Raw genomic sequence first — 138,528 nt, 5'->3', positions numbered from 1 at the left:
CCCACAGGCAAATAGACCCCTCCTTCATTCTAACCCCCTCCCACAGGCATATAGACCCCTCCTTCATTCTAACCCCCCCCCCCAGGCAAATAGACCCCTCCTTCATTCTACCCCCCCCCCCCCACACAGGCATATAGACCCCTCCTTCATTCTACCCCCCCCAGGCATATAGACCCCTCCTTCATTCTACCCCCCCCCCCCCCCACAGGCATATAGACCCCTCCTTCATTCTACCCCCCCCCCCCCCCCCACAGGCATATAGACCCCTCCTTCATTCTAACCCCCCCCCCCCCCCCCAAGGCATATAGACCCCTCCTTCATTCTAACCCCCCCCCCCCACAGGCATATAGACCCCTCCTTCATTCTAACCCCAACCCAAACACACACACAGAGGTATATACACCCCTCCTTCATTCTAACCCCAACCCAAACACACACACAGAGGTATATAGACCCCTCCTTCATTCTAACCCCAACCCAAACACACAGAGGTATATACACCCCTCCTTCGTTCTAACCCCAACCCAAACACACAGAGGTATATAGACCCCTCCTTCATTCTAACCCCAACCCAAACACACACACAGAGGTATATACACCCCTCCTTTGTTCTAACCCCAACCCAAACACACAGAGGTATATACACCCCTCCTTCGTTCTAACCCCAACCCAAACACACAGAGGTATATACAGATAAAGAGACAAGTAATGTATTAATATAGCGCTTAGTTGATTTTCAATGTCATCTGTGGAAACCCTCTGACAGGTCAAAACAACAGCAAGATGGCGCCGATAGAAATGGCAGCTTCGCTCCTAGTCCTTAGGAAACTGTGCAGTAATTTGTTTTTTTTATGTATTATTTCTCACATTGTTAGCCCTATTCTTATTACATACCGCCGGGAAGAACTATTGGATATCAGAGAGACGTCAACTTACCAGCAAAACCAGCACTACGACCAGGAATATGACTTTCCCAATGCAGATCCTTTGTCTGCACCTCCCAGGGCATTTGAACTGATTCCAGAGGCCGACCCAAAACAGCGCCGTCAGAGGAGAGGGTGCAGGAGCGGTCTTCTAGTGAGGCTTCAGATGTGCGCACACCACCCACCGCTTCCCAGTATATTACTCGCTAATGTCCAGTCCCTAGTTAATAAAGTCAATGAAATTAGGGCAAGAGTTGCTTTCCAAAGAGATATCCGGGATTGTAACATACTCTGTTTCACGGAAACAAGGCTAGCTGGGGACATGCTGTCAGAATCTGTACAGCCAATGGGATTCTCAGGGGACATGCTGTCAGAGTCTGTACAGCCAATGGGATTCTCAGTGCATCGCACCAACAGGAATAAACATCTCTCCGGTAAGAAGGGCTGGGGTGTATGTTTCATGATTAACAACTCATGGTGTAATTGTAATAACATACAATAACTCAAGTCCTTTTGTTCACCTGACCTAGATTTCTTCACAATCAAATGCAGACCGTATTATCTCCCAAGAGAACTCTCCTCGGTTATCGTCACATCTGTGTATATCCCCCAACAAGGGGTTAACAAGACGACCATCAAGGAACTTCTCTGGACTTCAGGCAAACTGGAAACCATATATCCTGAGGCTGAATTTATTGTAGCTGGGGGTTTTAACAAAGCTAATCTGAGAACAAGGCTACCTAAATTCTATCAGCATATTGAATGCAGTACATGAGCGAGTAACACGCTCGGCCATTGCTACTCTAACTTCTGCGATGCATACAAGGGCCTCACCCGCCCTCCTTTGGGCAAATCCAACCATGACTCCATCTTCTTGATCCCTTCCTATAGGCAGAACCTAAAACAGGAAGCGCCCGTGCTTAGGTCTATTCAACGCTGGTCTGACCAATCGGATTCCACGCTTCAAGATTGCTTCAATCACGAGGACTGGGAAGTGTTCCGGGTAGCCTCAGACAATAACATTGATGTAAACGCTGACTCGGTGAGCGAGTATTTAAAAAAAAATGTATTTCACCTTTATTTAACCAGGTAGGCTAGTTGAGAACAATTTACAACTGCGACCTGGCCAAGATAAAGCAAAGCAGTGCAACACAAACCACAACACAGAGTTACACATGGAATAAACAAACATACAGTCAATAATACAATAGAACAAGTCGATATACAGTGTATGCAAATGAGGTAGGATAACCTCTCTGGGCTAGGTGGCACCAAATCGTCCCACCTACGTAACAGCCAGTGTAATCCTCTGGCGCGTTATTCAAAAACCTCAAAAATGCAAAAACTTCAATTTTTCAAACATATGACTATTTTACACCATTTTAAAGACAAGACTCTCGTTAATCTAACCACACTGTCCGATTTCAAAAAGGCTTTACAACGAAAGCAAAACATTAGATTATGTCAGCAGAGTACCAAGCCAGAAATAATCAGACACCCATTTTTCAAGCCAGCATATAATGTCACCAAAACCCAGAAGCACAGCTAAATGCAGCACTCACCTTTGATGATCTTCATCAGATGACAACCCTAGGACATTATGTTATACAATACATGCATGTTTTGTTCAATCAAGTTCATATTTATATCAAAAACCAGCTTTTTACATTAGCATGTGACGTTCAGAACTAGCATACCCCCCGCAAACTTCCGGGAATTCGCTAACATTTTACTAAATTACTCACGATAAACGTTCACAAAAAGCATAACAATTATTTTAAGAATTATAGATACAGACCTCCTCTATGCACTCGATATGTCCGATTTTAAAATAGCTTTTTGGTGAAAGCACATTTTGCAATATTCTAAGTACATAGCCCAGGCTTCACGGGCTCGCTATTTAGACACCCGGCAAGTTTAGCACTCACCATAATCATATTTACTATTATAAAAGTTTGATTACCTTTTGTTGTCTTCATCAGAATACACACCCAGGACTGCTACTTCAATAACAAATGTTGGTTTGGTCCAAAATAATCCATCGTTATATCCAAATAGCGGCGTTTTGTTCGTGCGTTCCAGACACTATCCGAAATAGTAAAGAAGTGTCACGCGCATGGCGCAATTCGTGACAATAAAATTCTAAATATTCCATTACCGTACTTCGAAGCATGTCAACCGCTGTTTAAAATCAATTTTTACGACACTTTTCTCGTAGAAAAGCGATAATATTCCAACAGGGAATCTCCTTTTCGGCAAACAGAGGAAAAAATCCCAAAGGCGGGGGCGGTCGAAAAAATCCCAAAGGCGGGGGCGGTCGGGGTCACGCGCATAAGCCCGTGTCCCTTGATCGGCCACTTGAGAAAGGCGATAATGTGTTTCAGCCTGGGGCTGGAATGACGACATTCTGTTTTTTCCCGGGCTCTGAGCGCCTATGGACGACGTGGGAAGTGTCACGTTAGAGCAGAGATCCTTAGTAAATGATAGAGATGGAAAAGAAGTTCAAGAGATGGTCAGACAGGCCACTTCCTGTAAAGGAATCTCTCAGGTTTTGACCTGCCATTTGAGTTCTGTTATACTCACAGACACCATTCAAACAGTTTTAGAAAATTTAGGGTGTTTTCTATCCATATGTAATAAGTATATGCATATTCTAGTTACTGGGTAGGAGTGGTAACCAGATTAAATCGGTTATGTTTTTATCCAGCCGTGTCAATACTGCCCCCTAGCCCTAACAGGTTAACACATTGTCCAAAGAAGGGCCAGAAGTATACAGAATGGTGTCGTCTGCGTAGAGGTGGATCAGAGAATCACCAGCAGCAAGAACGACATCATTGATATATACAGAGAAAAGAGTCGGCCTGAGGGTTGTACCCTGTGGCACCCCCATAGAGACTGCCAGAGGTCCAGACATCAGGCCCTCTGATTTGACACACTGAACTCTGTCTGAGAAGTAGTTGGTGAACCAGGCGAGGCAGTCATTTGAGAAACCAAGGCTGTTGAGCCTGCCAATAAGAATGTGGTGATTGACAGAGTCGACAGTCTTGGCCAGGTCGATGAATATAGCGGCACAGTAATGTCTCTTATCGATGGTGGTTATGATATTGTTTAGGACCTTGAGCGTGACTGAGGTGCACCCATGACCAGCTCGAAAACCAGATTGCACAGCGGAGAAGGTATGGTGGGATTTCAACTGGTTTGTGATCTGTTTGCTAACTTGGCTTTCGAAGACCTTAGAAAGGCAGGGTAGGATAGATAAAGGTCTGTAGCAGTTTGGGTTTAGAGTGTCTCCCCCTTTGAAGAGGGGGATGACCGTGGCAGCTCTACAATCTTTGGGGATCTCAGACGATACGAAAGAGAGGTTGAATAGGCCAGTAATAGGGGTTGCAACAATTTCAGCAGATACTTTTAGAAAGAGATGGTCCTGATTGTCTAGCCCGGCTGATTTGTGGTTGTCCAGATTTTGCAGCTCTTTCAGAACATCAGCTATCTGGATTTGGGTGAAGGAGAAATGGGGGAGGCTTGGGCAAGTTGCTGTGGGGGGTGCAGGGCTGTTGACCGGAGTAGGGGTAGCCAGGTGGAAAGCATGGCCAGCCGTAGAAAAATGCATATTGAAATTCTCAATTATAGTGGATTTATCGGTGGTGACAGTGTTTCCTAGCCTCAGTGCAGTGGGCAGCTTGGAGGAGTGCTCTTATTCTTCATGGACTTTACAGTGTCCCAGAACTTTTTGGAGTTTGTGCTACAGGATGAAAATTTCTGTTTGAAAAAGCTAGACTTAGCTTTCCTAACTGCCTGTGTATATTGGTTCCTGACTTCCCTGAAAAGTTCCATATCACGGGGGCTGTTTGATGCTAATGCAGAACGCCACAGGATATTTTGTGCTGGTCAAGAGCAGTCAGGTCTGGAGTGAACCACAGGCTATATCTGTTCATGGTTCAATTTTTTTTGAATAGGGCATTCTTATTTAAGATGGTGAGGAAGGCACTTTTAAAGAATAACCAGGCATCCTCTACTGACGGAATGAGGTCAAAATCATTCCAGGATACACGGGCCAGGTCGATTAGAAAGGCCTGCTCGCTGAAGTGTTTTAGGGAGCGTTTGACAGTGATGAGGGGTGGTCGTTTGACCGCAGACCCATTATGGACGCAGGCAATAAGGCAGTGATTGCTGAGATCCTGGTTGAAGACAGCAGAGGTGTATTTGGAGTGCAGGTTGGTTAGGATGATATCTATGAGGGTGCCCGTGTTTACTGATTTGGGGTTGTACCTTTTAGGTTCATTAATAATTTGTGTGAGATTGACGGCATCAAGCATAGATTGTAGGATGGCCAGGGTGTTAAGCAGGTCTCAGTTTAGGTCACCTAACAGCAAGAGCTCTGAAGAAAGATGGGGGGGGGCAATCAATTCACATATGGTGTCCAGTGCACAGCTGGGGGCAGAGGGTGATCTATAGCAAGCGGCAACGGTAAGAGACTTGTTTCTGGAAAGGTGGATTTTTAAAAGTAAAAGCTCAAATTGTTTGGTTACAGACCTGGATAGTAAGACAGAACTCTGCAGGCAATCTCTGCAGTAGATTGCAACTCCGCCCCCTTTGGCAGTTCTATCTTGTCGGAAAATGTTATAGTTAGGGATGGAAATTTCAGGGTTTTTGGTGGTCTTCCTAAGCCAGGATTCAGACACGGCTAGGACATCCGGGTTGGCAGAGTGTGCTAAAGAAGTGCATAAAACAAACTAAGGGAGGAGGCTTCTAATGTTAACATGCATGAAACCAAGGCTTTTACGGTTACAGAAGTCAACAAATGAGAGCACCTGGGGAATAGGAGTGGAGCTAGGCACTGCAGGGCCTGGATTAACCTCTACATCACCAGAGGAACAGAGAAGGAGTAGGATAAGGGTACAGCTAAAGGCTAAAATAACTGGTCGTCTAGTGTGTTCGGAACAGAGAGTAAAAGGAGCAGATTTCTGGGCGCAGTAGAATAGATTCAAGGCATAATGTACAGACAAAGGAATGGTAGGATGTGAATACAGTGGAGGTAAACCTAGGCATTGAGTGACGATGAGAGAGATATTGTCTCTAGAAACATCATTTAAACCAGGTGAGGTCACTGCATGTGTGGGAGGTGGAACTAAAGGGTTAGCTAAGGCATATTGAGCAGGGCTAGAGGCTCTACAGTGAAATAAGGCAATAATCACTAACCAAAACAGCAATGGACAAGGCATATTGACATTAGGGAGATGCATGCGTAGCCGAGTGATCATAGGGGTCCAGTGAGTAGCTCAGCGGGCCGGAGACACAGCGATTCAGACAGCTAGCGGGCCGGGGTTAGGATGTAAGGATGTGTATAGGAGATGTTGTACCCACTGTGACTATTAAAACCTTCCCTAACCAGAAACCATAGAGTCTGCTGTCCCCAAATGCTTCAAGAACACCACCATTGTTCCTGTTCCCAAGAAAGCAATGGTAACTGAACTAAATGACTATCGCCCCATTGCACTCACTTCTGTCATCATGAAGTGCTTTGAGAGACTAGTCAAGGACCATATCACCTCCACCCTACCTGTCACACAAGACCGACTCCAATTTTCTTACCGCACCAATAGGTCCACAGACGACGCAATCGCCATCACACTGCACACTGCTCTATCCCATCTAGACAAGAGGAATACCTGTGTAAAAATGCTGTTCATTGACTACAGCTCAGCATTCAACCCCATATGGAATCCTGAAAGACCGCCCCCAGGTGGTGATGGTAGGTAACAACATCTCCACCCCGCTGATCCTCACCACTGGGACCCCAAGGGTGCGTTCTCAGCCCCCTCCTGTACTCCCTGTTCACCCATGACTGCATGGCCATGCACGCCTCCAACTCAGTCATCAAGTTTGCAGACGACACTACAGTGGTAGGCTTGATTACCAACAACGACGAGACAGCCTACAGGGAGGAGGTGAGGGCCCTGGGAGTGTGGTGTCAGGAAAACAAAAGATGATGGTGGACTTCAGGAAACAGCAGAGGGAGCAGCCCCCCTATCCACAATGACGGGACAGCTATGGAGAAGATGGAAAGTTTTAAGTTCCTCGGTGTACATATCACCGACAAACTGAAATGGTAAACACACACAGACAGTGTGGTGAAGAAGGTGCAACAGCGCCTCTTCAACCTCAGGAGGCTGAAAAAATGTGGCTTGTCACCGAAAACAGTAATCTGTATTCCGGTGGCTAGCTAGGAGATAGGCATTTGGTCTAATAGTTTTACATAATTCTCCGTACTGGCCAATGATTATAACAGCGACTCTGATCAAACCATTAATTCTTACATTGTTGTGCCCCTGGCCTAAAAGGATGGAAGATCAATATGTAGCTAGATGTAGAAGGCTAATGTTAACTAGCTAACGTTGGCAATGAAAGGAAGTTAGGCTAGCGAGCAAGCATTTTAGCCAGGTAGACTAGCACAAAAATATATTATAAGTGTGAACTGTTGACTCACCAGTAGGGTGAGTCAACATGAGAGGAGGATGGTGTTTCTCTACCAGCAGGGTGAGTCAACATGAGAGAGAGGAGGATGGTGTTTCTCTACCAGCAGGGTGAGTCAACATGAGAGAGAGGAGGATGGTGTTTCTCTACCAGTAGGGTGAGTCAACATGAGAGGAGGATGGTGTTTCTCTACCAGCAGGGTGAGTCAACATGAGAGAGAGGAGGATGGTGTTTCTCTACCAGCAGGGTGAGTCAACATGAGAGAGAGGAGGATGGTGTTTCTCTACCAGCAGGGTGAGTCAACATGAGAGGAGGATGGTGTTTCTCTACCAGCAGGGTGAGTCAACATGAGAGAGAGGAGGATGGTGTTTCTCTACCAGCAGGGTGAGTCAACATGAGAGGAGGATGGTGTTTCTCTACCAGCAGGGTGAGTCAACATGAGAGAGAGGAGGATGGTGTTTCTCTACCAGCAGGGTGAGTCAACATGAGAGGAGGATGGTGTTTCTCTACCAGCAGGGTGAGTCAACATGAGAGAGAGGAGGATGGTGTTTCTCTACCAGCAGGGTGAGTCAACATGAGAGAGAGGAGGATGGTGTTTCTCTACCAGCAGGGTGAGTCAACATGAGAGAGAGGAGGATGGTGTTTCTCTACCAGCAGGGTGAGTCAACATGAGAGAGAGGAGGATGGTGTTTCTCTACCAGCAGGGTGAGTCAACATGAGAGAGAGGAGGATGGTGTTTCTCTACCAGCAGGGTGAGTCAACATGAGAGAGAGGAGGATGGTGTTTCTCTACCAGCAGGGTGAGTCAACATGAGAGGAGGATGGTGTTTCTCTACCAGCAGGGTGAGTCAACATGAGAGGAGGATGGTGTTTCACTACCAGCAGGGTGAGTCAACATGAGAGGAGGATGGTGTTTCTCTACCAGCAGGGTGAGTCAACATGAGAGAGAGGAGGATGGTGTTTCTCTACCAGCAGGGTGAGTCAACATGAGAGAGAGGAGGATGGTGTTTCTCTACCAGTAGGGTGAGTCAACATGAGAGAGAGGAGGATGGTGTTTCTCTACCAGCAGGGTGAGTCAACATGAGAGGAGGATGGTGTTTCTCTACCAGCAGGGTGAGTCAACATGAGAGGAGGATGGTGTTTCTCTACCAGCAGGGTGAGTCAACATGAGAGGAGGATGGTGTTTCTCTACCAGCAGGGTGAGTCAACATGAGAGGAGGATGGTGTTTCTCTACCAGCAGGGTGAGTCAACATGAGAGGAGGATGGTGTTTCTCTACCAGCAGGGTGAGTCAACATGAGAGGAGGATGGTGTTTCTCTACCAGCAGGGTGAGTCAACATGAGAGGAGGATGGTGTTTCTCTACCAGTAGGGTGAGTCAACATGAGAGGAGGATGGTGTTTCTCTACCAGCAGGGTGAGTCAACATGAGAGGAGGATAGTGTTTCTCTACCAGCAGGGTGAGTCAACATGAGAGGAGGATAGTGTTTCTCTACCAGCAGGGTGAGTCGACATGAGAGAGAGGAGGATGGTGTTTCTCTACCAGTAGGGTGAGTCAACATGAGAGAGAGGAGGATGGTGTTTCTCTACCAGCAGGGTGAGTCAACATGAGAGGAGGATGGTGTTTCTCTACCAGCAGGGTGAGTCAACATGAGAGGAGGATGGTGTTTCTCTACCAGCAGGGTGAGTCAACATGAGAGGAGGATGGTGTTTCTCTACCAGCAGGGTGAGTCAACATGAGAGAGAGGAGGATGGTGTTTCTCTACCAGCAGGGTGAGTCAACATGAGAGGAGGATGGTGTTTCTCTACCAGGAGGGTGAGTCAACATGAGAGAGAGGAGGATGGTGTTTCTCTACCAGCAGGGTGAGTCAACATGAGAGAGAGGAGTATGGTGTTTCTCTACCAGCAGGGTGAGTCAACATGAGAGAGAGGAGGATGGTGTTTCACTACCAGCAGGGTGAGTCAACATGAGAGGAGGATGGTGTTTCTCTACCAGCAGGGTGAGTCAACATGAGAGAGAGGAGGATGGTGTTTCTCTACCAGCAGGGTGAGTCAACATGAGAGAGAGGAGGATGGTGTTTCTCTACCAGCAGGGTGAGTCAACATGAGAGGAGGATGGTGTTTCTCTACCAGCAGGGTGAGTCAACATGAGAGGAGGATGGTGTTTCTCTACCAGCAGGGTGAGTCAACATGAGAGGAGGATGGTGTTTCTCTACCAGCAGGGTGAGTCAACATGAGAGGAGGATGGTGTTTCTCTACCAGCAGGGTGAGTCAACATGAGAGGAGGATGGTGTTTCTCTACCAGCAGGGTGAGTCAACATGAGAGGAGGATGGTGTTTCTCTACCAGCAGGGTGAGTCAACATGAGAGGAGGATGGTGTTTCTCTACCAGCAGGGTGAGTCAACATGAGAGGAGGATGGTGTTTCTCTACCAGCAGGGTGAGTCAACATGAGAGGAGGATGGTGTTTCTCTACCAGCAGGGTGAGTCAACATGAGAGGAGGATGGTGTTTCTCTACCAGCAGGGTGAGTCAACATGAGAGAGAGGAGGATGGTGTTTCTCTACCAGCAGGGTGAGTCAACATGAGAGGAGGATGGTGTTTCTCTACCAGCAGGGTGAGTCAACATGAGAGGAGGATGGTGTTTCTCTTCCAGCAGGGTGAGTCAACATGAGAGAGAGGAGGATGGTGTTTCTCTACCAGCAGGGTGAGTCAACATGAGAGGAGGATGGTGTTTCTCTACCAGCAGGGTGAGTCAACATGAGAGGAGGATGGTGTTTCTCTACCAGCATGGTGAGTCAACATGAGAGAGAGGAGGATGGTGTTTCTCTACCAGTAGGGTGAGTCAACATGAGAGAGAGGAGGATGGTGTTTCACTACCAGCAGGGTGAGTCAACATGAGAGAGAGGAGGATGGTGTTTCTCTACCAGCAGGGTGAGTCAACATGAGAGAGAGGAGGATGGTGTTTCTCTACCAGCAGGGTGAGTCAACATGAGAGAGAGGAGGATGGTGTTTCTCTACCAGTAGGGTGAGTCAACATGAGAGGAGGATGGTGTTTCTCTACCAGCAGGGTGAGTCAACATGAGAGGAGGATGGTGTTTCTCTACCAGCAGGGTGAGTCAACATGAGAGGAGGATGGTGTTTCTCTACCAGCAGGGTGAGTCAACATGAGAGGAGGATGGTGTTTCTCTACCAGCAGGGTGAGTCAACATGAGAGAGAGGAGGATGGTGTTTCTCTACCAGCAGGGTGAGTCAACATGAGAGGAGGATGGTGTTTCTCTACCAGCAGGGTGAGTCAACATGAGAGAGAGGAGGATGGTGTTTCTCTACCAGCAGGGTGAGTCAACATGAGAGGAGGATGGTGTTTCTCTACCAGCAGGGTGAGTCAACATGAGAGGAGGGTGGTGTTTCTCTACCAGCAGGGTGAGTCAACATGAGAGAGAGGAGGATGGTGTTTCTCTACCAGTAGGGTGAGTCAACATGAGAGGAGGATGGTGTTTCTCTACCAGCAGGGTGAGTCAACATGAGAGGAGGATGGTGTTTCTCTACCAGCAGGGTGAGTCAACATGAGAGGAGGATGGTGTTTCTCTACCAGCAGGGTGAGTCAACATGAGAGAGAGGAGGATGGTGTTTCTCTACCAGCAGGGTGAGTCAACATGAGAGAGAGGAGGATGGTGTTTCTCTACCAGCAGGGTGAGTCAACATGAGAGGAGGATGGTGTTTCTCTACCAGCAGGGTGAGTCAACATGAGAGAGAGGAGGATGGTGTTTCTCTACCAGCAGGGTGAGTCAACATGAGAGAGAGGAGGATGGTGTTTCTCTACCAGCAGGGTGAGTCAACATGAGAGGAGGATGGTGTTTCTCTACCAGCAGGGTGAGTCAACATGAGAGGAGGATGGTGTTTCTCTACCAGCAGGGTGAGTCAACATGAGAGAGAGGAGGATGGTGTTTCTCTACCAGCAGGGTGAGTCAACATGAGAGGAGGATGGTGTTTCTCTACCAGCAGGGTGAGTCAACATGAGAGGAGGATGGTGTTTCTCTACCAGCAGGGTGAGTCAACATGAGAGGAGGATGGTGTTTCTCTACCAGCAGGGTGAGTCAACATGAGAGGAGGATGGTGTTTCTCTACCAGCAGGGTGAGTCAACATGAGAGAGAGGAGGATGGTGTTTCTCTACCAGCAGGGTGAGTCAACATGAGAGAGAGGAGGATGGTGTTTCTCTACCAGCAGGGTGAGTCAACATGAGAGGAGGATGGTGTTTCTCTACCAGCAGGGTGAGTCAACATGAGAGAGAGGAGGATGGTGTTTCTCTACCAGCAGGGTGAGTCAACATGAGAGGAGGATGGTGTTTCTCTACCAGCAGGGTGAGTCAACATGAGAGGAGGATGGTGTTTCTCTACCAGCAGGGTGAGTCAACATGAGAGAGAGGAGGATGGTGTTTCTCTACCAGCAGGGTGAGTCAACATGAGAGAGAGGAGGATGGTGTTTCTCTACCAGCAGGGTGAGTCAACATGAGAGAGAGGAGGATGGTGTTTCTCTACCAGCAGGGTGAGTCGACATGAGAGAGAGGAGGATGGTGTTTCTCTACCAGTAGGGTGAGTCAACATGAGAGAGAGGAGGATGGTGTTTCTCTACCAGCAGGGTGAGTCAACATGAGAGGAGGATGGTGTTTCTCTACCAGCAGGGTGAGTCAACATGAGAGGAGGATGGTGTTTCTCTACCAGCAGGGTGAGTCAACATGAGAGGAGGATGGTGTTTCTCTACCAGCAGGGTGAGTCAACATGAGAGAGAGGAGGATGGTGTTTCTCTACCAGCAGGGTGAGTCAACATGAGAGGAGGATGGTGTTTCTCTACCAGGAGGGTGAGTCAACATGAGAGAGAGGAGGATGGTGTTTCTCTACCAGTAGGGTGAGTCAACATGAGAGGAGGATGGTGTTTCTATACCAGCAGGGTGAGTCAACATGAGAGGAGGATGGTGTTTCTCTACCAGCAGGGTGAGTCAACATGAGAGGAGGATGGTGTTTCTCTACCAGCAGGGTGAGTCAACATGAGAGGAGGATGGTGTTTCTCTACCAGCAGGGTGAGTCAACATGAGAGGAGGATGGTGTTTCTCTACCAGCAGGGTGAGTCAACATGAGAGGAGGATGGTGTTTCTCTACCAGCAGGGTGAGTCAACATGAGAGGAGGATGGTGTTTCTCTACCAGCAGGGTGAGTCAACATGAGAGAGAGGAGGATGGTGTTTCTCTACCAGCAGGGTGAGTCAACATGAGAGAGAGGAGGATGGTGTTTCTCTACCAGCAGGGTGAGTCAACATGAGAGAGAGGAGGATGGTGTTTCTCTACCAGCAGGGTGAGTCAACATGAGAGAGAGGAGGATGGTGTTTCTCTACCAGCAGGGTGAGTCAACATGAGAGGAGGATGGTGTTTCTCTACCAGCAGGGTGAGTCAACATGAGAGGAGGATGGTGTTTCTCTACCAGCAGGGTGAGTCAACATGAGAGGAGGATGGTGTTTCTCTACCAGCAGGGTGAGTCAACATGAGAGGAGGATGGTGTTTCTCTACCAGCAGGGTGAGTCAACATGAGAGAGAGGAGGATGGTGTTTCTCTACCAGCAGGGTGAGTCAACATGAGAGAGAGGAGGATGGTGTTTCTCTACCAGCAGGGTGAGTCAACATGAGAGGAGGATGGTGTTTCTCTACCAGCAGGGTGAGTCAACATGAGAGAGAGGAGGATGGTGTTTCTCTACCAGCAGGGTGAGTCAACATGAGAGGAGGATGGTGTTTCTCTACCAGCAGGGTGAGTCAACATGAGAGGAGGATGGTGTTTCTCTACCAGCAGGGTGAGTCAACATGAGAGAGAGGAGGATGGTGTTTCTCTACCAGCAGGGTGAGTCAACATGAGAGGAGGATGGTGTTTCTCTACCAGCAGGGTGAGTCAACATGAGAGGAGGATGGTGTTTCTCTACCAGCAGGGTGAGTCAACATGAGAGAGAGGAGGATGGTGTTTCTCTACCAGCAGGGTGAGTCAACATGAGAGGAGGATGGTGTTTCTCTACCAGCAGGGTGAGTCAACATGAGAGAGAGGAGGATGGTGTTTCTCTACCAGCAGGGTGAGTCAACATGAGAGGAGGATGGTGTTTCTCTACCAGCAGGGTGAGTCAACATGAGAGGAGGATGGTGTTTCTCTACCAGCAGGGTGAGTCAACATGAGAGAGAGGAGGATGGTGTTTCTCTACCAGCAGGGTGAGTCAACATGAGAGAGAGGAGGATGGTGTTTCTCTACCAGCAGGGTGAGTCAACATGAGAGGAGGATGGTGTTTCTCTACCAGCAGGGTGAGTCAACATGAGAGGAGGATGGTGTTTCTCTACCAGCAGGGTGAGTCAACATGAGAGAGAGGAGGATGGTGTTTCTCTACCAGCAGGGTGAGTCAACATGAGAGAGAGGAGGATGGTGTTTCTCTACCAGCAGGGTGAGTCAACATGAGAGGAGGATGGTGTTTCTCTACCAGCAGGGTGAGTCAACATGAGAGAGAGGAGGATGGTGTTTCTCTACCAGCAGGGTGAGTCAACATGAGAGAGAGGAGGATGGTGTTTCTCTACCAGCAGGGTGAGTCAACATGAGAGGAGGATGGTGTTTCTCTACCAGCAGGGTGAGTCAACATGAGAGAGAGGAGGATGGTGTTTCTCTACCAGCAGGGTGAGTCAACATGAGAGGAGGATGGTGTTTCTCTACCAGCAGGGTGAGTCAACATGAGAGGAGGATGGTGTTTCTCTACCAGCAGGGTGAGTCAACATGAGAGAGAGGAGGATGGTGTTTCTCTACCAGCAGGGTGAGTCAACATGAGAGGAGGATGGTGTTTCTCTACCAGCAGGGTGAGTCAACATGAGAGGAGGATGGTGTTTCTCTACCAGCAGGGTGAGTCAACATGAGAGGAGGATGGTGTTTCTCTACCAGCAGGGTGAGTCAACATGAGAGGAGGATGGTGTTTCTCTACCAGCAGGGTGAGTCAACATGAGAGGAGGATGGTGTTTCTCTACCAGCAGGGTGAGTCAACATGAGAGAGAGGAGGATGGTGTTTCTCTACCAGCAGGGTGAGTCAACATGAGAGGAGGATGGTGTTTCTCTACCAGCAGGGTGAGTCAACATGAGAGAGAGGAGGATGGTGTTTCTCTACCAGCAGGGTGAGTCAACATGAGAGAGAGGAGGATGGTGTTTCTCTACCAGCAGGGTGAGTCAACATGAGAGGAGGAGGATGGTGTTTCTCTACCAGCAGGGTGAGTCAACATGAGAGGAGGATGGTGTTTCTCTACCAGCAGGGTGAGTCAACATGAGAGAGAGGAGGATGGTGTTTCTCTACCAGCAGGGTGAGTCAACATGAGAGGAGGATGGTGTTTCTCTACCAGCAGGGTGAGTCAACATGAGAGAGAGGAGGATGGTGTTTCTCTACCAGCAGGGTGAGTCAACATGAGAGGAGGATGGTGTTTCTCTACCAGCAGGGTGAGTCAACATGAGAGAGAGGAGGATGGTGTTTCTCTACCAGCAGGGTGAGTCAACATGAGAGGAGGATGGTGTTTCTCTACCAGCAGGGTGAGTCAACATGAGAGGAGGATGGTGTTTCTCTACCAGCAGGGTGAGTCAACATGAGAGAGAGGAGGATGGTGTTTCTCTACCAGCAGGGTGAGTCAACATGAGAGGAGGATGGTGTTTCTCTACCAGCAGGGTGAGTCAACATGAGAGGAGGATGGTGTTTCTCTACCAGCAGGGTGAGTCAACATGAGAGGAGGATGGTGTTTCTCTACCAGCAGGGTGAGTCAACATGAGAGAGAGGAGGATGGTGTTTCTCTACCAGCAGGGTGAGTCAACATGAGAGAGAGGAGGATGGTGTTTCTCTACCAGCAGGGTGAGTCAACATGAGAGAGAGGAGGATGGTGTTTCTCTACCAGCAGGGTGAGTCAACATGAGAGAGAGGAGGATGGTGTTTCTCTACCAGCAGGGTGAGTCAACATGAGAGAGAGGAGGATGGTGTTTCTCTACCAGCAGGGTGAGTCAACATGAGAGAGAGGAGGATGGTGTTTCTCTACCAGCAGGGTGAGTCAACATGAGAGGAGGATGGTGTTTCTCTACCAGCAGGGTGAGTCAACATGAGAGGAGGATGGTGTTTCTCTACCAGCAGGGTGAGTCAACATGAGAGAGAGGAGGATGGTGTTTCTCTACCAGCAGGGTGAGTCAACATGAGAGGAGGATGGTGTTTCTCTACCAGCAGGGTGAGTCAACATGAGAGGAGGATGGTGTTTCTCTACCAGCAGGGTGAGTCAACATGAGAGAGAGGAGGATGGTGTTTCTCTACCAGCAGGGTGAGTCAACATGAGAGGAGGATGGTGTTTCTCTACCAGCAGGGTGAGTCAACATGAGAGAGAGGAGGATGGTGTTTCTCTACCAGCAGGGTGAGTCAACATGAGAGAGAGGAGGATGGTGTTTCTCTACCAGCAGGGTGAGTCAACATGAGAGGAGGATGGTGTTTCTCTACCAGCAGGGTGAGTCAACATGAGAGAGAGGAGGATGGTGTTTCTCTACCAGCAGGGTGAGTCAACATGAGAGAGAGGAGGATGGTGTTTCTCTACCAGCAGGGTGAGTCAACATGAGAGGAGGATGGTGTTTCTCTACCAGCAGGGTGAGTCAACATGAGAGGAGGATGGTGTTTCTCTACCAGCAGGGTGAGTCAACATGAGAGAGGAGGATGGTGTTTCTCTACCAGCAGGGTGAGTCAACATGAGAGGAGGATGGTGTTTCTCTACCAGCAGGGTGAGTCAACATGAGAGAGAGGAGGATGGTGTTTCTCTACCAGCAGGGTGAGTCAACATGAGAGGAGGATGGTGTTTCTCTACCAGCAGGGTGAGTCAACATGAGAGGAGGATGGTGTTTCTCTACCAGCAGGGTGAGTCAACATGAGAGAGAGGAGGATGGTGTTTCTCTACCAGCAGGGTGAGTCAACATGAGAGGAGGATGGTGTTTCTCTACCAGCAGGGTGAGTCAACATGAGAGGAGGATGGTGTTTCTCTACCAGCAGGGTGAGTCAACATGAGAGAGAGGATGGTGTTTCTCTACCAGCAGGGTGAGTCAACATGAGAGGAGGATGGTGTTTCTCTACCAGCAGGGTGAGTCAACATGAGAGGAGGATGGTGTTTCTCTACCAGCAGGGTGAGTCAACATGAGAGAGAGGAGGATGGTGTTTCTCTACCAGCAGGGTGAGTCAACATGAGAGAGAGGAGGATGGTGTTTCTCTACCAGCAGGGTGAGTCAACATGAGAGGAGGATGGTGTTTCTCTACCAGCAGGGTGAGTCAACATGAGAGGAGGATGGTGTTTCTCTACCAGCAGGGTGAGTCAACATGAGAGAGAGGAGGATGGTGTTTCTCTACCAGCAGGGTGAGTCAACATGAGAGGAGGATGGTGTTTCTCTACCAGCAGGGTGAGTCAACATGAGAGAGAGGAGGATGGTGTTTCTCTACCAGCAGGGTGAGTCAACATGAGAGGAGGATGGTGTTTCTCTACCAGCAGGGTGAGTCAACATGAGAGAGAGGAGGATGGTGTTTCTCTACCAGCAGGGTGAGTCAACATGAGAGAGAGGAGGATGGTGTTTCTCTACCAGCAGGGTGAGTCAACATGAGAGGAGGATGGTGTTTCTCTACCAGCAGGGTGAGTCAACATGAGAGGAGGATGGTGTTTCTCTACCAGCAGGGTGAGTCAACATGAGAGGGAGGATGGTGTTTCTCTACCAGCAGGGTGAGTCAACATGAGAGGAGGATGGTGTTTCTCTACCAGCAGGGTGAGTCAACATGAGAGGAGGATGGTGTTTCTCTACCAGCAGGGTGAGTCAACATGAGAGGAGGATGGTGTTTCTCTACCAGCAGGGTGAGTCAACATGAGAGGAGGATGGTGTTTCTCTACCAGCAGGGTGAGTCAACATGAGAGAGAGGAGGATGGTGTTTCTCTACCAGCAGGGTGAGTCAACATGAGAGGAGGATGGTGTTTCTCTACCAGCAGGGTGAGTCAACATGAGAGGAGGATGGTGTTTCTCTACCAGCAGGGTGAGTCAACATGAGAGGAGGATGGTGTTTCTCTACCAGCAGGGTGAGTCAACATGAGAGAGAGGAGGATGGTGTTTCTCTACCAGCAGGGTGAGTCAACATGAGAGAGAGGAGGATGGTGTTTCTCTACCAGCAGGGTGAGTCAACATGAGAGGAGGATGGTGTTTCTCTACCAGCAGGGTGAGTCAACATGAGAGGAGGATGGTGTTTCTCTACCAGCAGGGTGAGTCAACATGAGAGGAGGATGGTGTTTCTCTACCAGCAGGGTGAGTCAACATGAGAGGAGGATGGTGTTTCTCTACCAGCAGGGTGAGTCAACATGAGAGGAGGATGGTGTTTCTCTACCAGCAGGGTGAGTCAACATGAGAGGAGGATGGTGTTTCTCTACCAGCAGGGTGAGTCAACATGAGAGAGAGGAGGATGGTGTTTCTCTACCAGCAGGGTGAGTCAACATGAGAGGAGGATGGTGTTTCTCTACCAGCAGGGTGAGTCAACATGAGAGAGAGGAGGATGGTGTTTCTCTACCAGCAGGGTGAGTCAACATGAGAGGAGGATGGTGTTTCTCTACCAGCAGGGTGAGTCAACATGAGAGGAGGATGGTGTTTCTCTACCAGCAGGGTGAGTCAACATGAGAGAGAGGAGGATGGTGTTTCTCTACCAGCAGGGTGAGTCAACATGAGAGGAGGATGGTGTTTCTCTACCAGCAGGGTGAGTCAACATGAGAGGAGGATGGTGTTTCTCTACCAGCAGGGTGAGTCAACATGAGAGGAGGATGGTGTTTCTCTACCAGCAGGGTGAGTCAACATGAGAGGAGGATGGTGTTTCTCTACCAGCAGGGTGAGTCAACATGAGAGAGAGGAGGATGGTGTTTCTCTACCAGCAGGGTGAGTCAACATGAGAGGAGGATGGTGTTTCTCTACCAGCAGGGTGAGTCAACATGAGAGGAGGATGGTGTTTCTCTACCAGCAGGGTGAGTCAACATGAGAGGAGGATGGTGTTTCTCTACCAGCAGGGTGAGTCAACATGAGAGAGAGGAGGATGGTGTTTCTCTACCAGCAGGGTGAGTCAACATGAGAGGAGGATGGTGTTTCTCTACCAGCAGGGTGAGTCAACATGAGAGGAGGATGGTGTTTCTCTACCAGCAGGGTGAGTCAACATGAGAGGAGGATGGTGTTTCTCTACCAGCAGGGTGAGTCAACATGAGAGGAGGATGGTGTTTCTCTACCAGCAGGGTGAGTCAACATGAGAGGAGGATGGTGTTTCTCTACCAGCAGGGTGAGTCAACATGAGAGAGAGGAGGATGGTGTTTCTCTACCAGCAGGGTGAGTCAACATGAGAGAGAGGAGGATGGTGTTTCTCTACCAGCAGGGTGAGTCAACATGAGAGAGAGGAGGATGGTGTTTCTCTACCAGCAGGGTGAGTCAACATGAGAGGAGGATGGTGTTTCTCTACCAGCAGGGTGAGTCAACATGAGAGGAGGATGGTGTTTCTCTACCAGCAGGGTGAGTCAACATGAGAGGAGGATGGTGTTTCTCTACCAGCAGGGTGAGTCAACATGAGAGAGAGGAGGATGGTGTTTCTCTACCAGCAGGGTGAGTCAACATGAGAGAGAGGAGGATGGTGTTTCTCTACCAGCAGGGTGAGTCAACATGAGAGAGAGGAGGATGGTGTTTCTCTACCAGCAGGGTGAGTCAACATGAGAGAGAGGAGGATGGTGTTTCTCTACCAGCAGGGTGAGTCAACATGAGAGAGAGGAGGATGGTGTTTCTCTACCAGCAGGGTGAGTCAACATGAGAGGAGGATGGTGTTTCTCTACCAGCAGGGTGAGTCAACATGAGAGGAGGATGGTGTTTCTCTACCAGCAGGGTGAGTCAACATGAGAGGAGGATGGTGTTTCTCTACCAGCAGGGTGAGTCAACATGAGAGGAGGATGGTGTTTCTCTACCAGCAGGGTGAGTCAACATGAGAGGAGGATGGTGTTTCTCTACCAGCAGGGTGAGTCAACATGAGAGGAGGATGGTGTTTCTCTACCAGCAGGGTGAGTCAACATGAGAGGAGGATGGTGTTTCTCTACCAGCAGGGTGAGTCAACATGAGAGAGAGGAGGATGGTGTTTCTCTACCAGCAGGGTGAGTCAACATGAGAGAGAGGAGGATGGTGTTTCTCTACCAGCAGGGTGAGTCAACATGAGAGGAGGATGGTGTTTCTCTACCAGCAGGGTGAGTCAACATGAGAGAGAGGAGGATGGTGTTTCTCTACCAGCAGGGTGAGTCAACATGAGAGGAGGATGGTGTTTCTCTACCAGCAGGGTGAGTCAACATGAGAGGAGGATGGTGTTTCTCTACCAGCAGGGTGAGTCAACATGAGAGAGAGGAGGATGGTGTTTCTCTACCAGCAGGGTGAGTCAACATGAGAGGAGGATGGTGTTTCTCTACCAGCAGGGTGAGTCAACATGAGAGAGAGGAGGATGGTGTTTCTCTACCAGCAGGGTGAGTCAACATGAGAGAGAGGAGGATGGTGTTTCTCTACCAGCAGGGTGAGTCAACATGAGAGGAGGATGGTGTTTCTCTACCAGCAGGGTGAGTCAACATGAGAGAGAGGAGGATGGTGTTTCTCTACCAGCAGGGTGAGTCAACATGAGAGGAGGATGGTGTTTCTCTACCAGCAGGGTGAGTCAACATGAGAGGAGGATGGTGTTTCTCTACCAGCAGGGTGAGTCAACATGAGAGGAGGATGGTGTTTCTCTACCAGCAGGGTGAGTCAACATGAGAGGAGGATGGTGTTTCTCTACCAGCAGGGTGAGTCAACATGAGAGGAGGATGGTGTTTCTCTACCAGCAGGGTGAGTCAACATGAGAGAGAGGAGGATGGTGTTTCTCTACCAGCAGGGTGAGTCAACATGAGAGGAGGATGGTGTTTCTCTACCAGCAGGGTGAGTCAACATGAGAGGAGGATGGTGTTTCTCTACCAGCAGGGTGAGTCAACATGAGAGAGAGGAGGATGGTGTTTCTCTACCAGCAGGGTGAGTCAACATGAGAGAGAGGAGGATGGTGTTTCTCTACCAGCAGGGTGAGTCAACATGAGAGGAGGATGGTGTTTCTCTACCAGCAGGGTGAGTCAACATGAGAGGAGGATGGTGTTTCTCTACCAGCAGGGTGAGTCAACATGAGAGAGAGGAGGATGGTGTTTCTCTACCAGCAGGGTGAGTCAACATGAGAGGAGGATGGTGTTTCTCTACCAGCAGGGTGAGTCAACATGAGAGGAGGATGGTGTTTCTCTACCAGCAGGGTGAGTCAACATGAGAGAGAGGAGGATGGTGTTTCTCTACCAGCAGGGTGAGTCAACATGAGAGGAGGATGGTGTTTCTCTACCAGCAGGGTGAGTCAACATGAGAGGAGGATGGTGTTTCTCTACCAGCAGGGTGAGTCAACATGAGAGAGAGGAGGATGGTGTTTCTCTACCAGCAGGGTGAGTCAACATGAGAGGAGGATGGTGTTTCTCTACCAGCAGGGTGAGTCAACATGAGAGAGAGGAGGATGGTGTTTCTCTACCAGCAGGGTGAGTCAACATGAGAGGAGGATGGTGTTTCTCTACCAGCAGGGTGAGTCAACATGAGAGAGAGGAGGATGGTGTTTCTCTACCAGCAGGGTGAGTCAACATGAGAGAGAGGAGGATGGTGTTTCTCTACCAGCAGGGTGAGTCAACATGAGAGGAGGATGGTGTTTCTCTACCAGCAGGGTGAGTCAACATGAGAGAGAGGAGGATGGTGTTTCTCTACCAGCAGGGTGAGTCAACATGAGAGGAGGATGGTGTTTCTCTACCAGCAGGGTGAGTCAACATGAGAGGAGGATGGTGTTTCTCTACCAGCAGGGTGAGTCAACATGAGAGGAGGATGGTGTTTCTCTACCAGCAGGGTGAGTCAACATGAGAGGAGGATGGTGTTTCTCTACCAGCAGGGTGAGTCAACATGAGAGGAGGATGGTGTTTCTCTACCAGCAGGGTGAGTCAACATGAGAGGAGGATGGTGTTTCTCTACCAGCAGGGTGAGTCAACATGAGAGAGAGGAGGATGGTGTTTCTCTACCAGCAGGGTGAGTCAACATGAGAGGAGGATGGTGTTTCTCTACCAGCAGGGTGAGTCAACATGAGAGGAGGATGGTGTTTCTCTACCAGCAGGGTGAGTCAACATGAGAGAGAGGAGGATGGTGTTTCTCTACCAGCAGGGTGAGTCAACATGAGAGGAGGATGGTGTTTCTCTACCAGCAGGGTGAGTCAACATGAGAGGAGGATGGTGTTTCTCTACCAGCAGGGTGAGTCAACATGAGAGGAGGATGGTGTTTCTCTACCAGCAGGGTGAGTCAACATGAGAGAGAGGAGGATGGTGTTTCTCTACCAGCAGGGTGAGTCAACATGAGAGGAGGATGGTGTTTCTCTACCAGCAGGGTGAGTCAACATGAGAGGAGGATGGTGTTTCTCTACCAGCAGGGTGAGTCAACATGAGAGGAGGATGGTGTTTCTCTACCAGCAGGGTGAGTCAACATGAGAGAGAGGAGGATGGTGTTTCTCTACCAGCAGGGTGAGTCAACATGAGAGGAGGATGGTGTTTCTCTACCAGCAGGGTGAGTCAACATGAGAGAGAGGAGGATGGTGTTTCTCTACCAGCAGGGTGAGTCAACATGAGAGAGAGGAGGATGGTGTTTCTCTACCAGCAGGGTGAGTCAACATGAGAGGAGGATGGTGTTTCTCTACCAGCAGGGTGAGTCAACATGAGAGGAGGATGGTGTTTCTCTACCAGCAGGGTGAGTCAACATGAGAGAGAGGAGGATGGTGTTTCTCTACCAGCAGGGTGAGTCAACATGAGAGAGAGGAGGATGGTGTTTCTCTACCAGCAGGGTGAGTCAACATGAGAGGAGGATGGTGTTTCTCTACCAGCAGGGTGAGTCAACATGAGAGGAGGATGGTGTTTCTCTACCAGCAGGGTGAGTCAACATGAGAGGAGGATGGTGTTTCTCTACCAGCAGGGTGAGTCAACATGAGAGAGGAGGATGGTGTTTCTCTACCAGCAGGGTGAGTCAACATGAGAGGAGGATGGTGTTTCTCTACCAGCAGGGTGAGTCAACATGAGAGGAGGATGGTGTTTCTCTACCAGCAGGGTGAGTCAACATGAGAGGAGGATGGTGTTTCTCTACCAGCAGGGTGAGTCAACATGAGAGAGAGGAGGATGGTGTTTCTCTACCAGCAGGGTGAGTCAACATGAGAGGAGGATGGTGTTTCTCTACCAGCAGGGTGAGTCAACATGAGAGAGGAGGATGGTGTTTCTCTACCAGCAGGGTGAGTCAACATGAGAGGAGGATGGTGTTTCTCTACCAGCAGGGTGAGTCAACATGAGAGGAGGATGGTGTTTCTCTACCAGCAGGGTGAGTCAACATGAGAGAGAGGAGGATGGTGTTTCTCTACCAGCAGGGTGAGTCAACATGAGAGAGAGGAGGATGGTGTTTCTCTACCAGCAGGGTGAGTCAACATGAGAGGAGGATGGTGTTTCTCTACCAGCAGGGTGAGTCAACATGAGAGAGAGGAGGATGGTGTTTCTCTACCAGCAGGGTGAGTCAACATGAGAGGAGGATGGTGTTTCTCTACCAGCAGGGTGAGTCAACATGAGAGGAGGATGGTGTTTCTCTACCAGCAGGGTGAGTCAACATGAGAGAGAGGAGGATGGTGTTTCTCTACCAGCAGGGTGAGTCAACATGAGAGAGAGGGATGGTGTTTCTCTACCAGCAGGGTGAGTCAACATGAGAGGAGGATGGTGTTTCTCTACCAGCAGGGTGAGTCAACATGAGAGAGAGGAGGATGGTGTTTCTCTACCAGCAGGGTGAGTCAACATGAGAGGAGGATGGTGTTTCTCTACCAGCAGGGTGAGTCAACATGAGAGAGAGGAGGATGGTGTTTCTCTACCAGCAGGGTGAGTCAACATGAGAGGAGGATGGTGTTTCTCTACCAGCAGGGTGAGTCAACATGAGAGGAGGATGGTGTTTCTCTACCAGCAGGGTGAGTCAACATGAGAGGAGGATGGTGTTTCTCTACCAGCAGGGTGAGTCAACATGAGAGAGAGGAGGATGGTGTTTCTCTACCAGTAGGGTGAGTCAACATGAGAGAGAGGAGGATGGTGTTTCTCTACCAGCAGGGTGAGTCAACATGAGAGGAGGATGGTGTTTCTCTACCAGCAGGGTGAGTCAACATGAGAGGAGGATGGTGTTTCTCTACCAGCAGGGTGAGTCAACATGAGAGGAGGATGGTGTTTCTCTACCAGCAGGGTGAGTCAACATGAGAGGAGGATGGTGTTTCTCTACCAGCAGGGTGAGTCAACATGAGAGGAGGATGGTGTTTCTCTACCAGCAGGGTGAGTCAACATGAGAGGAGGATGGTGTTTCTCTACCAGCAGGGTGAGTCAACATGAGAGGAGGATGGTGTTTCTCTACCAGCAGGGTGAGTCAACATGAGAGGAGGATGGTGTTTCTCTACCAGCAGGGTGAGTCAACATGAGAGGAGGATGGTGTTTCTCTACCAGCAGGGTGAGTCAACATGAGAGAGAGGAGGATGGTGTTTCTCTACCAGCAGGGTGAGTCAACATGAGAGGAGGATGGTGTTTCTCTACCAGCAGGGTGAGTCAACATGAGAGGAGGATGGTGTTTCTCTACCAGCAGGGTGAGTCAACATGAGAGAGAGGAGGATGGTGTTTCTCTACCAGCAGGGTGAGTCAACATGAGAGGAGGATGGTGTTTCTCTACCAGCAGGGTGAGTCAACATGAGAGAGAGGAGGATGGTGTTTCTCTACCAGCAGGGTGAGTCAACATGAGAGAGAGGAGGATGGTGTTTCTCTACCAGCAGGGTGAGTCAACATGAGAGAGAGGAGGATGGTGTTTCTCTACCAGCAGGGTGAGTCAACATGAGAGAGAGGAGGATGGTGTTTCTCTACCAGCAGGGTGAGTCAACATGAGAGAGAGGAGGATGGTGTTTCTCTACCAGCAGGGTGAGTCAACATGAGAGAGAGGAGGATGGTGTTTCTCTACCAGTAGGGTGAGTCAACATGAGAGGAGGATGGTGTTTCTCTACCAGCAGGGTGAGTCAACATGAGAGGAGGATGGTGTTTCTCTACCAGCAGGGTGAGTCAACATGAGAGAGAGGAGGATGGTGTTTCTCTACCAGCAGGGTGAGTCAACATGAGAGGAGGATGGTGTTTCTCTACCAGCAGGGTGAGTCAACATGAGAGAGAGGAGGATGGTGTTTCTCTACCAGCAGGGTGAGTCAACATGAGAGAGAGGAGGATGGTGTTTCTCTACCAGCAGGGTGAGTCAACATGAGAGGAGGATGGTGTTTCTCTACCAGCAGGGTGAGTCAACATGAGAGGAGGATGGTGTTTCTCTACCAGCAGGGTGAGTCAACATGAGAGGAGGATGGTGTTTCTCTACCAGCAGGGTGAGTCAACATGAGAGAGAGGAGGATGGTGTTTCTCTACCAGCAGGGTGAGTCAACATGAGAGGAGGATGGTGTTTCTCTACCAGCAGGGTGAGTCAACATGAGAGGAGGATGGTGTTTCTCTACCAGCAGGGTGAGTCAACATGAGAGGAGGATGGTGTTTCTCTACCAGCAGGGTGAGTCAACATGAGAGGAGGATGGTGTTTCTCTACCAGCAGGGTGAGTCAACATGAGAGGAGGATGGTGTTTCTCTACCAGCAGGGTGAGTCAACATGAGAGAGGGAGGATGGTGTTTCTCTACCAGCAGGGTGAGTCAACATGAGAGGAGGATGGTGTTTCTCTACCAGCAGGGTGAGTCAACATGAGAGGAGGATGGTGTTTCTCTACCAGCAGGGTGAGTCAACATGAGAGAGAGGAGGATGGTGTTTCTCTACCAGCAGGGTGAGTCAACATGAGAGGAGGATGGTGTTTCTCTACCAGCAGGGTGAGTCAACATGAGAGGAGGATGGTGTTTCTCTACCAGCAGGGTGAGTCAACATGAGAGGAGGATGGTGTTTCTCTACCAGCAGGGTTAGTCAACATGAGAGGAGGATGGTGTTTCACTACCAGCAGGGTGAGTCAACATGAGAGGAGGATGGTGTTTCTCTACCAGCAGGGTGAGTCAACATGAGAGAGAGGAGGATGGTGTTCCTCTACCAGCAGGGTGAGTCAACATGAGAGGAGGATGGTGTTTCACTACCAGCAGGGTGAGTCAACATGAGAGAGAGGAGGATGGTGTTTCTCTACCAGCAGGGTGAGTCAACATGAGAGGAGGATGGTGTTTCTCTACCAGCAGGGTGAGTCAACATGAGAGAGAGGAGGATGGTGTTTCTCTACCAGCAGGGTGAGTCAACATGAGAGAGAGGAGGATGGTGTTTCTCTACCAGTAGGGTGAGTCAACATGAGAGAGAGGAGGATGGTGTTTCTCTACCAGCAGGGTGAGTCAACATGAGAGAGAGGAGGATGGTGTTTCTCTACCAGTAGGGTGAGTCAACATGAGAGAGAGGAGGATGGTGTTTCTCTACCAGCAGGGTGAGTCAACATGAGAGAGAGGAGGATGGTGTTTCTATACCAGCAGGGTGAGTCAACATGAGAGGAGGATGGTGTTTCTCTACCAGCAGGGTGAGTCAACATGAGAGGAGGATGGTGTTTCTCTACCAGCAGGGTGAGTCAACATGAGAGAGAGGAGGATGGTGTTTCTCTACCAGCAGGGTGAGTCAACATGAGAGGAGGATGGTGTTTCTCTACCAGTAGGGTGAGTCAACATGAGAGAGAGGAGGATGGTGTTTCTCTACCAGCAGGGTGAGTCAACATGAGAGGAGGATGGTGTTTCTCTACCAGCAGGGTGAGTCAACATGAGAGAGAGGAGGATGGTGTTTCTCTACCAGCAGGGTGAGTCAACATGAGAGGAGGATGGTGTTTCTCTACCAGCAGGGTGAGTCAACATGAGAGAGAGGAGGATGGTGTTTCTCTACCAGCAGGGTGAGTCAACATGAGAGAGAGGAGGATAGTGTTTCTCTACCAGCAGGGTGAGTCAACATGAGAGGAGGATGGTGTTTCTCTACCAGCAGGGTGAGTCAACATGAGAGGAGGATGGTGTTTCTCTACCAGCAGGGTGAGTCAACATGAGAGGAGGATGGTGTTTCTCTACCAGCAGGGTGAGTCAACATGAGAGGAGGATGGTGTTTCTCTACCAGCAGGGTGAGTCAACATGAGAGGAGGATGGTGTTTCTCTACCAGCAGGGTGAGTCAACATGAGAGGAGGATGGTGTTTCTCTACCAGCAGGGTGAGTCAACATGAGAGAGAGGAGGATGGTGTTTCTCTACCAGCAGGGTGAGTCAACATGAGAGAGAGGAGGATGGTGTTTCTCTACCAGCAGGGTGAGTCAACATGAGAGAGAGGAGGATGGTGTTTCTCTACCAGTAGGGTGAGTCAACATGAGAGAGAGGAGGATGGTGTTTCTCTACCAGCAGGGTGAGTCAACATGAGAGGAGGATGGTGTTTCTCTACCAGTAGGGTGAGTCAAAATGAGAGAGAGGAGGATGGTGTTTCTCTACCAGCAGGGTGAGTCAACATGAGAGGAGGATGGTGTTTCTCTACCAGCAGGGTGAGTCAACATGAGAGAGAGGAGGATGGTGTTTCTCTACCAGCAGGGTGAGTCAACATGAGAGGAGGATGGTGTTTCTCTACCAGCAGGGTGAGTCAACATGAGAGGAGGATGGTGTTTCTCTACCAGCAGGGTGAGTCAACATGAGAGGAGGATGGTGTTTCTCTACCAGCAGGGTTAGTCAACATGAGAGAGAGGAGGATGGTGTTTCTCTACCAGCAGGGTGAGTCAACATGAGAGGAGGATGGTGTTTCTCTACCAGCAGGGTGAGTCAACATGAGAGGAGGATGGTGTTTCTCTACCAGTAGGGTGAGTCAACATGAGAGAGAGGAGGATGGTGTTTCTCTACCAGCAGGGTGAGTCAACATGAGAGGAGGATGGTGTTTCTCTACCAGTAGGGTGAGTCAAAATGAGAGAGAGGAGGATGGTGTTTCTCTACCAGCAGGGTGAGTCAACATGAGAGGAGGATGGTGTTTCTCTACCAGCAGGGTGAGTCAACATGAGAGAGAGGAGGATGGTGTTTCTCTACCAGCAGGGTGAGTCAACATGAGAGGAGGATGGTGTTTCTCTACCAGCAGGGTGAGTCAACATGAGAGGAGGATGGTGTTTCTCTACCAGCAGGGTGAGTCAACATGAGAGGAGGATGGTGTTTCTCTACCAGCAGGGTTAGTCAACATGAGAGAGAGGAGGATGGTGTTTCTCTACCAGCAGGGTGAGTCAACATATTTTTCTACTTGCTGGAACACGCACACACACAGAAATCATGGATAGCCACATCATATTTAGCTTACGTTGATTATACCAAATAGTTATTGGTATCTTTTAGTGTATTCGACTAAGCAGAGGTGATTTGATGATGCAAGCTGTATCACATCTGATTGGGAGTCCCATCGGGCAGCTCATAATTGGCCCAGCGTCGTCCAGGTTTGGCCGGGGTGGGCCGTCGTTGTAAATACAAATTTGTTATTAACTGACTTGCCTATTTAATTAAATGTCGAAGTGAAATGGTGCTGGAATAGTGAAGGCAGCTCCTATTTTCTATGCGACTTGCGGCAACGTGGTTCTAAATCAATAGTTGTTTAGTGGGGTGAAAATGTGGGAACATTAACTTGCTTCACCATGCTGTTGGTCATGTAACTGTCTGTTACTGTTCATGCAATATGCTAAGTGGACTCCACTGGACAGATGTCGCTCTCCGGGTTTTGTGATACATTTTATTCTGCCACTGTGTATTCTAATTGTCTCGACCTTAGCCTTATATACCACGTTGTCAAGGCATATGAACTAACAGGTTATAGAGCAAACTAAACAGTTATCACAGCACATACTGTAGGTTGTAACATGGCTTTTTTACTGGCTTGGCTTCCCCAGTGATTTAACCCACACACCGCTACTGACTGCCAGACCACCAACACCCCTGACATCTGCACTGAGCTGAGGGAACTTAGAGACGTGGTGGTGGAGGAGACAGACAGGTGAGCTGGTGGAGGAGACAGACAGGTGAGCTGGTGGAGGAGACAGACAGGTGAGCTGAGGAACATGGTGGTGGAGCAGACAGACAGGTGAGCTGGTGGAGGAGACAGACAGGTGAGCTGGTGGAGGAGACAGACAGGTGAGCTGAGGGAACTTAGAGACGTGGTGGTGGAGCAGACAGATGGGGAAGCTGAGAAACATGGTGGTGGAGCAGACAGACAGGTGAGCTGAGGAACATGGTGGTGGAGCAGACAGACAGGTGAGCTGAGGAACATGGTGGTGGAGCAGACAGACAGGTGAGCTGAGGAACATGGTGGTGGAGCAGACAGACAGGTGAGCTGAGGAACATGGTGGTAGAGCAGACAGACAGGTGAGCTGAGGAACATGGTGGTGGAGCAGACAGACAGGTGAGCTGAGGAACATGAAGGTCAGACTGAAGGACAGTGAGGACAAGGCAGAGGAGCAACGATCTGAGTTTCGACTCACCAAGAAGGAGGAGGGGGGAGAGGAGGAAGAGAGGACAAGTGGAGGGAGACAGCAACATAATTCACATTTTAGTCATTTAGCAGACGCTCTTATCCAGAGCGACTTACAGTAGTGAAGGCATACATTTCATAATTTTTTTTCTCCGTACTGGTCCCCCGTGGGAATCGAACCCACAACCCTGGCGTTGCAAACACCATGCTCTACCAACTGAGCCACACAGGACAAACTCACTTCGATTGCGGTCAATCTGTGAATGATATCATAAAAATGGGATGCCAGGTTGCCAAAATGTGTCTGTGTGCGTGCATGATGATGATGATGATGGTGGTGGGATGGTATTCAGTGAGTGTGATATAGCAGGGTTGTATGTGGAGTGCTAGGGACAGCCAGGGAGAGTAGTGTCTAGGCCTCGGGGCTAAACGTGCTATGGGCAGAGGGATATGGAGGGGTTGATCTGAAACACAGAAAGTCTATTTTCCTCATGTTCAAATACAAAAATAAATGGTGTACCTGCTGTCCCAAATGCCTCCACAGGAGGGCGATATATATATATATATATACATACACTAAATGCACTGATCTTAGTTTGGTTACTTGTTACATTACACTGATTTTAGCTTGGTTACATTACATCATTGAACTGTCTCTCACCTAGTGTTACCATGCAATGCAATGTATACTTTACCTGATCTAATATAAATATTAAGCATTTGTCTGATTGATTAATCTATAGTCCATTCTAGCAGGGGGGCAAAGTCTGCAAGAAGAATGTGCATGACAATCATCGATTTAGTAGTTTAACTTGTGTTGCTGATCATAATTTAACATTCAGTCGAAAGCGCTCCTCTGGTTTTGCTTAGTGCAATCCGGAATCTTTGGGACGGGACGACCCTAAACGTAACCTTAAAACCCATACATTTAACCTAAACTTAACCATAAATTCCTTTCCTAACCATAACCGTTTTACATTTCAACTTCAATATGGTAGATATGATACGTTCCAAAGATCCCCAGTAGCAACGACCGTCCGACGTTTCATGCCAAGGCAGAGGGCGTCACATGTATTCTTGGTAGTTAGAGTCTTTTACCCTAACATTCCAGGCACCTTTAGAGAAAAATGTGAGCTTGTTTAACTACATTTCCCTATAGTTCCCTCGGCGTCATCACCGCTCTCCGCCTTCCCTCCCACTTTTGTTGGTCCGTGAGGAAGTCGCAAGATGGCTGACATCGCTTGAAAGTATGTCCCCTTCCTCAACATGAAGTCGTGAGTGTGGAAGAAAGCGAGGGAGGCACCATCGGCCGTTTGTTTTTATTAACTTTTTTTTTTTTTCCTGCAGTTAATTTCTCCAAACATCCATTTCATTTCGCGTCGTCTCTGTCCCAGAGTTGTCTTTGAGAGTTGACGCGTCAAGTCACGCCGGGGACCCAGCTAGCTAAATTAGCCAGCTAGCTACAGCGGTTAACGTTAGCCAGCGAGATAGCTGGTTAGCTAGCTAACTAAATTATATTTTGATATCTCATCGGCCAGCTAACTAGCACGTCTCATTAATTTGAAATTGTCTAACGGTTCTAATATCAATATACTGTCAGATTAAGAATTACTCGACCGTCATGTTCGCTAACTAATGCGCAACGTTTCTTCGTGTGAATCAGGATTATAATTTTTGAGTAAATCATACCATTACTATAGTTAGCCACTAGCCATCATCAGTTATCAACATTTCATGTGTTATTACCTAGCTGGCTAGCTAGTTAGAGGGGTAGTTAAACTTTAGCCGGAGAATTAGACTAGCTGGCTTTGCTGGCAGTTGACCAAAATACTGCTAGGGATGGACACACAATTGTACACACACGACCAAATATAGAAGATTGGCTTTGCACATTAACTAGTTAGCTAACAAAGTTAGCTAGCTTTCTTACTTGCTGTTAGGAAGTGCACCTCTCGGCCTGGCCAACTAGCGTACTAGGCTAGTTAGCCTTTGCAGGGTTGGTCACTCGTATCAGAGTTGAGGGTGGCAGTAGCAAGGTGCAGCAACAGTCGTTCAGTCACTCACACAGAGAGATACGTTAGCTAGCTGCCAGGTTCTAGCTAGCTACAGTCTCGACCCTCACATCAGCGATCACCACGGCGTTCCGAACGTACCCGGAGCCCCCCTCCCCTGGCCAGACCCACCGGCTCAACAACACCGGGATGGGTGTGCAGGGCTTCCAGGAGTATCTTGAGAAACGGTGTCCCGGGGCAGCTGTCCCCGTGGACCTCCTCAAACTAGCCCGTACACCGGGTCGCCAGCCCCCGCACCACCACCCCCATCACCCCGGCCCTCTGCCCCCTCCACCACCGGCCCGGATACTCATCGATGCTGACTCCGGCCTGCAGCGGCTGTACGGCGGCTACCAGACGGACTGGGTGTGCGGCGGGGAGTGGAACGCCATGCTGGGATACCTGTCCGCTCTGTCCCAGGCCTGTCTGTACCAGGGCGGGCTGGAGCTGGTCGTGGTTTTCAACGGGACCCTGGGGAAGGAACGGTGGCCGGAGTGGGCACGCCGGGCCCAGGGGCAACGCCAGACGGCCCAGCTCATCGTTAACCACGTCGGCAGTAAGGCTACCCCGCCTCCCCGCGCCTGGTTCCTGCCTCCAGCCTGCCTCAGCCACTGTGTCCGCCTCGCCATGTTCCGCTTCAGAGTGCGGGTGAGTAAAGAGCAGTAGCTGCTACCCCCATTCATAGAGGCTATCTACCTTTAGCACCTGTTGATGAAGCCTCTTCTTCCTGGGGGTCTTCTGTTAAAAGCCCAGATGCTTGCTCTCTAGACGTCAATACGCATCACTTACGATACAGTTTTGGAAACGTAAGGAAAGTAAGTCAAATCAAATTGTATCGGTCACATACATGTGTTTAGCAGATGTTATTGTGGGTGTAGCGAAATGCTTGTCTTTCTAGCTCCAACAGGGCAGTAATATCTAACAAGTAATATCTAACACTTCACAACAATACACCCAAACCTCAAAGTAAAATAATGGAATTAAGGAATATATAAATATTAGGATGAGCAATGTCGGAGTGGTATAGACTAAAATACAATAGAATACAGTATATACATATGAGATGAGTAAAGCAGTATGTAAACATTATTAAAGTGACCAGTGTTCCATTATTAAAGTGGCCAGTGATTTCAAGTCTGTATTTTGGGCAGCAGACTCTAATGCTTCAATCATACCGACAGCATCATGGCATTTTGGTACACCAGAATTACATCAGTTTCCAATGAAACGCTGCGTTTGCCTTGCAGCATTGTGTTGCAGAGGCAGTTGCAGTGCGTTCGGTGTGGTGCAGATGTTGGATTTTCGAATGTACGCGTCAAACTATGAGTAGACGGCTTGACAGAAATGGTTGCAGAAGGTGAATGTTGAACTTTTGTTGCAGACATATCCAGATGATGCTGTCAGTGTGTTCGAGGTATAAGGTGCAGGGTTACGTAACCGGGTGGAAGCTGCCTAGTGATGGTTGTTTAATGAGTCGATGATAAAACGTTGGAAACAGCAGTGTGAGACAACTAAAGCTTACTGCAAATGTTTTATTTTTTGTTACAAGCCGTGTTTCGTTAAAGCCTGTGTAAAGTTAATTTGTTTCAATGTACCGGTAGGCACCTGCGGCTTATAGAATTGTGCGGCTTATTTATGTTCAAAATATATTTATTTTTTTAATTCGGTGGGTGCGGCTTATATTCAGGTGCGCTTAATAGTCCGGAAATTACGGTATGTGAAAGAAATAGGTTTTGATTATGTTTTACTGGTAATGGGGACCTACGTAAATGCCAACAAAATAACTTTTTGGTCAGTGTGTGTGTAAAAACTATTTAACCTCTATGGGCTAGGCGGGACGTAATCGTCCCACCTACGTAACAGCCAGTGTAATCCAGTGGCGCGATTTTCAAATACCTTAAAAATCCTATTACTTCAATTTCTCAAACATATGACTATTTTACAGCTATTTAAAGACAAGACTCTCGTTAATCTAACCACACTGTCCGATTTCAAAAAGGCTTTACAACGAAAGCAAAACATTAGATTATGTCAGCAGAGTACCCAGCCAGAAATAATCAGACACCCATTTTTCAAGCTAGCATATAATGTCACCAAAACCCAGAAGACAGCTAAATGCAGCACTAACCTTTGATGATCTTCATCAGATGACAACCCTAGGACATTATGTTATACAATACATGCATGTTTTGTTCAATCAAGTTCATATTTATATCAAAAAACAGCTTTTTACATTAGCATGTGACGTTCAGAACTAGCATTCCCCCGCAAACTTGCGGGGAATTTACTAACAATTTACTAAATTACTCACGATAAACGTTCACAAAAAGCATAACAATTATTTTAAGAATTATAGATACAGAACTCGTCTATGCACTCGATATGTCCGATTTTAAAATAGCTTTTTGGTGAAAGCACATTTTGCAATATTCTAAGTACATAGCCCAGCCATCACGGGCTAGCTATTTAGACACCCGGCAAGTTTAGCCTTTACCAAAATCAGATTTACTATAACAAAAATGTTATTACCTTTGTTGTCTTCGTCAGAATGCACTCCCAGGACTTCTACTTCAATAACAAATGTTGGTTTGGTCCCAAATAATCCATCGTTATATCCGAATAGCGGCGTTTTGTTCGTGCGTTCCAGAAACTATCCGAAATGGTAAATCAGGGTCGTGCGCATGGCGCAATTCGTGGCAAAAAAATTCTAAATATTACATTACCGTACTTCCAAGCATGTCAACCGCTGTTTAAAATCAATTTTTATGCAATTTATCTCGTAAAAAGCGATAATATTCCGACCGGGAATCTCCTTTTCGGTAAACGGAGGAAAAATCACAAAGACGGGGGCGGCCAGTGCACGCGCCTAAGCCCACAGTCCCTTGATCGGCCACTTGAGAAAGGCGATAATGTGTTTCAGCCTGGGGCTGGAATGACGACATTCAGGTTTTTCCAGGGCTCTGAGAGCCTATTGGAGCCGTGGGAAGTGTCACGTTACCGCAGAGATCCTTTGTAATGGAATGAGATGTCAAAGAAAGACAATAAATGGTCAGACAGGCCACTTCCTGTAAAGGAATCTCTCAGGTTTTGACCTGCCATTTGAGTTCTGTTATACTCACAGACACCATTCAAACAGTTTTAGAAACTTTTGAGTGTTTTCTATCCAAAGCCAATAATTATATGCATATTCTAGTTACTGGGCAGGAGTAGTAACCAGATTAAATCGGGTACGTTTTTTTATCCAGCCGTGTCAATACTGCCCCCTAGCCCTAACAGGTTATCTGTACTAGAATGCTTAAAAAGCCGCAAAATATATAAATATCGGTATCAGGTTTTTTGGCTAGGAAAATATCATATCGGTATCGTGCAAAAGTTCCATATCGGTGCATCCCTAGTTTTAGGTGACAAGCCAAATTTCTTCAGCCTCCTGAGGTTGAAGAGGTGCTGTTGCGCCTTCTTCACCACACTGTCTGTGGGTGGACCATTTCAGATCGTCAGTGATGTGTACACCAAGGAACTTGAAGCTTTCCACCTTCTCCACTGCGGTCCCATTGATGTGGATTGGGGCGTGCTCTCTCTGCTGTTTCCTGAAGTCCACGATCATCTCCTTTGTTTTGTTGACATTGAGTGAGAGGTTATTTTCCTGGCACCACACTCCCAGAGCCCTCACCTCCTCCCTGTAGGCCGTCTCGTCATTGTTGGTAGTCAGGCCTACTACTGTTGTCATCTGCAAAGTTGATGATTGAGTTGGAGGTGTGCATGGCCACGCAGTCATGGGTGAACAGGGAGTACAGGAGGGGGCTGAGAACGCACCCTTGTGGGGCCCCAGTGTTGAGGATCAGCGAAGTGGTGTTTCCTACTTTCACCACCTGGGGGCGGCCCATCAGGAAGTCCAGGACCCAGTTGCACAGGGCGGGGTTCAGACCCAGGGCCCCGAGCTTAATGATGAGCTTGGAGGGTACTATGGTGATGAATGCTGAGCTATTGTCAATGAACAGCATTCTTACATAGGTATTCTTCTTGTCCAGATGGGATAGGGCAGTGTGCAGTGCAATTGCGTTGTCTGTGGATCTATTGGGGCGGTAAGCAAATTGGAGTGGGTCTAGGGTGTCAGGTAAGGTGGAGGTGATATGATCCTTGACTAGCCTCTCAAAGCACTTCATGATGACAGGAGTGAGTGCTACGGGTCGATAGTCATTTAGTTCAGTTACCTTCGCTTTCTTGGGAACAGGAACAATGGTGGACGTCTTGAAGCATGTGGAGACAGCAGACTGGGATAGGGAGAGAATGAGTATGTCCTTAAACACTCCAGCCAGCTGTTCCGCGCATGCTCTGACGACGCGGAAAGGGATGCCACCTGGGCCGGCAGCCTTGCGAGGGTTAACACGCTTAAATGTCTTACTCATGTCGGCCACGGAGAAGGAGCGGGTCGCTTCGGTGGCAGTGTGTTATCCTCAAAGCAGGCGAAGGTGTTTAAATTGTCCAGGTGTCCGCAATGTAGCTGGTTTTCCCTTTGTAATTCGTGATTGTCTGATGACCCTGCCACATAGGTTTCGTGTCTGAGCTGTTGAATTGCAACTCCACTTTCTCTCTACACTGATGTTTAGCTTGTTTGACTGCCTTACGGAGGGATTAACTACACTGTTTGTATTCGGCCATATTCCCAGTCACCTTGCTATGGTTAAATGTGGTGGTTCGTGCTTTCAGTTTTGTGTGAATGCTCCCATCTATCCACGGTTTCTGGTTAGGGTAGGTTTTAATAGTCACGGTGGGTACAACATCTCCTATACACTTCCTCATAAACTCAGTATGAACATGAAGGTTTCATTGTTTCCCGACTTCCATCAACACGTCTCCTTTGTCACTAGGGGCAATACAGTCCTAGACCACTGTTGCTCTACCCACAAGCAGACAGTGGCAAGAATAAGTATGTGAACCCTTTGGAAATACCTGGATTCCTGCATAAATTGGTCATACAATTTGATCTGATCTTCATCTAGGTCACAACAATAGACACAGTGTGCTTAAACTAATAAAACACAATTATTTAATTTTTCTTGTCTATATTGAGTACATAATTTAAACATTCACAGTGCAGGGTGGGAGAAGTATATGAACCCCTGTATTTAATAACTGATTGACCCTTTTTTGGCAGCAATAACCTCAACCAAACGTTTTCTGTAGTTGCGGATCAGACCTGCACAACGGTCAGGAGGAATTTTGGACCATTCCTCTTTACAAAACTGTTTCAGTTTAGCAATTTCTTGGGATGTCTGGTGTGAACTGCTCTCTTGAGGTCAGGCCACAGCATCTGAATCGGGTTGAGGTCAGGACTCTGACTGGGCCACTCCAGAAGGTGTATTTTCTTCTGTTGAAGCCATTCTGTTGTTGATTTACTTCTGTGTTTTGGGTCGTTGTCCTGTTGCATCACCCAACTTCTGTTGAGCTTTAATTGGAGGACAGAGAGCCTTACGTTCTCCTGCAAAATGTCTTGATAAACTTGGGAATTAATTTTTATGTCGGTGATAGCAAGTTGTCCAGGCCCTGAGGCAACAATACAGCCACATACCATGATGCTCCCTCCACCATACTTTACAGTTGGGATGAGGTTTTGATGTTGGTGTGCTGTGCCTTTTTCTCCACACATAGTGTTGTGTTTTCCTTCCAAACAACTCAACTGTAGTTTCATCTGTCCACATAATATTTTGCCAGTAGTGCTGTGGAACATCCAGGTGCTCTTTTGTAAACTTCAGACTTGCAGCAATGTTTTTTTTGGACAGCAGTGGCTTCTTCCGTGGTGTCCTCCCATGAACACCCTTCCTGTTTAGTGTTTTACGTATCGTAGACTCGCCAACAGAGATGTTAGCATGTTCTAGAGATTTCTGTAAGTCTTTAGCTGCCAGGATTCTTCTTAACCTCATTGAGCATTCTGCGCTGTGCTCTTGCAGTCATCTTTGCAGGATGGCCACTCCTAGGGAGAGGAGCAACAGTGTTGAACTTTCTCCGTTTATAGACAATGTGTCTTACCGTGGACTGATGAACATCAAGGCTTTTAGAGATACTTTTGTAACCCTTTCCAGCTTTATGCATGTCAACAATTGTTAATCTTAGGTCTTCTGTGATCTCTTTTGTTCGAGGCATGGTTCACATCAGGCAATGCTTCAGGTGAATAGCAAACTCAAATGTTGTGAGTGTTTTTTATAGGGCAGGGCAGCTCTAACCAATATCTCCAATCTCGTCTCATTGATTGGACTCCAGGTTAGCTGATTCCTGACTCCAATTAGCTTTTGGAGAAGTCATTAGCCTAGGGGTTCACATACCTTTTCCAAACTACACTGTGAATGTTTAAATGATGTATTCAATATAGACAAGAAAAATACAATTTCTGTTATTAGTTTAAGCACAATATATTTGTGTATTGTTGTGACTTAGATGAAGATCAGATCAAATTTTATGACCAATTTATGCAGATATCCAGGTAATTCCAAAGGGTTCACATACTTTATCTTGCCACTGTATAATGGCCTCCCTCTTCCCCCCCTCCGGCAAATCAGATCATGACTCTATACTCCTGTTTCCTGTCTACAAGCAGAAGCTCAAACAGGAAGTACCCGTGATGCACTCTGTTGAGAAATGGTCATCCGAATCGGAAGCTATGCTACAAGACTGCTTTGCTTGCGCTGACTGGAATATGTTCCCGGGACTCTGCCGATAGCATAGACGAGCAAACCACCTCGGTGACCAGTTTCATTAGGAAATGCATCGGCGAAGTTGTCCCCACAGTGTAGTTTCCCTGCTTCCTTAATCAAAAGCCCTGGATTAAACAGAGGCTGGTGCTAAACTAAAAGACAAAGCTATCGCAGACAACTGTGAGGCTACGACAAGGAGCCCCCGCTGACCCAAGGGACTGGGTGATCTCGCTCTGAGGCTGACGTGGGTAAGGTTTTTAATCAGGTCAACACTCGTAAGGCCGCGTGGCCGGATGTTATTCCAGGGCGCGTTCTCAGAGCATGCAAAAAACAGCTGCCAGGCATGTTCACTATCATTCCATCTGTAATTACCACACATCTCAAGCTAGTCATAATTTCTGTTCCCAGGAACTCTAAGGCTACCTGGCAGAATGACTACTGCCCTGTAGCACTCACATCTGTCGTCATGAAGTGCTTTGAAAGGCTGGTTATGGCGCACATACACTCAATCATCCCAAAATCGAAATCAAATTAAATGTTATTGGTCGCATGCACATATTTAGCAGATTTGTATTTATTATGGATCCCCATTACTTCCTGTCAAGGCAGCAGCTACTCTTCCTGGGGTTTATTATGGATCCCCATTAGTTCCTGTCAAGGCAGCAGCTACTCTTCCTGGGGTTTATTATGGATCCCCATTACTTCCTGCCAAGGCAGCAGCTACTCTTCCTGGGGTTTATTATGGATCCCCATTAGTTCCTGCCAAGGCAGCAGCTACTCTTCCTGGTGTTTATTATGGATCCCCATTAGATCCTGCCAAGGCAGCAGCTACTCTTCCTGGGGTTTATTATGGATCCCCATTAGTTCCTGTCAAGGCAGCAGCTACTCTTCCTGGGGTTTATTATGGATCCCCATTACTTCCTGCCAAGGCAGCAGCTACTCTTCCTGGGGTTTATTATGGATCCCCATTAGTTCCTGCCAAGGCAGCAGCTACTCTTCCTGGGGTTTATTATGGATCCCCATTAGTTCCTGCCAAGGCAGCAGCTACTCTTCCTGGGGTTTATTATGGATCCCCATTAGTTCCTGTCAAGGCAGCAGCTACTCTTCCTGGGGTTTATTATGGATCCCCATTAGTTCCTGCCAAGGCAGCAGCTACTCTTCCTGGGGTTTATTATGGATCCCCATTATTCCTGTCAAGGCAGCAGCTACTCTTCCTGGTGGTTATTATGGATCCCCATTAGTTCCTGCCAAGGCAGCAGCTACTCTTCCTGGGGTTTATTATGGATCCCCATTATTCCTGTCAAGGCAGCAGCTACTCTTCCTGGTGGTTATTATGGATCCCCATTAGTTCCTGCCAAGGCAGCAGCTACTCTTCCTGGGGTTTATTATGGATCCCCATTAGTTCCTGCAAGGCAGCAGCTACTCTTCCTGGGGTTTATTATGGATCCCCATTAGTTCCTGTCAAGGCAGCAGCTACTCTTCCTGGGGTTTATTATGGATCCCCATTAGTTCCTGCCAAGGCAGCAGCTACTCTTCCTGGTGTTTATTATGGATCCCCATTAGATCCTGCCACGGCAGCAGCTACTCTTCCTGGGGTTTATTATGGATCCCCATTAGTTCCTGTCAAGGCAGCAGCTACTCTTCCTGGGGTTTATTATGGATCCCCATTACTTCCTGCCAAGGCAGCAGCTACTCTTCCTGGGGTTTATTATGGATCCCCATTAGTTCCTGTCAAGGCAGCAGCTACTCTTCCTGGGGTTTATTATGGATCCCCATTAGTTCCTGCCAAGGCAGCAGCTACTCTTCCTGGGGTTTATTATGGATCCCCATTAGTTCCTGCCAAGGCAGCAGCTACTCTTCCTGGTGTTTATTATGGATCCCCATTAGTTCCTGCCAAGGCAGCAGCTACTCTTCCTGGGGTTTATTATGGATCCCCATTAGTTCCTGCCAAGGCAGCAGCTACTCTTCCTGGTGTTTATTATGGATCCCCATTAGTTCCTGCCAAGGCAGCAGCTACTCTTCCTGGGGTTTATTATGGATCCCCATTATTCCTGTCAAGGCAGCAGCTACTCTTCCTGGTGTTTATTATGGATCCCCATTAGTTCCTGTCAAGGCAGCAGCTACTCTTCCTGGGGTTTATTATGGATCCCCATTAGTTCCTGCCAAGGCAGCAGCTACTCTTCCTGGGGTTTATTATGGATCCCCATTAGTTCCTGCCAAGGCAGCAGCTACTCTTCCTGGGGTTTATTATGGATCCCCATTAGTTCCTGCCAAGGCAGCAGCTTCTCTTCCTGGGGTTTATTATGGATACCCATTAGTTCCTGCCAAGGCAGCAGCTTCTCTTCCTGGGGTTTATTATGGATCCCCATTAGTTCCTGTCAAGGCAGCAGCTACTCTTCCTGGGGTTTATTATGGATACCCATTAGTTCCTGTCAAGGCAGCAGCTACTCTTCCTGGGGTTTATTATGGATACCCATTAGTTCCTGCAAGGCAGCAGCTACTCTTCCTGGGGTTTATTATGGATCCCCATTAGTTCCTGTCAAGGCAGCAGCTACTCTTCCTGGGGTTTATTATGGATCCCCATTAGTTCCTGCCAAGGCAGCAGCTACTCTTCCTGGTGTTTATTATGGATCCCCATTAGATCCTGCCACGGCAGCAGCTACTCTTCCTGGGGTTTATTATGGATCCCCATTAGTTCCTGTCAAGGCAGCAGCTACTCTTCCTGGGGTTTATTATGGATCCCCATTACTTCCTGCCAAGGCAGCAGCTACTCTTCCTGTGGTTTATTATGGATCCCCATTAGTTCCTGTCAAGGCAGCAGCTACTCTTCCTGGGGTTTATTATGGATCCCCATTAGTTCCTGCCAAGGCAGCAGCTACTCTTCCTGGGGTTTATTATGGATCCCCATTAGTTCCTGCCAAGGCAGCAGCTACTCTTCCTGGTGTTTATTATGGATCCCCATTAGTTCCTGCCAAGGCAGCAGCTACTCTTCCTGGTGTTTATTATGGATCCCCATTAGTTCCTGCCAAGGCAGCAGCTACTCTTCCTGGGGTTTATTATGGATCCCCATTAGTTCCTGCCAAGGCAGCAGCTACTCTTCCTGGGGTTTATTATGGATCCCCATTAGTTCCTGTCAAGGCAGCAGCTACTCTTCCTGGTGTTTATTATGGATCCCCATTAGTTCCTGTCAAGGCAGCAGCTACTCTTCCTGGGGTTTATTATGGATCCCCATTAGTTCCTGCCAAGGCAGCAGCTACTCTTCCTGGGGTTTATTATGGATCCCCATTAGTTCCTGCCAAGGCAGCAGCTACTCTTCCTGGGGTTTATTATGGATCCCCATTAGTTCCTGCCAAGGCAGCAGCTTCTCTTCCTGGGGTTTATTATGGATCCCCATTAGTTCCTGCCAAGGCAGCAGCTTCTCTTCCTGGGGTTTATTATGGATCCCCATTAGTTCCTGTCAAGGCAGCAGCTACTCTTCCTGGGGTTTATTATGGATCCCCATTAGTTCCTGCCAAGGCAGCAGCTACTCTTCCTGGGGTTTATTATGGATCCCCATTAGTTCCTGCCAAGGCAGCAGCTACTCTTCCTGGGGTTTATTATGGATCCCCATTAGTTCCTGCCAAGGCAGCAGCTACTCTTCCTGGTGTTTATTATGGATCCCCATTAGATCCTGCCAAGGCAGCAGCTACTCTTCCTGGGGTTTATTATGGATCCCCATTAGTTCCTGCCAAGGCAGCAGCTACTCTTCCTGGGGTTTATTATGGATCCCCATTAGTTCCTGCCAAGGCGGCAGCTACTCTTCCTGGGGTTTATTATGGATCCCCATTAGTTCCTGCCAAGGCAGCAGCTACTCTTCCTGGGGTTTATTATGGATCCCCATTAGTTCCTGCCAAGTCAGCAGCTACTCTTCCTGGGGTTTATTATGGATCCCCATTAGTTCCTGCCAAGGCAGCAGCTACTCTTCCTGGGGTTTATTATGGATCCCCATTAGTTCCTGCCAAGGCAGCAGCTACTCTTCCTGGGGTTTATTATGGATCCCCATTAGTTCCTGCCAAGGCAGAAGCTATTCTTCCCGGAGTCCAGCAAAATTAAGCAAGTTTATACATGTTAAAAACATTACAATACATTAAGTGTGTGCCCTCAGGCCCCAACTCCACTACTACCACATACAGTACAAAATCCATGTGTGTATAGTGCGTATGTTATCATGTGTGTGTGTCTCTTCACAGTCAACGCTGTTCCATAAGGTGTATTTTTATCTGTTTTTTTTAATCTAATTTTACCTCTTGCATCAGTTACCTGATGTGGAATAGAGTTCCATGTAGTCATGGCTCTATGTAGTACTGTGCTCCTCCCATAGTCTGTTCTGGACTTGGGGACTGTTAAGAGACGTCTTGTGGGGTATGCATGGGGGCCCGAGCTGTGTGCCAGTAGTTTAAACAGACAGCTCGGTGCATTCAACATGTAAATACCTCTCATAAATACAAGTAGTAATGAAGTCAATCTCTCCTCCACTTTGAGCCATGAGAGATTGACATGTATATCATTAATGTTAGCTCTCCGTGTACTTTTAAAGGACCAGCCGTGCTGCCCTGTTCTGAGACCAATTGCAATATTCCTAAATCCCTCTTTGTGTCACCTGACCACACAACTGAACAGTAGTCCAGGTGAGACGAAACTAGGGCCTGTAGGTCCTGCCTTGTTGATAGTGTTGTTAAGAAGGTAGAAACTAGGGCCTGTAGGACCTGCCTTGTTGATAGTGCTGTTAAGAAGGTAGAAACTAGGGCCTGTAGGACCTGCCTTGTTGATAGTGTTGTTAAGGAGGTAGAAACTAGGGCCTGTAGGACCTGCCTTGTTGATAGTGGTGTTAAGGAGGTAGAGCAGCGCTTTATTATGGACAGACTTCTCCCCATCTTAGCTACTGTTGTATCAATATGTTTTGACCATGACTGTTTACAATCCAGGGTTACTCCAAGCAGTTTATTCACCTCAACTTGCTCAATTTCAACATTATTCATTACAATATTCAGTTGAGGTTTAGGGTTTAGTGAATGATTTGTCCCTTATACAATGCTTTTTGTCTTTGAAATATTTAAGACAAACTTATTCCTTGCCACCCATTCTGAAACTAACGGCAGCTCTTTGTTAAGTGTTGCAGTCATTTCAGTTCCTGTGGTAGCTGACATGTACAGTGTTGAGTCATCCGCATACATAGACACTCTGGCTTAACTCAAAGCCAGCGGCGTGTCGTTAGTAAAGATTGAAAAAAGTAAAGGGCCTAAACAGCTGCCCTGGGGAATTCCTGATTCTACATGGATTATGTTGGAGAGGCTTCCATTAAAGAACACCCTCTGTGTTCTGTTAGACAGGTAACTCTTTATCCACATCATTTGTGTAAGTGCTGTGCTTGTTGAAGCACCACTACTCCACTGGATAGGGCTGATGGAAAGACAGCAATCACACACATGAGGTTAAACTAAAGGATAAGCAGTCCATAAACCCACATAATAAGCCTGTAGGTCCCAATTATAAGAATCCAAAAACACAACCATTAAGCATTTCCCAATCTGAATGTACAACTATTACTTCCCATTGCAAAAAACACTTCACATTTAGCACACAAGGTAACTGTTGACCTGACAGTGTTTCAAAACAGTCATATCACTAAAAATATAAAATTCCCTGTTTATGCTACAAAACCAATTTTATAAAAGGTTTTAAAAATAGGTTATATTTGACTTAATGTTCCGTGACGTACACTAAAACATTGTTGGCAGAATAGGTGGATGTAGTTCAAAGCATGATTAATATAATTCACCAATACATTTCTTGGTAGTCCAGAACATATTGCTATCAGGTTATGAATCCCAGCTGGCCTGGTATACTGTTTCCTGTTGGTAGTCCAGAACATATTGTTATCAGGTTATGAATCCCAGCTGGCCTGGTATACTGTTTCCTGTTGGTAGTCCAGAACATATTGCTATCAGGTTATGAATCCCAGCTGGCCTGGTATACTGTTTCCTGTTGGTAGTCCAGAACATATTGTTATCAGGTTATGAATCCCAGCTGGCCTGGTATACTGTTTCCTGTTGGTAGTCCAGAACATATTGCTATCAGGTTATGAATCCCAGCTGGCCTGGTATACTGTTTCCTGTTGGTAGTCCAGAACATATTGCTATCAGGTTATGAATCCCAGCTGGCCTGGTATACTGTTTCCTGTTGGTAGTCCAGAACATATTGCTATCAGGTTATGAATCCCAGCTGGCCTGGTATACTGTTTCCTGTTGGTAGTCCAGAACATATTGTTATCAGGTTATGAATCCCAGCTGGCCTGGTATACTGTTTCCTGTTGGTAGTCCAGAACATATTGCTATCAGGTTATGAATCCCAGCTGGCCTGGTATACTGTTTCCTGTTGGTAGTCCAGAACATATTGCTATCAGGTTGTAAATAACAGCTGGCCTGGTATACTGTTTCCTGTTGGTAGTCCAGAACATATTGCTATCAGGTTATGAATCCCAGCTGGCCTGGTATACTGTTTCCTGTTGGTAGTCCAGAACATATTGCTATCAGGTTATGAATCCCAGCTGGCCTGGTATACTGTTTCCTGTTGGTAGTCCAGAACATATTGCTATCAGGTTATGAATCCCAGCTGGCCTGGTATACTGTTTCCTGTTGGTAGTCCAGAACATATTGCTATCAGGTTATGAATCCCAGCTGGCCTGGTATACTGTTTCCTGTTGGTAGTCCAGAACATATTGCTATCAGGTTATGAATCCCAGCTGGCCTGGTATACTGTTTCCTGTTGGTAGTCCAGAACATATTGCTATCAGGTTATGAATCCCAGCTGGCCTGGTATACTGTTTCCTGTTGGTAGTCCAGAACATATTGCTATCAGGTTATGAATCCCAGCTGGCCTGGTATACTGTTTCCTGTTGGTAGTCCAGAACATATTGCTATCAGGTTATGAATCCCAGCTGGCCTGGTATACTGTTTCCTGTTGGTAGTCCAGAACATATTGCTATCAGGTTATGAATCCCAGCTGGCCTGGTATACTGTTTCCTGTTGGTAGTCCAGAACATATTGCTATCAGGTTATGAATCCCAGCTGGCCTGGTATACTGTTTCCTGTTGGTAGTCCAGAACATATTGCTATCAGGTTATGAATCCCAGCTGGCCTGGTATACTGTTTCCTGTTGGTAGTCCAGAACATATTGCTATCAGGTTATGAATCCCAGCTGGCCTGGTATACTGTTTCCTGTTGGTAGTCCAGAACATATTGCTATCAGGTTATGAATCCCAGCTGGCCTGGTATACTGTTTCCTGTTGGTAGTCCAGAACATATTGTTATCAGGTTATGAATCCCAGCTGGCCTGGTATACTGTTTCCTGTTGGTAGTCCAGAACATATTGTTATCAGGTTGTGAATCCCAGCTGGCCTGGTATACTGTTTCCTGTTGGTAGTCCAGAACATATTGCTATCAGGTTGTAAATAACAGCTGGCCTGGTATACTGTTTCCTGTTGGTAGTCCAGAACATATTGCTATCAGGTTATGAATCCCAGCTGGCCTGGTATACTGTTTCCTGTTGGTAGTCCAGAACATATTGCTATCAGGTTATGAATCCCAGCTGGCCTGGTATACTGTTTCCTGTTGGTAGTCCAGAACATATTGCTATCAGGTTATGAATCCCAGCTGGCCTGGTATACTGTTTCCTGTTGGTAGTCCAGAACATATTGTTATCAGGTTATGAATCCCAGCTGGCCTGGTATACTGTTTCCTGTTGGTAGTCCAGAACATATTGCTATCAGGTTGTAAATAACAGCTGGCCTGGTATACTGTTTCCTGTTGGTAGTCCAGAACATATTGCTATCAGGTTATGAATCCCAGCTGGCCTGGTATACTGTTTCCTGTTGGTAGTCCAGAACATATTGCTATCAGGTTATGAATCCCAGCTGGCCTGGTATACTGTTTCCTGTTGGTAGTCCAGAACATATTGCTATCAGGTTATGAATCCCAGCTGGCCTGGTATACTGTTTCCTGTTGGTAGTCCAGAACATATTGCTATCAGGTTATGAATCCCAGCTGGCCTGGTATACTGTTTCCTGTTGGTAGTCCAGAACATATTGTTATCAGGTTGTGAATCCCAGCTGGCCTGGTATACTGTTTCCTGCCTCCATTCAGGATGAACTGTTTAAGTTTCAATGACTCAATATTCTGGACCAAAACTGACGATTGTAACTAAGCCTGGGATTGTCAATACAATCAAACTAGCAATGATCACAAGTCAGTCATAATGTGGCTAATAGGCTAGCGTATCTATGTACAGTGCATTCGGAAAGTATTCAGACCCCTTCCCTTTTTCCACATTTTGTTACGTTACAGCCTTATTCTAAAATTGATGAGGGGGGAAAAAATTAATTTAATCAATCTACACACAATACCCCTTAATGACATCACAATACCCCATAATGACATCACAATACCCCATAATGACATCACAATACCCCATAATGACATCACAATACCCCATAATGACATCACAATACCCCATAATGACAGAGCGAAAACAGGTTTTTAGGAATGTTTGCAAATGCATAAGTATAGAGACCCTTTACCTTGAGACTCCAAATTGAGCTCAGGTGCTTCCTGTTTCCATTGATCATCCTTGGTGTTTCTACAACTTGATTGGAGTCCACCTGTGGTAAATTATTTGGACATTATTTGGAACGGCCATGAGGTCGAAGGAATTGTCCATAGTGCTTCTTAAATGGAAGAAGTTTGGAACCACCAATACTCTTCCTAGAGCTGGCCGCCCGGCCAAACTGAGCAATTGGGGGAGAAGGGCCTTGGTCAGGGAGGTGACCATGAACCCGATGGTCATTCTGACAGAGCTCCAGAGTTCCTCTGTGGAGATGGGAGAACCTTCCAGATGTCAACCATCTCTGCAGCACTCCACCAATCAGGCCTTTTATTGAGGAGTGGCCAGACAGAAGCCACTCCTCAGTAAAAGGCACATGACAGCCGCTTGGAGTTTGCCAAAAGGCACCTAAAGGACTAAGTCCATGAGAAACAACATTCTCTGTGCTGAAGAAATACATTTTTAACTCTTTGGACTGAATGCCAAGCATCACGTCTGGAGGAAACCTGGCACCATCCCTTCAAGCAGGGAGTGGGAGACTAGTCAGGATCGAGGCAAAGATGAACGTACAGAGAGATCCTTGATGAAAACCGTCTCCAGAGCGCTCAGGACCTCAGACTGGGGCGAAGGTTCCCCTCCAACAGGACCGCGACCCACACAGCCAAGACAACGCAGGAGTGGCTTCGGGACAAGTCTCTGAATGTCCTTGAGTGGCCCAGCAAGAGACCGGACTTGAACCCGATCGAACATCTCTGGAGAGACCTGAAAATAGCTGTGCAGCTGACAGAGCTTGAGAGGATCTGCAGAGAAGAATGGGAGAAACTCCCCCAATGCAGGTGTGCCAAGCTTGTAGTGTCATACCCAAGAAGACTCGAGGCTGTAATCACTGCCGAAGGTGCTGAAGGGTCTGAATACTTATGTAAATGTGATATTTCATTTTTTGGATTTGTAATAAATTAGCAAAAAATTCTAAACCTCTTTTTCTTTGTCATTATGGGGTATTGTGTGTAGATTGATAAAAAAAAATGTAATCCATTATAGAATTAAGTCTAACGTAACAAAATGTAGAAAAAGTCAAGGGGACTGAACTTTCCTGTCCAGCAGTAGTTAAATAGGATTGTCCTTGACTATATACTGTATTTACATATGCAATTAAAGCATTCTGTAAACATTGAAGTCACCATCGTTCCATGTCTATGTACAGCAGCTCTAAGGTGCGTGGTAGAGTAATGGTATTTTCCCCAAAAAGTACCATCTTTGTCCCCATGTGCAGTTGCAAACCGTAGTCTGGCTTTTTTATGGCGGTTTTGGAGCAGTGGCTTCTTCCTTGCTGAGCGGCCTTTCAGGTTATGTCGATATAGGACTTTGTTTACTGTGGATATAGATAGTTTTGTACCTGTTTCCTCCAGCATCTTCACAAGGTCCTTTGCTGTTGTTCTGGGATTGATTTGCACTTTTCGCACCAAAGTATGTTCATCTCTAGGAGACAGAATGCGTCTCCTTCCTGAGCGGTATGACGGCTGCGTGGTCCTATGGTGTTTATACTTGCGTACTATTGTTTGTACAGATAAACGTGGTACCTTCAGGCGTTTGGAAATTGCTCCCAAGGATGAACCAGACTTGTGGAGGTCTACCATGTTTTTCTGAGGTCTTGGCTGATTTGTTTTGATTTTCCCGTGATGTCAAGCAAAGAGGCACTGAGTTTGAAGGTAGGCCTTGAAATACATCCACAGGTACACCTCCAATTGACAAGCATTTCGCTACACTCGCAATAACATCTGCTAACCATGTGTATGTGACAAATAACATTTGATTTGATTTGAAATGATGTTAATTAGCCTATCAGAAGCTTCTAAAGCCATGACATCATTTTCTGGAATTCTCCAAGCTGTTTAAAGGCCCAGTCAACTTAGTGTATGTAAACTTCTGACCCACTGAAATTGTGATACAGTGAATTATAATTGAAATAATCTGTCTGTAAACAATTGTTGGAAAAATGACTTGTCATGCACATAGTAGATGTCTTAACCGACTTGCCAAAACTATAGTTTGTTAACAAGGAATTTGTGGAGTGGTTGAAAAAAAAGTTTTAATGACTCCAACCTAAGTGTATGTAAACTTCCTACTTCAACTGTAGCTACTGACCCTGTATATAGCTACTGACCCTGTATATAGCTACTGACCCTGTATATAGCTACTGTCCCTGTATATAGCTACTGTCCCTGTATATAGCCACTGACCCTGTATATAGCTACTGACCCTGTATATAGCTACTGTCCCTGTATATAGCTACTGACCCTGTATATAGCTACTGACCCTGTATATAGCTACTGACCCTGTATATAGCTACTGACCCTGTATATAGCTACTGACCCTGTATATAGCTACTGTCCCTGTATATAGCTACTGACCCTGTATATAGCTACTGACCCTGTATATAGCTACTGACCCTGTATATAGCTACTGACCCTGTATATAGCCACTGACCCTGGAACTGACCCTGTATATAGCTACTGACCCTGTATATAGCTACTGACCCTGTATATAGCTACTGACCCTGTATATAGCTACTGACCCTGTATATAGCTACTGACCCTGTATATAGCTACTGACCCTGTATATAGCTACTGTCCCTGTATATAGCTACTGACCCTGTATATAGCTACTGACCCTGTATATAGCTACTGATCCTGTATATAGCTACTGACCCTGTATATAGCTACTGACCCTGGAACTGACCCTGTATATAGCTACTGACCCTGTATATAGCTACTGTCCCTGTATATAGCTACTGTCCCTGTAAATGGCTACTGACCCTGTATATAGCTACTGTCCCTGTATATAGCTACTGTCCCTGTATATAGCTACTGTCCCTGTATATAGCTACTGTCCCTGTATATAGCTACTGACCCTGTATATAGCTACTGACCCTGTATATAGCTACTGACCCTGTATATAGCTACTGACCCTGTATATAGCTACTGAGGCTGTAACTGACCCTGTATATAGCTACTGACCCTGTATATAGCTACTGTCCCTGTCTATAGCTACTGTCCCTGTCTATAGCTACTGTCCCTGTATATAGCTACTGTCCCTGTATATAGCTACTGTCCCTGTATATAGATACTGTCCCTGTATATAGCTACTGACCTTGTATATAGCTACTGACCCTGTATATAGCTACTGACCCTGTATATAGATACTGACCCTGTAACTGACCCTGTATATAGCTACTGACCCTGTATATAGCTACTGACCCTGTATATAGCTACTGACCCTGTCTATAGCTACTGTCCCTGTCTATAGCTACTGACCCTGTATATAGATACTGACCCTGTAACTGACCCTGTATATAGCTACTGACCCTGTATATAGCTACTGACCCTGTCTATAGCTACTGACCCTGTCTATAGCTACTGTCCCTGTCTATAGCTACTGTCCCTGTCTATAGCTACTGACCCTGTCTATAGCTACTGTCCCTGTCTATAGCTACTGTCCCTGTATATAGCTACTGTCCCTGTATATAGATACTGTCCCTGTATATAGATACTGTCCCTGTCTATAGCTACTGTCCCTGTATATAGCTACTGACCCTGTATATAGATACTGTCCCTGTATATAGCTACTGACCCTGTATATAGCTACTGACCCTGTAACTGACCCTGTATATAGCTACTGACCCTGTATATAGCTACTGACCCTGTATATAGCTACTGACCCTGTATATAGCTACTGACCCTGTATATAGCTACTGTCCCTGTATATAGCTACTGACCCTGTATATAGCTACTGTCCCTGTATATAGCTACTGTCCCTGTATATAGCTACTGTCCCTGTCTATAGCTACTGTCCCTGTATATAGCTACTGACCCTGTATATAGCTACTGACCCTGTATATAGCTACTGACCCTGTATATAGCTACTGTCCCTGTATATAGCTACTGACCCTGTATATAGCTACTGACCCTGTATATAGCTACTGTCCCTGTCTATAGCTACTGTCCCTGTCTATAGCTACTGACCCTGTATATAGATACTGACCCTGTAACTGACCCTGTATATAGCTACTGACCCTGTATATAGCTACTGACCCTGTATATAGCTACTGACCCTGTAACTGACCCTGTATATGTTCTATTTAATTTATTTTTATATTACTGCATTGTTGGGAAAGCGAAAGAAAGACCTTTCAGTGTTCAGTCGTGGCCAAACGTTTTGAGAATGACACAAATATTAATTTCCACAAAGTTTGCTGCTTCAGTGTCTTTAGATATTTTTGTCAGATGTCACTATGGAATACCGAAGTATAATTACAAGCATTTCATAAGTGTCAAAGGCTTTTATTGACAATTACATGAAGTTGATGCAAAGAGTCAATATTTGCAGTGTTGACCCTTCTTTTTCAAGACCTCTGCAATCCGCCCTGGCAGGCTGTCAATTAACTTCTGGGCCACATCCTGACTGATGGCAGCCCATTCTTGCATAATCAATGCTTGGAGTTTGTCAGAATTTGTGGGTTTTTGTTTGTCCACCCGCCTCTTGAGGATTGACCACAAGTTCTCAATGGGATTAAGGTCTGGGGAGTTTCTTGGCCATGGACCCAAAATATCAATGTTTTGTTCCCCGAGCCACTTAGTTATCACTTTTGCCTTATGGCAAGGTGCTCCATCATGCTGGAAAAGGCATTGTTCGTCACCAAACTGTTCCTGGATGGTTGGGCGAAGTTGCTCTCGGAGGATGTGTTGGTACCATTCTTTATTCAAGGCTGTGTTCTTAGGCAAAATTGTGAGTGAGCCCACTCCCTTGGCTGAGAAGCAACCCCACACATGAATGGTCTCAGGATGCTTTACTGTTGGCATGACACAGGACTGGTGGTAGCGCTCACCTTGTCTTCTCCGGACAAGCTTTTTTCCGGATGCCCCAAACAATCGGAAAGGGGATTCATCAGAGAAAATGACTTTACCCCAGTCCTCAGCAGTCCAATCCCTGTACCTTTTGCAGAATATCAGTCTGTCCCTGATGTTTTTCCTGGAGAGAAGTGGCTTCTTTGCTGCCCTTCTTGACACCAGGCCATCCTGCAAAAGTCTTCGCCTCACTGTGCGTGCAGATGCACTCACACCTGCCTGCTGCCATTCCTGTGCAAGCTCTGTACTGGTGGTGCCCCAATCCTGCAGCTGAATCAACTTTAGGAGACAGTCCTGGTGCTTGCTGGACTTTCTTGGGTGCCCTGAAGGCTTCTTCACAACAATTGAACCGCTCTCCTTGAAGTTCTTGATGATCCGATAAATGGTTGATTTTAGGTGCCAGCTTACTGGCAGCAATATCCTTGCCTGTTAAGCCCTTTTTGTGCAATGCAATGATGACGGCACGTGTTTCCTTGCAGGTAACCATGGTTGACAGAGGAAGAACAATGATTCCAAGCACCACCCTCCTTTTGAAGCTTCCAGTCTGTTATTCAAACTCAATCAGCATGACAGAGTGATCTCCAGCCTTGTCCCCGTCAACACTCACACCTGTGTTAACGAGAGAATCACTGACATGTCAGCTGGTCCTTTTGTGGCAGGGCTGAAATGCAGTGGAAATGTTTTTGGGGGATTCAGTTCATTTACATGGCAAAGAGGGACTTTGCAATTAATTGCAATTCATCTGATCACTCTTCATAACATTCTGGAGTATATGCAAATTGCCATCATACAAACTGAGGCAGCAGACTTTGTGAAAATTAATATTTGTCATTCTCAAAAGTTTTGTCCACAACTGTACTAGTGCATGTGACAATCTTAAAGCTTTAATGACTGATCTCTTGCATGTCATCACTCACAAAACGTGATGCTCTTAAAATGACCTTGTTGAATTTTCAATGTAATACATTTCAACAGTAGCGCTTTTACACAATGTTACAAACTTAATATTCCGTAAATGACTTTGTAATTTCAATGATAGGTTTTTCGTCTTTACAGGGTTAAATATTAGTTTTATAGAGCACAACGTGCTTCAAAAGCAGCTAGATTTCATCGTCCCAATATTCTATATCTCAATCAATTAAAACATACAGAATATTGGGCCTGAATGAATTCTGTGTTTTAATTGATTGAGATATAGAATTCATACAGGCCCAATATTCTGTATCTCAATCAATTAAAACGCATATACCAGTGCTACCTATGAAACATAATTTAGAGCCTCTGATACTGAGAGACTAAGCTAATGCTAAACTCGGCATGTGATATCTGTAGAATCTACTGGACTAAAGACTGACTGACCCCTAGATTCACTACTACTGTCAGGGTGAGGGGTCAAAGGGTGTGTAATGTTCTGTTGTATTATCCAGGTTGTCCAGACGTTGGAGGACCACCACCAGGAGGTGCTGTCCCTCTACAGGGACTTTGGTTTCTGCGGCCTGATCGCCCAGGACTCAGAGTTTGCCCTCTGCAACGTGCCCGCCTACTTCTCCTCACATGCCCTCAAACTGTCCTGGAACGGCAAGAACCTGACCACCCACCAGTACCTGCTCTCTGAAGCTGCCAGACAGCTGGGTCTGAAGACACAACACCTGCCCTGCTTCACTGCTCTGCTGGGTAGGTACCTACTTAACCAGAACTTGAAGCCTGGGGAAGTCCATGGTAGATAAATAGGTGTGGTAACCCGCTGTAAATCAGTAACGCCTCGCAACGCGTCAAACTAATGAAATGCCTTGCTTGGGCAGAACTCCAGAGGGGCTCATCAGATTATTATAGTTGATATTGCTGGAGGATAGCTAGGAAATTGTCGATTTTTAAAGTCCCATCAAAATATGCCGATCGATGTATGCTGATTGTGTATAGGACACACTGGTGGATAAACACAATGTGGTTTTTCCTTAAGGTATTTAAACATTTTCTGCAATGTTACAAATTAGCATACGGAATAACTCAATGCAAATTGTGTCCGGTCTAAAAACAGTGACGAACATAACACGCAGCACCAACGGGCATGTGGGGGGGGGAGAGTAGGGCTGCCACGGGGAGCATATTACCGCCACGGGGACCATATTACCGCCACGGGGACCATATTACCGCCACGGGGACCATATTACCGCCACACCAGTGGTCACGAGTCATGATGGCAGTCAAATCCCACGTGACCGTTTAGTCACTGTAGTTAGTCTTCTCCCAGCTCTGGTGCTGCTGATGGTCATTAGTAGCACACCAAACCTGCTAGCTACCTGGTACTCAGCACTCTGTTGTCTATTGCTAACCTCTCTGGGCTAGGTGGGACGTGACCGTCCCACATTATTCAACAGCCAGTGATATATAGCATGGCGCAAAATAAAAAACAGCAAAAATATCATAATTTCAATTTCTCAAACATACGACTATTTTACACCATTTTAAAGATAAACTTCTCGTTAATCCAACCACAGTGTCCGATTTCAAAAAGGCTTTACGGCGAAAGCAAAACATTTAGATTATGTTAGGAGAGTACATAGACAAAAATAACCACACAGCCATTTTCCATGCAAGGACATGTGTCACAAAAACCCAAAACACAGCTAAATGAAGCACTAACCTTTTGACGGTCTTCATCAGATGACACTCCTAGGACATCATGTTACACATACATGTATGTTTTGTTTGATAAAGTTCATATTTATATCCAAAAACAGCATTTTACATTGGCGCGTGATGTTCCCACCAAACCTCCCGGTGAATGTGCACACCAATTTACAAAAATACTCATCATAAACGTTGACAAAATACATGACAATTATTTAAAGAATTATAGATACAGAACTCCTTATGCAGCCGCTGTGTCAGATTTTAAAATAGCTTTACGGAGAAAGCACATTTTTCAATATTCTGAGTACATAGCTCAGCCATCAAAGCAAGCTATACAGACACCCGCCAAGTGGTCAACTAAACTCAGAATTAGTATTATAAATATTCTCTTACCTTTGCTGATCTTCGTCAGAATGCACTCCCAGGACTGCTACTTCCACAAGAAATGTTGTTTTTGTTCGAATAATCCATATTTATGTCCAAATACCGCCGTTTTGTTCGTGCGTTCAGAGCACTATCCAAAGGCATAACGCGCGAGCGTGGTACCAGAGACGGTCTAAATGTTCCATTACCGTTCTTAGAAGCATGTCAAACGCTGTTTACAATCAATCTTTATGGTATTTTTAACGTAAAATTGCGATAATATTCCAACCGGACAATAGCATATTCATTCAAGAAGAAAAACGAAGGAACGGCGTGCTCGCGGGATCGCGCATATCCAATCTCTTTGTCCCCAGGCAGTCCACTGATTGACTGAGCTACTATACTCTGCCCAGTGATAGAATGCTAAAAGAACTTTCTGAAGGCTGTTGACAGCCAATGGAAGCCTTAGGAAGTGCAACGTGACCCCACAGACACTAGTTTCGATAGAGAATCAAAAGAACTACAATTCTCAGACTTTCCACTTCCTGGTTGGATTTTTCTCAGGTTTTTGCCTGCCATATGAGTTCTGTTATACTCACAGACATCATTCAAACAGTTTTAGAAACGTCAGAGTATTCTAGTTTCTGGGCCAGAGTAGTAACCAGTTTAATTTGGGCACGCTTTTCATCCGAAATCGAAAATACTGCCCCCTATACCTTGACAGGTTAACTGCCTGGTACTCAGCACTCTGTTGTCCCTGTAATCATTCTGACATCAATACAAATGTAATTTAAAATCTAATCAAACACTTCATGAGAGCCCATGATCTCATGTTGGGCAATATTTCTATAGGCTATGCAATTGTGTGAGGAAAACGGAGTGATGGCCTCTATTAAAAAGCGGAGGATCCCATCAGCTTTCTATAGGCCAGACCTACTATTTATTTCTAAACGTTTCTAATATTAAGCACATTGCTTCTCTTTACAACAGGATGCCATGAAAACGAACCAAGGAAAAAGCGTCCTCCATTCGCTAGTTAAGTGCATAGATGACATGTGTTTCCGCTGCCCCTGTTTTGATACAGGTGAATGATAATGGTCCATTCTAAACCAAAACTAATGTCACAAATGTATTATTTAGTTCATGTAAAGACCAGATTAAATCAATAGTCTGATGGGTGACTATTATATATTATCACTTGTGAATGATGCCCAGTATAAGGGAAGAAATGCCTTTGATTTGTGACTTTTCAAATCATAGTCGTACACCTCATGTAGCCCAACCCATAGTCCTATATGTTTTAATAAGGTTAGTAGTCCATAGTCCTATATGTTTAATAAGGTTAGTAGCCCATAGTCCTATATGTTTAATAAGGTTAGTAGTCCATAGTCCTATATGTTTTAATAAGGTTAGTAGTCCATAGTCCTATATGTTTTAATAAGGTTAGTAGCCCATAGTCCTATATGTTTTAATAAGGTTAGTAGCCCATAGTCCTATATGTTTTAATAAGGTTAGTAGCCCATAGTCCTATATGTTTTAATAAGGTTAGTAGCCCATAGTCCTATATGTTTTAATAAGGTTAGTAGTCCATAGTCCTATATGTTTTAATAAGGTTAGTAGTCCATAGTCCTATATGTTTAATAAGGTTAGTAGCCCATAGTCCTATATGTTTAATAAGGTTAGTAGCCCATAGTCCTATATGTTTAATAAGGTTAGTAGCCCATAGTCCTATATGTTTAATAAGGTTAGTAGCCCATAGTCCTATATGTTTAATAAGGTTAGTAGCCCATAGTCCTATATGTTTTAATAAGGTTAGTAGCCCATAGTCCTATATGTTTAATAAGGTTAGTAGCCCATAGTCCTATATGTTTTAATAAGGTTAGTAGTCCATAGTCCTATATGTTTTAATAAGGTTAGTAGTCCATAGTCCTATATGTTTTAATAAGGTTAGTAGTCCATAGTCCTATATGTTTAATAAGGTTAGTAGCCCATAGTCCTATATGTTTAATAAGGTTAGTAGGCCATAGTCCTATATGTTTAATAAGGTTAGTAGCCCATAGTCCTATATGTTTAATAAGGTTAGTAGCCCATAGTCCTATATGTTTTAATAAGGTTAGTAGCCCATAGTCCTATATGTTTTAATAAGGTTAGTAGTCCATAGTCCTATATGTTTTAATAAGGTTAGTAGTCCATAGTCCTATATGTTTTAATAAGGTTAGTAGCCCATAGTCCTATATGTTTAATAAGGTTAGTAGCCCATAGTCCTATATGTTTTAATAAGGTTAGTAGCCCATAGTCCTATATGTTTAATAAGGTTTGTAGCACATTAATCTGCTTTACAAGGGGTGTAGAGCCTAACTGGCATATTTAAGCAGCGCGTGAGTTTCCAGTTTGGGGAAGATCATTTTCACCATAAAAATGCACCTTTTATAATAAAAGCATTATGTGCATAATCGCATTTGCGGTCACTTTTGATAATGGTGTTTTCCGCTAATGGAACATTCTCGCTTATAGCCTACTGCCATGTGCACATTGCTGCACTTATAATGTGAAGAAATAGCCAAATAATTTATCAACATTGTAAGCTAAACTTTCTGATCTGTTGTCAGGCTTATTGCTTAAAACAGGTTTTTTGATGCAAGTAGTTGGGATCTATCGCATCCCACAACTCTCCCAGACTAGGTTTGGAATAAATATTTCATGCACAGAATAGAATAGGTCAACTTTTGTGCTATGGGGGATAGTAGATTGACATAGGCAAGTGCTTTTGCTGTTCGTTAGGCCTACTCCCTGGATGGATTTTCCTCAGGTTTTTGCCTGCCATATCAGTTCTGTTATACTCACAGACATTATTTTAACAGTTTTGGAAACTTTAGAGTGTGTTCTATCCAAATCTTCTATCCAAATGATATGCATATCCTAGCTTCTGGGCCTGAGTAACAGGCAGTTTACTTTGGGCACGTCGTTCATCCGAATTTCCTATTACTGCCCCGTCACTAAAAAGCTAAATGTGATGCGCAACCCCAAATCTAAAAAAACGTTTTTATAGTTTACTCTGTTATCTACTTGAGTCATCTTTCTCCCTCTCCTCTGCTTCCCACACCAAGCCCTCCCCCCCAGTCACAAATAGAGAGTTGAAACCACTCGCCAGATAGGAAGAGGATCTCTCAACGGTTGGTGTGAGAGGCAGGGGGAGGGGCTTGGCGTGAGAGGCGGGGGGGAGGGGCTTGGCGTGAGAGGCGGGGGGAGGGGCTTGGCGTGAGAGGCGGGGGGAGGGGCTTGGTGTGTGTAAACCATAGAGGAAGAGGCAAAGATAAAATGTGTCCAAAATAAGGCCAATGCGTTTCTCTGGGTTTATTTAGGACCTCAGCTTGTCGTCTGCCTTCCTGCCTTTGGGACGACTCCTATTGTTATGGCGGAGTCGTGCATCTCTGGTGTAAATGGGAAAATGCACACAGCACGGAGGAGCGAAGGAGGCGAGACCAAAAATACAAACACGAGAACAAGCTGACAAACCTTCATTAAAACCTTGGTTCTTGCTGTAAGGCTGCACACACCGCTGGGCTTTCTCCATCCCTCTTTTTCTTTCCCCCCAACAGGCAACCATATTCTCCCTGATGAGGATCTGGCTGCCTTCCACTGGAGCCTTTTAGGACCAGAACACCCCCTGGCCTCACTCAAGGTATAACCTCTAACCTTTTAGGACCAGAACACCCCCTGGCCTCACTCAAGGTATAACCTCTGACCTTTAATCCTGACGATATCTTCTATTTACCTCTAAACCATAACATTAAGCTATAGCCCTGCGGTCTGGCCCATCATCTATAACCTCTGACCTTTAATCCTGACGATATCTTCTATTTACATCTAAACCATAACATTAAGCTATACTCCTGCTGTCATCTATAACCTCTGACCTTTAATCCTGACGATATCTTCTATTTACCTCTAAATCATAACATTAAGCTATACTCCTGCTGTCATCTATAACCTCTGACCTTTAATCCTGACGATATCTTCTATTTACATCTAAACCATAACATTAAGCTATACTCCTGCTGTCATCTATAACCTCTGACCTTTAATCCTGACGATATCTTCTATTTACCTCTAAATCATAACATTAAGCTATACTCCTGCTGTCATCTATAACCTCTGACCTTTAATCCTGACGATATCTTCTATTTACCTCTAAACCATAACATTAAGCTATACTCCTGCTGTCATCTATAACCTCTGACCTTTAATCCTGACGATATCTTCTATTTACCTCTAAACCATAACATTAAGCTATACCCCTGCTGTCTGGCCCATCATCTATAACCTCTGACCTCTAGGTGCGTGCCCACCAGTTGGTGCTGCCTCCCTGTGAGGTGGTTATCAAGGCGGTGTCTGACCCCTAACCTCTGACCTCTAGGTGCGTGCCCACCAGTTGGTGCTGCCTCCCTGTGAGGTGGTTATCAAGGCGGTGTCTGACCCCTAACCTCTGACCTCTAGGTGCGTGCCCACCAGTTGGTGCTGCCTCCCTGTGAGGTGGTTATCAAGGCGGTGTCTGAGTATGTCTCCTCCATTAAAGACCTGGGGAACCTCGACGTTATCGCCAGAGACGTCTTCAAACAGTCACAGGTACACACACACACACACACACACACACACACCACTAGTTCTCTCTGTTCTCTCTCTCTCTCTGTTCTCTCTCTCTGTTCTCTCTCTCTCTCGTTCTCTCTCTCTCTCTGTTCTCTCTCTCTCTCTGTTCTCTCTCTCTCTGTCTCTGTCTCTCTGCTCTCTCTGTCTCTCTCTCTCTGTTCTCTCTCTGTTCTCTCTGTCTCTCTGTTCTCTGTCTCTCTCTGTTCTCTCTCTGTTCTCTCTCTCTCTGTTCTCTCTCTCTCTGTTCTCTCTCTCTCTGTTCTCTCTCTCTCTGTTCTCTCTCTCTGTCTCTCTCTGTTCTCTCTCTCTTTCTGTTCTCTCTCTCTCTCTGTTCTCTCTCTCTCTCTGTTCTCTCTCTCTCTGTTCTCTCTCTCTCTGTTCTCTCTCTGTTCTCTCTCTCTCTGTTCTCTCTCTGTTCTCTCTCTCTCTGTTCTCTCTCTCTGTTCTCTCTCTCTTTCTGTTCTCTCTCTCTGTTCTCTCTCTCTCTCTGTTCTCTCTCTGTTCTCTCTCTGTTCTCTCTCTCTGTTCTCTCTCTCTCTCTGTTCTCTCTCTCTCTCTGTTCTCTCTCTCTCTCTGTTCTCTCTCTCTCTCTGTTCTCTCTCTCTCTGTTCTCTCTCTCTCTCTGTTCTCTCTCTCTCTCTGTTCTCTCTCTCTCTCTGTTCTCTCTCTCTCTCTGTTCTCTCTCTCTCTGTTCTCCCTCCTCTCTGTTCTCTCTCTGTTCTCTCTCTCTCTGTTCTCTCTCTCTCTCTGTTCTCTCTCTCTCTCTGTTCTCTCTCTCTCTCTGTTCTCTCTCTCTCTCTGTCCTCTCTCTCTCTGTTCTCTCTCTCTCTCTGTTCTCTCTCTGTTCTCTCTCTCTCTCTGTTCTCTCTCTCTCTCTGTTCTCTCTCTGTTCTCTCTCTGTTCTCTCTCTCTCTCTGTTCTCTCTCTGTTCTCTCTCTGTTCTCCTCCTCTCTGTTCTCTCTCTGTTCTCTCTCTCTCTGTTCTCTCTCTCCGCCCTCCTTCTCTCTTTCTGTTCTCTCTCTCTGTTCTCTCTCTCTCTGGACTTTAGTTTGGAGTGACAGTTGTCTTAACCCAATCAATGGTTTGATGTGTCACTGGCTCTGACCCTCCTAACTACGTAGGTAAATATGTGACTTGCCTGTTGCACAGCGTTTGGCGCAGGTGTTGGTAACTGCTTCTCCATGTTCAGAGCATGCGGGGCGGAAGACTTGGAGCGTAGTGGTGATGTCAGACCGTCTACTTAAGTAGCCAATAGAAAAAAAGCTTGTCTATCATGTTCATTGATTGGGTTAAGACGAACCGTCACTGCAAAACTAGCAGACCAAAGGAGACTCATTGTCTACGCCTCCCTCTAAACCCCGCCCTTCACGGAAAAATAATGGCATAACCCGTAAACGAAAAGACTCAGTGAAAGTAAAGAAACAGACGTCGAAAGCAAAGATACGAGTAGCGTAACCGAAAGGTTGTACATGAAGGCAAGAGCGTAGGCAAAAAGTATCCAATAGGATTGGTTGCTGGGAAAGTTGAACCGAAAACGATTTTTACATTCATTTTCAAATATTTTTTTTTAAATCATTTGTCATAGAGTTTTGCTCTCGCTTTAAAATGATTTGCTTACAAGTTTTGGGGTTTTGCTTATGTCTTATTTTTGTTTACAATTCTATACATTTTGCTTTCAATTGTTTGCTTTATGATTTCAACATCCAATATTTCATCCGTCCTCAAATATGTTTACCTTCTCAACTTTATTTTTCATGTTCACTATTTATTTTATTTTTAATTCAATACATATGGTGTGAAATTGACCCCATAGTGCTGCCTTGTTCATTGACCTGTCAAAGGCTTTCGACACTGTTGATGGGAGAAATGATCAACAGTGGGCCTGGGATTTACAGTGGCAAGAAACCCTCTAGGTCATAACAATAGACAAACAGTCTGTTTAAACTAATAACACACAAACTATTAGACGTTTTCATGTCTTTATTGAACACACCGTGTAAACATTGCAGGGTGGGAGAAGTATATGAACCCTTGGATTTAATAACTGGTTAACCCTCCTTTGGCAGCAATAACCTCAACCAAACGTTTTCTGTAGTTGCGGATCAGACCTGCACAACGGTCAGGAGGAATTTTGGACCATTCCTCTTTACAAAACTGTTTCAGTTTAGCAATTTCTTGGGAAGTCTGGTGTGAACTGCTCTCTTGAGGTCAGGCCACAGCATCTGAATCGGGTTGAGGTCAGGACTCTGACTGGGCCATTCCAGAAGGTGTATTTTCTTCTGTTGAAGCCATTCTGTTGTTGATTTACTTCTGTGTTTTGGGTCGTTGTCCTGTTGCATCACCCAACTTCTGTTGAGCTTTAATTGGAGGACAGAGAGCCTTACGTTCTCCTGCAAAATGTCTTGATAAACTTGGGAATTAATTTTTCTGTCGGTGATAGCAAGTTGTCCAGGCCCTGAGGCAACAATACAGCCACAAACCATGATGCTCCCTCCACCATACTTTACAGTTGGGATGAGGTTTTGATGTTGGTGTGCTGTGCCTTTTTCTCCACACATAGTGTTGTGTTTTCCTTCCAAACAACTCAACTGTAGTTTCATCTGTCCACAGAATATTTTGCCAGTAGCGCTGTGGAACATCCAGGTGCTCTTTTGTAAACTTCAGACTTGCAGCAATGTTTTTTTTGGACAGCAGTGGCTTCTTCCGTGGTGTCCTCCCATGAACACCCTTCCTGTTTAGTGTTTTACGTATCATAGACTCGCCAACAGAGATGTTAGCATGTTCCAGAGATTTCTGTACGTTTTTAGCTGACACTCTAGGATTCTTCTTAACCTCATTGAGCATTCTGCGCTGTGCTCTTGCAGTCATCTTTGCAGGATGGCCACTCCTAGGGAGAGGAGCAACAGTGTTGAACTTTCTCCGTTTATAGACAATGTGTCTTACTGATGAACATCAAGGCTTTTAGAGATACTTTTGTAACCCTTTCCAGCTTTATGCAAGTCAACAATTGTTAATCTTAGGTCTTCTGTGATCTCTTTTGTTCGAGGCATGGTTCACATCAGGCAATGCTTCAGGTGAATAGCAAACTCAAATGTTGTGAGTGTTTTTTATAGGGCAGGGCAGCTCTAACCAACATCTCCAATCTCGTCTCATTGGTTGGACTCCAGGTTAGCTGATTCCTGACTCCAATTAGCTTTTGGAGAAGTCATTAGCCTAGGGGTTCACATACTTTTTCCAACCTACACTGTGAATGTTTAAATAATGTATTCAATATAGACAAGAAAAATACAATAATTTGTGTTTTATTAGTTTAAGCAGACTGTGTTTGTCTATTGTTGTGATTTAGATGAAGATCAGATCAAATTTTATGACCAATTTATTCAGAAATCCAGGTAATTTCAAAGGGTTCACAGCGACAGAACTCAGGCCATCTGGACAGATGGGGTTAAATCAGAATTTCTTGAGATTCAAAAAGGTGTTCCTCAGGGTTCGATTTTGGGTCCATTATCGTTCACCTTGTATATTAATGACAGGAAACACTGTTAATACTTGTAACGTTCATCTCTATGCAGATGACACAGGTTTGTATTCCTGTGCCGCCTCAGTGCAGCAGGCCGTTCGTGAACTTCAGCACAACTTTGATTCAATTCAGAAATCACTGACAGATCTTAAGTGTTAAATATAAGTAAAACCAAGCTCATGCTGTTCTCTAGGTCATGAAATGTTGACCCTGAGGACCTGCATATCTGTGCTATACATGGAACCCAATGTGAACATGTTTCTCAGTATCAGAACCTGGGTGTCTGGACTGATGACAAGTTGTCCTTCGCAACGCAAATAAAACATCTGACTAAGAAGCTAACGTCCAAGATAGTGAACGGGTTATTTCGATATGAAAAAACAATCTGCAGAGGTCACTGCTGTTAGATCTCAGGCTGTTAGATGGGCCACTGGCCTCTCAGGCTGTTAGATGGACCGCTGGCCTCTCAGGCTGTTAGATGGACCGCTGGCCTCTCAGGCTGTTAGATGGACCGCTGGCCTCTCAGGCTGTTAGATGGACCGCTGGCCTCTCAGGCTGTTAGATGGACCGCTGGCCTCTCAGGCTGTTAGATGGACCGCTGGCCTCTCAGGCTGTTAGATGGGCCGCTGGCCTCTCAGGCAGTTAGATGGGTAGAATGGCCGCTGCCTCTCAGGCTGTTAGATGGGCCGCTGCCTCTCAGGCTGTTAGATGGGCCGCTGCCTCTCAGGCTGTTAGATGGGCCGCTGCCTCTCAGGCAGTTAGATGGGCCGCTGCCTCTCAGGCAGTTAGATGGGCCGCTGCCTCTCAGGCTGTTAGATGGGCCGCTGCCTCTCAGGCTGTTAGATGGACCGCTGGCCTCTCAGGCTGTTAGATGGACCGCTGGCCTCTCAGGCTGTTAGATGGACCGCTGGCCTCTCAGGCTGTTAGATGGGCCGCTCCCTCTCAGGCTGTTAGATGGGCCGCTGCCTCTCAGGCAGTTAGATGGGCCGCTGCCTCTCAGGCTGTTAGATGGACCGCTGGCCTCTCAGGCTGTTAGATGGACCGCTGGCCTCTCAGGCTGTTAGATGGGCCGCTGCCTCTCAGGCAGTTAGATGGGCCGCTGCCTCTCAGGCAGTTAGATGGGCCGCTGCCTCTCAGGCTGTTAGATGGGCCGCTGCCTCTCAGGCAGTTAGATGGGCCGCTGCCTCTCAGGCAGTTAGATGGGCCGCTGCCTCTCAGGCTGTTAGATGGACCGCTGGCCTCTCAGGCTGTTAGATGGGCCGCTGGCCTCTCAGGCTGTTAGATGGGCCGCTGCCTCTCAGGCAGTTAGATGGGCCGCTGCCTCTCAGGCAGTTAGATGGGCCGCTGCCTCTCAGGCTGTTAGATGGGCCGCTGCCTCTCAGGCAGTTAGATGGGCCGCTGCCTCTCAGGCAGTTAGATGGGCCGCTGCCTCTCAGGCTGTTAGATGGACCGCTGGCCTCTCAGGCTGTTAGATGGGCCGCTGCCTCTCAGGCAGTTAGATGGGCCGCTGCCTCTCAGGCAGTTAGATGGGCCGCTGCCTCTCAGGCTGTTAGATGGGCCGCTGCCTCTCAGGCAGTTAGATGGGCCGCTGCCTCTCAGGCAGTTAGATGGGCCGCTGCCTCTCAGGCAGTTAGATGGGCCGCTGCCTCTCAGGCTGTTAGATGGGCCGCTGCCTCTCAGGCTGTTAGATGGGCCGCTGCCTCTCAGGCAGTTAGATGGGCCGCTGCCTCTCAGGCTGTTAGATGGGCCGCTGCCTCTCAGGCTGTTAGATGGGCCGCTGCCTCTCAGGCTGTTAGATGGGCCGCTGCCTCTCAGGCTGTTAGATGGGCCGCTGCCTCTCAGGCTGTTAGATGGGCCGCTGCCTCTCAGGCTGTTAGATGGGCCGCTGCCTCTCAGGCTGTTAGATGGGCCGCTGCCTCTCAGGCTGTTAGATGGGCCGCTGCCTCTCAGGCTGTTAGATGGGCCGCTGCCTCTCAGGCTGTTAGATGGGCCGCTGCCTCTCATGCCTCTCAGGCAGTTAGATGGGCCGCTGCCTCTCAGGCAGTTAGATGGGCCGCTGCCTCTCAGGCAGTTAGATGGGCCGCTGCCTCTCAGGCAGTTAGATGGGCCGCTGCCTCTCAGGCAGTTAGATGGGCCGCTGCCTCTCAGGCAGTTAGATGGGCCGCTGCCTCTCAGGCAGTTAGATGGGCCGCTGCCTCTCAGGCAGTTAGATGGGCCGCTGCCTCTCAGGCTGTTAGATGGGCCGCTGCCTCTCAGGCAGTTAGATGGGCCGCTGCCTCTCAGGCAGTTAGATGGGCCGCTGCCTCTCAGGCTGTTAGATGGGCCGCTGCCTCTCAGGCAGTTAGATGGGCCGCTGCCTCTCAGGCTGTTAGATGGGCCGCTGCCTCTCAGGCTGTTAGATGGGCCGCTGCCTCTCAGGCAGTTAGATGGGCCGCTGCCTCTCAGGCTGTTAGATGGGCCGCTGCCTCTCAGGCTGTTAGATGGGCCGCTGCCTCTCAGGCAGTTAGATGGGCCGCTGCCTCTCAGGCAGTTAGATGGGCCGCTGCCTCTCAGGCTGTTAGATGGGCCGCTGCCTCTCAGGCTGTTAGATGGGCCGCTGCCTCTCAGGCTGTTAGATGGGCCGCTGCCTCTCAGGCTGTTAGATGGGCCGCTGCCTCTCAGGCAGTTAGATGGGCCGCTGCCTCTCATGCCTCTCAGGCAGTTAGATGGGCCGCTGCCTCTCAGGCAGTTAGATGGGCCGCTGCCTCTCAGGCAGTTAGATGGGCCGCTGCCTCTCAGGCAGTTAGATGGGCCGCTGCCTCTCAGGCAGTTAGATGGGCCGCTGCCTCTCAGGCAGTTAGATGGGCCGCTGCCTCTCAGGCAGTTAGATGGGCCGCTGCCTCTCAGGCTGTTAGATGGGCCGCTGGCCTCTCAGGCTGTTAGACGGGTAGAATGGCCGCTGCCTCTCAGGCAGTTAGATGGGCCGCTGGCCTCTCAGGCTGTTAGATGGGCCGCTGCCTCTCAGGCTGTTAGATGGGCCGCTGCCTCTCAGGCAGTTAGATGGGCCGCTGCCTCTCAGGCTGTTAGATGGGCCGCTGGCCTCTCAGGCTGTTAGATGGGCCGCTGGCCTCTCAGGCTGTTAGATGGGCCGCTGGCCTCTCAGGCTGTTAGATGGGCCGCTGCCTCTCAGGCAGTTAGATGGGCCGCTGCCTCTCAGGCAGTTAGATGGGCCGCTGCCTCTCAGGCAGTTAGATGGGCCGCTGCCTCTCAGGCAGTTAGATGGGCCGCTGCCTCTCAGGCAGTTAGATGGGCCGCTGCCTCTCAGGCTGTTAGATGGGCCGCTGGCCTCTCAGGCTGTTAGATGGGCCGCTGGCCTCTCAGGCTGTTAGATGGGCCGCTGCCTCTCAGGCAGTTAGATGGGCCGCTGCCTCTCAGGCAGTTAGATGGGCCGCTGCCTCTCAGGCAGTTAGATGGGTAGATGGGCCGCTGCCTCTCAGGCAGTTAGACGGGCCGCTGCCTCTCAGGCAGTTTCCATTATTGATTGAGGACCTCTATGTAGTTGAATGGGATTGCTTTTATTAAATGTTTATTTTTTTTATAGCGCTGAATTATATTGTTTTATTCACGTGTGTTTTAATATTCTGTTTTTATTGTAATGTGTACAGGGCTCTCTTGTAAAATAGATGTTTCATCTCAATGTGACTCCCTGTTTAAATAAAGGTTTAATAAATATATTTTTCTCCCTCTAGTCTCGTATGGAGGACAAGGTGCAGCGTTTTAAGAGAGCTGTGGAGTATTTCTCAGCTGCCTCTAAACCCCGCCCACTCTCCATGGGAACCTCCCCCTACCTCTGTGAGTAACCCCGTAATTGGCGAAGGCCGCTGTCCGTCATACAGTATCTCTTGTAGTCAGTGACACAAGCACGATTGGCTAAAGCTTTTTCTTCACCTAGTAAATTAATCAAGTAATTTATTTCTCTGTGTGTGTAGTGCCAGGGTTTGGGCCGGCTCCGTTTGGTGGACCTCCTGGCCACATGGGGGCGATGCAGACTGTAAAGACCCAGGTAGGAGTCACATGTCTCTGATGTAGCTAGTTATTACCTCCTAAGCTTACTGTGGAAGGGTGGGGTTCATGTTGGCCTCCACATTTCTGTGGTATAGACTCAGCAGTACAGAAGCTGGCTCTCCTCTTGTATTGACTCAGCAGTACAGTATCTTGCTCTCATCTTGTATTGACTCAGCAGTACAGTAGCTGGCTCTCCTCTTGAATTGACTCAGCAGTACAGAAGCTGGTTCTCCTCTTGACTCAGCAGTACAGTAGCTGACTCTCTTGTATTGACTCAGCAGTACAGTAGCTGTCTCTCCTCTTGTATTGACTCAGCAGTACAGTAGCTGGCTCTCCTCTTGTATTGACTCAGCAGTACAGTAGCTGGCTCTCCTCTTGTATTGACTCAGCAGTACAGTAGCTGGCTCTCCTCTTGTATTGACTCAGCAGTACAGTAGCTGTCTCTCCTCTTGACTCAGCAGTACAGTAGCTGTCTCTCCTCTTGTATTGACTCAGCAGTAAAGTAGCTGTCTCTCCTCTTGTATTGACTCAGCAGTACAGTAGCTGTCTCTCCTCTTGTATTGACTCAGCAGTACAGTAGCTGGCTCTCTTGTATTGACTCAGCAGTACAGTCGCTGTCTCTCCTCTTGTATTGACTCAGCAGTACAGTAGCTGTCTCTCCTCTTGTATTGACTCAGCAGTACAGTAGCTGTCTCTCCTCTTGTATTGACTCAGCAGTACAGTAGCTGTCTCTCCTCTTGTATTGACTCAGCAGTACAGTAGCTGTCTCTCCTCTTGTATTGACTCAGCAGTACAGTAGCTGTCTCTCCTCTTGTATTGACTCAGCAGTACAGTAGCTGTCTCTCCTCTTGTATTGACTCAGCAGTACAGTAGCTGTCTCTCCTCTTGTATTGACTCAGCAGTACAGTAGCTGTCTCTCCTCTTGTATTGACTCAGCAGTACAGTAGCTGTCTCTCCTCTTGTATTGACTCAGCAGTACAGTAGCTGTCTCTCCTATTGACTCAGCAGTACAGTAGCTGTCTCTCCTATTGACTCAGCAGTACAGTAGCTGGCTCTCCTCTTGACTCAGCAGTACAGTAGCTGGCTCTCCTCTTGACTCAGCAGTACAGTAGCTGGCTCTCCTCTTGACTCAGCAGTACAGTAGCTGGCTCTCCTCTTGACTCAGCAGTACAGTAGCTGGCTCTCCTCTTGACTCAGCAGTACAGTAGCTGGCTCTCCTCTTGACTCAGCAGTACAGTAGCTGGCTCTCCTCTTGACTCAGCAGTACAGTAGCTGGCTCTCCTCTTGACTCAGCAGTACAGTAGCTGGCTCTCCTCTTGACTCAGCAGTACAGAAGCTGGCTCTCCTCTTGTATTGACTCAGCAGTACAGAAGCTGTCTCTCATCTTGTATTGACTCAGCAGTACAGAAGCTGGCTCTCATCTTGTATTGACTCAGCAGTACAGAAGCTGGCTCTCATCTTGTATTGGCTCAGCAGTACAGAAGCTGGCTCTCATCTTGTATTGGCTCAGCAGTACAGAAGCTGGCTCTCATCTTGTATTGGCTCAGCAGTACAGAAGCTGGCTCATCTTGTATTGACTCAGCAGTACAGAAGCTGGCTCATCTTGTATTGACTCAGCAGTACAGAAGCTGGCTCTCCTCTTGTATTGACTCAGCAGTACAGAAGCTGTCTCATCTTGTATTGACTCAGCAGTACAGAAGCTGGCTCTCATCTTGTATTGACTCAGCAGTAGAGAAGCTGGCTCTCATCTTGTATTGACTCAGCAGTAGAGAAGCTGGCTCTCGTCTTGTATTGACTCAGCAGTACAGAAGCTGGCTCTCATCTTGTATTGACTCAGCAGTACAGTAGCTGTCTCTCATCTTGTATTGACTCAGCAGTACAGTAGCTGTCTCATCTTGTATTGACTCAGCAGTACAGAAGCTGGCTCTCATCTTGTATTGGCTCAGCAGTACAGAAGCTGTCTCTCCTCTTGTATTGACTCAGCAGTACAGTAGCTGGCTCTCCTCTTGTATTGACTCAGCAGTACAGAAGCTGGCTCTCGTCTTGTATTCAGTTGAGTCTTGCTACCACTCAACCAGCAACAGTGGCTGTATTCCAGCTCGTTGTAGTTGTAACATCTCTCTGCTCCCAGTTCCCCCTCCAGGGTGTAAAGTCCCCCTATCAGAATGCTCCGTACGGACCAGGAAACACCTCTCTGTTCCAGAACCCCCCACCTCACCTGCAGGACTGCAACGATTCGCTGGCAGGGAAAATGGCCTTCACCGATTGGTCAGCTCCATATGACCAGGCAGGAAGTAGATTACCGAATCACCATGCGGCCGCTCCCTCTGGGCCCTCCCCCTCTCCTTCATCATCTTCTGATGGAGAAGAACCAAACGACAGCAGCAAGTAAGATACACACACACACACACACACACACACACACACACACACACACACACACACACACACACACACGTGATACAAACACACACACACACGCACGGTGATACAAACACACACTGATACACACTGATATGCACACATTGCTACACACACACACACACACACACACACACACACACACACACACACACACACACACACACACACAGTGATACAAACACACACTGATACACACGCACGGTGATACAAACACACTGATACACACTGATATGCACACATTGCTACACACAAACACACTGATACGCACACGCACATAAAACTGTAATCTTCTGTTTCCACGAGTTGTGGCTGAACGACGACATGGATAACGTACATCTGTCTCTGGTAAGACGAGGGGTGGTGGTCTGTGTCTGTCAATTGCAGCTGGTGCATGAAATCAAATAGTAAGGAAGTCTCAAGGTTTTACTCACCTGAGGTAGAGTATCTCATGATAAGCCGTAGACCACACTATTTACCAAGAGAGTTTTCATCTATATTTTTCATAGCTGTCTTATTTCAAAATTCAAAAGGCACTCGCACATCCAAGCAATCCTTTTTTGCAGGTGCACGGTAACAGTTGAACAAGACGAATGGAAAAGGAAACCGCACACTGCTCTTGATAGTATCACTGATATTTAATAAACTTTACGTATCGGCCTCACGGCTTCGTCAAAAGCCTTCATCGCTGTCTTATTTACCACCACAGACCGATGCTGGCTCTAAGACCCCACTCAACCAGCTGTATACGGCCATAAGCAAACAGGAAAACGCTCATCCAGAGGCGGCGCTCCTAGTGGCCGGGGACTTTAATGCAGGGAAACTTAAAATCCGTTTTACCTCATTTCTACCAGCATGTTACATGTGCAACCAGAGAGAAAACAACTCTAGACATTTACTCCACAGACAGAGACGTGTACAAAGCTCTCCGCCGCCCTCCATTTGGAAAATCTGACCAAAATTCTATCCTCCTGATTCCTGCTAACAAGCAAAAACGAAAGCAGGAAGTACCAGTGACTCGCTCAGTACGGAAGTGGTCAGATGATGCAGATGCTAAGCTACAGGACTGATGGCATTGAGGAGTACACCACATCAGTCACTGGCTTCATCAATAAGTGCATTGAGGACGTCGTTCCCACAGTGACCGTACGTACATACCCCAACCAGAAGCCATGGACTACAGGCAACATCCGCACTGAGCTAAAGTTGCCGCTTTCAAGGGGCGGGACTCTAACCCGGACGCTTATAAGGAATCCCGCTATGCCCTCCGACAAACCACCAAACAGGCAAAGCCTCAATACAGGACTAAGATTGAATTCTACTGCACTGGCTCTGACGCTTGTCGGATGAGGCAGGGCTTGAAAACTATTACGGACTACAAAGCATAGCCGTGACCCTCACCCACTGATACACCCACTGATACACCCACTGATACACCCACTGATACACCCACTGATACACCCACTGATACACCCACTGATACACCCACTGGTACACCCACTGGTACACACACTGGTACACCCACTGATACGCCCACTGATACAACCACTGATACAACCACTCATACTCCCTCACCCACTGATACACCCACTGATACAACCACTGATACACCCACTGATACAACCACTGATACACCCACTGATACACCCACTGATACACCCACTGATACACCCACTGATACACCCTCACCCACTGATACACCCACTGATACACCCTCACCCACTGATACACCCTCACCCACTGATACACCCACTGATACACCCACTGATACAACCACTGATACAACCACTGATACTCCCTCACCCACTGATACACCCACTGATACACCCTCACCCACTGATACACCCTCACCCACTGATACACCCACTGATACTCCCTCACCCACTGATACACCCACTGATACACCCTCACCCACTGATACACCCACTGATACTCCCACACCCACTGATACTCCCTCACCCACTGATACACCCACTGATATGCCCACTGATACGCCCACTGATACACCCTCACACACTTATACGCCCACTGATACACCCACTGATACACCCACTGATACACCCTCACCCACTGATACACCCACTGATACACCCTCACCCACTGATACACCCACTGATACTCCCTCACCCACTGATACGCCCACTGATACGCCCTCACACACTGATACGCCCACTGATACACCCACTGATACACCCACTGATACACCCACTGATACACCCACTGATACAACTTCACCCACTGATACACCCACTGATACACCCTCACACTGATACACCCTCACCTACTGATACGCCCACTGATACACCCACTGATACACCCTCACCCACTGATACACCCACTGATACACCTTCACCCACTGACACACCCACTGACACACCCACTGATACACCCACTGATACGCCCTCACCCACTGACACACCCACTGACACACCCACTGATACACCCACTGATACACCCTCACCCACTGACACACCCACTGACACACCCACTGATACGCCCTCACCTACTTATACTCCCACTGATACTCCCACTGATACACCCTCACACACTGATACACCCTCACCCACTGATACTCCCACTGATACTCCCACTGATACTCCCACTGATACTCCCACTGCTACGCCCACTGACACGCCCACTGACACACCCACTGACACACCCACTGATACACCCACTGATACGCCCTCACCTACTGATACGCCCACTGATACGCCCACTGATACACCCTCACCCACTGATACTCCCACTGATACGCCCACTGATACGCCCACTGATACACCCACTGATACACCCACTGATACACCCACTGATACACCCTCACCCACTGATACGCCCACTGATACGCCCACTGATACGCCCACTGATACGCCCACTGATACACCCACTGATACGCCCACTGATGCACCCTCACCCACTGATACGCCCACTGATACGCCCACTGGTGCACCCTCACCCACTGATACGCCCACTGATACGCCCACTGATGCGCCCACTGATGCGCCCACTGATACTCCACTGATACACCCACTGATACACCCACTAATATACCCACTGAGACACCCTCCCCCACTGATACGCCCACTGATACGCCCACTGGTGCACCCACTGATACACCCACTGATACACCCTCACCCACTGATACGCCCACTGATACGCCCACTGATGCACCCTCGCCCACTGATACGCCCACTGGTGCACCCTCACCCACTGATACGCCCACTGATACGCCCACTGATGCGCCCACTGATGCGTCCACTGATACGCCCACTGATACGCCCACTGGTGCACCCTCACCCACTGATGCGCCCACTGATACGCCCACTCATACGCCCACTGGTGCACCCTCACCCACTGATACGCCCACTGATACACCCACTGATACGCCCACTGGTGCACCCTCGCCCACTGATGCGCCCACTGATGCGCCCACTGATGCGCCCACTGATGCGCCCACTGATACGCCCACTGATACGCCCACTGATACGCCCACTCATACGCCCACTGGTGCACCCTCACCCACTGATACGCCCACTGATACACCCACTGATACGCCCACTGGTGCACCCTCGCCCACTGATGCGCCCACTGATGCGCCCACTGATGCGCCCACTGATGCGCCCACTGATGCGCCCACTGATGCGCCCACTGATACGCCCATTGATACGCCCACTGATACACCCTCACCCACTGATACTCCCATTGATACGCCCACTGATACGCCCACTGATACACCCACTGATACACCCACTGATACACCCTCACCCACTGATACGCCCACTGATACGCCCACTGATACGCCCACTGATACGCCCACTGATACACCCACTGATACGCCCACTGATACGCCCACTGATGCACCCTCACCCACTGATACGCCCACTGATACGCCCACTGGTGCACCCTCACCCACTGATACGCCCACTGATACGCCCACTGATGCGCCCACTGATGCGCCCACTGATACTCCACTGATACGCCCACTGATACGCCCACTGATACACCCACTGATACACCCACTGATACACCCTCACCCACTGATACGCCCACTGATACGCCCACTGATACGCCCACTGATACGCCCACTGATACACCCACTGATACACCCACTAATATACCCACTGAGACACCCTCCCCCACTGATACGCCCACTGATACGCCCACTGATACGCCCACTGGTGCACCCACTGATACACCCACTGATACACCCTCACCCACTGATACGCCCACTGATACGCCCACTGATGCACCCTCACCCACTGATACGCCCACTGATACGCCCACTGGTGCACCCTCACCCACTGATACGCCCACTGATACGCCCACTGATGCGTCCACTGATGCGCCCACTGATACGCCCACTGATACGCCCACTGATACGCCCACTCATACGCCCACTGGTGCACCCTCACCCACTGATGCGCCCACTGATGCGCCCACTGATACGCCCACTCATACGCCCACTGGTGCACCCTCACCCACTGATACGCCCACTGATACACCCACTGATACGCCCACTGGTGCACCCTCGCCCACTGATGCGCCCACTGATGCGCCCACTGATACGCCCACTGATACGCCCACTGATACGCCCACTCATACGCCCACTGGTGCACCCTCACCCACTGATACGCCCACTGATACACCCACTGATACGCCCACTGGTGCACCCTCGCCCACTGATGCGCCCACTGATGCGCCCACTGATGCGCCCACTGATACGCCCATTGATACGCCCACTGGTGCACCCTCACCCACTGATACGCCCACTGATACGCCCACTGGTGCACCCTCACCCACTGATACACCCACTGATACGCCCACTGATACACCTTCACCCTCTGATACACCCACTGACACACCCACTGACACGCCCACTGATACGCCCACTGATACGCCCACTGGTGCACCCTCGCCCACTGATACGCCCACTGATACGCCCACTGGTGCACCCTCACCCACTGATACGCCCACTGGTGCACCCTCACCCACTGATACGCCCACTGATACGCCCACTGATACGCCCACTGGTGCACCCTCACCCACTGATACGCCCACTGATACGCCCACTGATACGCCCACTGATACACCCACTGATACACCCTCACCCACTGATACGCCCACTGATACGCCCACTGATACGCCCACTGATGCGCCCACTGATGCGCCCACTGATGCGCCCGCTGATATACCCACTGATACACCCTCACCCACTGATACACCCTCACCCACTGATACGCCCACTGATACACCCACTGGTGGACCCTCACCCACTGATACGCCCACTGATACACCCACTGTTACGCCCACTGATACGCCCATTGATACACCCACTGATACGCCCACTGGTGCACCCTCACCCACTGATACACCCACTGATACACCCACTGATACACCCACTGATACACCCACTGATACACCCACTGATACGCCCTCACCTACTGATACGCCCACTGATACGCCCACTGATACACCCTCACCCACTGATACTCCCACTGATACGCCCACTGATACGCCCACTGATACACCCACTGATACACCCACTGATACACCCACTGATACACCCTCACCCACTGATACGCCCACTGATACGCCCACTGATACGCCCACTGATACGCCCACTGATACACCCACTGATACGCCCACTGATGCACCCTCACCCACTGATACGCCCACTGATACGCCCACTGGTGCACCCTCACCCACTGATACGCCCACTGATACGCCCACTGATGCGCCCACTGATGCGCCCACTGATACTCCACTGATACACCCACTGATACACCCACTAATATACCCACTGAGACACCCTCCCCCACTGATACGCCCACTGATACGCCCACTGGTGCACCCACTGATACACCCACTGATACACCCTCACCCACTGATACGCCCACTGATACGCCCACTGATGCACCCTCGCCCACTGATACGCCCACTGGTGCACCCTCACCCACTGATACGCCCACTGATACGCCCACTGATGCGCCCACTGATGCGTCCACTGATACGCCCACTGATACGCCCACTGGTGCACCCTCACCCACTGATGCGCCCACTGATGCGCCCACTGATACGCCCACTCATACGCCCACTGGTGCACCCTCACCCACTGATACGCCCACTGATACACCCACTGATACGCCCACTGGTGCACCCTCGCCCACTGATGCGCCCACTGATGCGCCCACTGATGCGCCCACTGATGCGCCCACTGATACGCCCACTGATACGCCCACTGATACGCCCACTCATACGCCCACTGGTGCACCCTCACCCACTGATACGCCCACTGATACACCCACTGATACGCCCACTGGTGCACCCTCGCCCACTGATGCGCCCACTGATGCGCCCACTGATGCGCCCACTGATGCGCCCACTGATGCGCCCACTGATGCGCCCACTGATGCGCCCACTGATACGCCCATTGATACGCCCACTGATACACCCTCACCCACTGATACTCCCATTGATACGCCCACTGATACGCCCACTGATACACCCACTGATACACCCACTGATACACCCTCACCCACTGATACGCCCACTGATACGCCCACTGATACGCCCACTGATACGCCCACTGATACACCCACTGATACGCCCACTGATACGCCCACTGATGCACCCTCACCCACTGATACGCCCACTGATACGCCCACTGGTGCACCCTCACCCACTGATACGCCCACTGATACGCCCACTGATACGCCCACTGATGCGCCCACTGATGCGCCCACTGATACTCCACTGATACGCCCACTGATACGCCCACTGATACACCCACTGATACACCCACTGATACACCCTCACCCACTGATACGCCCACTGATACGCCCACTGATACGCCCACTGATACGCCCACTGATACACCCACTGATACACCCACTGATATACCCACTGAGACACCCTCCCCCACTGATACGCCCACTGATACGCCCACTGATACGCCCACTGGTGCACCCACTGATACACCCACTGATACACCCTCACCCACTGATACGCCCACTGATACGCCCACTGATGCACCCTCACCCACTGATACGCCCACTGATACGCCCACTGGTGCACCCTCACCCACTGATACGCCCACTGATACGCCCACTGATGCGTCCACTGATGCGCCCACTGATACGCCCACTGATACGCCCACTGATACGCCCACTCATACGCCCACTGGTGCACCCTCACCCACTGATGCGCCCACTGATGCGCCCACTGATACGCCCACTCATACGCCCACTGGTGCACCCTCACCCACTGATACGCCCACTGATACACCCACTGATACGCCCACTGGTGCACCCTCGCCCACTGATGCGCCCACTGATGCGCCCACTGATACGCCCACTGATACGCCCACTGATACGCCCACTCATACGCCCACTGGTGCACCCTCACCCACTGATACGCCCACTGATACACCCACTGATACGCCCACTGGTGCACCCTCGCCCACTGATGCGCCCACTGATGCGCCCACTGATGCGCCCACTGATACGCCCATTGATACGCCCACTGGTGCACCCTCACCCACTGATACGCCCACTGATACGCCCACTGGTGCACCCTCACCCACTGATACACCCACTGATACGCCCACTGATACACCTTCACCCTCTGATACACCCACTGACACACCCACTGACACGCCCACTGATACGCCCACTGATACGCCCACTGGTGCACCCTCGCCCACTGATACGCCCACTGATACGCCCACTGGTGCACCCTCACCCACTGATACGCCCACTGGTGCACCCTCACCCACTGATACGCCCACTGATACGCCCACTGATACGCCCACTGGTGCACCCTCACCCACTGATACGCCCACTGATACGCCCACTGATACGCCCACTGATACACCCACTGATACACCCTCACCCACTGATACACCCACTGATACACCCACTGATACACCCTCACCCACTGATACGCCCACTGATACGCCCACTGATACGCCCACTGATGCGCCCACTGATGCGCCCACTGATGCGCCCGCTGATATACCCACTGATACACCCTCACCCACTGATACACCCTCACCCACTGATACGCCCACTGATACACCCACTGGTGGACCCTCACCCACTGATACGCCCACTGATACACCCACTGTTACGCCCACTGATACGCCCATTGATACACCCACTGATACGCCCACTGGTGCACCCTCACCCACTGATACACCCACTGATACACCCACTGATACACCCACTGATACACCCACTGATACTCCCACTGATACACCCTCACCTACTGATACGCCCACTGATACACCCACTGACACACCCTCACCCACTGACACACCCACTGACACACCCACTGACACACCCACTGATACACCCACTGATACGCCCTCACCTACTGATACACCCACTGATACACCCTCACACACTGATACACCCTCACCCACTGATACACCCACTGATACTCCCACTGATACTCCCACTGATACACCCACTGATACTCCCACTGATTCTCCCACTGATACTCCCACTGATACACCCACTGATACGCCCACTGGTGCACCCTCACCCACTGACACACCCACTGACACACCCACTGATACACCCACTGACACGCCCTCACCTACTGATACGCCCACTGATACGCCCACTGATACGCCCACTGACACACCCACTGACACACCCACTGATACACCCACTGATACGCCCTCAGCTACTGATACGCCCACTGATACGCCCACTGATACACCCTCACCCACTGATACTCCCACTGATACTCCCACTGATACTCCCACTGATACGCCCACTGATACGCCCACTGATACGCCCACTGATACGCCCACTGGTGCGCCCACTGGTGCACCCACTGATACACCCACTGATACACCCTCACCCACTGATACGCCCACTGATACGCCCACTGGTGCACCCTCGCCCACTGATACGCCCACTGATACGCCCACTGGTGCACCCACTGATGCGCCCACTGATACTCCCACTGATACGCCCACTGATACGCCCACTGGTGCACCCTCACCCACTGATACGCCCACTGGTGCACCCACTGATACACCCACTGATACACCCTCACCCACTGATACGCCCACTGATACGCCCACTGGTGCACCCTCGCCCACTGATACGCCCACTGATACGCCCACTGGTGCACCCACTGATGCGCCCACTGATACGCCCACTGATACGCCCACTGATACGCCCACTGGTGCACCCTCACCCACTGATACGCCCACTGATGCGCCCACTGATACGCCCACTGATACGCCCACTGGTGCACCCTCACCCACTGATACGCCCACTGATACACCCACTGATACACCCTCGCCCACTGATGCGCCCACTGATACGCCCACTGATACGCCCATTGGTGCACCCTCACCCACTGATACACCCACTGATACACCCTCACCCTCTGATACACCCACTGACACGCCCACTGATACGCCCACTGATACACCCACTGATACGCCCACTGGTGCACCCTCACCCACTGATACGCCCACTGATACGCCCACTGATACGCCCACTGATACGCCCACTGGTGCACCCTCACCCACTGATACGCCCACTGGTGCACCCTCACCCACTGATACGCCCACTGATACGCCCACTGGTGCACCCTCACCCACTGATACGCCCACTGATACGCCCACCAATACGCCCACTGATACACCCACTGATACGCCCACTGGTGCACCCTCACCCACTGATACGCCCACTGATACGCCCACTGGTGCACCCTCACCCACTGATACGCCCACTGATACGCCCACTGATACGCCCTCTGATACGCCCTCTGATACGCCCACTGATACACCCACTGATACGCCCACTGGTGCACCCTCACCCACTGATACGCCCACTGATACGCCCACCAATACGCCCACTGATACACCCACTGATACGCCCACTGGTGCACCCTCACCCACTGATACGCCCACTGATACGCCCACTGATACGCCCACTGATACACCCACTGATACGCCCACTGATACGCCCACTGATACGCCCACTGGTACACCCACTGATACACCCACTGATACGCCCACTGGTGCACCCTCACCCACTGAAAGGCCCACTGAAAGGCCCACTGATACGCCCTCACCCTCTGATACACCCACTGACACACCCACTGACACGCCCACTGCTACGCCCACTGCTACGCCCACTGCTACGCCCACTGACACACCCACTGATACACCCACTGATACACCCACTGGTGCGTTGATATTTAGGCCTTTTTATAAAATGTATGTAGTTCTGTTGTCTATTAATGTCCTGTATTGTCATGTGTTGGTGTTCTGTGTGGACCCCAGGAAGTAATGAACTACCCTGCATAAAATACACACTCCTAGTTCATTCATAAAGGCTGTGTGGACCAGGAAGTAATGAACTACCCTGCATAAAATACACACTCCTAGTTCATTCATAAAGGCTGTGTGGACCAGGAAGTAATGAACTACCCTGCATAAAATACACACTCCTAGTTCATTCATAAAGGCTGTGTGGACCAGGAAGTAACTGAACTACCCTGCATAAAATACACACTCCTAGTTCATTCATAAAGGCTGTGTGGACCAGGAAGTAATGAACTACCCTGCATAAAATACACACTCCTAGTTCATTCATAAAGGCTGTGTGGACCAGGAAGTAATGAACTACCCTGCATAAAATACACACTCCTAGTTCATTCATAAAGGCTGTGTGGACCAGGAAGTAATGAATTACCCTGCATAAAATACACACTCCTAGTTCATTCATAAAGGCTGTGTGGACCAGGAAGTAATGAACTACCCTGCATAAAATACACACTCCTAGTTCATTCATAAAGGCTGTGTGGACCAGGAAGTAATGAACTACCCTGCATAAAATACACACTCCTAGTTCATTCATAAAGGCTGTGTGGACCAGGAAGTAATGAACTACCCTGCATAAAATACACACTCCTAGTTCATTCATAAAGGCTGTGTGGACCAGGAAGTAATGAACTACCCTGCATAAAATACACACTCCTAGTTCATTCATAAAGGCTGTGTGGACCAGGAAGTAATGAACTACCCTGCATAAAATACACACTCCTAGTTCATTCATAAAGGCTGTGTGGACCAGGAAGTAATGAACTACCCTGCATAAAATACACACTCCTAGTTCATTCATAAAGGCTGTGTGGACCAGGAAGTAATGAACTACCCTGCATAAAATACACACTCCTAGTTCATTCATAAAGGCTGTGTGGACCAGGAAGTAATGAACTACCCTGCATAAAATACACACTCCTAGTTCATTCATAAAGGCTGTGTGGACCAGGAAGTAAAGAACTACCCTGCAAAAAATACACACTCCTAGTTCATTCATAAAGGCTGTGTGGACCAGGAAGTAATGAACTACCCTGCATAAAATACACACTCCTAGTTCATTCATAAAGGCTGTGTGGACCAGGAAGTAATGAACTACCCTGCATAAAATACACACTCCTAGTTCATTCATAAAGGCTGTGTGGACCAGGAAGTAATGAACTACCCTGCATAAAATACACACTCCTAGTTCATTCATAAAGGCTGTGTGGACCAGGAAGTAATGAACTACCCTGCATAAAATACACACTCCTAGTTCATTCATAAAGGCTGTGTGGACCAGGAAGTAATGAACTACCCTGCATAAAATACACACTCCTAGTTCATTCATAAAGGCTGTGTGGACCAGGAAGTAATGAACTACCCTGCATAAAATACACACTCCTAGTTCATTCATAAAGGCTGTGTGGACCAGGAAGTAAAGAACTACCCTGCAAAAAATACACACTCCTAGTTCATTCATAAAGGCTGTGTGGACCAGGAAGTAATGAACTACCCTGCATAAAATACACACTCCTAGTTCATTCATAAAGGCTGTGTGGACCAGGAAGTAATGAACTACCCTGCATAAAATACACACTCCTAGTTCATTCATAAAGGCTGTGTGGACCAGGAAGTAATGAACTACCCTGCATAAAATACACACTCCTAGTTCATTCATAAAGGCTGTGTGGACCAGGAAGTAATGAACTACCCTGCATAAAATACACACTCCTAGTTCATTCATAAAGGCTGTGTGGACCAGGAAGTAATGAACTACCCTGCATAAAATACACACTCCTAGTTCATTCATAAAGGCTGTGTGGACCAGGAAGTAAAGAACTACCCTGCAAAAAATACACACTCCTAGTTCATTCATAAAGGCTGTGTGGACCAGGAAGTAATGAACTACCCTGCATAAAATACACACTCCTAGTTCATTCATAAAGGCTGTGTGGACCAGGAAGTAATGAACTACCCTGCATAAAATACACACTCCTAGTTCATTCATAAAGGCTGTGTGGACCAGGAAGTAATGAACTACCCTGCATAAAATACACACTCCTAGTTCATTCATAAAGGCTGTGTGGACCAGGAAGTAATGAACTACCCTGCATAAAATACACACTCCTAGTTCATTCATAAAGGCTGTGTGGACCCCAGGAAGTAATGAACTACCCTGCATAAAATACACACTCCTAGTTCATTCATAAAGGCTGTGTGGACCAGGAAGTAATGAACTACCCTGCATAAAATACACACTCCTAGTTCATTCATAAAGGCTGTGTGGACCAGGAAGTAATGAACTACCCTGCATAAAATACACACTCCTAGTTCATTCATAAAGGCTGTGTGGACCAGGAAGTAATGAACTACCCTGCATAAAATACACACTCCTAGTTCATTCATAAAGGCTGTGTGGACCAGGAAGTAATGAACTACCCTGCATAAAATACACACTCCAAGTTCATTCATAAAGGCTGTGTGGACCAGGAAGTAATGAACTACCCTGCATAAAATACACACTCCTAGTTCATTCATAAAGGCTGTGTGGACCAGGAAGTAATGAACTACCCTGCATGAAATACACACTCCTAGTTCATTCATAAAGGCTGTGTGGACCAGGAAGTAATGAACTACCCTGCATAAAATACACACTCCTAGTTCATTCATAAAGGCTGTGTGGACCAGGAAGTAATGAACTACCCTGCATAAAATACACACTCCTAGTTCATTCATAAAGGCTGTGTGGCTTGACGTCACCATTGGTATTGTGTTCACTGCAACCTGTTGCGACATTGTTTAGTCTGCAACACCCTCACTCTCTCCCCTCACTCTCTCCCCTCTCTCCTCCCCCTCTCCTCTCTCCCCTCTCTCCCCCTCTCCTCTCTCCCCTTTTCTCTCTCCTCTCTCCCCCCCTCTCCTCTCTCCCCCTCTCCTCTCTCCCCTTTTCTCTCTCCTCTCTCTCCCCCTCTCCTCTCTCTCCCCCTCTCCTCTCTCCCCTTTTCTCTCTCCTCTCTCCCCTTTTCTCTCTCCTCTCTCTCCCCCTCTCCTCTCTCTCCCCCTCTCCTCTCTCTCCCCCTCTCCTCTCTCTCCCCCTCTCCTCTCTCCCCTTTTCTCTCTCCTCTCCTCCCCCTCTCCTCTCTCTCTCCTCTCTCCTCCCCCCCTCTCCTCTCTCCCCCCCTCTCCTCTCTCCCCCCTCTCCTCTCTCTCCCCCTCTCCTCTCTCCCCCCCTCTCCTCTCTCCCCTTTTCCTCTCCTGTCTCCCTCTCCTCTCCCCTCTCTCTTTTTCAGCCATCTCCCAGACAAGTCCTCCAGGTGGGACGATCCGTCCTGTCGAGGGGGCGGAGGGGATGGTTCCCACGGTAACATTCCATCGCTGTTGTCAATGGCGACGCGGAGTCACATGGACATAACCACGCCCCCTCTGCCTCAAGTCAGCGCGGAGGTGTTGAGAGTAGCAGAACACAGACACCGCAGAGGACTGATGTATCCCGAGATATACCACATACTGACCAAGGTAACACAGAGGACTGATGTATCCACAGATATACCACATACTGACCAAGGTAACACAGAGGACTGATGTATCCACAGATATACCACATACTGACCAAGGTAACACAGAGGACTGATGTATCCACAGATATACCACATACTGACCAAGGTAACACAGAGGACTGATGTATCCACAGATATACCACATACTGACCAAGGTAACACAGAGGACTGATGTATCCACAGATATACCACATACTGACCAAGGTAACACAGAGGACTGATGTATCCACAGATATACCACATACTGACCAAGGTAACACAGAGGACTGATGTATCCACAGATATACCACATACTGACCAAGGTAACACAGAGGACTGATGTATCCACAGATATACCACATACTGACCAAGGTAACACAGAGGACTGATGTATCCACAGATATACCACATACTGACCAAGGTAACACAGAGGACTGATGTATCCACAGATATACCACATACTGACCAAGGTAACACAGAGGACTGATGTATCCACAGATATACCACATACTGACCAAGGTAACACAGAGGACTGATGTATCCACAGATATACCACATACTGACCAAGGTAACACAGAGGACTGATGTATCCACAGATATACCACATACTGACCAAGGCAACACAGAGGACTGATGTATCCACAGATATACCACATACTGACCAAGGTAACACAGAGGACTGATGTATCCACAGATATACCACATACTGACCAAGGTAACACAGAGGACTGATGTATCCACAGATATACCACATACTGACCAAGGTAACACAGAGGACTGATGTATCCACAGATATACCACATACTGACCAAGGTAACACAGAGGACTGATGTATCCACAGATATACCACATACTGACCAAGGTAACACAGAGGACTGATGTATCCACAGATATACCACATACTGACCAAGGCAACACAGAGGACTGATGTATCCACAGATATACCACATACTGACCAAGGCAACACAGAGGACTGATGTATCCACAGATATACCACATACTGACCAAGGTAATACAGAGGACTGATGTATCCACAGATATACCACATACTGACCAAGGCAACACAGAGGACTGATGTATCCACAGATATACCACATACTGACCAAGGTAACACAGAGGACTGATGTATCCACAGATATACCACATACTGACCAAGGCAACACAGAGGACTGATGTATCCACAGATATACCACATACTGACCAAGGCAACACAGAGGACTGATGTATCCACAGATATACCACATACTGACCAAGGTAACACAGAGGACTGATGTATCCACAGATATACCACATACTGACCAAGGTAACACAGAGGACTGATGTATCCACAGATATACCACATACTGACCAAGGTAACACAGAGGACTGATGTATCCACAGATATACCACATACTGACCAAGGTAACACAGAGGACTGATGTATCCACAGATATACCACATACTGACCAAGGTAACACAGAGGACTGATGTATCCACAGATATACCACATACTGACCAAGGTAACACAGAGGACTGATGTATCCACAGATATACCACATACTGACCAAGGTAACACAGAGGACTGATGTATCCACAGATATACCACATACTGACCAAGGTAACACAGAGGACTGATGTATCCACAGATATACCACATACTGACCAAGGCAACACAGAGGACTGATGTATCCACAGATACAACACATACTGACCAAGGCAACACAGAGGACTGATGTATCCACAGATACACCACATACTGACCAAGGTAACACAGAGGACTGATGTATCCACAGATATACCACATACTGACCAAGGTAACACAGAGGACTGATGTATCCACAGATATACCACATACTGACCAAGGTAACACAGAGGACTGATGTATCCACAGATATACCACATACTGACCAAGGCAACACAGAGGACTGATGTATCCACAGATATACCACATACTGACCAAGGTAACACAGAGGACTGATGTATCCACAGATATACCACATACTGACCAAGGTAACACAGAGGACTGATGTATCCACAGATATACCACATACTGACCAAGGCAACACAGAGGACTGATGTATCCACAGATATACCACATACTGACCAAGGCAACACAGAGGACTGATGTATCCACAGATATACCACATACTGACCAAGGTAACACAGAGGACTGATGTATCCACAGATATACCACATACTGACCAAGGTAACACAGAGGACTGATGTATCCACAGATATACCACATACTGACCAAGGTAACACAGAGGACTGATGTATCCACAGATATACCACATACTGACCAAGGTAACACAGAGGACTGATGTATCCACAGATATACCACATACTGACGAAGGTAACACAGAGGACTGATGTATCCACAGATATACCACATACTGACCAAGGCAACACAGAGGACTGATGTATCCACAGATATACCACATACTGACCAAGGTAACACAGAGGACTGATGTATCCCGAGATATACCACATACTGACCAAGGTAACACAGAGGACTGATGTATCCACAGATATACCACATACTGACCAAGGTAACACAGAGGACTGATGTATCCACAGATATACCACATACTGACCAAGGTAACACAGAGGACTGATGTATCCACAGATATACCACATACTGACCAAGGTAACACAGAGGACTGATGTATCCACAGATATACCACATACTGACCAAGGTAACACAGAGGACTGATGTATCCACAGATATACCACATACTGACCAAGGTAACACAGAGGACTGATGTATCCACAGATATACCACATACTGACCAAGGTAACACAGAGGACTGATGTATCCACAGATATACCACATACTGACCAAGGTAACACAGAGGACTGATGTATCCACAGATATACCACATACTGACCAAGGTAACACAGAGGACTGATGTATCCACAGATATACCACATACTGACCAAGGTAACACAGAGGACTGATGTATCCACAGATATACCACATACTGACCAAGGTAACACAGAGGACTGATGTATCCACAGATATACCACATACTGACCAAGGTAACACAGAGGACTGATGTATCCACAGATATACCACATACTGACCAAGGTAACACAGAGGACTGATGTATCCACAGATATACCACATACTGACCAAGGTAACACAGAGGACTGATGTATCCACAGATATACCACATACTGACCAAGGTAACACAGAGGACTGATGTATCCACAGATATACCACATACTGACCAAGGTAACACAGAGGACTGATGTATCCACAGATATACCACATACTGACCAAGGCAACACAGAGGACTGATGTATCCACAGATATACCACATACTGACCAAGGTAACACAGAGGACTGATGTATCCACAGATATACCACATACTGACCAAGGTAACACAGAGGACTGATGTATCCACAGATATACCACATACTGACCAAGGTAACACAGAGGACTGATGTATCCACAGATATACCACATACTGACCAAGGTAACACAGAGGACTGATGTATCCACAGATATACCACATACTGACCAAGGTAACACAGAGGACTGATGTATCCACAGATATACCACATACTGACCAAGGTAACACAGAGGACTGATGTATCCACAGATATACCACATACTGACCAAGGTAACACAGAGGACTGATGTATCCACAGATATACCACATACTGACCAAGGTAACACAGAGGACTGATGTATCCACAGATATACCACATACTGACCAAGGCAACACAGACACTCCCTTTGTTTATGGTCGTTCATAGTTAAGCAATGAGGCCTGAGGAGGTGTGGTATATGGCCATTATACCACAGCCTGGACTCAGCCCTTAGCAGTGTTATGTAACACAAACCCCAGAGGTGCCTTATTGCTATTATAACCTGTATAATAATACAGGTTTTATCATACCTGTGGTACACCATGGCTTTCAGCCAATCAGCATTCACGGTTCGACCTCCCCAGTTTCTAATGTCCGATAATGACTTCCTCTTCCGCCTCTATTTGTTGGTGTCTGTAGGGTTACAGAGTAACAGGCATGTGAAGGTGCATCTCTGGCCTCAAGCCTCTGGTGACACTTAAAGGGGCAATCAGCAGTTGCTCTCTCTCATCCCTCTCTCTCTCTCATCACCCCCTGCCTCTCTCTCTCCTCCCCCTCTCTATCCCCCCTCTCTCTATCCCCCCCTCTCTCTATCCCTCTCTCTTCCCCTCTCAGGGAGAGATTAAGATGGCGGTGTGTATAGAAGATGATTGTAACAGTGAACTGCCTCCAGCCTCTCTGCTGTTCAGAGCAGCCAGACAGTACAGCTATGGGGTCCTCTTCAGCCTAGCCGAAACACACCGACGCCTCGAGAGACTCGCCATGCGCAACAGGGGACCCCTCGAAGGTGAGGGAGGGGAGGGAGGGGAGGGGAGGGAAGGAAGGAAGGAAGGAGGGAAGGAAGGAAGGAGGGAGGGAAGGAAGGAGGGGAGGGAGGGAAGGAGGGAGGGAAGTGAACAATTTCGTTTTGCTTGTACAATTGTCTAACTTTTCCACTCTCTCTCTCTCTCTCCCTGGTTGTTTGTCTTGTCTCTCTCTCTCCCTGTTTGTCTTGTCTCTCTCTCCCTGTTTGTCTTGTGTCTCTCTCTCCCTGTCTGTCTCCTCCTGCAGTTCCTCCAGTGATAGTGAAGGAGTGGTCCAGTGGGAAGTCTAAGTCGGCCCTGACCCCGGAGCTGGTTCCAGCGCTGTGCTTCAGAGAGTGGACCTGTCCTAACCTGCGGAGGCTGTGGCTTGGTAGAGCCAGTGAAGATCGCTCCCGGAGGACCAGAGCTTTCCTAGCCTGTCTCCGCTCTGACTGTCCTGCCCTACTCAACCCTGCTCAGGTCCCACAACACCTTCTGCTCATGTGCTGCGTGCTCAGGTGAGACTGGAAGGGTGTGAGAGGTGTGTGTGCGTACCACGTGTGTGTGTGTGGTGTGTTAAGGTGTGTGTGTGTGTGTTAACAGGTATATGATGCAGTGGCCAGGTGGTCGTATTCTACAGAGACATGAGTTAGATGCCTTCCTGGCCCAGGCAGTCTCTAACCAGCTCTACGAACCAGACCAGCTACAGGAACTCAAGGTACAGCAGAGCACACACTAGACAGGGTTGGTTCTGCACACAGTCCAGTTCGAAGGTACAGCTGGTTCCTGAGCTGGGGCACTGTTGGGGAAAGCTCTGCCAGTACGCTACAGGTTAAGGACAGCCCATCAATTATCTTTCAGCGTCGACTGCGCCTCTGGACCCAATAGTTTGAGTCATGGAGTGAGGAGGAGAGGAACAGTTTCCTGTACATTCTAGAAGAGAGGGACCTGATCTTCTACAGAGGTGTAGCTGGGACAGCAGGCAGGGATTGAGGGATACGGGAGAAGAGATGGACAGTGAGTGTGGGTGGTAGACAGAAACAAGTCAAGTTGATGAAGTGGTACATAGGGAGCATATGTGTGGAGACAGTGAAGAGCTGTGCGGTAGGTAGACTAGCGGTTAAAAGCGTTGGGCCAGTAGCCAAAAGGTCACTGGTTCGAATCCCTGAGCCACCTAGGTGAAAAATCTGTCAACGTGCCCTTGAGCATAACATAACATAACATAACCCTACTTGCTCCTGTACGTCGCTTTGTATAACAGCATCTGCTAAATGACTAAAATGTGAAATGACACATTTTTATAATAACCAAAAAAGTGTTAAACAAATCAAAATATATTTTCTTCAAATAGCCACCCTTTGCCTTGATGACAGCTTTGCACAGTCTTGGCATTCTCTCAACCAGCTTCACCTGGAATGCTTTTCCAACAGTCTTGAAGGAGTTCCCACATATGCTGAGCACTTGTTGGCTGCTTTTCCTTCACTCTGCGGTCCAACTCAATCCCAAACCATCTCAATTTGTTTGGAGGCCAGGTCATCTGATGCAGCACTCCATCACTCTCCGTCTTGGTCAAATAGCCCTTACACAGCCTGGAGATGTGTTGGGTCATTGTCCTGCTGAAAAACAAATGATAGTCCCACTAAGCCCAAACCAGATGGGATGGCGTATTGCTGCAGAATGCTGTGGTAGCCATGCTGGTTAAGTGTGCCTTGAATTCTAAATAAATCACTGACTGTCACTAGCAAAGCACCATCACACCTCCTCCTCCATGCTTCACGGTGGGAACTACACATGCGTAGATCATCCGTTCACCCACACCGCGTCTCACAAAGACACGGCGGTGGGAACCATGAATCTCCAATTTGGACTCATCAGACCAAAGGACAGATTTCCACCGGTCTAATGTCCATTGCTCGTGTTTCTTGGCCCAAGCAAGTCTCTTCTTCTTATTGGTGTCCTTTAGTAGTGGTTTCTTTGCAGCAGTTCAACCATGAAGGCCTGATTCACACAGTCTCCTCTGAACAGTTGATGTTGAGATGTGTCTGTTACTTAAACTCTGTGAAGCATTTATTTGGGCTGCAATTTCTGAGGCTGGTAACTCTAATGAACTTATCCTCTGCAGCAGAGGAAACTCTGGGTCTTCCTTTCCTGTGGCGGTCCTCATGAGAGCCAGTTTCATCATAGCGCTTGATGGTTTTCTCGACTGCACTTGAAGAAACTTTCAAAGATTTTCCAGATTGACTGACCTTCATGTCTTAAAGTGATGATGGACTGTTGTTTCTCTTTGCTTATTTGAGCTGTTCTTGCTATAATATGGACTTGGTATTTTACCAAATAGGACTATCTTCTGTTGACCACCTACCTTGTCACAACACAACTGATGAGCTGAAACACTTTAAGAAATAATTAAATTCCACAAATGAACTTTTAAGAAGGCACACCAAAAATATTTCCAAAACTAAAAGCATTGTATTTGGGACAAATCATTTACTAAACCCTAAACCTCAACTAAACCGTGTAATGAATAATGTGTAAATTGAGCAAGTTGAGGAGACTAAACTGCTTGGAGTAACCCTGGATTGTAAACTGTCCTGGTCAAAACATATTGATACAACAGTAGCTAAGATGGGGAGAAGTCTGTCCATAATAAAGCGCTGCTCTTCCTCCTTAACAACACTATCAACAAGGCAGGTCCTGCAGGCCCTAGTTTCTACCTCCTTAACAACACTATCAACAAGGCAGGTCCTACAGGCCCTAGTTTCTACCTTCTTAACAACACTATCAACAAGGCAGGTCCTACAGGCTCTAGTTTCTACCTTCTTAACAACACTATCAACAAGGCAGGTCCTACAGGCCCTAGTTTCTACCTTCTTAACAACACTATCAACAAGGCAGGTCCTACAGGCCCTAGTTTCTACCTTCTTAACAACACTATCAACAAGGCAGGTCCTACAGACCCTAGTTTCTACCTTCTTAACAACACTATCAACAAGGCAGGTCCTACAGGCCCTAGTTTCTACCTTCTTAACAACACTATCAACAAGGCAGGTCCTACAGGCCCTAGTTTCTACCTTCTTAACAGCACTATCAACAAGGCAGGTCCTACAGGCCCTAGTTTCTACCTTCTTAACAACACTATCAACAAGGCAGGCCCTAGTTTCTACCTTCTTAACAACACTATCAACAAGGCAGGTCCTACAGGCCCTAGTTTCTACCTTCTTAACAACACTATCAACAAGGCAGGTCCTACAGGCTCTAGTTTTGTCTCACCTGGACTACTGTTTAGTCGTGTGGTCAGGTGCCACAAAGAGGGACTTAGGAAAATCACAATTGGTTCAGAACAGGGCAGCACGGCTGGTCCTTTAAAAGTACACAGAGAGCTAACGTTAATGATATACATGTCAATCTCTCATGGCTCAAAGTGGAGGAGAGATTGACTTCATTACTACTTGTTTTTGTAAGAAGTGTTGACATACCCCACAAGACATGCCACCAGAGGTCTGTTTAAATTACTGGCACACAGCTCAGACACCCATCCATACCCCACAAGACATGCCACCAGAGGTCTGTTTAAACTACTGGCACACAGCTCAGACACCCATACATACCCCATAAGACATGCCACCAGAGGTCTGTTTAAACTACTGGCACACAGCTCAGACACCCATCCATACCCCACAAGACATGCCACCAGAGGTCCTGGCTTGAGGGCACACAATGTGTTGTGAATTATGTAATGAATGTATTGTAATGTTTTTAAAATTGTATAACTGCCTTAATGTTGCTGGACCCCAGGAAGAGTAGCTGCTGCTTTGGCAGGAACTAATGGGGATCCATAATAAACCCCAGGAAGAGTAGCTGCTGCCTTGGCAGGAACTAATGGGGATCCATAATAAACCCCAGGAAGAGTAGCTGCTGCCTTGGCAGGAAGTAATGGGGATCCATAATAAACCCCAGGAAGAGTAGCTGCTGCCTTGGCAGAAACTAATGGGGATCCATAATAAACCCCAGGAAGAGTAGCTGCTGCCTTGGCAGGAACTAATGGGGATCCATAATAAACCCCAGGAAGAGTAGCTGCTGCCTTGGCAGGAAGTAATGGGGATCCATACTTAATACAAATACACCTGTTAATTGAAATGCATTCCAGGTGAGTACCTCGTGAAGCTGGTTGAGAGAATGCCCAGAGTGTGCAAAGCTGTCAAGGCAAAGGGTGGCTATTTGAAGAATCTCAAATCTCAAATATATTTTTATTTGTTTAACACTTCATTTGATTAGTACATGATTCCATATGTGTTATTTCTTAGTGTTGATGTCTTCACTATTATTCTACAATGTAGAAAATAGTAAAAATAAAGAAAAACCCTAGTTCTAAAACTTGTGTGAACAAAATAAAAATATCTTGTGTGTTCTCCTTTGTCCTGAGTTTGGGTGGTCCCTTTAGGGTGTCCCTGGTTACACTGATGGCTGATCCTTTAGGGTGTGTCCCTGGTTACACTGTCTGATGGCTGATCCTTTAGGGTGTGTCCCTGGTTATACTGATGGCTGATCCTTTAGGGTGTGTCCCTGGTTACACTGTCTGATGGCTGATCCTTTAGGGTGTGTCCCTGGTTATACTGATGGCTGATCCTTTAGGGTGTGTCCCTGGTTATACTGTCTGATGGCTGATCCTTTAGGGTGTGTCCCTGGTTACACTGATGGCTGATCCTTTAGGGTGTGTCCCTGGTTATACTGATGGCTGATCCTTTAGGGTGTGTCCCTGGTTACACTGATGGCTGATCCTTTAGGGTGTGTCCCTGGTTACACTGATGGCTGATCCTTTAGGGTGTGTCCCTGGTTATACTGATGGCTGATCCTTTAGGGTGTGTCCCTGGTTACACTGTCTGATGGCTGATCCTTTAGGGTGTGTCCCTGGTTACACTGATGGCTGATCCTTTAGGGTGTGTCCCTGGTTATACTGATGGCTGATCCTTTAGGGTGTCCCTGGTTACACTGTCTGATGGCTGATCCTTTAGGGTGTGTCCCTGGTTACACTGATGGCTGATCCTTTAGGGTGTGTCCCTGGTTACACTGTCTGATGGCTGATCCTTTAGGGTGTGTCCCTGGTTACACTGTCTGATGGCTGATCCTTTAGGGTGTGTCCCTGGTTACACTGATGGCTGATCCTTTAGGGTGTGTCCCTGGTTACACTGATGGCTGATCCTTTAGGGTGTTCCTGGTTACACTGATGGCTGATCCTTTAGGGTGTGTCCCTGGTTATACTGTCTGATGGCTGATCCTTTAGGGTGTGTCCCTGGTTACACTGTCTGATGGCTGATCCTTTAGGGTGTGTCCCTGGTTACACTGATGGCTGATCCTTTAGGCTGTGTCCCTGGTTACACTGTCTGATGGCTGATCCTTTAGGGTGTGTCCCTGGTTATACTGATGGCTGATCCTTTAGGGTGTGTCCCTGGTTATACTGTCTGATGGCTGATCCTTTAGGGTGTGTCCCTGGTTACACTGTCTGATGGCTGATCCTTTAGGGTGTGTCCCTGGTTACACTGATGGCTGATCCTTTAGGGTGTGTCCCTGGTTATACTGATGGCTGATCCTTTAGGGTGTGTCCCTGGTTACACTGTCTGATGGCTGATCCTTTAGGGTGTGTCCCTGGTTACACTGATGGCTGATCCTTTAGGGTGTGTCCCTGGTTACACTGTCTGATGGCTGATCCTTTAGGGTGTGTCCCTGGTTATACTGATGGCTGATCCTTTAGGGTGTGTCCCTGGTTGTACTGTCTGATGGCTGATCCTTTAGGGTGTGTCCCTGGTTACACTGATGGCTGATCCTTTAGGGTGTGTCCCTGGTTACACTGATGGCTGATCCTTTAGGGTGTGTCCCTGGTTATACTGATGGCTGATCCTTTAGGGTGTGTCCCTGGTTACACTGTCTGATGGCTGATCCTTTAGGGTGTGTCCCTGGTTATACTGATGGCTGATCCTTTAGGGTGTGTCCCTGGTTACACTGATGGCTGATCCTTTAGGGTGTTCCTGGTTACACTGATGGCTGATCCTTTAGGGTGTGTCCCTGGTTACACTGATGGCTGATCCTTTAGGGTGTGTCCCTGGTTACACTGATGGCTGATCCTTTAGGGTGTGTCCCTGGTTACACTGATGGCTGATCCTTTAGGGTATGTCCCTGGTTACACTGTCTGATGGCTGATCCTTTAGGGTGTGTCCCTGGTTACACTGATGGCTGATCCTTTAGGGTATGTCCCTGGTTATACTGTCTGATGGCTGATCCTTTAGGGTGTGTCCCTGGTTACACTGTCTGATGGCTGATCCTTTAGGGTGTGTCCCTGGTTACACTGATGGCTGATCATTTAGGGTGTGTCCCTGGTTACACTGTCTGATGGCTGATCCTTTAGGGTGTCCCTGGTTATACTGCCTGATGGCTGATCCTTTAGGGTGTGTCCCTGGTTATACTGTCTGATGGCTGATCCTTTAGGGTGTGTCCCTGGTTACACTGATGGCTGATCCTTTAGGGTGTGTCCCTGGTTACACTGATGGCTGATCCTTTAGGGTGTGTCCCTGGTTACACTGCCTGATGGCTGATCATTTAGGGTGTGTCCCTGGTTACACTGCCTGATGGCTGATCCTTTAGGGTGTGTCCCTGGTTACACTGTCTGATGGCTGATCCTTTAGGGTGTGTCCCTGGTTACACTGTCTGATGGCTGATCCTTTAGGGTGTGTCCCTGGTTATACTGTCTGATGGCTGATCCTTTAGGGTGTGTCCCTGGTTACACTGTCTGATGGCTGATCCTTTAGGGTGTGTCCCTGGTTACACTGTCTGATGGCTGATCCTTTAGGGTGTGTCCCTGGTTACACTGATGGCTGATCCTTTAGGGTGTGTCCCTGGTTACACTGTCTGATGGCTGATCCTTTAGGGTGTGTCCCTGGTTACACTGTCTGATTGGCTGCTCCTTTAGGTTGTGTCCCTGGTTACACTGTCTGATGGCTGATCCTTTAGGGTGTGTCCCTGGTTATACTGATGGCTGATCCTTTAGGGTGTGTCCCTGGTTACACTGATGGCTGATCCTTTAGGGTGTTCCTGGTTACACTGATGGCTGATCCTTTAGGGTGTGTCCCTGGTTACACTGATGGCTGATCCTTTAGGGTGTGTCCCTGGTTATACTGTCTGATGGCTGATCCTTTAGGGTGTGTCCCTGGTTATACTGATGGCTGATCCTTTAGGGTGTGTCCCTGGTTACACTGATGGCTGATCCTTTAGGGTGTTCCTGGTTACACTGATGGCTGATCCTTTAGGGTGTGTCCCTGGTTACACTGATGGCTGATCCTTTAGGGTGTGTCCCTGGTTACACTGATGGCTGATCCTTTAGGGTGTGTCCCTGGTTACACTGATGGCTGATCCTTTAGGGTGTGTCCCTGGTTACACTGTCTGATGGCTGATCCTTTAGGGTGTGTCCCTGGTTACACTGTCTGATGGCTGATCCTTTAGGGTGTGTCCCTGGTTACACTGTCTGATGGCTGATCCTTTAGGGTGTGTCCCTGGTTACACTGATGGCTGATCCTTTAGGGTGTGTCCCTGGTTACACTGATGGCTGATCCTTTAGGGTGTGTCCCTGGTTATACTCTCTGATGGCTGATCCTTTAGGGTGTGTCCCTGGTTATACTGATGGCTGATCCTTTAGGGTGTGTCCCTGGTTATACTGTCTGATGGCTGATCCTTTAGGGTGTGTCCCTGGTTATACTGATGGCTGATCCTTTAGGGTGTGTCCCTGGTTACACTGTCTGATGGCTGATCCTTTAGGGTGTGTCCCTGGTTACACTGATGGCTGATCCTTTAGGGTGTGTCCCTGGTTACACTGATGGCTGATCCTTTAGGGTGTGTCCCTGGTTACACTGTCTGATGGCTGATCCTTTAGGGTGTGTCCCTGGTTACACTGTCTGATGGCTGATCCTTTAGGGTGTGTCCCTGGTTACACTGATGGCTGATCCTTTAGGGTGTGTCCCTGGTTACACTGATGGCTGATCCTTTAGGGTGTTCCTGGTTACACTGATGGCTGATCCTTTAGGGTGTGTCCCTGGTTATACTGTCTGATGGCTGATCCTTTAGGGTGTGTCCCTGGTTACACTGTCTGATGGCTGATCCTTTAGGGTGTGTCCCTGGTTACACTGATGGCTGATCCTTTAGGCTGTGTCCCTGGTTACACTGTCTGATGGCTGATCCTTTAGGGTGTGTCCCTGGTTATACTGATGGCTGATCCTTTAGGGTGTGTCCCTGGTTATACTGTCTGATGGCTGATCCTTTAGGGTGTGTCCCTGGTTACACTGTCTGATGGCTGATCCTTTAGGGTGTGTCCCTGGTTACACTGATGGCTGATCCTTTAGGGTGTGTCCCTGGTTATACTGATGGCTGATCCTTTAGGGTGTGTCCCTGGTTACACTGTCTGATGGCTGATCCTTTAGGGTGTGTCCCTGGTTACACTGATGGCTGATCCTTTAGGGTGTGTCCCTGGTTACACTGTCTGATGGCTGATCCTTTAGGGTGTGTCCCTGGTTATACTGATGGCTGATCCTTTAGGGTGTGTCCCTGGTTACACTGATGGCTGATCCTTTAGGGTGTGTCCCTGGTTACACTGATGGCTGATCCTTTAGGGTGTGTCCCTGGTTATACTGATGGCTGATCCTTTAGGGTGTGTCCCTGGTTACACTGTCTGATGGCTGATCCTTTAGGGTGTGTCCCTGGTTATACTGATGGCTGATCCTTTAGGGTGTGTCCCTGGTTACACTGATGGCTGATCCTTTAGGGTGTTCCTGGTTACACTGATGGCTGATCCTTTAGGGTGTGTCCCTGGTTACACTGATGGCTGATCCTTTAGGGTGTGTCCCTGGTTACACTGATGGCTGATCCTTTAGGGTGTGTCCCTGGTTACACTGATGGCTGATCCTTTAGGGTATGTCCCTGGTTACACTGTCTGATGGCTGATCCTTTAGGGTGTGTCCCTGGTTACACTGATGGCTGATCCTTTAGGGTATGTCCCTGGTTATACTGTCTGATGGCTGATCCTTTAGGGTGTGTCCCTGGTTACACTGTCTGATGGCTGATCCTTTAGGGTGTGTCCCTGGTTACACTGATGGCTGATCATTTAGGGTGTGTCCCTGGTTACACTGTCTGATGGCTGATCCTTTAGGGTGTCCCTGGTTATACTGCCTGATGGCTGATCCTTTAGGGTGTGTCCCTGGTTATACTGTCTGATGGCTGATCCTTTAGGGTGTGTCCCTGGTTACACTGATGGCTGATCCTTTAGGGTGTGTCCCTGGTTACACTGATGGCTGATCCTTTAGGGTGTGTCCCTGGTTACACTGCCTGATGGCTGATCATTTAGGGTGTGTCCCTGGTTACACTGCCTGATGGCTGATCCTTTAGGGTGTGTCCCTGGTTACACTGTCTGATGGCTGATCCTTTAGGGTGTGTCCCTGGTTACACTGTCTGATGGCTGATCCTTTAGGGTGTGTCCCTGGTTATACTGTCTGATGGCTGATCCTTTAGGGTGTGTCCCTGGTTACACTGTCTGATGGCTGATCCTTTAGGGTGTGTCCCTGGTTACACTGTCTGATGGCTGATCCTTTAGGGTGTGTCCCTGGTTACACTGATGGCTGATCCTTTAGGGTGTGTCCCTGGTTACACTGTCTGATGGCTGATCCTTTAGGGTGTGTCCCTGGTTACACTGTCTGATTGGCTGCTCCTTTAGGTTGTGTCCCTGGTTACACTGTCTGATGGCTGATCCTTTAGGGTGTGTCCCTGGTTATACTGATGGCTGATCCTTTAGGGTGTGTCCCTGGTTACACTGATGGCTGATCCTTTAGGGTGTTCCTGGTTACACTGATGGCTGATCCTTTAGGGTGTGTCCCTGGTTACACTGATGGCTGATCCTTTAGGGTGTGTCCCTGGTTATACTGTCTGATGGCTGATCCTTTAGGGTGTGTCCCTGGTTATACTGATGGCTGATCCTTTAGGGTGTGTCCCTGGTTACACTGATGGCTGATCCTTTAGGGTGTTCCTGGTTACACTGATGGCTGATCCTTTAGGGTGTGTCCCTGGTTACACTGATGGCTGATCCTTTAGGGTGTGTCCCTGGTTACACTGATGGCTGATCCTTTAGGGTGTGTCCCTGGTTACACTGATGGCTGATCCTTTAGGGTGTGTCCCTGGTTACACTGTCTGATGGCTGATCCTTTAGGGTGTGTCCCTGGTTACACTGTCTGATGGCTGATCCTTTAGGGTGTGTCCCTGGTTACACTGTCTGATGGCTGATCCTTTAGGGTGTGTCCCTGGTTACACTGATGGCTGATCCTTTAGGGTGTGTCCCTGGTTACACTGATGGCTGATCCTTTAGGGTGTGTCCCTGGTTATACTCTCTGATGGCTGATCCTTTAGGGTGTGTCCCTGGTTATACTGATGGCTGATCCTTTAGGGTGTGTCCCTGGTTATACTGTCTGATGGCTGATCCTTTAGGGTGTGTCCCTGGTTATACTGATGGCTGATCCTTTAGGGTGTGTCCCTGGTTACACTGTCTGATGGCTGATCCTTTAGGGTGTGTCCCTGGTTACACTGATGGCTGATCCTTTAGGGTGTGTCCCTGGTTACACTGTCTGATGGCTGATCCTTTAGGGTGTGTCCCTGGTTACACTGTCTGATTGGCTGCTCCTTTAGGTTGTGTCCCTGGTTACACTGTCTGATGGCTGATCCTTTAGGGTGTGTCCCTGGTTATACTGATGGCTGATCCTTTAGGGTGTGTCCCTGGTTACACTGATGGCTGATCCTTTAGGGTGTTCCTGGTTACACTGATGGCTGATCCTTTAGGGTGTGTCCCTGGTTACACTGATGGCTGATCCTTTAGGGTGTGTCCCTGGTTATACTGTCTGATGGCTGATCCTTTAGGGTGTGTCCCTGGTTATACTGATGGCTGATCCTTTAGGGTGTGTCCCTGGTTACACTGATGGCTGATCCTTTAGGGTGTTCCTGGTTACACTGATGGCTGATCCTTTAGGGTGTGTCCCTGGTTACACTGATGGCTGATCCTTTAGGGTGTGTCCCTGGTTACACTGATGGCTGATCCTTTAGGGTGTGTCCCTGGTTACACTGATGGCTGATCCTTTAGGGTGTGTCCCTGGTTACACTGTCTGATGGCTGATCCTTTAGGGTGTGTCCCTGGTTACACTGTCTGATGGCTGATCCTTTAGGGTGTGTCCCTGGTTACACTGTCTGATGGCTGATCCTTTAGGGTGTGTCCCTGGTTACACTGATGGCTGATCCTTTAGGGTGTGTCCCTGGTTACACTGATGGCTGATCCTTTAGGGTGTGTCCCTGGTTATACTCTCTGATGGCTGATCCTTTAGGGTGTGTCCCTGGTTATACTGATGGCTGATCCTTTAGGGTGTGTCCCTGGTTATACTGTCTGATGGCTGATCCTTTAGGGTGTGTCCCTGGTTATACTGATGGCTGATCCTTTAGGGTGTGTCCCTGGTTATACTGATGGCTGATCCTTTAGGGTGTGTCCCTGGTTATACTGATGGCTGATCCTTTAGGGTGTGTCCCTGGTTATACTGATGGCTGATCCTTTAGGGTGTGTCCCTGGTTATACTGATGGCTGATCCTTTAGGGTGTGTCCCTGGTTATACTGCCTGATGGCTGATCCTTTAGGGTGTGTCCCTGGTTATACTGATGGCTGATCCTTTAGGGTGTGTCCCTGGTTACACTGTCTGATGGCTGATCCTTTAGGGTGTGTCCCTGGTTATACTGATGGCTGATCCTTTAGGGTGTGTCCCTGGTTATACTGATGGCTGATCCTTTAGGGTGTGTCCCTGGTTATACTGATGGCTGATCCTTTAGGGTGTGTCCCTGGTTATACTGATGGCTGATCCTTTAGGGTGTGTCCCTGGTTATACTGATGGCTGATCCTTTAGGGTGTGTCCCTGGTTATACTGATGGCTGATCCTTTAGGGTGTGTCCCTGGTTACACTGTCTGATGGCTGATCCTTTAGGGTGTGTCCCTGGTTATACTGATGGCTGATCCTTTAGGGTGTGTCCCTGGTTATACTGATGGCTGATCCTTTAGGGTGTGTCCCTGGTTACACTGATGGCTGATCCTTTAGGGTGTGTCCCTGGTTATACTGATGGCTGATCCTTTAGGGTGTGTCCCTGGTTACACTGATGGCTGATCCTTTAGGGTGTGTCCCTGGTTACACTGATGGCTGATCCTTTAGGGTGTGTCCCTGGTTATACTGTCTGATGGCTGATCCTTTAGGGTGTGTCCCTGGTTATACTGATGGCTGATCCTTTAGGGTGTGTCCCTGGTTATACTGTCTGATGGCTCTTTGAGTTGCGGCGCCTGTGCTCTACATTGTCTTCTCCTTGAAGGTTGGCTTAAAACCCTTCAGCTCTTTGAAGTCGTATGTCTTCTGAGACTGTCTACTTGTGTTTAGTGCCTGGGCTCTGCTGTCCCAGTTTCTGTATTGGATTTCAGGTACCATTCCCTAAAAGGTACTTTGCCTAACTTATCAGTTCACCACTTCTTACCATTAAAGGCGACGGTCCAGGCCTTGTAGTCGACCTACTGAAGATGGCTCTTCTCCCTCCTCCAGCTTGAGAGGTCCAGCTTGAGAGGTCCAGCTTGAGAGGTCCAGCTTGAGAGGTCCAGCTTGAGAGGTCCAGCTTGAGAGGTCCTGTGTGGTCACATGATATTTCAGCCAGGTGTGAAGGGTCTTCGACAGAGCTTGGAGAAACCCAGTAGTCCATAACAGTTCAATATTATCCATGGACAGGAACAGGATGTTCAGCTCATGGCATCACTACATGTCCATATGGTTGTTGTTATGAGAACAGGGACTTTGCACTGATATGAAAAGCTTATACTAAACATGATAATACTGCATGTCTCAAAATCAATATCCCTCTGTCCTCGGGCGTTTTATGTCCTGTGGATTCCACTTCATTGGGTAAGGTAGCCTTGTAGCCTCTGTCCTGTGGATTCCACTTCATTGGGTAGGGTAGCCTTGTAGCCTCTGTCCTGTGGATTCCACTTCATTGGGTAAGGTAGCCTTGTAGCCTCTGTCCTGTGATTCCACTTCATTGGGTAAGGTAGCCTTGTAGCCTCTGTCCTGTGGATTCCACGTCATTGGGTAAGGTAGCCTTGTAGCCTCTGTCCTGTGGATTCCACTTCATTGGGTAAGGTAGCCTTGTAGCCTCTGTCCTGTGGATTCCACCTCATTGGGTAAGGTAGCCTTGTAGCCTCTGTCCTGTGGATTCCACTTCATTGGGTAAGGTAGCCTTGTAGCCTCTGTCCTGTGGATTCCACTTCATTGGGTAGGGTAGCCTTGTAGCCTCTGTCCTGTGGATTCCACTTCATTGGGTAAGGTAGCCTTGTAGCCTCTGTCCTGTGGATTCCACTTCATTGGGTAAGGTAGCCTTGTAGCCTCTGTCCTGTGGATTCCACTTCATTGGGTAGGGTAGCCTTGTAGCCTCTGTCCTGTGGATTCCACTTCATTGGGTAAGGTAGCCTTGTAGCCTCTGTCCTGTGGATTCCACTTCATTGGGTAAGGTAGCCTTGTAGCCTCTGTCCTGTGGATTCCACTTCATTGGGTAAGGTAGCCTTGTAGCCTCTGTCCTGTGGATTCCACTTCATTGGGTAAGGTAGCCTTGTAGCCTCTGTCCTGTGGATTCCACTTCATTGGGTAAGGTAGCCTTGTAGCCTCTGTCCTGTGGATTCCACTTCATTGGGTAGGGTAGCCTTGTAGCCTCTGTCCTGTGGATTCCACTTCATTGGGTAGGGTAGCCTTGTAGCCTCTGTCCTGTGGATTCCACTTCATTGGGTAAGGTAGCCTTGTAGCCTCTGTCCTGTGGATTCCACTTCATTGGGTAAGGTAGCCTTGTAGCCTCTGTCCTGTGGATTCCACTTCATTGGGTAAGGTAGCCTTGTAGCCTCTGTCCTGTGGATTCCACTTCATTGGGTAAGGTAGCCTTGTAGCCTCTGTCCTGTGATTCCACTTCATTGGGTAAGGTAGCCTTGTAGCCTCTGTCCTGTGGATTCCACTTCATTGGGTAAGGTAGCCGTGTAGCCTCTGTCCTGTCGATTCCACTTCATTGGGTAAGGTAGCCTTGTAGCCTCTGTCCTGTGGATTCCACTTCATTGGGTAAGGTAGCCTTGTAGCCTCTGTCCTGTGGATTCCACTTCATTGGGTAAGGTAGCCTTGTAGCCTCTGTCCTGTGGATTCCACTTCATTGGGTAGGGTAGCCTTGTAGCCTCTGTCCTGTGGATTCCACTTCATTGGGTAAGGTAGCCTTGTAGCCTCTGTCCTGTGGATTCCACTTCATTGGGTAAGGTAGCCTTGTAGCCTCTGTCCTGTGGATTCCACTTCATTGGGTAAGGTAGCCTTGTAGCCTCTGTCCTGTGGATTCCACTTCATTGGGTAAGGTAGCCTTGTAGCCTCTGTCCTGTGGATTCCACTTCATTGGGTAAGGTAGCCTTGTAGCCTCTGTCCTGTGGATTCCACGTCATTGGGTAAGGTAGCCTTGTAGCCTCTGTCCTGTGGATTCCACTTCATTGGGTAAGGTAGCCTTGTAGCCTCTGTCCTGTGGATTCCACTTCATTGGGTAAGGTAGCCTTGTAGCCTCTGTCCTGTGGATTCCACTTCATTGGGTAAGGTAGCCTTGTAGCCTCTGTCCTGTGGATTCCACTTCATTGGGTAAGGTAGCCTTGTAGCCTCTGTCCTGTGGATTCCACTTCATTGGGTAGGGTAGCCTTGTAGCCTCTGTCCTGTGGATTCCACTTCATTGGGTAAGGTAGCCTTGTAGCCTCTGTCCTGTGGATTCCACTTCATTGGGTAAGGTAGCCTTGTAGCCTCTGTCCTGTGGATTCCACTTCATTGGGTAAGGTAGCCTTGTAGCCTCTGTCCTGTGGATTCCACTTCATTGGGTAAGGTAGCCTTGTAGCCTCTGTCCTGTGGATTCCACTTCATTGGGTAAGGTAGCCTTGTAGCCTCTGTCCTGTGGATTCCACTTCATTGGGTAGGGTAGCCTTGTAGCCTCTGTCCTGTGGATTCCACTTCATTGGGTAAGGTAGCCTTGTAGCCTCTGCCCTGTGGATTCCACTTCATTGGGTAAGGTAGCCTTGTAGCCTCTGTCCTGTGGATTCCACTTCATTGGGTAAGGTAGCCTTGTAGCCTCTGTCCTGTGGATTCCACTTCATTGGGTAAGGTAGCCTTGTAGCCTCTGTCCTGTGGATTCCACTTCATTGGGTAGGGTAGCCTTGTAGCCTCTGTCCTGTGGATTCCACTTCATTGGGTAGGGTAGCCTTGTAGCCTCTGTCCTGTGGATTCCACTTCATTGGGTAGGGTAGCCTTGTAGCCTCTGTCCTGTGGATTCCACTTCATTGGGTAAGGTAGCCTTGTAGCCTCTGTCCTGTGGATTCCACTTCATTGGGTAAGGTAGCCTTGTAGCCTCTGTCCTGTGATTCCACTTCATTGGGTAAGGTAGCCTTGTAGCCTCTGTCCTGTGATTCCACTTCATTGGGTAGGGTAGCCTTGTAGCCTCTGTCCTGTGGATTCCACTTCATTGGGTAAGGTAGCCTTGTAGCCTCTGTCCTGTGGATTCCACTTCATTGGGTAAGGTAGCCTTGTAGCCTCTGTCCTGTGGATTCCACTTCATTGGGTAAGGTAGCCTTGTAGCCTCTGTCCTGTGGATTCCACTTCATTGGGTAAGGTAGCCTTGTAGCCTCTGTCCTGTGGATTCCACTTCATTGGGTAAGGTAGCCTTGTAGCCTCTGTCCTGTGGATTCCACTTCATTGGGTAAGGTAGCCTTGTAGCCTCTGTCCTGTGGATTCCACTTCATTGGGTAGGGTAGCCTTGTAGCCTCTGTCCTGTGGATTCCACTTCATTGGGTAAGGTAGCCTTGTAGCCTCTGTCCTGTGGATTCCACTTCATTGGGTAGGGTAGCCTTGTAGCCTCTGTCCTGTGGATTCCACTTCATTGGGTAAGGTAGCCTTGTAGCCTCTGTCCTGTGGATTCCACTTCATTGGGTAAGGTAGCCTTGTAGACTCTGTCCTGTGGATTCCACTTCATTGGGTAAGGTAGCCTTGTAGCCTCTGTCCTGTGGATTCCACTTCATTGGGTAAGGTAGCCTTGTAGCCTCTGCCCTGTGGATTCCACTTCATTGGGTAAGGTAGCCTTGTAGCCTCTGTCCTGTGGATTCCACTTCATTGGGTAAGGTAGCCTTGTAGCCTCTGTCCTGTGGATTCCACTTCATTGGGTAAGGTAGCCTTGTAGCCTCTGCCCTGTGGATTCCACTTCATTGGGTAAGGTAGCCTTGTAGCCTCTGTCCTGTGGATTCCACTTCATTGGGTAAGGTAGCCTTGTAGCCTCTGCCCTGTGGATTCCACTTCATTGGGTAAGGTAGCCTTGTAGCCTCTGTCCTGTGGATTCCACTTCATTGGGTAAGGTAGCCTTGTAGCCTCTGTCCTGTGGATTCCACTTCATTGGGTAAGGTAGCCTTGTAGCCTCTGTCCTGTGGATTCCACTTCATTGGGTAGGGTAGCCTTGTAGCCTTGATTCCTCACAGCATCCAGCCTAGCTGACGTCATGTATTTTTATGGATTGTGTCGTTATTCTTTCCTCTGGCCTCCATTGATTTAGTCACCATAATTCTGGCCATCCTACGAGGGTATAAACTCCAATAACTTTGGAACGGATTCTGATAGAGACCTGAGGTTTGGAACATTGGTTTCCTTAGAGGATTATCTTCACAGTTAACATATTATTTTACCCGTTGGTTAAAAGATGCGTTTTTGATTGGACACATTATATAATGTGTGTCTATAGGTGGAGAAGGTGGATGGTCGGGGAGTCCAGCTGGCGTCTCTCTTCATGGCCGGCGTGGACACGGCTCTGTTGGTCAACGATGTGTGTGGTCAGCCGTTACCATGGGAACACTGCTGCCCCTGGGGCTTCTTCGACGGGAAACTCTTCCAGACCAAACTGGCCCGTGCTGCCCGAGACCGCCAAGCCCTGCTCGACATGTGTGAAGGACAGGTGGGTCGGGGGTGGGGTCCAATCCTTGGGCAGCTGGAAGGCCGTTGTCCCCCATCAGCGAATTGCTTTCTGTGACCCATGTAAAAGGCTTTCCTCGACTTCCGGGATTTATAAGTATATATAATATTCTCTGTCCTACAGGAGGAGCTGGTGTCTCGTGTGGAGAAGATGCGTCAGGCCATCCTTGAAGGCATCAACTTCTCTCGTCCTCCTCCCCCACCTCCTCCTCTCCCCCCTCCTTCCTTCCTGCCCCCTCCCCCCTTCTACCCTCTGCCTCCCCTCTACCCCCCCCGGCCCATGGGCAACATGCCACACCACCACCACCCTCAACATCCTCACCCTCATCACCACTCACACCCAGCCCAGCACAGACCCAGAGCCTTCCCAGGTGAGCATCTCACACACACACATTCACAAGTGCACACACATATCCAATAGATCAATGCAAAGATCCAGACACTGAGGCGCTGGCGTTGGCTCCGAGGCGTTGGCTCCGAGGCGTTGGCTCCGAGGCGTTGGCTCCGAGGCGTTGGCTCCGAGGCGTTGGCTCCGAGGCGTTGGCTCCGAGGCGTTGGCTCCGAGGCGTTGGCTCCGAGGAGCTGGCTCCGAGGCGTTGGCTCCGAGGCGCGACGGCTCCGAGGCGCGTTGGCTCCGAGGCGCGTCGGCTCCGAGGCGTCGGCTCCGAGGCGTTGGCGTTGGCTCCGAGGCGTTGGCGTTGGCTCCGAGGCGTCGGCTTCGAGGCGTTGGCTCCGAGGCGTCGAGGCGTTGGCGTCGAGGCGTTGGCTCCGAGGCGTTGGCTCCGAGGCGTCGAGGCGTTGGCTCCGAGGCGTCGAGGCGTTGGCTCCGAGGCGTCGAGGCGTTGGCTCCGAGGCGTCGAGGCGTTGGCGTTGGCTCCGAGGCGTTGGCTCCGAGGCGTTGGCTCCGAGGCGCGTTGGCTCCGAGGCGTCGGCTTCGAGGCGTTGGCTCCGAGGCGCGTTGGCTCCGAGGCGTTGGCGTTGGCTCCGAGGCGTTGGCGTTGGCTCCGAGGCGTCGGCTCCGAGGCGCTGTTCGTGCACCAGGAAGTTTGATGATGTTCTATCTGCACTTTTGTAACAGATAACAAACACACTTTAATCTGTCTTTTGATGAGCAGGTCTGCAGTCGATCCCCCCCCAGGGAGGGAAGTTGGAGATAGCCGGAATGGTGGTGGGCCAGTGGGCCGGGAACAAACCACTGCGTGGCAGAGGGGGATTCAACATGCAGGTGGTGTCAGTCGGGGCAGGGAGAGGGTAAGACACTGCTGCTGCTCTCTAAATTAAACTGTCTCTATACTTGAGTCTGATATTACTTTTTACTAATCTCTCCCTCTCTCCCCCGTCTCTCCAGAAGGGGTAAAGACGTCCCAGTGAAAGGAGGGCGAGGAGGTAAAAAGGTGACTGCCAACAGAATAAAGGTTTGACATCAGAATAAGGGTCAAGCCATAGAATAAGCGGTGTGTCGTCACACTAAATGTAAAGAGACCGTTAGATGTAGTTTTAAATAAGCATTAACTCTCTTTCTCCTTCCCTCCAGACCTCACCCCCTCCCCCCTCCACCAGCCCCCCCAAGTCCTCTGAGGGTGAGGGTCTTAACTCTGGGGGTGTGGCCCAGAAGCTGAACGGCAGCCCTGCAGCCTCCGCTATTGGCCAGCCTTTGGATCTTCCTCCACTGGCCCAGCCAAACCCGTGTGCCTTAGCCAGCAAAGACAACCAATCAGAGGAGGCCCCTTGTTGCCTTGACAGCTGTCCTTCAGACGGAATGTAACGAAAGAGGATTGACTAGGCTTTCCCAGAATGCACCAGGGTGTTCTGAAAGTGCCGTCTGTGTTCCACTGCCTTCCCCTGTCTGTTAGCCTCGCCCACCAACACACCAACCAGGAAGTCAGAGAGGGGGAGGTGCTCTGCTCAATCAGTCGATTTGATTGAGGCGTTCCGCTAGCCTTTCCCCCCCTCTCTCTGCTCCTCCGTGTGATTGGTTTGGCAGAGCAGTAAGCCCAACCCCTTGATTTTGTCATGTTTTATTTTAACGATGAGAGGTTTTTCTCCATGAGTCCATTTTGTCTAAGCCCCGCCTCTGCCCCATAAAGGCCCCACCACATGGCTGTTGTAGCCCCAGCACACTGTCTCATGTTGTAATGATCCCTTCCTAGTGGTCAAATTTATTGTGAATTGAAATGGGATGATGTGATCTACACTCCCCTACCGAGGTCCGCACAGTTAGACTTGGAACTACAGTGTTTAGTGGTAGTAATAGTGGGTTTACACGCACAGTAACGTCGACACTAAACACACAGTGTTGGCTAGTCTGTTAGTTCCTCGGCTTGGTAGCCATTACAAGTTTAGTTGCCCAGCCGTGTTGAGACCCCATGACCACAGATGTAAATGGTTGCCATAGGGACCTCGTGGCAAGCGGTGTTCCATGTGAGGTCAGAGAGGAAGAGGAGGATGACATGGCGTTTGCTAAATACACCACCGATAATGATCTATTAGCGTTAGCCGCGCCTCTAACCCCTCCCTCCAGACCCATCTGTATTAGCTACGCTGCGTTGTTTTGCTAATCACAACACTACCTGGGCGGCAAGTAGCCTAGTGGTTAAAGTGTTGGGCTAGTATCCGAAAGGTTACTGGATCGAATCCCCGAGCTAACAAGGTAAAAATCTGTCGTTCTGCCCCTGAACAAGGCAGTTAACCCACTGTTCCCCGGTAGGCCATCATTGTAAATAAGAATTTGTTCTTAACTGACTTGTCTAGTTAAATAAAAGTTACATCAAAAATATAAAATATTACCCTGAGCGTCGGTGTATAGCTTAGCCCCTTCAGTAGCATTTGCACCGCTAATGCGTTAGCATGCTAACGTAGGCCAGACCCTTGAATAACATTAGCACTTACGTTAATATGGTAGCATGCTAATTTAGCCTAGCCCAGCCGTGTTGAGACCCCCTTGACCACAGATTTATGTACGCACCTTAACCTGACGCTCCAACGTATGGAAGCTCTTACCCCTATATTATATTACTGCATTATCCCCTATGCTCTTATTATATATCCCAATGGGGAGCACTTAACTAATGTTGCATTCATTGTGATTATTGATGAATTGACAGTCTGTCTGATAGGGTTCCCCTGTGACCTAGGACATTTCTTTGACCTCTAGAGATCTATTTTAACATTAGACACATTTAGAGACTCCTTTGTGTGTTAATATGCCCCTTGTTAACAATAGCTGTTTAAATGTGAGCAGTGGTCTTCAGAAGAGTCCCACTGGATCCCCTAACAGGTTAAAACACAGTCAGGACAAACATGGTGCCACGTCGGGGGTCAGAGTGCTGCCCCTCTGACTGGCACGTCTCAAATGGCACCCTATTTCCTACATGGTGCACTACTACTCCTGTTCATCAGAAGCAGTGCATTATGGGGGGTAGGTTGCCGTTATAGACAAGACCTGATGAAGTCCCAAAGCATAGACCCACACCAGCCCTGTCAGCTGGCTGGCCAATCAGGACAGGCCTGGTAGCACCGCCTCCCCAACCCCGCCTGGTGATTGGTTAGCAGTCGCCACGGCGATAGCACAGCCGTTCTCAGCTCTTTAACCAACAACAAGAAGCACTTCCCCCAAACTACCTCCACAATCAGCAGGGGTTTGGGGTGGGAACACATGAATGTTCTGCCCACAATCTAAAGATCCTAAATAGTTTTATAATTATGATAGAGGACAAAATAAGTATTCCCTTAATAGGTGTGCTCTGAGAGGAATCAGAGTATTGTCTTGTTTTAATGTTAGTAGACGACAGAGCAGAGTAGTAGGATTGATCTGTCTGTCTCCTGGACATCTGTAGAAATAACATGGACTGAATCAACTCAATTTAACCAGCGTAGGGACATGGATGCTGCCCAAAGGACTCCTAGTCCTTCTACTGCACTAGTTCTGTTTATGGCCCATAGGGCTACCCCCATAGGGCTTTGGTCAAAAGTAGTGCACTATATAGGGAATGGGGTACCATTTGGGAGGCACCCTATATGAACCCCTGACAAGGCAAGGCAACAGAAGGAGACCATGTCAAAGACTTGATGCTCTATCTATCTGATGGTTAGGCCTAAGACAATGTTTCCCAAACTCGTACCTGGGGACGCCAAGGGGTTTCCCCCCCCCCCCTAGCACTACACAACTGATTCAAATAATCAAAGCTTGCCGATGAGTTGGTTATTGAATCAGCTGTGTAGTGCTGGGTCAGAACCAAAAGGTGCACCCGGGAGAGGGGGGGGGGGGGTGACTGAGTTGGGGAAACGCTGGTCTAAAATCTTAACTGTTTAACTGAAGGAAACCCTGCCCAGATGAAATGGCACCCTATTCCCTACATTCTGACTGATCCTCTTCGTTCCTGTGAAGAACCTAAGGATTCCACAAGACTGCCTCTGTTGTTGATCTTCAGCCTTATACTCATAGGGTACACAGTCAGTGTTGATATTTAAATCACTGAGCCCACCGTTAAGATCCGTTACACTGAGACACAACAAACGGCCCGTTAACTTGTCAACAAACAACTACCAAATGAAAACCAGGGTCTTATTGATGGCTGGTTATTGATATGACTTGCTGAAGCGTACAGAGAATTGTTAGGAGTGTTGTTACTGTAGTTGTAGGACAGTAGTAACAGTATTGGACTAAACTCTACAGGACTGTAGTTAAAACACAAACAGAAAGGGTGACATTCTGTCTGCTAAATAGTCCAGTTCCAACCACAACTACCTTAGTAGCATCTACATAGCCCCACAAAGCCCAAAGTTGCCAAAGCAAACATAACATCTAAATACACTTCAACCAAAATGATTTTGGAAAGCTGCGGCTCAAGACTCCATGGCGTGCAAGGGTTGTGGAACTGTTTACAAGCAAATCATCTCTGCCTTCTGATGGTTGTTGTAAAACGAGACTTTGGATCTTAATCCCACATGAAGTATTGAGAACAACAACAGTCTTTTAATCCAGTCGTCTCAGGGCTATCTAGCAGACAGATTTGAACCCCTAGACTGGCTAGAGAAGAGCCCCACTGGTCATATAATACCCAGCATGACTGAACGACTACGACTCATATATTTTTTATATATATACACACACACACACAGAGAGTACATATTCATAGGATGCACCTCCCTCACTATGTCGCATCATGCCATTGTTGTGAACGTTCTCAAGCAGGCCTCTATCGGCGGCGCCCTAAAGTTGCGATTAAAAAAAAGTAATTCTGGAAATACAATGACATTGCTAAAGTAGTCAAGTATTTAGTAGGAAAAAGTTTGCAAGCGTTATCATGCCTTCAAATTTACTTTGATTGCAATGTTGTCATTAGCTAGCAAAGTTTGTCAAAAACCTAATAAAAAAAATGGCCTCACCTCCATTTTAGCTAGCTAACGTTACACTGCATCTAAAGTCAATCTGGTGGCTAGCTAGCTAACGTTACACTGCATCTAAAGTCAATCTGGTGGCTAGCTAGCTAACGTTACACTGCATCTAAAGTCAATCTGGTGGCTAGCTAGCTAACGTTACACTGCATCTAAAGTCAATCTGGTGGCTAGCTAGCTAACGTTACACTGCATTTAAAGTCTATCTGGTGGCCTCACCTCTATCTTAGCTAGCTAGCTAATGTTATACTGCATCTAAAGTCAATCTGGTCGTCTCCCCTCAATCTTAGCTTGCTAATGTTATACTGTATCTAAAGTCTATCTGGTGGCCTCACCTCAATCTTATCTAGCTAGCTAACGTTATACTGTATCTAAAGTCAATCTGGCGACATCAAAAGGTTTTCCTACTAATTATTTGCCTCCTTTTGAGTGTCATTGTATTCCCAAGCCACTGTAATGCACTTTTGATGAAATCTTCATCGGCGCTCATTGAGTAGAATGCTCAGTCGTGCATCAGTTCAAAACGAACGTTCTAAACAATATTGTGACGGAATTTGCACTCCATGAATAATGCTTTAACCTTTTCACATGACGTTACTGTAGCACAATAAGATGACGGGACACTGCAGGTCATGACTATTTCTGTTCAGCCAGGAGGAGGAGTGGGCCTAACTTAAGTCGCTCCGCTAGCTGGCAAAATTACGCACATCCCTGTCGACTCACTCGTAAGAATACTTACTCACACACACACACAGTAGTTGTTACCAGCCCTCTCTGTGTTTGTGCTGAAGTGATGTTGCTGTTCCTCGTCAGTTACTGTCTGTGGGTGAAGCAGAGACACTTGGTAACTCTACAGTTGTACCGAGCTGCAGTCTGACACACACACATCCCTCTTGACTCACTCGTAAGAGTACGTGCACACACACACACACACACTCACACACACACACACACACACTCACACACACACACTCACACACACACACACACACACACACACACACTCACACACACACACACTCTCACACACACACACACACACACACTCACACACACACACACACACACACACACACACACACACATTGATGTCACACCCTGAGTTAGACACTAGCTAGTATGGATAAAGTCAACAACAACATAATTACTCTCCCATTGTTATCCGTGTCTGATTTAGTTGTATTAGATTTTATTGATCAGTGATTTTATTGCTTATTTTAATATTCCTCTATATACCAACATCCCTTCTCTCTTCACCCTCGCCCTTCAACCCCACCTCTCTTCACCTCGCCCTTCAACCCCACCTCTCTCTTCACCCTCGCCCTTCAACCCCTCCTCTCTTCACCCCCCCCTCGCCCTTCAACCCCACCTCTCTCTTCACCCCCTCGCCCTTCAACCCCACCTCTCTCTTCACCCCCCCTCGCCCTTCAACCCCACCTCTCTTCACCCCCCCCTCGCCCTTCAACCCCACCTCTCTTCACCCCCCCCCTCGCCCTTCAACCCCACCTCTCTTCACCCCCCCCCCCTTGCCCTTCAACCCCACCTCTCTCTTCACCCTCGCCCTTCAACCCCACCTCTCTCTTCACCCTCGCCCTTCAACCCCTCCTCTCTTCACCTCGCCCTTCAACCCCACCTCTCTCTTCACCCCCTCGCCCTTCAACCCCACCTCTCTCTTCACCCCCCCTCGCCCTTCAACCCCACCTCTCTCTTCACCCCCCTCCCTCGCCCTTCAACCCCACCTCTCTCTTCACCTCGCCCTTCAACCCCACCTCTCTCTTCACCCCCGTCTTCACCGTTCTCGCTCTCTTCCTCCCTCTGTCCCCCTCATTAGGTCGTTCCGCTTAAAGCAGCCCATAGAGTACAGTCTTTACACCCTTTCACCAACACCCTTTCACCAACACCCTTTCACCAACACCCTTTCACCAACACCCTTTCACCAACAGTCTTTACACCCTTTCACCAACAGTCTTTACACCCTTTCACCAACAGTCTTTACACCCTTTCACCAACAGTCTGTCCGACACAGGCAGTCTGTCCGACACAGGCAGTCTGTCCGACACAGGCAGTCTGTCCGACACAGGCAGTCTGTCCGATGGATGGATCACTGTATCAGCCCTTATCTGTTTCCTCTAGGACCATTTCTATTGGCTGTTTTCTGACCCCGCCCCTAACCACCCACACTAACAGTAGAGGCTATGTTATTATTGATGATCAGTTTCTCTTTGTGAACGATGTTATTATTGATGATCAGTTTCTCTTTGTAAACTAGCCAGAGTCTGCAACAAAAAAAATCTGTTTTATTCAATTGTGCTTCACTTTTTTTTTCTTACTCTTTTTAATGTCTTCTAACCCCTTCTATCTATCAAAGCAACCGTTAGTTCTAAGAGGCTTTAGCCAAACATAGAGATTTATATTGGAACCATTTACGATGATCCTTCTTGGTATTTGATATGCCATAAATCATTTTAAAGATCACCTTGTCGTTGTTACTATGTCAGTTAAATATCGCCCGTCAAAAGCTTTTTAAATGATAATCGTTTCTGCACTACGTTCGTATATTCTCGTATTATTAACGTCCCTTTATAAAGATTTCATGGTCGACTCAAGTGAAGCTGTACTTTGCACAGAGTTGGAAGTCCCCAGAAAAATACAATGGCCTATCATGAGAGCGATTCTATGATGACATCACAGCACGTGTGATTGGTTTACCCCTTATAGAGTGGAGTTTTGTGATGAGTAGAACAGAGCTGTATTGGTTACTGTAGGACTGTGTTATAAGGTTTCAGTACATGTATGGCTACACTGCCTGGTGGTCCAGACTAGATAGGCTTACAGGTAATAAAGACAGTTGATTACATTGCAAATTTCACTCCATTCCTTATAATAGTGCACTACTTTTGACCTTGTGGTGCAGGGTCCTGGTCATGAGTAGTGTACTAGAAAGGGAATAGGATGCTATTTGGGATGCAGCTAGGGAGGATATGGAGTGAGCGGTCAGTTCAGGTCACATGATGATGATATAACATCATACAGGTGTCGAGTCTGTGAGTATCTGTACCAACGCCTTCTGAAGCAACTGTAACACATGTAATACATCAACTGTAAACCAGCAGTAATGTGTACTGTATCATGTACTGTAAGCCCCCTCCCCCCTCAAAACAACAGTGCAGTAAAAGGTTCATCTTCATCACTACTATTATTGCTGTTATAATTATGATCGGTATAATTTGTCATCGTTAGCTAAAATGGAAGCACCAGAATGTTGTGGAGAGAGCCCTTTTATATTCGTCTGGCTGTGGAGGAAGTGATTTCACAAAGGAAGACTGGAACAGGAGGAGAGGCTTGATGATGTAAAGATGGTGGTCGTGTTTGTACGGTTGAGAAACGACTTACAGTGCTGAAATAAAATTTATTCTTTTAGTAAAAAAAAAAAAGTACTACTGTCTTGTCTTTTTGTGACCAGGAAGTGAGAATGCTGTGGGAACAAACAATATGCAATCATGTGCAGTCACACTGCAACAAGCCACACCTTTAGCTTTCCAGTGGTCAGATTATTCTTATGCTGTTAGTTTCTTATTATTCACAGTACCTAACAAATTATCCCAAACTACACTGCTCATTTTCCAAGCAGCCGCAGTTGAAGATGTGCAGCATTACCCGCTGCAAATTGGTCACATCGAACGAGCCCACAAACTGCCTGCAGGGAAACTCATGGAATCTCACACAGCCTTTCAACAGCACCCAGCGCTCCATTGCAGATTAGTGGTGGCATTCCGAGTCTTTTCACTGAGCCGGTTGGTTCAAAATGCTTAAAAATTGACCTTGAACTATGAAAAAAATGGCAAATTTCCAATGTAATGCGAGTTCAAATGTTTACCTGGCCATATTAGATGCCCTGCAAAAAAAAATCATTTTTTTTATGCACGCAACAAATCAGCGTGGACCAGATTAATGAGCTCTCCCGACTGAATTGTTTCTGAAGTGAGGATTCACCCTCTAGATAATTATTTTGTCATTTATCTACAGAAAAATGGTTTGATCGCAAAAAGCAGCAGTATGCAAATCAGGGAGCCAAATGAACGGCTCTTTCACCGACGCGATTCGGTTCCCGACGTTCACCCAAAAAAATATCAATTCAAAAAGAGCTGTTCATTCGCGAACGACCCATCACTAATGCAGATGGCATGAAAACAGACCTACAGGGAAGGGCAGAGGACCAGGGTTAGGGGCAGGTCCAGCTCTACCCCATGGCCTATCACCCAAAGTGTATAGAATAGAAGCCTGACCGAGGGTTTGGTCTGGTGGTCGGGACGGAATAAAACAGGAAATAACCTGGGACCCGCAGCTGATTTAGCTAGTGTAACCGATGCTGTACTGCACGGCTGTAGCTCTGCGCTGTGTGTAACCGATGCTGTACTGCACCGCTGTAGCTCTGCGCTGTGTGTAACCGGTGCTGTACTGCACCGCTGTAGCTCTGCGCTGTGTGTAACCGGTGCTGTACTGCACCGCTGTAGCTCTGAGCTGTGTGTAACCGATGCTGTACTGCACCGCTGTAGCTCTGAGCTGTGTGTAACCGGTGCTGTACTGCACCGCTGTAGCTCTGCGTTGTGTGTAACCGGTGCTGTACCGTACCGCTGTAACTCTGCGTTGTGTGTAACCGGTGCTGTACCGTACCGCTGTAGCTCTGAGCTGTGTGTAACCGGTGCTGTACTGCACCGCTGTAGCTCTGCGCTGTGTGTAACCGATGCTGTACTGCACGGCTGTAGCTCTGCGCTGTGTGTAACCGGTGCTGTACTGCACCGCTGTAGCTCTGCGTTGTGTGTAACCGATGCTGTACTGCACCGCTGTAGCTCTGCGCTGTGTGTAACCGGTGCTGTACTGCACCGCTGTAGCTCTGCGTTGTGTGTAACCGGTGCTGTACTGCACCGCTGTAGCTCTGCGTTGTGTGTAACCGATGCTGTACTGCACCGCTGTAGCTCTGCGTTGTGTGTAACCGGTGCTGTACCGTACCGCTGTAACTCTGCGTTGTGTGTAACCGGTGCTGTACCGTACCGCTGTAGCTCTGAGCTGTCTGTAACCGGTGCTGTACTGCACCGCTGTAGCTCTGCGCTGTGTGTAACCGGTGCTGTACCGTATCGCTGTAACTCTGCGTTGTGTGTAACCGGTGCTGTACTGCACCGCTGTAGCTCTGAGCTGTGTGTAACCGGTGCTGTACTGCACCGCTGTAGCTCTGCGCTGTGTGTAACCGGTGCTGTACCGTATCGCTGTAACTCTGCGTTGTGTGTAACCGGTGCTGTACTGCACCGCTTTAGCTCTGCGCTGTGTGTAACTGGTGCTGTACCACACCGCTGTAGCTCTGCGCTGTGTGTAACCGGTGCTGTACTGCACCGCTGTAGCTCTGCGTGTAACCAGTGCTGTACTGCACCGCTGTAGCTCTGCGCTGTGTGTAACCGGTGCTGTACCGTACCGCTGTAGCTCTGCGCTGTGTGTAACCGGTGCTGTACCGCACCGCTGTAGCTCTGCGCTGTGTGTAACAGGTGCTGTACCGTACCGCTGTAGCTCTGCGCTGTGTGTAACCGGTGCTGTACCGTACCGCTGTAGCTCTGCGCTGTGTGTAACTGGTGCTGTACTGTAGCTCTGCGCTGTGTGGGGTTGATTGAGACTATAGACGTGGACTTTGGAGATCAGGTTGTTTTAATGAATCAGAATTCACTCTGCATCCAAAAGAAAAGACAAAGCATTTGTAGAGCACATAAACTCGTTTATTTTCAACAATCTTAACGTGTAAATATTTGTATGAACATAAGATTCAACAACTGAGACATAAACTGAACAAGTGCCACAGACATGTGACTAACAGAAATTGAATAATGTGTCCCTGAACAAAGGGGGGGTCAAAATCAAAGTCAGTATCTGGTGTGGCCACCAGCTGCATTAAGTACTGCAGTGCATCTCCTCATGGACTGCACCAGATTTGCCAGTTCTTGCTGTGAGATGTTACCCCACTCTTCCACCAAGGCACCTGCAGGTTCCCGGACATTTCTGGGGGAATGGCCCTAGCCCTCACCCTCCTATCCAACAGGTCCCAGACGTGCTCAATGGGATTGAGATCCGGGCTCTTCGCTGGCCATGGCAGAACACTGACATTCCTGTCTTGCAGGAAATCACGCACAGAACGAGCAGTATGGCTGGTGGCATTGTCATGCTGGAGGGTCATGTCAGGATGAGCCTGCAGGAAGGGTACCACATGAGGGAGGAGGATGTCTTCCCTGTAACGCACAGCATTGAGATTGCTTGAAATGATAACAAGCTCAGTCCGATGATGCTGTGACACACCGCCCCAGACCATGACGGACCCTACACCTCCAAATCGATCCCGCTCCAGAGTACAGGCCTCGGTGTAACGCTCATTCCTTCGACGATAAACGCGAATCCGACCATCACCCCTAGTGAGACAAAACTGCGACTCGTCAGAGAAGAGCACTTTTGGCCAGTCCTGTCTGGTCCAGCGATGGTGGGTTTGTGCCCATAGGCGACATTGTTGCCAGTGATGTCTGGTGTGGACCTTCCTTACAACAGGCCTACAAGCCCTCAGCCCAGCCTCTCTCAGCCTATTGTGGAAAGTCTGAGCACTGATGGAGGATTTGTGCGTTCCTGGTGTAACTCGGGCAGTTGTTGTTGCCATCCTGTACCTGTCCCGCAGGTGTGATGTTCTGATGTACCGATCCTATGCAGGTGTTGTTAAACGTGGTCTGCCGCTGCATGTTTTGAACTGGGCTAGTGGCCATGGTGACTAACATTGGCTCTGGCCTTAGATCATTGATCAGAGGAGGGTTTGAAGGAATCAGCTCCAGGATCTCAGAGGTGCTTCCCAGGTCATTTTCCTCAGGCAAGCAAGGTTCTTCTGGTTCTGACTTTCCATCCGATGTCCAGAGCTCGGAGTAATCGCTTGAATCCTCCACCAGCCGAGATGCACTCTCCTCCCCAGAGTCCTCCATGTCTTCCCTGTCCATCGCCAGAGTGGGTGGCCTCTCCTGCATCTACGTTGATAGAAGGTCCTGCAGCACCACTGTCTTTTGAAGTGCTCTGAATCATCCATTTCAAATGGCAGGAAACTCACCTGCAGCAGTAGATTCCTGTGAACCACTTTCTCTCTGCCTTAACAGTCTTGGATTATGTACGTGTGAGTTTGTGGATTGACTGAAGTCACTGTGAAAATCCCAGGATTCCACTTGTCAGCCAATTTGCGGCGGTCCCTTTCACCTTTGTTGGCGATGAGGACACGATCCCCTATAGACAAACTGATGCTTTAACCCGCTTATCATACTCCCGACCTTGTCGTCTCTGTTGCTTGTCAGTGTGCCTTTGGGCAACACTCATAGCTTCCTTCAGCCCAGTGATCAGAGTCTCAACATACTTGTTGCAATCCACAACACTGGAGTCGTCCAAAACATTGTGGAACATCACATCCACTGGTAGCCGAGGGATCCTACCAAACATGAGAAAGAATGGAGCATAGCTCGTAGTCTCATGAACAGTGGCATTGTAGGCAAATGTCAATGACTGGATTTGTTCAGGCCAATGTTCTTTGGTTTCAGGGGCAGACTCCTGAGCATGCTGCCTAAAGTCCTGTTGACGCGTTCAGCCTCTCCATTCCCCATGGGTTGATATGCTGTGGTTCTTGACTTTTGGACACCGGAGAGCATAAGCAGTTCTGCTATTAGCTCGCTCTCAAAATTTGTGCCCTGATCAGTATGGATCCTTGATGCAAATCCGTAGCCACAGAAGACATGATCCCACAGTTTACGAGCTACTTGCTTGGCTGTCTGGTTTCTGCATGGGCAAGTTTAGTGAAGTGGTCAGTCACCATCAGAACGTCAACTTCTTGCTGTCTTCCACTGTCCAAACACACCAACTCCATGGGAGAGCAGGTTTTGTTGCTCTCTAACGGGGCTCTAGCCACTGGCTCTGGAGTCTTTGCTAGAACGCATCTTCGGCAGCAGCGCACATACTCCTTGATATCTCTCCCCATTGCAGGCCAGAAAAACCTCTGTCTGGCCAGGGCTAGAGTTCTAGCTTGGCCTTGATGTCATGCAAGGTTGTGAATGCCGGTCATTGCTTTGAGTCTCAACACCTCTGGCAACACATATTGGATTTTTCTCCGGTTTGTGTGACTCTCCTTAATGACACAATACAGCACACCCTCTCTTAGGATCAAGCGCTCCCCCTGCTTCATCAGCAGCAACACTTTAGATGAAACATTACATCGGTCTCATCTGGTGGGCCATTTCTTAATGAAGACGAAAGGGATGACATTGGAAATCACAGAGTCTTGCAGCTGGTGATCTCGAAGTTCCTCATGCGAGAGTTCAGGCAGTGTTAATACCAGGAGAAAGCAGCTGTTGGGTGTTAGAACCAAGCTGGATTGCTTGTATCTCCGTTGAACATTCCCAGTTGATATGGAGCTGACATATGGCCTTCACTTCAGCAATGGTCAAGGAGGTTATCTCCTGGGAATAAGAAGCCCAACGGAAGGTATCTTGGATATCATCATTCAACGTCACAAGAGCCACAGACGAAGGTGCTAGGTAGGACTCCCTCATCAGTCTCTGCGCGACAGTCACTGTGAAGGGGTCGCGGCTCAATGCATATGCTAATGTTTTCTTGCTGCCTGGGATACGCTTCAAATGGAAGTTGTACGGTGCCAGCTTGGCAACCCATCTTTGCTCGCAAGCGTCCAGCTTGGGTTTTGTCATGATGTACGTTAATGGGTTACTATCAGTCCAGACAGTGAACTCGTGCCACTTAAGCCAGTGACTGAATTTATCACACACGCTACATTTCAGTGCTAGAAATTCAAGTCTGTGTACCGGATACCTTCTCTGCAACTTAGTCAGGGTCTTGCTCGCAAATGCTATGGGCCATGCCTTATCTTCACCTTCAGACATTGACAAAGCACAGCCCCAAGACCATCCAAAGAAGCGTCAGTGAAGAGAATGAACTGCCTCTCAAAGTTTGTGGGCCAGCACGACACAATTCAGAAGAACATCCTTCAGCTTCTGGAATGCAACGACACTCCTCAGTCCAATCCGATAGCATCAGCTTCCGGAAAATCCCACTGTTGCCCTTCTTCCTATCTCTTCCTCTTCTCTTTTGACCCCCAGTGAGTGCAAACAGTCAGGAATGAAGTGCTGGTAATAGAATACCATACCCAAGAAGGATTTCAGCCTCCGAGCAGAGGGAGTGCATCCGTCTGCCTCCATCAGCTGAGCTTGGCTCATCTTGGCAATGACCTCCACCTTCTCAGGTTCCACTGTCATCTTTAATGACGAGGAATTTCACTGTTCTTCGTAGGAAGTGGCATTTCTTGGGTTTAAGATTGCACTTAGACGGCTAAACACAACTTCAAGTCGCTGCAGAGCCAGTTCCTCGGTGGGTGCAAAGACCAACAAGTCATCAAGGTAACAAAGGAGATTTGAGAAATGTAGGTCCCCAAATATACTTAACCTGTTAGGGCTAGGGGGCAGTATTGACACGGCTGGATAAAAAACATACCCGATTTAATCTGGTTACCACTCCTACCCAGTAACTAGAATATGCATATACTTTTTACATATGGATAGAAAACACCCTAAATTTTCTAAAACTGTTTGAATGGTGTCTGTGAGTATAACAGAACTCAAATGGCAGGTCAAAACCTGAGAGATTCCTTTACAGGAAGTGGCCTGTCTGACCATTTCTTGAACTTCTTTTCCATCTCTATCATTTACTAAGGATCTCTGCTCTAACGTGACACTTCCCACGTCGTCCATAGGCGCTCAGAGCCCGGGAAAAAACAGAATGTCGTCATTCCAGCCCCAGGCTGAAACACATTATCGCCTTTCTCAAGTGGCCGATCAAGGGACACGGGCTTATGCGCATGACCCCGACCGCCCCCGCCTTTGGGATTTTTTCCTCTGTTTGCCGAAAAGGAGATTCCCTGTCGGAATATTATCGCTTTTCTACGAGAAAAGTGTCGTAAAAATTGATTTTAAACAGCGGTTGATATGCTTCGAAGTACGGTAATGGAATATTTAGAATTTTATTGTCACGAATTGCGCCATGCGCGTGACACTTCTTTACTATTTCGGATAGTGTCTGGAACGCACGAACAAAACGCCGCTATTCGGATATAACGATGGATTATTTTGGACCAAACCAACATTTGTTATTGAAGTAGCAGTCCTGGGTGTGCATTCTGACGAAGACAACAAAAGGTAATCAAACTTTTATAATAGTAAATATGATTATGGTGAGTGCTAAACTTGCCGGGTGTCTAAATAGCGAGCCCGTGAAGCCTGGGCTATGTACTTAGAATATTGCAAAATGTGCTTTCACCAAAAGCTATTTTAAAATCGGACATATCGAGTGCATAGAGGAGGTCTGTATCTATAATTCTTAAAATAATTGTTATGCTTTTTGTGAACGTTTATCGTGAGTAATTTAGTAAAATGTTAGCGAATTCCCCGGAAGTTTGCGGGGGGTATGCTAGTTCTGAACGTCACATGCTAATGTAAAAAGCTGTTTTTTTATATAAATATGAACTTGATTGAACAAAACATGCATGTATTGTATAACATAATGTCCTAGGGTTGTCATCTGATGAAGATCATCAAAGGTGAGTGCTGCATTTAGCTGTCTTCTGGGTTTTGGTGACATTATATGCTGGCTTGAAAAATGGGTGTCTGATTATTTCTGGCTTGGTACTCTGCTGACATAATCTAATGTTTTGCTTTCGTTGTAAAGCCTTTTTGAAATCGGACAGTGTGGTTAGATTAACGAGAGTCTTGTCTTTAAATGGCTGTAAAATAGTCATATGTTTGAGAAATTGAAGTAATAGGATTTTTAAGGTTTTGAAAATCGCGCCACAGGCTGGCAGTGGCTGTTACGTAGGTGGGACGAATTCGTCAAGCGTCCCACCTAGCCCATAGAGGTTAACATCATTCTCATGAGAGGCTGGGCTGTTACACAGACCTTATGGCATGCGATTGTACTCATAAAGTCACATCGGTGTTGTAAAGGCTGTGTACTTGTCATCTTCATGAACTGGAAAGTTATAAAATCCTGAGGTCAAGTCCATGGTGCTGAAAAATGCACTTCCACCAAGGGCTGCGAGGCAATCTGCTTGATGAGGAAGTGGATGAACGTCCTTCACCATTCGTGCATTCATCCACCTGAAGACGGTGCATAACCTCAGACTCCCATCTTTCTTCCATACCATGACTAAAGGGGAGACATACTCACTAACCGACTTGCGTATAAGACCTACTTCTTCCATATCTGTCAATACCTTCCTCAGCTTCAGGTAATGAGCAGGCGGAACTCTTCTGTATGGTAGCCGGAAGGGTCTGTCATCAACCAGGTGGATACGGTGAACATAATCTGGAATGCGGAGAAGCCAGGGGTTATGTCTTGAGAAGATGTCTTCATATTTTGTGATGGTATTCACAAGCCTCTCCTTCCACTGGTCAGTCACCTGGCATCCATCAATGTCTCCTAGATCAGACAGTCTTTGTTTGATGTTGTGGCAGCCATTGTCATCCTGCTTCTGTTCCATTGGGGGTTTCCTCACTTCATAAAGGAAAGATTGTTGCATCCTCAACAGCCAAGCATGTAGACACATCGGCCAGCTTCATGTTACGTCTTCGAGTGAGATGTTTGTCTGAACAGTTTACGACCTTTCAAAGGGACCCAGCCATCTCCCCACATGATCGTAATAACTCTACCCACAAGTATGTTTCTGGGCATGACCTTTGACCTGGTAGGCTCAACTATTACAGTGCTGCCTGGAGACAATGCCATATTTTTAGGAAGTTTACCCAAAACTAAGTGTTCAGTCTTGGGAGAGAGAGTCACATCTTGAGTGAGCTTCACTGTCCCAATCTTGCCATCGACTTGCTGTCCCTTCCATCTTGTGACACTTGTCATCATCTGTAGAAACTGCTCACCCTCTGGTGAGTGAGTCTGGCCATCCATGTTGTTGACGAGCTTCCAGTATTCGTCAGTGCCTTTCATCTCATGCAATAGATGCTTAATGACATTCGATCCCAGGATGAGATCATCACGCTGTCCAGGAACAACTAGGAACTTTAACATCAATCCCATAGTTTTGCATCTCCAAGTCATAAAAAAACTTTTGAGGCCTTCTTCCCCCCACATCCCACTAACATTAACTCTGTAGGAGGCTGATAATGCTGAGGAAAGGCACCTGCTTCCAAAAGTCTCTGTTCAGCATGTTCACTCAATGTACAGGCCATAGACCCAATGTCAAGCATGCCCTTAAAATGGTGTAAAATAGTCATATGTTTGAAAAATTGAAGTTTTCGGATTTTCGAGGAGTTTGTATTTCGCGCCACGCCCATCATTGGATATTGGAGTGGTGTTCCGCTAGCGGAACGTCTAGATGTAAGAGGTTTTAAGCTGCACTTTCCCATGTACAGACACAGAGGTGTAAAACAAACCTGAAAAAGCCTCAACCTCTTGTGATCCTAACGTAACCATTTTCTCTCCTTCTTTTGCATCAGAGCACAAAATCAAATGAAATGTATTTGTCACATACACATGGTTAGCAGATGTTAACCTCTTACATCTAGATGTTCCGCTAGCGGAACACCGCTCCAATATCCAATGATTGGGTGTGGCGCAAATTACAAACTCCTCAAAAATCCCAAAACGTAAATTTTTCAAACATATGACTATTTTACACCATTTTAAAGACAAGACTCTCCTTTATCTAACCACATTGTCCGATTTCAAACAGGCTTTACAACGAAAGCAAAACATTAGATTATGTCAGGAGAGTACCCAGCCAGAAATAATCACACATCCATTTTTCAAGCATGCATATAATGTCACAAAAACCAAAACCACAGCTAAATGCAGCACTAACCTTTGATGATCTTCATCACATGACACTCCTAGGACATTATGTTATACAATACATGCATGTTTTGTTCAATCAAGTTCAAATTTATATCAAAAACCAGCTTTTTACATTAGCATGTGACTAGCATGTGACTAGCATTCCCACCGAACACTTCCGGTGAATTTACTAAATTACTCACAATAAACGTTCACAAAAAACATAATTATTTTAAGAATTATAGATACAGAACTCCTTTATGCAATCGCTATGTCAGATTTTAAAATAGCTTTTCGGTGAAAGCACATTTTGCAATATTCTGAGTAGATAGCCCGGCCATCATGGCTAGCTATTTTGACACCCACCAAGTTTGGCACTCACCAAACTCAGATTTACTATAAGAAAAATTGGATTACCTTTGCTGTTCTTCGTCAGAATGCACTCCCAGGACTTCTACTTTACACCCAATGTTGTTTTGGTTCCAAATAATCCATAGTTATATCCAAATAGCGGCGTTTTGTTCTTGCGTTCAAGACACTATCCGAAGGGTGACGCGCGGGCGCCTATCGTGACAAAAAATTTCAAAATATTCCATTACCGTACTTCGAAGCATGTCAAACGCTGTTTAAAATCAATTTTTATGCGATTTTTCTCGTAAAATAGCGATAATATTCCGACCGGGAGACGTTGTTTTCGTTCAAAGACTGAGAAAGTAAAATGGACTCTTCACGCGCACCCGTCGCATTGTTCTCAGATCGACCACTTACCAAATGCGCTACTGTTTTTCAGCCAGTAACTGCAGAGTCATCATTCAACGTTCTGGCGCCTTTTGAGAGCCTATGGGAGCCTTCGAAAGTGTCACGTTACAGCAGAGATCCTTTGTTTTGGATAGAGATGACAAAGAAGGCCAAGAAATGGTCAGAGAGGGTACTTCCTGTTTGGAATCTTCTCAGGTTTTGGCCTGCCATATGAGTTCTGTTACACTCACAGACACCATTCAAACAGTTTTAGAAACTTTAGGGTGTTTTCTATCCAAATCAAACAATTATATGCATATTCTAGTTACTGGGCAGGAGTAGTAACCAGATTAAATCGGGTACGTTTTTTATCTGGCCGTGCAAATACTGCCCCCTATCCCCAACAGGTTAAGGCCCTCGTCAGCGATATCTACGGCCTTGTTCAATCGAATGCAATACTCCATAACAGCCTCTCTGGGTACAGGTTTAGTATTGTAAAAATCTGCCAAAGGCATGCATGAGTAGGCCAATTCGCTGAAATTCTGTTTCAGAATGTTAAATACAATCTCTGGTTTCTCTGTAGGATGAACAGTTGTCTCATTGTGTAAATGTATCTTTGTCTTTTGCTTTGCAAGATAATTGACTAACCATCTCATCCGATTGTTCCCCAACAGGACATCCCTTCCCCCTCAAGTATATTCTCATCAACTCCTCCCATTCATGAATGGAGCATTTGTCTGTACCATCTCCTCTATATGTAGGAGGTTCCTTCATGTCTGATTGCATGATGAACTTCATTTTACTGAGGTCTACATATCCTACTGACTCTGAGTGATGATCACTTATCTTCTCTGGACTTACTAGTGGCTCATAAGTACTGGACCTGCCACTCTGTAGTTCTTCCCTAATGGAGCTCCCCATTTCCTGGACCAGCTGAGTGACCAGCTCAGCTAGAAAATCTACAGGGGAATTTAGATTAACAATAGATGAAGGGCTTTCATCAGAATGGAGCAAAACATGGGGGAACCTGCTGCACCTACACGCTTTACAGGGGTTTGATCAGAGTATGAGAAAAAACCTCCCAGCAGTGAATTTGGGTTCATCATTATAAGATGACGTATCACTAAACCACTAATGTTATGTTAAACTTTCTGTTAACCATAACCTCTCAATACATCGTTTAAAGAAAAAAAACTGAACAGTAAAGAAAATAGACTGCAGTTCCGCTTTTTACCACAAGGCAGCAAGAGTACCTAACATAGTCTCAAGAGCAGCAGCGCCGCGGTGATTGAGCTGACGTCGATCAACGATGAATCCGGGTCTAGAAGGCACCAATGTAACCGGTGCTGTACCGCACCGCTGTAGCTCTGCGTTGTGTATAACCGGTGCTGTACTGCACCGCTGTAGCTCTGCGCTGTGTGTAACTGGTGCTGTACTGCACCGCTGTAGCTCTGCGTTGTGTGTAACCGGTGCTGTACCGTACCGCTGTAGCTCTGCGCTGTGTGTAACCGGTGCTGTACTGCACCGCTGTAGCTCTGCGTTGTGTATAACCGGTGCTGTACCGCACCGCTGTAGCTCTGCGTTGTGTATAACCGGTGCTGTACCGCACCGCTGTAGCTCTGCGCTGTGTGTAACCGGTGCTGTACTGCACCGCTGTAGCTCTGCGTTGTGTGTAACCGGTGCTGTACCGTACCGCTGTAGCTCTGCGCTGTGTGTAACCGGTGCTGTACCGTACCGCTGTAGCTCTGCGCTGTGTGTAACCGGTGCTGTACTGCACCGCTGTAGCTCTGCGTTGTGTATAACCGGTGCTGTACCGTACCGCTGTAGCTCTGCGCTGTGTGTAACCGGTGCTGTACCGCTGTAGCTCTGCGCTGTGTGTAACCGGTGCTGTACCGTACCGCTGTAGCTCTGCGCTGTGTGTAACCGGTGCTGTACTGCTGTAGCTCTGCGCTGTGTGTAACCGGTGCTGTACCGTACCGCTGTAGCTCTGTGCTGTGTGTAACCGGTGCTGTACCGTACCGCTGTAGCTCTGCGCTGTGTGTAACCGGTGCTGTACTGCACCGCTGTAGCTCTGCGCTGTGTGTAACCGGTGCTGTACCGTACCGCTGTAGCTCTGCGCTGTGTGTAACCGGTGCTGTACCGCTGTAGCTCTGCGCTGTGTGTAACCGGTACTGCACCGCTGTAGCTCTGCGCTGTGTGTAACCGGTGCTGTACTGCACCGCTGTAGCTCTGCGCTGTGTGTAACCGGTGCTGTACCGTACCGCTGTAGCTCTGCGCTGTGTGTAACCGGTGCTGTACCGTACCGCTGTAGCTCTGCGCTGTGTGTAACCGGTGCTGTACCGTACCGCTGTAGCTCTGCGCTGTGTGTAACCGGTGCTGTACCGTACCGCTGTAGCTCTGCGCTGTGTGTAACCGGTGCTGTACCGTACCGCTGTAGCTCTGCGCTGTGTGTAACCGGTGCTGTACCGTACCGCTGTAGCTCTGCGCTGTGTGTAACCGGTGCTGTACCGCTGTAGCTCTGCGCTGTGTGTAACTGGTGCTGTACTGTAGCTCTGCGCTGTGTGTAACTGGTGCTGTACTGTAGCTCTGCGCTGTGTGGGGTTGATTGAGACTATAGACGTGGACTTTGGAGATCAGGTTGTTTTAATGAATCAGAATTCTCTCTGCATCCAAAAGACAATAAAACGTGTGTAGAGCACATATGTTCTGCGAATCGTCAATTCTTTCTGCAACAGATGCACAATACAAGGGACTGGGATCATTCGAGGAGCTGGCCATCGTTCACACATACAATTTAAAAAATATATATATATATTTTACCTTCTTTTTAACTAGACAAGTCAGTTAAGAACAAATTCTTCTTTATAATGATGGCCTACCAGGGAACAGTGGGTTAACTGCCTTGTTCAGGGGAAGAACGACAGATTTTTACCTTGTCAGCTCAGGGATTCGATCTTGCAACTTCTTTTGGGTTACTCGTCCAATGCTCTAACAACTAGGCTACCTGTGATTAGCCTAGTGGTGCGGGTAACCACATGTTGAATTTAGAATGTTGGGCAAAACGTGAAAAAGCGTGCAACACACTCAGGGCAAAACCTAAGTACACACTCCCCTACTCCCAGGATGCAGGCATGCATAATAACAAATCATGCTTCTACAGTCTTGCTTCAGTACTGCAGTTTAACTGAATCCCGGCTCAGAAAACCAATTTCCATAGAGAAGTCAGATTTGAAAATTCCTAATAAAACACTTAATCAGGGACACCAGGCCTGGTTTTCATAGCTGATTTTGAAAAGGCTTTTGATAAAGTACGAATGGAGTTTATATATAAATTCCTCGAATATTTCAATTTTGGGGAATCTCTTCTAAAATGGGTTAAAGTTATGTATAGTAACCCTAGGTGTAAAATAGTAAATAATGGCTACATCTCAGAAAGTTTTAAACTATCTAGAGGAGTAAAACAAGGTTGTCCACTATCGGCATATCTATTTATCGTTGCCATCGAAATGTTAGCTGTTAAAATTAGATCCAACAATAATATTAAGGGATTAGAAATCCGTGGATTAAAAAATAAGTGTCATTGTACGCTGATAATTCATGTTTTCTTTTAAAACCACGATTAGAATCCCTCCACAGCCTCATAGAGGATCTAGATTCTTCTGCTGACCTCTCTGGATTACAACCAAATTATGATCAGTTATATTACGTATTGGATCACTAAAAAATGTAACTTTTACTTTACCGTGTAGTTCACCAATAAAATGGTCTGACGGAGATGTGGACATACTCAGTATATATACCCCGAAAGAAAGAAATGATCTCACTTCAATACATCTTTATAGAAGTTAGCAATAATAGATAAGATCTTGCTACCATGGAAAGGAAAATACCTGTCTATTAGTGGAAAAATCATCCTGATTAACTCTTTAGTCATATCACAGTTCACCTATTTGCTTATGGTTTTGCCTACACCTAGTGACATGCTTTTTAAATTATATGAACAAAAAATGTTCAATTTTACTTGGAATGGCAAGCCAGACAAAAAAAGGGCCTATTTATATAACAAATATGAATTTGGAGGGCAGAAATTATTAAATATTAAAGCATTAGACCTCTCACTAAAGGTATCAGTCATACAAAAGTTACACTTAAATCCAAAATGGTTCTCTAATAAATTGGTAGGAATGTCTCACCCTATGTTCAAGAATGGCCTTTTTCCATTTACTCAGATTACAACTGCTCACTTTCAGTCGTTTGAAAAGGAAATAATAATAAGTTGGTTGCAATTTCAGTTTAATCCACCTCACAAGACAGAACAAATAATACAATAAATATTGTGGTTAAACTCAAATATACTAATTGATAAAAATAAATAAAAATTAAGATAAAATTTTAAAGAATGTATAATTTTTGTAAATGATATCATACATAGGACTGGTGGAGTTATGTCACACATGCAGCTAACACAGACATATGGAAATGTCTGCTCTACCCAAAATTACAACCAACTAATTGCAGCATTACCACAAAAATGGAAGAGGCAAGTAGAAGGGGGGAAAAAGTAAGGAACTTCTATGTTTTCAAACAACCCAAAGTGAGCAGTTCTATGTCTGCATTAAAGATCATAAATGGTTAAAGAAAATTGTGATAAATTAAAATATATACCAATTTCATTGAAGGACCAAAAAATTGACAGCTGTGCTATATAAATGCAAAATAGTTGGGAAGAGATTTTCGATGTACCCATTCCATTTCACATGGTTTATGAATTGCTACGCAAAACAACGCCTGATTCAAAACTTCTAATTTTCCAATTTAAATTGTATCCCCCGTTTTGTATAATAATCTTCCCATCTCTGCAGATTCTGCTGTGAGGAGGCAGAGTCATTAGATGATTTATTTTGGTACTGTCCATATGTAGCTCGTTTTTGGTCACAGGTCCAGGAATGGCTGAAGAATTGCCTAGAACTAATGCTGCACATAGCAATACTGGCTGATTTGAAAAGTCATAGTCAATCAATCAATATAATAATTATTTTAGCAAAAACTTTATCTTTAATTTACAATCTGTAGAAGCTATGAGAATAGAAAGGTTCAGTACTTTTGTGAAACAGCACAGTTAAATATATGGCAAATAGAAATCCAAACTGAATGGTGTTAAGAGATAGATGGGAGGGGTTGAATGGAGCTGAAGGGTGGGACTAATAACAAGATAACCAATGTAAAACATACGGGGTCTGTAAAATGTAGATAACCAATGTGAAACATACGGGGTCTGTAAAATGTAGATAACCAATGTAAAACATACGGGGTCTGTAAAATGTAGATAACCAATGTAAAACATACGGGGGTCTGTAAAATGTAGATAACCAATGTAAAACATACGGGGTCTGTAAAATGTAGATAACCAATGTAAAACATACGGGGGTCTGTAAAATGTAGATAACCAATGTAAAACATACGGGGGTCTGTAAAATGTAGATAACCAATGTGAAACATACGGGGTCTGTAAAATGTAGATAACCAATGTAAAACATACGGGGTCTGTAAAATGTAGATAACCAATGTAAAACATACGGGGGTCTGTAAAATGTAGATAACCAATGTGAAACACACGGGGTCTGTAAAATGTAGATAACCAATGTGAAACACACGGGGTCTGTAAAATGTATATAGGTTAAGAAATTTTGTGAAATAGCACATTTTACAAATAGAAATCAAACTGCATGGACATCAGAAATAGAGGAAGGACTAAAAACAAACAAAATATAACTAATGTAAAATAGATTGTGTAAAATGTGTACAATATGTATAAACTGAAGGTGGAAGCCAAGGTGTTATTGTTTATTAGTTTACTCCAATTGGGGGAAGGGTGGTAGGGTTTCTAAAAAAAGTATCTATCTATCTATCTATATCAGTTGAAGTCGAAAGTTTATATACACTTAGGTTAAAAATAAATAAAACAGTTTGGTCATCACCTTTATGCACAAACATTAATTATTAACTTTAAATCTTCACTCCTGACTTAAATGTCACGTTTTAATGTCACATACCACGTACAAATCAAATGTTATTGGTCACATACACATGGTTAGCAGATGCTAATGTGAGTGTAGCGAAATGCTTGTGCTTCTAGTTCCGACAGTGCAGTAATATCTAACAGGTAATCTAACAATTTCACAACAACTACCTAACACACACAAATGTAAAGGGATGGAATAAGAATATGTACATTTAAATATATGGATGAGCGATGGCCGAGCGGCATAGGCAAGGTGCAATAGATATTAAATACAGTATATACATGTAAGATGAGTAATGTAAGATAAGTACACATTATTAAAGTGGCATTATTTTAAATGACTAGTGATCCATTTATTAAGGTGGCTAATGATTTGAGTCTGTATGTAGGCAGTAGTCTGTGTTAGTGGTCTGTTAAACAGTCTGATAGCCTTGAGATAGAGGCTGTTTTTCAGTCTCTCGGTTCCAGCTTTGATGCACCTGTACTGACCTCGCCTTCTGGATGATAGCGGGGTGAACAGGCAGTGGCTCGGGTGGTTGTTGTCCTTGATGATCTTCTTGACCTTCCTGTGACATCGGGTGATGTAGGTGTCCTGGAGGGCAGGTAGTTTGCCCCTGGTGATGCGATGTGCAGACGTCACTACCCTCTGGAGAGCCTTGCGGTTGAGGGCGGTGCAGTTGCCGTACCAAGCTGTGATACAGCCAGACAGGATCAAATCAAATCAAATGTATTTATATAGCCCTTCGTACATCAGCTGATATCTCAAAGTGCTGTACAGAAACCCAGCCTAAAACCCCAAACAGCAAGCAATGCATGTGAAAGAAGCACGGTGGCTAGGAAAAACTCCCTAGGAAAAACTCCCTAGAAAGGCCAAAAACCTAGGAAGAAACCTAGAGAGGAACCAGGCGATGAGGGGTGGCCAGTCCTCTTCTGGCTGTGCAGGGTGGATATTATAACAGAACATGGTCAAGATGTTAAAATGTTCATAAATGACCAGCATGGTCAAATAATAATAATCATAGTAGTTGTCGAGGGTGCAACAAGTCAGCAACTCAAGAGCAAGTGTCAGTTGGCCTTTTCGTAGCCGATCTTTGAGAGTATCTCTACTGCTCCTGCTGTCTCTAGAGAGTTGAGAACAGCAGGTCGGGGACAGGTAGCACGTCCAGTGAACAGGTCAGGGTTCCATAGCCGCAGGCAGAACAGTTGAAACTGGAGCAGCAGCACAGCCAGGTGGACTGGGGACAGCAAGGAGTCATCATGCCAGGTAGTCCTGAGGCATGGTCCTAGGGCTCAGGTCCTCCGAGAGAAAGAAAGAAAGAGAGAAAGAAAGAGATAATTAGAAAGAGATAATTAGAGAGAGCATATTTAAATTCACACAGGACACCGGATAAGACAAGAGAAATACTCCAGATGTAACAGACTGACCCTAGCCCCCCGACACATAAACTACTGCAGCATAAATACTGGAGACTGAGACAGGAGGGATCAGAAGACACTGTGGCCCCATCCGATGATACCCCCGGACAAGAGATGATGCTCTTTACTGTGCATCTGTAAAGGTTTGTGAGGGTTTTAGGTGACAAGACAAATTTCTTTCACCTCCTGAGGTTGAAGAGGCGCTGTTGCACCTTCTTCACCACACTGTCTGTGTGGGTGGACCATTTCAGTTTGTCTGTGATGTATATGCAGACGAACTTAAAACTTTCCACCTTCTCCATTACTGTCCCGTCGATGTGAAGGGGTGCTGCTCCTTCTGCTGTTTCCTGAAGTCCACGATCATCTCCTTTGTTTTGTTGACGTTGAGTGAGAGGTTGTTTTCCTGACACCACACTCCGACTGCTCTCACCTCCTCCCTGTAGGCTGTCACGTCGTTGTTGGTAATCAATCCCACTATTGTTGTGTCATCTGCAAACTTGATGATTGAGTTGGAGGCGTGCATGGCCACACAGTCGTGGGTGAACAGGGAGTACAGGAGGGGGCTGAGCATGCACCCTTGTGGGGCCCCAGTGTTGAGAACTGCACGGTCAGAACTAGAAGCACAAGCATTTCGCTACACTTGCATTAACACCTGCTAACCATGTGTATGTGACAAGCACTGGGGCCCCTCAGGGGTGTGTGCTTAGTCCCCTCCTGTATTCCCTGTTCACCCATGACTGCGTGGCCAAGTACAACTCCAACACCATCATTAACTTTGCTGACGATACAACAGTGGTATGCCTGATCACCGACAACAACGAGACAGCCTATAGGGAGGAGGTCAGAGACCTTGCTGTGTGGTGCCAGAATAACAACCTCTCCCTCAATGTGATCAAGACAAAGAAGCTGATCGTGGATTATAGGAAAAGGAGGACCGAACAGGCCCCCATTAACATCGACTGGGTTGTAGTGGAGCTGGTCGAGAGTTTCAAGTTCCTTGTTGTCCACATCACCTACAAACTATCATGGTCCAAACACACCAAGACAGTTGTGAAGAGGGCATGACAACACCTTCCCTCCCCCCAAGAGACTGAAAGAATTTGGCATGGGTCCCCAGATCACCAAAACGTTCTACAGCTGCAACATCGAGAGCATCCTGCCCGGTTGCATCACCGCCTGGCATGGCAACTGCTCGGCATCTAACTGTAAGGCGCTACAGAGGGCAATGCGTACGGCCCAGTACATCACTGGGGCCAAGCTTCCTGCCATCCAGGACCTATATATTAGGCTGTCAGAAAAAGGCCCAAAAAATGTTCAGACTCCAGTCACCCAAGTCATAGACTGTTCTCTCTGCTACCGCACGGTAAGCGGTACCGGAGCGCCAAGTCTAGGACCAAAAGGCTCCTTAACAGCTTCTACCCCCAAGAGAGAGAATACAGTAGACGGCATGTGTCCGAAAGTGATTGATGACCTATTTTATGTGTCACGTGGTTATGCCCATTTATTTACATCCTGTCCGGATGTTCTCAAGCTATGTACATCCTGTCCGGATGTTCTCAAGCTATCGAGTGAGTGCTTATGTAACCTGATAGTGCAGCTGTTTTGGGTAAAGAATGTGTTTGCAATAAAGCTGTCCTGGTGATTGATGTGTAGTGACCTTGTTGAACTGTGGAATGTGTTTGAACATCTGAAAGAGTAGGGAAATGTTGTAGTGAACTTATGGATCTGCTGTTTGGGGAACCTGTATATGAAACAGTCATTTCTGGGGTAGGTATGCCTCAGTATAAGTAAGAGCTGTGAACACTACGAGCGACAAGAAACCTCAAGAGAGAGAAACTACATAAAACATGTCTTCTAGACCAATTGTCGGTGTATTGTGTCCTTCGTGTCATGATCACAATGACAAAACCATCGATGCCGTTCTTTGAGAGGCCCCTGATTGTTTTAATGGTGTGCTGGATACGACTGACGGACATATGGGGGTACATTTTCCAACCGTATGATTCATCGGTGAAGATTTTCACAAAAAGCTACCTCAGCACACTTTTTTCAGCCAAAAACAGTGAGTTTTTCTCCTGCATTGCGTATGAGAGAATGGCTTAAGGTAAGACTTGCTCTATGTCAGATTGAACAGGCCCTGAGTGGAACATCCCTGCCAGGGTACACATTGGAAGAGGAAGTCTGTGGGCCAGATGATTTGAAAGCCATAAGAATCTCTTCAGTGGCATATAGTCCAGACTCCAAAGTGACAATTTTAGGTTGTGCCGAATTCAATAGTTCAAATGCAACCAAATCAGTTAGTTCGTATGTATTTTCAAATGCCTGCACAGAGGTCAACTATTTTGTGTCTGTCTTTAGCTTTAGGTGGGGAGATTATTTTAAAGTCCTTGAAATGACGAAACAAGTGGAAAATCTTTTCCAACATCGTGAACATTTACAGCGATGGGCCCTTTTGTCCTCAAAACATAAGAATTTGCTACTTTTTTAAATATTTGCTACTTTGGTCTACACTGAGTGAGAGAGAGAGAGTAGTATTACACTATGAAATAATAGATTATCCCTCCCACACACACAGACAGACATGGCTTCATAGTTGTTCATCATTTATTTTCATAGCCATAGTTTCTAATTATTGTTTCTAATCTTAGTTTCTAATCATAGTTTCTAGTCTGATAGGTTTGATATCAAATAGACCCTAAGAGGACAGAAGCTATTGTTTACAAACAGTATGAATAAAATGGCTACTGCTCAGTGGATAAATAGCCTTCATTTTAAAACAATGGCTACTGCTCAGTGGATAAATAGCCTTCATTTTAAAACAATGGCTACTGCTCAGTGGATAAATAGCCTTCCTTTAAAACAATGGCTACTGCTCAGTGGATAAATAGCCTTCCTTTAAAACAATGGCTACTGCTCAGTGGATAAATAGCCTTCATTTTAAAACAATGGCTACTGCTCAGTGGATAAATAGCCTTCATTTTAAAACAACATACATGTCCATGAAAACAATTAAGACATATCATTCTTAAATAATATATATCTATATACAAACAACCCACTGAATATTCAACTCACCTTCAAAAAGGATTCCCAGATGATATTTTAGCTGTTCTGTCTTCATGCTGTTCTGGGCTGATGGCTGTTCTGGGCTGATGGCTGTTCTGTCTTCATGCTGTTCTGGGCTGATGGCTGTTCTGGGCTGATGGCTGTTCTGGGCTGGGGCAGTTGAGTGAGCTGGGGCAGTTGAGTGAGCTGGGGCCTTTTATGGCCCTGCCTCTGGGAGCCTGTCTGCTTGTTACATGATGAGTGAGTGAAAGAGGGCCTACCTGTAAGATATTTTGTGCTACAAACATACTTCTATTTGAAGAGTTTTTTTTTTACCATTCAGGGATCTACTATCAAACAGTCATGAAATCATAAAAAATGTATGTCTACACCAAAGAATGTGAATTTGGTCATAAAAATATTTTTTGACAAGTTATATGCATGAAAATAAAGATACTTAAAATGTGTCACATTTTGGAGAGATTTTTGGACACTATAGGGACCTCCTAGTCCTGGTTATGGATACATGTCTATAGAGATAGGTTGGTATAGAATACAGTTGAAGTCAGAAATGTACGTACACTTAGGTTGGAGGCATTAAAACTCGTTTTTCAACCACTCCACAAATTTCTTGATTATTTCACTTATAACTCACTGTATCACAATTCCAGTGGGTCAGAAGTTTACATACACTAAGTTGACTGTGCCTTTAAACAGCTTGGAAAATTCCAGAAAATGATGTCATGGCTTTAGAAGCTGTGTGTGTTCGTTACGCGAGCGTGCGCGCGCACATGTGTGTGCGTTCGTAACGCATGTGTGAATGCATGTGTGTGCGTGTTCATTAGCAGCAGTAGGAGGGGATTACAGCAGCAGCTCTCTCTGAGGTCTAATCTCTACAGAACCTGCTAATCTAATGACCCTGACATAAACAACACACACAAATGCACACGCACACTGATTAAAGTATTTTTTTTGCCAGATCCTAATTGATATGTCAAATTTTATGTTCCTTTTGATGGCATAGAAGGGAATTCTTGCCTTGTCTCTCAGATCGTTCACAGCTTTGTGGAAGTTACCTGTGGCGCTGACGTTTCGGCCGAGATATGTATTGTTTTTTTGTGTTCTCTACGGCAATGGTGTCTAGATGGAATTAGTATTTATGGTCCTTTTTTGGAACACCATTATTTTTGTCTTGCTGAGATTTACTGTTAGGGCCCAGGTCTGAGAGAATCTGTGCAGAAGACCTAGGTGCTGCTGTAAGCCCTCCTTGGTTGGTGACAGAAGAACCAGATCATCAGCAAACAGTAGACATTTGACTTCTAGTAAGTGAAGCCGGGTGCTGCAGACTGTTCTAGTGCCCTCGCCAATTCATTGATATATATGTTGAAGAGGGTGGGGCTTAAGCTGCATCCCTGTCTCACCCCACGGCCCTGTGGAAAGATATATATTTTTTTTAACCAATTTTAACCACGCACTTGTTGTTTGTGTACATGGATTTTATAATGACGTATGTTTTCCCCCAACACCACTTTCCATCAATTTGTATAGTAGACCCTCATGCCAAACTGAGTCAAAGGCTTTTTTGAAATCAACAAAGCATGAGAAGACTTTGCCTTTGTTTTGTTTGTTTGTCAATTAGGGTGTGCAGGGTGAATATGAGGTCTGTCGTACAATAATTTGGTAAAAGCCAATTTGACATTTGCTCAGTACATTGTTTTCCCTGAGGAAATGTACGAGTCTGCTGTTAATGATTATGCAGAGGGTTTTTTAATTTACATTTTGTATTTATTTATAAAACAATATATAGGGTGGATCAGCTTTAATATTGCAGATAGATTGTGGTTTCCATCAATGTAATTGTCTGCGTCAATTCCAATCCTCCATATATTTTTGGGGTAAATATATACAGTTGAAGTTGGAAGTTTACATACACTTAGGTTAGAGTCATTAAAACTTGTTTTTCAACCACTCCACAAATTTCTTGTTAACAAACTATAGTTTTGGCAAGTCGGTTAGGACATCTACTTTGTGCATGACACAAGTAATCTTTCCAACAATTGTTTACAGACAGATTATTTCACTTATAATTCACTGTATCACAATTCTAGTGGGTCAGAAGTTTACATACACTATATACATACTACTAGACTGTGCCTTTAAACAGCTTGAAAATTCCAGAAAATGATGTCATGGCTTTAGAAGCTTCTGATAGGCTAATTGACATCATTTGATGATCTCAAGACATCAGTCAGGAAGTTAAAGCTTGGTCGCAAATGGGTCTTCCAAATGGACAATGACCCCAAGCATACTTCCAAAGTTGTGGCAAAATGGCTTAAGGACAACAAAGTCAAGGTATTGGAGTGGCCATCACAAAGCCCTGACCTCGATCCTATAGAAAATTGGTGTGCAGAACTGAAAAACCGTGTGTGAGCAAGGAGGCCTACAAACCTGATTAAGTTACACCAGCTCTGTCAGGAGGAATGGGCCAAAATTCACCCAACTTATTGTGGGAAGCTTGTGAAAGGCTACCCGAAACGTTTGACCCAAGTTAAACAATTTAAAGGCAATGCTACCAAATACTAATTGAGTGTATGTAAACTTCTGACCCACTGGTAATGTGATGAAAGAAATAAAAGCTGAAATAAATCATTCTCTCTACTATTATTCTGACATTTCACATTCTTAAAATAAAGTGGTGATCCTAACTGACCTAAGACGGGGAATTTTTACTAGGATTAAATGTCAGGAATTGTGAAAAATTTAGTTTACATATATTTGGCTAAGGTGTATGTAAACTTCCGACTTCACCTGTATCTGATCCATTTTTGGGTCCCATGTTGACAAGATGTTGGGGACTCACCGGAGGGGAATATTGACCAACTGAGCATCTCAGTGTACATCTCAATAAACACAATAGGCGTTTTGTTACATTTCAGTCTTCTGTGATTTATTTAAAGTGTCATATTGGGATGCAAACTCATAAATGAATACATTTAAACTATATCTGACATATTACAGGTGTCTTCTTTTTTAAGTCCATAACCCTGTGTGTGAGGTGTACACTTTTGTTTCGCAGTAGATATGTTTAAGACTACCAAGAAACACTCTGTGTGCCCCTGATTTAGCCCTGTGCATTAAAAGGTTATTTAAAGGGGGTAAAATGGATCTGTTTCAGTCATAAGTATAGGGCCCATCTTAAAACTTCTTACGGCTGAAATCCCATTAACGGGATCGATATGACAACAGCCAGTGAAAGTGCAGAGGGCCAAATTCAAAACAGCAAAAATCTCATAATTTAAATTCCTTAAACATACAAGTATTATACACCATTTTAAAGATAAGATTCTCATTAATCCAACCACAGTGTCCGATTTCAAAAAGGCTTTACAGCGAAAGCACGCCAAACAATTATGTTAGATCAGAACCTAGTCCCCAAAAAAATACAGTGATTTTCCAGCCAAAGAGAGGAGTCACAAAAAGCAGAAAAAGAGATAAAATGAATCACTAACCATTGATGATCTTCATCAGATGGCACTCATAGGACCTCATGTTACGCAACACATGTATGTTTTGTTCGATCAAGTTCATATTTATATCCAAGAATCTCAGTTAACATTGGCGTGTGATGTTCAGTAATGTCTTGCCTCCAAAACCTCCGGTGACTTTGCAGAGCCACATCAATTTACAGAAATACTCATCATAAACTTTGATAAAATATACAAGTGTTATGCACAGAATTAAAGATACACTTCTCCGTAACCTCTTACATCTAGACGTTCCGCTAGCGGAACACCTGCTCCAATATCCAATGATGGGCGTGACGCGAAATGCAAACTCCTCGAAAATCCGAAAACTTCCATTTTTCAAACATATGACTATTTTACACCATTTTAAGACAAGACTCTCCTTTATCTAACCACACTGTCCGATTTCAAAAAGGCTTTACAACGAAAGCAAAACATTAGATTATGTCAGCAGAGTACCCAGCCAGAAATAATCAGACACCCATTTTTCAAGCTAGCATATAATGTCACAAAAACCAAAACCACAGCTAAATGCAGCACTAACCTTTGATGATCTTCATCAGATGACACTCCTAGGACATTATGTTATACAATACATGCATGTTTTGTTCAATCAAGTACATATTTATATCAAAAACCAGCTTTTTACATTAGCATGTGACGTTCAGAACTAGCATTCCCACCGAACACTTCCGGTGAATTTACTAAATTACTCACGATAAACGTTCACAAAAAACATAACAATTATTTTAAGAATTATCGATACAGAACTCCTTTTATGCAATCGCGGTGTCCGATTTTAAAATAGCTTTTCGGTGAAAGCACATTTTGCAATATTCTGAGTAGATAGCTCACCATCACGGGCTAGCTAATTTGACACCCACCAAGTTTGGTACTCACCAAACTCAGATTTACTATAAGAAATATTGGATTACCTTTGCTGTTTTTCGTCAGAAAGCACTCCCAGGACTTCTACTTCAATAACAAATGTTGGTTTGGTTCCAAATAATCCATAGTTATATCCAAATAGCGGCGTTTTGTTCGTGCGTTCAAGACACTATCCGAATGGTAACGCGCGGACGCGTATCGTGACAAAAAAAATCCAAATATTCCATTACCGTACTTCGAAGCATGTCAAACGCTGTTTAAAATCAATTTTTATGCGATCTTTCTCGTAAAATAGCGATAATATTCAGACCGGGAGTCGTTGTTTTCGT

General features: G+C 47.2%; 1 protein-coding gene across 4 annotated transcripts; it reads left to right on the top strand.

The window, feature by feature from the left end:
• The first annotated feature begins 30,233 nt into the window (after positions 1 to 30,233).
• LOC106573003 (constitutive coactivator of PPAR-gamma-like protein 2) lies at positions 30,234 to 113,100 on the top strand. Of its 4 annotated transcripts, none has more exons than XM_082962316.1 (16): positions 30,234 to 31,740; positions 52,750 to 52,996; positions 57,919 to 58,001; positions 58,817 to 58,945; positions 66,215 to 66,317; positions 66,455 to 66,528; positions 68,734 to 68,918; positions 82,569 to 82,794; positions 87,004 to 87,175; positions 87,439 to 87,688; positions 87,774 to 87,888; positions 104,043 to 104,252; positions 104,394 to 104,640; positions 105,385 to 105,520; positions 105,618 to 105,684; positions 105,804 to 113,100. In XM_082962316.1, exons 1-16 carry the CDS (start codon positions 31,243 to 31,245, stop codon positions 106,032 to 106,034), a joined length of 2,973 nt encoding a protein of 990 aa, XP_082818442.1. In that variant the 5' UTR covers positions 30,234 to 31,242; the 3' UTR covers positions 106,035 to 113,100. The 4 variants fall into 4 exon arrangements, with proteins under 4 accessions (XP_082818442.1, XP_082818443.1, XP_082818441.1 ...); XM_082962317.1 differs by having other exon boundaries at positions 68,662 to 68,918; positions 105,618 to 105,655; XM_082962315.1 differs by having other exon boundaries at positions 68,662 to 68,918; positions 105,618 to 105,663.
• Positions 113,101 to 138,528: the final 25,428 nt, after the last annotated feature.

Source organism: Salmo salar, chromosome 15 (assembly GCF_965601325.2).
Source record: "Salmo salar chromosome 15, fSalSal1, whole genome shotgun sequence".
NCBI lineage: Eukaryota > Metazoa > Chordata > Actinopteri > Salmoniformes > Salmonidae > Salmo > Salmo salar.
Note: the sequence above shows the minus strand (reverse complement) of the source record. Positions and strands in the feature narration are given on the sequence as shown.

Coding starts and splice junctions, on each gene's coding strand:
- LOC106573003 (XM_082962314.1), top strand. CDS start 31,243: ATGGGTGTGCAGGGCTTCCAGGAGTATCTTGAGAAACGGTGTCCCGGG. Junction 87,689..87,773: donor CTCATGTGCTGCGTGCTCAG/GTGAGACTGGAA, acceptor GTGTGTTAACAG/GTATATGATGCAGTGGCCAG. Junction 104,641..105,384: donor CAGACCCAGAGCCTTCCCAG/GTGAGCATCTCA, acceptor TTTGATGAGCAG/GTCTGCAGTCGATCCCCCCC.